The sequence below is a fragment of the Pleuronectes platessa genome, chromosome 1 (assembly GCF_947347685.1).
Source record: "Pleuronectes platessa chromosome 1, fPlePla1.1, whole genome shotgun sequence".
NCBI classification, from domain to species: Eukaryota; Metazoa; Chordata; class Actinopteri; order Pleuronectiformes; family Pleuronectidae; genus Pleuronectes; species Pleuronectes platessa.
Genome location: NC_070626.1, coordinates 22,448,129 through 22,589,728, shown reverse-complemented (window position 1 = coordinate 22,589,728; position 141,600 = coordinate 22,448,129). Strand labels below are relative to the sequence as shown.

The window sequence follows — 141,600 nt, the reverse complement described above, 5'->3', positions numbered from 1 at the left end:
AAGACGACTTCCCTGAGGAGCGTGTCTGTTGCCCACTCATGGTTCAATGCTCTGTAACCAAGCTCCGGTTTCAAGGATCAGGATGTTACTGTCACACTGTGTCTCCATCAACTTTTACTGTAGGTAGACGGAGTAACTTAACCATGAGGCTAAAAATAGAACATCAAGGCCGCGGGGAAGCTAACGGATATTTAGAGGGAAAATAGCCGATAGATCAACATGTGTATAGTGTTTGAGTTGACGGCCAAGTATAGGATTACGGATCGTGACCTCTCCCATGACGGTGAAGCACTGTTTTATTAAATTATCATAATAGACCACCAACAGTGAGCCCAAGGCCAAAGAGACAGAACCTCATCTCTTCCTCTGCTGTGATTTATAACCCACTCAGTGAGTCAAGGCCAGCGCCTGACAACCTTAATATTATTTGCTGTGTATAACCTGTAAAAGCTGTATATTGTCTGGCAAGTTGTTCTGGTCGTACCCGAGGCCCCTGAACCTGGGTGAAGGCCAGACGTCCACATCCGGGGAAGGACAGGTGGCGGGTGAGTGGACGGTTTGGCCGGAATAAGTCAGAGATCACATCGTGTTTGGCGAGCATCCACAGAAAATAGATAACGCGGCTAAATAAAGCGCCGTAATAAATACCCGACCATCCACGTGTCGCCCTACGAGAAAGACACATCAGATATTTCGGCGGTACGGTTTTATTTTCTGACAGCGTGATGCCGATGGATCACTGGCTCATAGACAAGTGGGGGGGGGGGGGGAGATATGAGCCGGCCAAGCGTTTGTGTTGTGTTACATGTGCTGTTTGTAGCCATAGCAACTGCACATGGCCGTGTCCCCTGATTGCCAGATAGAGTCGCTGTCCTTGACAATATGGAGCAACCCAAAGTGATTTAGGAGCGGAGCGTCCTGTTTCTTGGCCGTTACCGATGAGCCTCTGCGTGGTGTCTTCAAAACCGTGAGATCAGAAGATTAAATGCAGTGGTGTGGTCGAGAGTAAACGGTGACTGTGTGGTTTAATGGCACATTTGGTTTGAGCCTCGGCAGCTTCACGACTGTCAAATAAAGTCCTGTGAATTGTGTAAGAATTAGATTAGATGATGTAGCTTCACTTACAGAGGCTCTCAGCAGTTTAGGAGAGTCACAAGGGACATATTGGACGAGATCAAAGCACAGCAGAGGAGAAGTTACTCTGACTTTTCATCTCTCGAGGCTCCAGCAACACAAAGTCCCACACTTCCCATCATGCAATTTGACAGAATTTCTCATGTCAATTCCTTTTTGTCTGGTAAACTCTTACTCCAGGCATAAATATTTCTGGTTTATGCGACTTCATGCTTCAAATCTACCAAATATCAGAGGGATATATCGTCCTCCCACTACATTCAACAGTTATTGTTGCTATTTACTTTTCAGATTCAGTAATTAAATACAATACCTTTTGAGTTTATAAAATACAGCGCTATAAAAAAGTTAATCTTTATAGTATATGAAGCAACATTAATTTGTCCCGTCACATACATATGCATTAATGCAACACTAACCGTAATCCAATAATAAGTAGATGTACAGATTAAACACGGTCCCTGTGATAACCCGAGTACTTTTACGTATACCATAAATGCTTTTGTAGTATTTACAGTTTGATTCTGGGCTTTTACTTCAACCTGGAGAATTTTTTAGACATGGGAAATTTTCTCGACCTTGAGTCAAAGAGGACATTTGTGAAACGGCTGATAGGTACTCCTCATGATAAGTGGACTTTCACATAATTAATGTAGTGCCCCTTTGCAGCAATACACCATATATGTGCATTTGATTGTAGAAAAGGATTACACAAAAAACTACAAGACAAATTAAGATAAAACTTGGTGGGAAAGTGTGGTATTGGTCAGAGAAGAACCCATAAAGTTTGGGTGTTGACCCAGATCAAAAGATGGACCCAGATGTTTTTACTTTCTTTAACATTTCATGGATTCATGGACCTTGATGTAAAACAAATCAGGCCTGTGATATTTGAATTGCTTTACTCATGTCAATTATTTAAGCTGCAGAAAGTGTCTGGAGTCTCCATCCAGTAACTCATACATGTCTCTGTGGTGTCATCATTAATCAGACCTCCACCGTGGCCTGCATCATTCACCATATTCCCCCAAAGAGACAACATGATATGTGTGACCAACGACTTCCTCTGCTGCAGGTTTACGTTTCAAAAGTCGCTCAGATGTTGCTGTGTCTGGAAAAAATACACTACAACAAGCAAGTAGATCTCCTGATGCTAAAAATACACGTGACTGACTCTATTTCTGAGGCCTGACTGTGATATCTGATTACATGGCACATCGATCGTGGCTGAGGGTGATGTGCCTCGCTCAGGTATTCTCAGTCTCAATGAAGCTCCCAGGATGCTATGTTGGGAGGATTATTTGGTACACTTTAAATATAATTCTTACACACACACATATATAAATACACAGACGCGTACGCAAAGATCATTCCTTTCATAACCATCAGAAGTTTGATGGAGATGAAACCAGTCAGGGTGACACAACCTCTTGATACAAATTACATTTACACCTTCCACACTGGACAAGGCAGGCGATCAGAGGCAAGGTCAAGTGTAATTGATAGTAAAAAGAAGAAGCTCGGATGTATGATTTTCTGCTGAAGTCTGCCATTATATATGAAATACGATCCATACATAACTGTGTATGTGGTTCAGTTTTACTGTACGACTTAATCCTAAAAAGACAGATTTTGTCATACAGTACAATTATGTGTGATTCAAAAGAAAGTAGATGCCGCCACCTACAGGATGACCCACAAGCTGCATGTACGGTGCACATGATTTGAATTAAAGTGAAAATATTACAGACCAAATTTCATAAAAGTGTAAAGTGCTTGAAGTGAGTTTGAAAATAATTCTTATTCTGTTTGGTGTACATGTAAAACTTTTATTTGTGATTTACTAATGTGTTCTTTTCTTTATCACCTAAAATGTTTGTAATGACCTTTTGTTTCTCTAAATTCTTTATTCACTACACTGATATGTTAAAGATTTAGATTTTTGGGGCTATTATTTATTCCACCAATGATATTAGCAGGTGGAATTATTTTTCAAATTAAATCCTATTATTGTTCATACTGTTATTGATATAATAGTGATGCTTAAATGTATCATTGTTCTTATATTTGACCCATTCTGAATCTAGGGGCTCATTTCAAAAAGAGGCTGTGGATTCCAGGTACAAGGTTCAGGCAAAGAAGCTTAACGTGCTCGGAAGAGAAACTGTTGACTGAAGGAATATTACACAAATAGAAGCTTCATGCTCATGTATTCAAACACAGACAATACTAATAAATATGAGACAAATGTGCAGTGTTGGATTATTTGCAAATTCTTAGAAAACCAAATGATTGATGACAGAAACACACAAAATATTGACCCATTAAATTTGATGAGACCACTTCAATGTGTAGGGAAAACAGACTAGAAATATTTTTTAATTATTATTTAATTCGGCTGCCATGGCAAAAATTCTGAATGCATTACAAAAATATTCAAACCACCCATAAAATACATTGGTTTCATGTTTTTTTTCCACATCAACAACATCAAACAATCACATCTGAGGCGTCTGTATTCATGTGCGTGTTTTGTTGAATGGGAACAACATAAGTTCATCCCTTTCCAAGCCTCTGTATTAGTAAAATCCGAGCCCATCTAAATAAGGAGCAGCATTACACAAAGCTGCCATAAGTCACCCAAGAGAGACACCGGGGCCTCTGTCAGGCATTTACATACTGGACTGTGCATATATTGTTCTTACAAAAATGCAGCTTCAGGGCTGAGCTGTTAATAACAGCGTGCATCACCTCCTGTAGAGACATTAGACCAGGAGCCGGGACACTTCAGGCAGGACGCAGTTTCATCTCAAAATGGAGATCACGTAAACAAGACTTTGATTAGGAAAACCAAAACCTGCGCTCGTTATTGCTGCTGGTGTTTAATAAATCCTGTATGGGAAATAATGTGTGAACGCAGTTTTTGTTAAACCTGAAGACCAGTCTGAAAATAATAAATCTCCCGGCTGGGGGGCGGGGAGGGGGATCTGAAGTCTCCTGAGCTCTAAAGGATCTGAGCCTTTCACGCCACCCAACCCTCCTCCTCCTCATGGTTAGAGCAAATGCAGCTCTAATCCAATCCCACCTCCAGTTGGCATTGCTGGACTGGAAGGGCTCTGGGGCCAAGAGGACTGAGAATTCACCAGCGATAGGCTGGATAAACAGGGGATCACTGTGGATCAGCAAGGAGGCCGAGGACGTGAATCTGCAGAGGGCACGGTGGTGAGATACCAGCCTGCAAACAGCCCACTGTTCCCCTGAATGAATTTGCCTGTTGCATATAACTGCATGTTACAGGATCCTTCTGGTTGATGGATAGCACCTTGTTGCATCAGTAACTCTTGTCCTTGAACAGTTTACGGAGATAAAAACACATCTTTGAATCTTCAGTATCGCTCAGGATAACAATCACTAAACAGCAAATAGCAGTAATAGTAGTCAAGTAACTTGATATAAGCTAATCGCTAATGTGCTTTTCTTTTTCCATGAGCTCCTTCCATGCTTCCTACTCTGCATCTGAATGTGCTGGCAGTGGTGAGAATTGCTCCTTGAACTTATTCTGTACATATCAAACTTCCTCCACAGGACAAGCTACCATGAGGTAAAATACAAGTACACTCAAATTAATGCATTCACTGTCATCTAGAAGAGCTTCAGTTTCAGTCCCGTTAATTGGAGGAACGCACTTTCCTTCCCTGGAGAGGCTGGGGAGGCCTGAAGTTGTTTTCCATGCGTTTCCTCTGATCCTCTTCCTCTCCAGAGAACAGGAGCAATCGAAACTTGCCCATCTGCAAGTGAGAGAGTAAAAAAGAAAAAGATATGTTCACAAGAAAAATAATCATAGCCACACATCATACCTTCTTTGTGCTGCGGAATTTTTCTTTTAGCCCCTTGTTATTATGTGGAGGAAAGAAAAACAAATAATATCCTGTTACATACTTTTCCCTGTTGAGTCTCCATGCATGCATTTCTCAGTTGAATCCTTGAACCCATGCAGTTATCCATCCATCAGGAAAATCAGCTGCAGGGGCTCAAAGGCTTCAGGACCTGGAGTCATGAGTAGCAGAGCCCGGTTGCGTGGCTTACACCTCGCCTCCAGCTAAGCTACCGCCAGAGACCCTTCATGACTACACATCGCCATCAATGCAACTTCTGTTTTCTCTGACTTCAAAAAGACCAACAAAGTGCGAAGGTCTAATCCGAACACTGGCAGCAGTCGCCACGGGTCCAGCTCAAGGGGAGACCAGGAGGGAATCTGCTGCAGACGTCCAGTTGAGTCAGCTCAACTTGTCACAGCAACGTGGAGTTATTAGACCTAAACGTTCAGTTCAGTGCTTAGGGGGGTGCATTAAAAACATGTCAATCCCCCATGAATGATGACCTGCTTTTTGTTGTGGCCTCTAAATATAGTGTCACACGTTGGTCACACTCTAAGAAGTTCCTGAACCCCAACCTTCCACGGCTAAAACCGCCGTACTGATCCGGTGATGCTGAACTTTTGGTTGGTTAAAAGGAGGCAATGGATCCTCACAGCCCAGTGGAGCACAGCCATTAACATTATGCAGGCTAGGAAACAGGAGTTTCACAATTGACTGATCCACTGCTGCATCAGTGCCTTAAGCTCCACTTAAAAAACATGTTATTCCTTTCCCCAAATACCGAGGGCAACAAAGGGAAATCAGACAAAACATCACACCTGGGATTAGAGAAATCTGCAGATCTCTGGAAATGTATGAAACAAGCAATGTGCAGTCTGATAACAGCTTACTTGTTATTTCAGATACATCTTTTTGAACTAGATGAAAATCAGTGGAGCTCGTACGTCTGCCAAGGCCCAACAGCCAAGCTGCACCAAATTTCACACTCTCATAGGAAATATGCTAACACGACTATCACAATGTTAAATTAAGTGGTAAAACAAATCCTGGATCTGCAGCAAACTTTTAGGAGTTCCTCCCTGACCCAAAACACATCTTTCCACCAAGTTTCCCAGCATTCTGTCTGGGAGATTTTGCGTAATCCTGCTTATAAATAAGCAAACAACAGTCATGGTGTATTCATCATGACCAAGGGAAGTTCGGTTAACACACGTTTGATGGTGTAATTGTCACAAGATCTATTTTCATTGATTAAACTAGAAGATCTACAGCTTTAAAACAATCATTGACATTTCTCATTACTGGTTTGTGGCTGAGAAAGCTGGACTTTGGTCAATGTTGTGTTTGACTGACTGGGCCAAGTGGTTTCAAACAATGATCTCTACATGCAAGTAAATACAAAAATATATATATATAATTTGTTGTAGATTATTCCTCACAAAAATGTAAATATACCACTACCAAAAAAGTGTTTGTCTTCATTAGCCATCGTTAAAATGACTGATCTTCTTCATGATGCTGAAGATCACTTTAATGTTAACCCTGGCTACAGCACTGAAACAAAAATATTCCCAATGCTTCAAGATGTCTCAAAGTTTTAAACAATATGAAAAATGCCACATGTGCTATGACACGCTGCAACATGCACCTGTTTATCAGACACGATGATTGGCTCCTTCAGGACGATCCAGGTGACGCTCTCGTGTAGAGGGGGCGTGGTCAGTGAGCCCAGGTAGGTCCAGTACTGGAGGCTGCTGGGTAACAGGCACTTGGGGTTGAAACGTTTGAAATCGGTGACGCTGCCCTGTGATGGAAACACAGCAGACAACAGAGTTTACATCAGTACAACAAGGCTCAGAGAAGGTCGTAAAAACCACACCCACCCAAAAATAACACAGTACATGCAATAAAAAAAACAATAACAATCAATAGTACTCGCCTTAAACTTCACCATGTACAGAGCATCTGTTATCGTGTGGAGCCATCTGTGGTCGTCACCTGTCTTTCGTAACACACACAGTTTCTGAATTAGTCAGATATGAAGTCCAGAAGATTGGGTCTGGACATTGTCTAGAAGTTTGCCTTTTCCTTGAAAAAGGAAAACTGTAGGGGATTGTCCGTGTCAGACGAGTTCACAGTTAAATGTGCGGACATGAATAGAGCCTTCAGCAGGACATGAAAAATATAAATTACGCTGCAGATATCAAATCAAATCTTGCATCATCTTCGTCGGCATCTTCTGCGTGTATGACACCTCGTTTTCATCCAGAGATATTTGTATTATATTTGCTGTGTTCTTCCTCTTAATTTTACTTTTTCCCCAGGGAGGAAAAGTTCTAGAAAAAGTCAGGAAAAAAAACTGGCCTCGGACAATTGTGTTCTCACACAGAGCCACTCGCAGCTTTGTGACCAAAATAACTCAACATCTCTCTCAACCTCTACACACAAATATTATGTAAATAGTGGTGGGGGGGGGGGAGGGAACCGGAAATGAAATCCTGGGTAACAGTCTAAAAACATTAAATGATACACTTAATGCAGAATGCAAGACTAGTGCAAAACAAAATGGAGAGGAGAGGGGACAGAAAACTGGACTGCACTTAAGTAAGACATCTTACCTCTAGGAAGATGCCGAGGACAGCGAGGCCGTCTGGAGCTGCTGCCGCTTCCCCAAACGTCCTGTACTTCACAGCGTTCCAGTGAACTAAATGAAGCTAGAGGACGGAAACAAGAGGAAAGACAGGACAAAATAAGTTTTTTTTTGTTAAATAAATTAAATGTCATGCAGTACATTTTCGCCATCCCAGTGTGCTGATGATAACATCTGGAATTTCCCATATCCTGTTCTAAAATATCGCATATAATGCATATCATCTTTAAGTTGTGGTTTTTAAGTTTAGAAAGTTGGGATGAACAAGCTCAAATATCTTTTGTTATATTTCATATATATATATCGTTATTTTGACACTCGTATAAAAATTCCATGTACACCAAAATGTTGGGTAATCTTTTCAGCAATTAAGGTGTATTTTGAATGTATCCAAGGAAGAAAAATACACAAACAAGTATTCATTACTACAGACCTGAGATAAACTGTTATGGTCTATGTTTTGTTTATCAGACGATGACGATATTCTAGATCCCAAACACTGACCTCAGAAGCGTAGCTATTTCCTGCTACAGTGTGCTCAGAGCCGTGGCAGCCCTTTCCGCCCCAGTGGAAATGAAACTGTTTCAGTCTGTAGGGGTTGTCCAGAGGGCCCCCCTGGATCACTGCAGAGGAGGAGAGGAGGAGATGTCAAACCAAAAAGGCGAGAACATTTGGGCTCATGCATTCACCGCCCTGTGGGTGTTATGATACACAGGGCAGCTAGTGTGCAACACCCAAACTCCTTTTATTAACCTTTTCTGTCTGAGCTGATGCTTGAGCACCTGCTTCACCAACAAATCTGTTGAAGATCAGGTTTTGGTTCGAGATGCAAAAAGCGAACATTCTGCCGTGAAGCCGAGATAAAGATGCACTTAACTTTCTATTCCAGGAAAGCACAAATCCACAGTCAAATCCAGCCCCTTGTCATTAAGTGAGTACAGACTGTTTTCTGAGCCTGTGATCTGCACTGCTGCCTGGGTTTAGTCCATATATATAGTCTCTACTCCAGTCCACTCTGATCGTGATTCATTGTGATGCTGCTGACATCTTTCTGACAAACAGGCCACAGCACTCCAGGTCAGATTAAATAGGCAGAAATGGCACCAAGCAAAGCACTCATCTTATTCATGGCACAGTGAGGGACACAACTATGTGATCTTTTTGGGGAAATAATTACTAAAAAAATCTATGTATAAAATGTGCTAGTATATTTCAATAATGCTATACTATTGAATGTCAATAAGGTGATTAATAGAAAGCCACTTCTGTAAATTCATTTCAATTATGACTTATTTAAAACCCAGTTCTAAACTTCCCAAGTATTTTAATTGTCTCATATTATGTTTTTAGTGTAATTTGTCTGTAATCTGTTTAGATTTGTGCTCTAATGTTGTCTAATGCGGTGTGATCTTCAAATTGCTTAAATTCTTAATTTTGATCTACAGCACCTTGTAGCTTTCTATTGAAAGGTGCCATATAAATAAATTGTCTATTAATAGTTATTAATTCAAAGCCAAACTATTGATATAGCATAAAATTGAAATATAATTAATCGTTAAAAAAAATCTGTTGCATACTGTATGTTGGTCTGCTTTGTTTTACTCCGTCCTGCTCTTCTAAACAAAACGACAGTGACACAGAACACCGGCATCTGGGATTATAACCACGAGAATTCCCAGACCCAGCCGCACACTCTGAAAACTGACAACAGCAGGTTCAGGGGAATTGTGCACTCACTGTGAACTATGGAAGAAAAACACAGATTAAGTGCATTCCTACGGGTCTCCTCGTTAATTAATTGTTTTGTACCGATAACCACTTGCCTGCCCACGGAAACTGTCTGAGCCAAATTGCCCCGCATCTCTGAGCTGATCATTCATGGTAATGATGGGGTGGTAAACATGGATCCACCCAGTGATAAAAACAAAATAGGGTCATAATAACCATTGAGATCACCTAAGGTTATTATCCCTCTTGTCCTGCAGACAGATGCTCATACACTTAACTGCTGGATGCACTTTTCCCGCAGCATAATCACAGGTCTATCTGCAGCCTCTGATTATGGGCAGTTATGCACATAGTTTGCACTTTCTGGAAAAATGAAGGTGATTTCACTTTTCTTGTCATACGTTGGTTCTTGTTCACAGACTTACAGTGCAATGTGGCCAACAGCATATACCACAACCATGATCATCAATGAACAGTAAGCTGTGTTGATAATTGCATGGCAGTAAATATGTTAAATATATTCAAAAATCATAGGTCATGTAGCATCAATGGACACAGTCACTGCTAATACAGCTCCGAGGCTCAGGAACATCCTGCCTGAGGAAAGACGACGGACTCAGTCTGTAGTTAATCAAAGCTTTATTGTACCGCATGACCTGATTTGACCCGAATCTACTTTCTGTAACACATTTAGTGTTTTTATTTGTTAATTTGAATGTGTTTTTACTCGTGTGTTTTAGTTTCATGGCACAATTTAACTTTGTTTTGAGAAGCGCTAAACAAGTAAAGATATTATAGTTCCTCACCTGAACGGTCGTCCGAGTCGTCGAACTCCACCACCACAGAGTGTCCGTTATTGGAGATGTTGGTGGAGGTACACTGATCATAGTTGAGGACGATCGGGCCCAGACTGGGGTCATGTGAAGCCTGCTGGGGTATGATGTCGATGGGAGACTGCCGGTTGCCCTGGGCCACAGGGTAGTTGTTGTGCCATACAGAGGGACCTAGTCATATAAGCCAGTGAGCAATAAAAGACAACATTTTTTAGACTGTGATATACTAATTTGTCCTTGTGTCTCGTGAGAGCTCAAACAAAAAACAGATCTCACTGCAGGGAAGGTTCTCTCAAAAGGGTAAAGCTTTATATTGTTTAATATAATAAATAACATTCCTTCTGAGGCAACATTCAGGTGAATTTAAAAATGATTAGTTTTTAAAAAATGTATCAGTGAGAAGACCCTCTTGTTTCTTGATCACAATGAACAATGGAACAAAGCACTTTATTTATTATTTACCATTTCTGGGAGGTTCCTCCCTTTTCTCTCAAGCAGCATTGATTCTATATGGCACGCATTACACAGCGTGTTGACATAATCACGTTAACTGAGGCGTCTGACCTGCATCTGGCAGATTTTCACGCATTGCTCAGCTGATTGGCTGATTGAAAAATTGAAAAAATGAATGGAGTGAAAAAGCAGGTGCACTGAGGCGCCTGATAAAACAGCTCAGTGAGGAAACTGACACAAAGCCACGTTTTCTCTCTGAGGGACAAATCAGGGCAAAAGCCATGCCCAGGTTATAGCGGTCATCCCTTTAAGCTCGGGGCTAATCTCGCATTAACAGCCATTTTAACATCTAGGTTACTCCTCTGGATAAAACACGCAATGCAATAAACCCCCCTCCAGCAAAACCAAGGAGCAGCAAGAATCCATTGTGCAGCCTATACACAGAGGGGATGCATGCCGGGAGCTGCGGGATGCATGTGTGAGACCTTACCGTCCTCCTTTCCATATCCCCAGTGGTTCCCTGTCATTGTCCCGGCTTGTGGAGACAAGTGTGACCGAGCTGACCGTCGCTGCTTGACTCGTGCACTCCGCTGCGCACTCCGAGGACGGACACGAGCATCAGCCGGTGGAGCTGTTGATGAAGTTTATGTAGTGAGCAAAGGGGAGGGCAATTATCCCCGTTCTGACACGCCCCCTACACAGACACACACACACACACGCACGAGACATGCACGTCTCTCTACAATTGTTAGGACACTCATTGACAAAATGCATTTCCTGGCCCCTAACCTTAAAGGTCCAGTGTGTAAGATTTAGGTGAAATGGATATATTGGCAGAAATTGAATATAAAATAATCCTAGTGATGTTTTCAATATTGTGATTTTTTTTTAATTGCACAAATTGTTCTTTTCTCTTCCCTAGAATGGGCCTTTATATTTAAATACTTGATATGTACATCTGGAGTGGGTTCTCTCTACATGTTTTTTACAGTAGCCTAAACTGGACAAATGCATCAATCTTTTGAGTTTTTATGACAACTGAAGGCTACCACAGGTTCTCCTTTCACGTTTGGAAGGGGAGGGTGAGGTGAGGGGTGTTCAGCTGCAGCATGCAATTTCACCACTAGATGTCAACAAATTCTACACAATGAACTTTTAACCATGACAACTAAATGCCTACCGAGAAAAGCAACACTGCACCGTGGTGTACTCACGTGATTAGCTCCCAAAGCACAAAGATCCCTGGGGAGCGGAGAGTTAGGAGACAAGGATCACAAGCAGCAAGGATGGTGAGGACATATGAGGATAGAGATAAGATGGAGAAACAAGTCCCGTCTCCCTTTAGTCGTCATGGGGTATGACCCAACAACCAGGTGGATGAATGATGTCCCAGTTCTGCAAACGACTTCGGACCGGTGTTTTTAATGTCACCTATAAGAGGATCATCCCTGCGCACCTCCGGCCCAAAGAATGGACAAATCGCACATGAACACAACCAGGGGCGTCGTAAGGCCTGTTTTAGGGGGGCTGAAGCCTAAATACAGGTCTAGTATTTTAAAACAATAATATCAGTGCCTATAGAATGTTGTTGTTTATAATCAGTTCATATTTGTGTTGTCAAATATCACAACGACCCTGAAATTCTGTCTCTTCTGTTATCTTATACTGAATGAATGCAAGCAAAGATACAGAGAAAAATCACACTCTTTCTGATTGAACCAATCTATGAACTGTATGAAACATGGATATCCGCAGCCCCAAATGAGCCCAAAAAAATTGCGCGCAAACATTCAGCATCCTTAGGGGCTAAGCCCCCCCTTTCTTTCAATCCTAGAAACGCCCTTGAACACAACTCTGATCCCATCTCTTTATTGCCTTTTTTTTGTTAAATGGCCTTGTGTATATATGGAATTATCCCTACTTTTGTATATATTTCTATATTTACTCATATTTTTTGTCTTACTATATTTTCCACTTGAGCTGCTAATTTCTTTATTAACATCGCCCTGCAGAGATGGAGAGCCTCAGTTCTCCACCATTTTAGACCTACGCATGCACGAGTTCCAAACCCACTAAGAGAAGTAAACTGAACATCTAGTATCCATTCTAACATCATCAAGGCCGAATATTAATTCCAGCACTCTATCGCAGACATATAAATATACTGGTGGCATAGTGAACAGCTTTAAGTAGCACTCTATCTCCACTCAGATTTGCATGGCTGTACCCAAACAAAGGTCAACAAAAGCTCTTCAAGTTTATGTTTCCTTCAAAAAACACACAATATCTGTATAAAAAAAAAAACGCTATCTATATCTATATCTACATAGATATAGATATCAGTGTCTGTATATTTGTTTTTGCATGTGTGCAGGTATACAGCTGATAAATGTTTATTATGTAGGAATATGGCCGTGTAAACTTAATAAATGTTTATATTGATAATAAAAATCTTTATCCATGAACATTTTATAGAAGAGAATAAAATGTGATATATATATAGAGTCTGACATAAGCATACCTGGAAAACCACACAAACCAAACTGGTGGTGCTCGCACAGGCCTAAACTGTGGTTCCATGACTCTTGCATGTGTCCATCTGGAACCGTTCTCCGGCTCTGCAGGAGGATGTATCTGATACACTTTCTTGTGCTGCTGTGTCATTTGTGAATTTCCTCTACTGAAGACAAATTAAGGTACATCTTATCTTACCTTATCTTAAATACATCCACACAGCAAGACATTTAGTATTTTCTCGTTTTATTTGGTGTGCGATACTATCATTGTGAGGACATTATTATTTTTCATGATGTTTTGAAATCAAATTGTAAATCCCTCCATTAACCTTGACAGTCCTCACAGCAGGTGAAGAAGGTAAAGTCAGCTCAGATGCTGGGGGATGTTGGCGCCGCTGACTTCTTCGCCCCTTTCACAACCCCACAAGATGGCAGACTCTCTTCCACAATGAAGCATTCTTTGGTTTCTCTGTCTTCTCAGGCAGCCCCGTCTTCTTGGGTTTGGGACAAGGGAGGGACTCGTCCTTAGTGAGCTCAGTTCTGAAAACAGGAGGTTTATATCTTTGGAAGACCTCATCAGAAGTAACACTGGGAGGCTGGACTGATCCACTGCGCTGTCTAAGGGGTTTCTTGGCAGCTCGGCTAAGGATTGAACATGCTTAGTTCACACTGACGGACAATTTGGAGGGTTTCAGGGGTGTGTGGGGTGTTGGACAGGTCCTGTGCTCACTGAGGGCCAACCAGTCTCTTGTTTTAATTGTTTAGCAGAACATCTTGTTACTTTAGGGTTGGTGTATGATGTGAGTGTGCATGGAATGTTTCATCCTTTCTTTTCCACATAATTGAATCATTAAGATTTGTTTTGACAATGTGTCTTAAATAAAGTTATTTAAAACTCAAGTCAAAAGTCTTCAATTGATCGTGTAGCTTGATGTTTAACTTCCCCCGGTTGTAAGAAGCTCTGAGCCTCTTCAGCATTTCTTGGTGAATGTTCTTCTTCATCTTCTCTTGGGACTCGGTTTTCATCTTCTCCTGGTTGGTTGTTTGACTTTGGCAGACCTCGTGATGAGAGGCTTTGAGCTTCTCCAGCTCTTCTTGGAGAACATTCTTCTTCTCCTTCTTCGATTCCTCCTGTAGCTTGATGTTTAACTTCCCCAGGTTGTAAGAAGCTTTGAGCTTCTTCAGCTCTCCTTGGAGAATGTTCTTCTTCATCTTCTCCTCCTGAAGCTCGGTTTTCGCCTTCTCCTGATTGGTTGTATGACTATGGCAGACCTCATGATAAGAAGCTTTGAGCCTCTCCAGCTCTTCTTGGAGAATGTTCTTGTTCATCTTCTCATCCTGGAGATCACCGTTGAACTTCTCCTGGTTGGTTGTATGACTTTTGCAGACCTCGTGATGAGAAGTATTTAGCTTCTCCAGCTCTTCTTGGAGAATTTTATTTTTCTTCATCTCCTCCTGGAGCTCGGTGTTGGACTTCTCTTGATTGGTTGCATGACTTTGGCAGACCTCGTGATAAGAAGTTTTGAGCTTCTCCAGCTCTTCTTGGAGAAGGTTCGTTTTCTTCATCTCCTCCTGGAGCTCGGTGTTGGACTTCTCTTGATTGGTTGCATGACTTTGGCAGACCTCGTGATAAGAAGCTTTGAGCTTCTCCAGCTCTTCTTGGAGAATGTTGTTCTTCTTCCTCTCCTCCTGGAGCTCGCTGTTGAACTTCTCCTGGTTTGTTGTATGACTTTGGTAGACATCTTCTAAGGACGCTATGTGCTCCTCCAACTCTTGGCTCAGTTGGATCCTCCAATGGTACTCTGTACTAAGGTTCGCATTCTCCTTGGCCAGCAGGTTTTTGAGGTAGCTTATTTGTTGAGACATACAAATAGAGTTCTGCAGAATCGTTGCTGGGTCTTGACTAGCCCTCACTTTTTGGTGAAACAAACCTTCCATCACTGGTTTAATCTATCAGTTTGAAATAGAAAGTTACAATTATTCTGGACAGATTTCTGCGTCAGTAGAAGTTTTCTCTCGATCACAGTGTGGTGTCACTATCACATTAGTATTATTATCCTTTGTACGGATGGTTATATCCCCTTCCTATTATTCTTGCTATAAAGGACCCATCAATGGAACATTTAAGATCAAAGTATGAGCCTTCGATATATAGAGCATTGAACGTGTCTTTAATCTTTAACATTTAACGTTTTATGGGGCTTTTTATAACCTTTATTCATTTATTTTTATAGGACAGAGGCTTAGTAGTGTAAGGGTGAAAGAGAGAGTGGTGGAGGACATGCATCAATGGCCATGGGTTGGAATCTTTTCTCTTTGGGTCAACAGCTCTACCAGGTGGCTAAACGCCACCCCAAACAGTTATCTTCTTCCGGAACATTCCATTTATTCCTTGATTTCTTTATTTTTACACGTTAACTTTCAATATACATATTTCATCACAAAATGCAAAAATCTAGATTAATAATCGTGGATTCCACCAGTCCCCTAAATGTATTATTATTCTCATCAAGATCAATGAATTATTCTCTGTGAAATCATTGAAAATGTAAAATAAATCTTTTGTCTCACATTGTTTAAGACAATGAAAATAAAACTGTGAATCCACTGGTTGGAAAAGTCTTAAATACGCAAAAATATTACATACAAAGTCTTAATTATGTTTAGCTATCTCTGAATTATTTTAATGTTCATATATATATATATATTTGCCAATATGTTAGAATTGGATCTTTTACTTCCCACGTTATCCGTATCTGCAGGAGGATGTATCTGATACACTTTCTTGTGCTGCTGTGTCATTTGTGAATTTCCTCTACTGAAGACAAATTAAGGTACATCTTATCTTACCTTATCTTAAATACATCCACACAGCAAGACATTTAGTATTTTCTCGTTTTATTTGGTGTGCGATACTATCATTGTGAGGACATTATTATTTTTCTTGATGTTTTGAAATCAAATTGTAAATCCCTCCATTAACCTTGACAGTCCTCACAGCAGGTGAAGAAGGTAAAGTCAGCTCAGATGCTGGGGGATGTTGGCGCCGCTGACTTCTTCGCCCCTTTCACAACCCCACAAGATGGCGGACTCTCTTCCACGATGAAGCATTCTTTGGTTTCTCTGTCTTCTCAGGCAGCCCCTTCTTCTTGGGTTTGGGATAAGGGAGGGACTCGTCCTCAGTGAGCTCAGTTCTGAAAACAGGAGGTTTATATCTTTGGAAGACCTCATCAGAAGTAACACTGGGAGGCTGGACTGATCCACTGCGCTGTCTCAGGGGTGTTTGGTGGCAGCTTGGCTAAGGATTGAACATGCTTAGTTTACACTGACGGACAATTTGGAGGGTTTCAGGGCGGTGTGGGGTGTTGGACAGGTCCTGTGCTCACTGAGGGCCAACCAGTCTCTTGTTTTAATTGTTTAGCAGAATATCTTGTTACTTTAGGGTTGGTGTATGATGTAAGTGTGCATGGAATGTTTCATCCTTTCTTTTCCACATAATTGAATAATTAAGATTTATTTTGACAATGTGTCATAAATGAGGTTATGTAAAAATCAAAAGTCTTCAATTGCTCCTGTAGCTTGATGTTTAACATCTCCTGGTTGTTTGAATGACTTTGACAGGCCTCCTGATAGGAAGCTTTGAGCTTCTCCAGCTGTTCTTGGAGAATGTCCTTCTTCTTCTTCTCCTCCTGGAGCTCGGTTTTCAACTTCTCCTGGTTGGTTTTATGACTTTGGCATACCTTGTGATAAGAAGCTTTGAGCTTCTCCAGCTGTTCTTGGAGAATGTCCTTCTTCTTCTTCTCCTCCTGGAGCTCGGTTTTCAACTTCTCCTGGTTGGTTTTATGACTTTGGCATACCTTGTGATAAGAAGCTTTGAGCTTCTCCAGCTCTTCTTGGAGAATGTTCTTCTCCGTCTTCTCCTCCTGGAGCTCGGTTTTCCACTTCTCCTGGTTGGTCGTATGACTTTGGCAGACCTTGTGATTAGGAGAATTTAGTTTTTTCAGCTCTTCTTGGAGAACGCTCTTCTTCTTCTTTTCCTCCTGGAGTTTGGTGTTGAACTTCTCCCGGTTGGTTACATGACTTTGACAGGCCTCCTGATAGGAAGCTTTGAGCTTCTCCAGCTGTTCTTGGAGAATGTCCTTCTTCTTCTTCTCCTCCTGGAGCTCGGTTTTCAACTTCTCCTGGTTGGTTGTATGACTTTGGCAGACCTTGTGATAAGAAGCTTTGAGCTTCTCCAGCTCTTCTTGGAGAATGTTCTTCCTCGTCTTCTCCTCCTCGAGCTCGGTTTTCAACTTCTCCAGATCAATTGAATGACTTTGGCAGACTTTGTGAAAAGAAGATTCGAGCTTCCCCACCTCTTCTTGGAGAATATACTTCCTCTTCTTCAATTCCACCTGTAGCTTGATGTTTAACTTCTCCTGGTTGTTTGAATGACTTAGGCAGGCCTCCCGATAAGAAGCTTTGTGCTTCTCCAGCTCTTCTTGGAGAATGTTCTTCTTCCTCTTCTCCTCATGGAGCTCGGTGTTTAACTTCTCCTGGTTGTTTGCATGACCTAGACAGACCTTGTGATAAGATGCTATGTGTTTCTCCAGCTCTTCTTGGAGAATGTTCTTTTTCATCTTCACCTCCTGGAGATCGCTGTTGAACTTCTCCTGGTTGGTTGTATGACTTTGGCAGACCTTGTGATAAGAAGAATTTAGTTTCTTCAGCTCTTCTTGGAGTGCGTTCTTCTTCTTCTTCTCGTCCTGGAGCTCGGTTTTCAACTTATCCTGGTTGGTTGTATGACTTTGGCAGACCTTGTGATAAGAAATATTTAGTTTCTTCAGCTCTTCTTGGAGAACTTTCTTCTTTTTCTTCTCCTCCTGGAGCTCGGTGTTGAACTTCCCCTGGTCGGTTCTGCGACTTAGGCAGACCTTGTGATTAGAAGCTTTGAGCTTCTGCAGCTCTTCTTGGAGAACGTTCTTCTTCCTCTTTTCCTCCTGGAGCTCACTATTGAACTTCTCCTGGTTGATTGAATGAGTTTGGCAGACCTTGTGAAAAGAAGATTTGAGCTTCTCCACCTCTTCTTGGAGAACTTTCCTCTTCTTCTTCTCCTCCTGGAGCTCGGTGTTGAACTTCTCCTTGTCGGTTGTGCGACTTTGGCAGACCTTGTGATAAGAAGCGTTGAGCTTCTTCAGCTCTTCTGGGAGAACTTTCTTCTTCCTCTTCTCCTCCTGGAGCTCACTGTTGAACTTATCCTGGGTGATTGAATGAGTTTGGCAGACCTTGTGATAAGAAGAATTTAGTTTTTTCAGCTCTTCTTGGAGAACTGTCTTCTTCTTCTTCTCCTCCTGGAGCTCGGTGTTGAACTTCTCCTGGTTGGTTGCATGACTTTGGCAGACCTTGTGATGAGAAGCTTTGAGCTTCTCTAGCTCTTCTTGGAGATCGTACTTATTCTTCTTCTCCTCCTGGAAGCCAGTGTTGAATTTCTCCTGGATTGTTGCATGACTTTGGCAGTCCTCGTGATGAGAAGGTTTGTGCTTCTCCAGCTCTTCTTGGAGAACGTTCTTCATGCTCTTCTCCTCCTGGAGCTCACTGTTGAAATTCTTCTGGTTGGTTGTATGAATTTGACAGACCTTGTGATAAGAAGCTTTGAGCTTCTCCAGCTCTTCTTGGAGAACGATCTTCTTGCTCTTCTCCTCCTGGAGCTCACTGTTGAACTTCTCCTGGTTGATTGAATGAGTTTGGCAGACCTTGTGAAAAGAAGATTTGAGCTTCTCCACCTCTTCTTGGAGAACGTTCCTCTTCTTCATCCCCTCCTGGAGCTCAGTGTTGAACTTCTCTTGGTTGGTTGCATGACTTTGGCAGACCTCGTGATAAGAAGCTTTGAGCTTCTCCAGCTCTTCTTGGAGAATGTTCTTCTTCTTCCTCTCCTCCTGGAGCTCGCTGTTGAACTTCTCCTGGTTTGTTGTATGACTTTGGTAGACATCTTCTAAGGACGCTATGTGCTCCTCCAACTCTTGGCTCAGTTGGATCCTCCAGTGGTACTCTGTACTAAGGTTGGCATTCTCCTTGGCCAGCAGGTTTTTGAGGTAGCTTATTTGTTGAGACATACAAATAGAGTTCTGCAGAATCGTTGCTGGGTCTTGACTAGCCCCCAAGTTTTGGTGAAACAAACCTTCCATCACTGGTTTAATCTATTAGTTTGAATAGAAAGTTACAATTATTCTGGACAGATTTCTGAGTCAGTAGAAGTTTTTTCTCGATCACAGTGTGGTGTCACTATCACATTAGTATTATTATCCTTTGTATGGATGGTTATATCCCCTTCCTATTATTCTTGCTATAAGGACCCATCAATGGAACATTTAAGATCAAAGTATGAGCCTTCGATATATAGAACATTGAACGTGTCTTTAATCTTTAACATTAAATGTGTTTGTGATCTTAAACATACTTTTGCTTTTACATGTATTTTCTTTTATTACCTTTATTTATTTATTTTTATAGGACAGAGGATAAGTAGTGAAAGGGGGACAGAGAGAGGGGGGGGGGGGGGGCATGCATAAATGGCCGCGGGTTGGAATCTAATGGTCGTCTGCAGGTTGAAGGCTTTCCTCTTTGGGACAGCAGCTCTACCAGGTTGCTAAACGCCACCCCCAAACAGTTCGCTTCTTCCGGAACATTCCATTTATTCCTTGATTTCTTCATTTTTACACGTTTACTTTCAATAGTCAAATTTCATCACAAAATGCAAAAATCTAGATTAATAATCGTGGATTCCACCAGTCCCCTAAATGTATTATTATTCTCATCAAGATCTATGAATTATTCTCTATGAAATCATTGAAAATGTCAAATAAATCTTTTTCTCACATTGTTTAAGACAATGAAATATAACTGTGAATCCACAACTACTGATGGTTTGAAAAGTCTTAAATACGCAAATATATTACATACAAAGTCTTAATTATGTTTAGCTATCTCTGAATTATTTTAATGTTCATATATATATATATTTGCCAATATATTGGTATTGGATTTTTTACTTTCCACTATCAACTTTGGCATCTTCACTACAAGTCCACATAGGACGGGCTCTCAGGTTTGAGTTTTTGCGGACAAGACAGAGCAGGTAAAGGAGTCGGTTCGGGCCTTAACCTAAAGCTTTTATTAGTATTAAATTTGTGAAGAACAGCCATAATGTCCTCATAATTATCGTATCTGAGACTAAATTTGGCCTCAAAACTATAGGTAGACAGGCACACGTTCATCAAAATGATGAATCTAACCCGGGACAAACAAGATCCCTTGAAATTTCCACACGAGAGGAGGCAGAGCAAGATTTGAGGAATCCATAATTTCTCTGTTTTTCAAATAATCAGTTTTCTCTCTAAAATCTGTTTTCTCTCAAGTCAGAAATCATGTCTTGCCTCTTTTGGTCCACATGAGGTCCACTGGTCCTGACACGATTAGTGTTTATTCTGGAAAAGGTCTTGAGTAGGAAACAAAAACCAATACACAAACAAGCACACGTACACACACACACACTCACCATCTGCTGGGGGTTTTCAAAGATAATATTTACTCCAGTGTTACTATATAGGACACATTTTTGAAAAATAATTGGAAACATGATAGAGTCACACAACTAGTTTTCTCTTTTGAAATTATATAGAATGATGCTCGACCAGTGTTATATTTGTAAGCAACACACGTACACATGTGATAGTCCCATAAACAAAACAAATAAACACCTGAGACATTATTGGTTGTAATACTTTAAAAGTAGGACATTTAGATTTTTCTCTTTATTTCTTCCTGTTGTATTGTCCCATATTACATTTAAGCTATTTTATTTGTACTGACGATACTTTTCAATATTTTTTTTCAGTGTATACTATGTAAATATTATGTTACATTAAATACATTATGCAGAGACACTATTATTTATTGTTCATAATTTGTAAATTGTATATTTTGTATCTACACATTGGATTATCCACAATTATCATATAAATGTAGGCCTAGTTGGGTAAAAACAGCAGCATTCGCCTCACTTGTAGTTGATGTGAAGTTATGTGGAAATAATTAAGCAGATTGTTAATCTGTACTGAAGTGTTGTTTTTTATTAAAAACAAAACAAATCATGATATTTCAGTTTATCATCCTCTGTTTTATTTCGGTGAGAATTTGTGTAGAAAGTGCTAGTCTTGACTTCCGTGCCGGACCTTTTTGCGTCGAATCTGCTATCGGGGAAGTTCAAATGCGTCCATAGATCTCACTCGTAAAGAAACCATGGCAGCAACACAAGCCTCCAAAGAGCAGAAATACGACAGACAGCTGAGGTACGTTTGAAACCACACCGCAGCTCCCTTGAAGAACTGGTTTAATCCCCTGGTAAACTGGTGCAAATGGTTTTATTTCAGTGCTGAGAACACTGAGGCGGTGAAGCTAACAACAGTGTTAGCTAGCGTTAGCTTGTTCCGTGTGTGTCATTTAGATAGAAGACGTTTACGGCTAAAGGAGAGGGTTTCTCTGTTGCTCCCTTCGCTGTTCACTTGTCCATATTAAAGCCAGTGGTGGGCCTGATGTAATATTTACACGAGCACAGCGTGTGGGGGATAAACTGATGCTGCAACCGGACAGCTGATGCTATAGAGGCTGTCACAGCACCAGCTATGAGGCTGTGTGTGTGTGTTTACAGCGGCTGAGGGTGGGATTGTGTCACTAGATGGCAACACGTGTCCATGTTGTGATGTGTGCTGCTTCCAGGTTGTGGGGAGACCATGGTCAGGAGTCACTGGAGAACGCTCACGTCTGCCTCATCAACGCCACAGCAACTGGGACCGAGATCCTGAAGAACCTGGTGCTGCCAGGTATAAGCGATGTGCCTCCGTACTGGTGACAATGCTGCAGGAGCTACTGAAAGCATCTCCCTGTTGGATTCATTTATGTGTTTTTCAGGTATCGGCGCATTCACCATAGTCGATGGGCACACAGTGTCTGGAGAAGATGTTGGAAACAAGTGAGACAGCGATTGTTCCTGTGAAAGTTGAGAATAACATGTGTTGGTTTTGCTTGTGCGCTCATGAATCTTGTCATCTTCTCCTGCAGCTTTTTCCTGAGTAACAACAGCATTGGAAAGGTATTTTTTTAATGCTTTTAATCTGGTACTTTTTTGTTTTACACACAACTTCCTATTTCCTACACTTCTTCTTATAATAATTTTTCATATTCTTATTAGGAATAAACGTGTGATATTTGTATGGGTCCTGATCTAAGCTCTCATGTTGCAGAACCGAGCCCAGGCCGCCACTGAGCTGCTGCAAGAGCTGAACAGCGATGTCTCTGGGAACTTTGTCGAGGAGGTTGGTTTTGTTTAGCTCGTGTGTGTTGTCAACACAGGTTTACAAATATGTAGTAATGTTGTAACGATAACAATACGTCACACGAAAATGCCCGAAAACTGTTACTATTCTTCATACGCTAAAAGAGACCAGGCCATGTGCAGACTTATTACAAGTCTATAAGTCAAATGGGTACAGCCTGATCAATTTAAATATGTAAATGCAACAATCAGTTTATCGTTCCTCTATTTTCTGTTTCTCCTGCAGAGTCCAGACAAACTTCTTGACAACGATCCAGAGTTTTTCCACAGGTTTACCATAGTCATCGGTGTCCATTTGCCAGAAAGGTATGAGACATACACTTTGAAAACAAATATCTTAACTCTAAATGGATGAACTGTTGACCTTTTTTTTTTTTATTTAACCAATAAAATTTAAGCTATTTTTGTTTGAGGAAAATTTGTATTCACATTCTGCAAGTGCAAGAGCTTTAATCTGCGTTTTCATTTAAGGGGGTTGTTGGTTCCAATCCAGCCAAAGATTACAAAACATTTTGTGCAGAACGTGTTTTAACTTGATTTGTTATCGTTTATTTTCTGTCGAACTAAACTATCAAATTATCTCAATAACTCAACAGCACGTGTTTGAGGCTAGGCTCAGTTCTGTGGAGCGCCTCGGTACCTTTCCTCGTCTGTAGAACATACGGCCTCATCGGCTACATGAGACTAGCAGTGCAGGAGCATACAGGTTAGTTCTGATACTATAAAATATTGACTAAAGTTTATTTTGTTAACTTTTAATTGGTATTATATTTTTACATATATAAGGCTTTCAGTGAACCCACCAACAATGTTGCTCTGTGATATTTACATGGTATATGGATATTTCATTGTGGCTTGTTTCTTATTCATGTTTTTTTAACTGTTTTTAATGTAAAATAATAAATATTCTACATTATATTTGACTGTCTCTCTTCAGTGATTGAATCTCACCCAGACAATGCCTTGGAGGACCTGAGGTTAGATCAGCCTTTTAGTGAATTGAAGAAACACATTCAGTCCTATGACCTTGACAAAATGGACAAGAAGGTATCTATTTTGGTTTCAGCACATTAGCAAGTTTGAATCAGTTTAATCCTGTAAAGATTTACACAAAGTGATAATGTCTAAATCTTCATTTATTCTGTAGGATCACAGTCACACACCTTGGGTCATCATTGTTGCGAAATATCTGGAGAAATGGCTCAGTGAGGTACAGTACATTTGTCTGTTTATTATTTGTCTGATAAAGATAACGTCACTCAATGTTTATTCATGTGGTTTGTTAATGTTGCTGAACAATAAATGTCCTCTTCCTCTGTCCTTGTAGCACAACTGCCAGCCACCAAAAAATTACAAGGAGAAAGAGGCATTCAGACAAATCATTCGGGAAGGTACCGGTGGACCTCTAGATTGCAGTTCAGTCAGTGACTTGTCTGTGCAACTCAACACTGTCTGTGATTGATTATTATTGTGTGTCTCTTCAGGGCTCCTGAAGAATGAGAACGGTTTCCCAGAGGATGAAGAAAACTTCGAGGAAGCTATAAAAAATGTCAATACGGCTTTAAATCCAACCAAGGTGCCAGACCTCAAATACTCATTTTGGTTTTCAAGAGATATCTGTCCCATGCAAAATATCTAATCTTATAAACGCTCACACAGTCCGTTATCTTTAGATGCAAAGTTCATTGTTAGAATGTTCATGTTACTTCTCCTTTTTCTGCAGATTCATAGTGCTCTTGAAGACCTCTTCAACAGTGAGCAGTGTAACAACATCACCTCACAGGTTCGGACTTTTTCATAAAAACTAATTTATCAAAACTGCATCTGTCCCTGTCTTTCGGAGGTGCTTTGGGACACGCATGGCCACGTTCTTTTAGCTTTGTGAACACTAGGGATTCCTGGGTCTCATTACTCTGACCTGCTGCAGGTCAATATTCCTAAAGATTCTCTGTGTTTCCCATACACTTTCAGCATCGGTGGCCACATATTGATTTTTCATATCGATTTTTTCCTATTTTAAATGGGTAGAGTTTGATTTCATTGTGGAACTGTTCACAGCACATTGATTTGCTCAGCCCCCCCCCCCCCCCCCCCCCCCCCCGCCTGGCTCTCCCTGTGTTTCTCTCTGTTCCTCTCCCACTCACACAAATACACATCGACAGTGGACTCCTCTGCCGTAGCCTGACTGGCCAAAAACAACTGCAGATTTGGTTTCTGCAAACAGCAATCATGTATGCGTTTATTTGGAGATTTGTTCTGATGTTCCGTGTGAACTGAGAGATTTGAGTCTGACTTAGGGCTACAGTTATATCCCACTTTCATATAGGAAGTAATTTGGATTGTTGCTTACTGTGCTGCGTGTCTGTGCTGCAGACTCCGACCTTCTGGGTGATGCTGCGAGCGGTCAAGGAGTTTGTTCACAGCGAAGGCAACGGAAGCCTCCCTGTGAGAGGAACCATTCCAGACATGATCGCAGATTCTCAGAAGTTTATCAACCTTCAAAATGTGTAAGTGTGGAATATGGGACTGTTTGTTGTTTAGAATTTGTCGAGAGGAACTTCCATGAAATGTGTTCCTGTCAAACAGTAGTTGCTCTTTACTGTATGACGACATGATATTGATATTCACTTCAAATATTCCACAAACATTCCATTGGATCCAAAGATTCTCTGAGTAAGGGTTTCAGTGATCAACAGTCATGGTCACTGTTATCACTCAAAACCAATTTTTACCATAAATGAAGAATGAATGCAGTACTTATGGCAACATTTCACACAAATGGTCTTATTATTACAAAATGAGTCATGACATTTTATATCCCAAAGTCAACTTTACTGTGACATCATCATTTTTCCACGAAAACTCTTTTCCTACCATAACCTCACATCATAACTGAGGAGGACAAAGGGGTTTTGTGACCATGTTTCCTGAAGCTCAACTGGTTGTCTGAGGCAAAGAGATAATTTTAGGTTTCTGTTTAATTTCAGTTACAGGGAAAAGGCCCTGCAGGATGCAGCTGCTGTTTCGAAGCACGTAGAGCGTCTGTTGCAGTCCGTTGCAAAGGTACGTTATAAAAACTTTGTACTCACTAAATAAGAGTGTTAGGGTCAAACCTGTGCTCAAGAGTTTCCAGTGGCCCCAAAATAAATGTTTGCTAAATCAGATGAATTAGCTGAGACTTGGAAATTCTCGATGGAACAGGTCCCAGCATGCACTCTGACACAGAGATTCCCTTTCCTTTCCCCCAGCCACCAGAGAGCATCTGTGAAAAGGACATCAAGCTACTCTGTAAGTAAACTTTCCTATGAACAACAATCCTTACATCACATTTTATATTCACTTATATTTTGCTTTCCCCTCGAATTTGATTAAAGCCAAACACTGTCCATACCACAGTGTTTTTTGTTTTGTTTTAATGTTTATTTTATATTGAGATGTGGAATTTGAGTTTTCCTTTTGTTGCAGTTCTGTATAAGAACATTCTCAAATAAGAACCGTCACGGCTAGAAATTGATTTAAACATCTTTTACTTGAAATAACACATCCTTTAGTTACACTGCCTGATCTGATATATTCTTGGTAATTATTATATCATCCATGTAAACATAACCACCGAGGTTCAATTTAGATATATACATTACTCTACATGTATGTAAATATATAGGTATAATGTGTAAATTGGAACAGTCTCATGCTGTTCATTCATCAGTTACAAATTTTTGCCGTCATGAAGTAGTGCTGCCTTTTCCAAAGTCACAAGTTTTTTATTTCTCTATTGCTGTTCAGATTTGTGATGTTGTCTCTGCTGCTCCTGGACTGAACATAACTCTGACTAGTGTAGATGCAGGAATCACATAATCTAATCTGTGGCTCATTCAATTATTCCTAACTGTAGTCATCTGTGTGGACATCTAGGTAAGAATGCCTCCTTTCTGCGGGTGGTGCGCTGCAGATCTCTGGCTGAAGAATATAGTGTGGAGTCCGTGAACAAAGATGAAATCAGTGAGTTGGAGGTTCATTTTCTTTCTGTGTCGTCTGTTGTCGTTTGTTATGTTTGAGCTAACTCTAATAGTAGTTGGCAATATATATGTTCACCTAACAAGCAGAATGTCTTTTTGTGTCTCTCAGCCTCCAGCATGGACAGTCCAGACAGCGAGATGGTCTTCTACCTCATGCTTCGGGCTGTTGATCGATTCTATCAGCAGCACTCCCGCTACCCAGGTCCAGACACACTTCATACATCATTTTCTTTCAAGAATTGAACCAAACTCAAAACACTTCTATGGAACCAAGTAATATTCACGCAATCTAGTTTTCTGCGTTGTTGTTTTTGCAAGTTGCAGATTTAGTTTTGTTATTAACAGGACAGACTTGTTAGTCATTGACAGACTTTGCATTCAACGTTTTTATCACTTGTTGGGTCTTTGAATTAGATTTGATGAGCTGCCTGCTACAATACTGCACACTTCATAGTATGATTTTTAAGCATCATCAGAATCAGAATCAGAATCAGAAGTATTTTATTGCCAAGTAGGTTTACACCTACAAGGAATTTGCTCTGGTAATTGGTGCTTACAATTAACATAGAAACATAAAAACGCAATAAATACAACATACATAGGAAAGCAATGAAAAATAGAAAACCAGTATATATTTACTCACTGTTTACTTCTTATTTACTCACTTTTTTCCAATATCTATACAAAGTAACATTTATTTCGACATAAACATTTCTGAATAAAAATATATAAAAGATAAAAGATGTAAAAAGTGATATGCAAAATGCAAAACATGTTGATAATTCCTCCCTATGCTTCTGTATTTCGTCTCTTACCAGGAGTTTACAACTACCAAGTTGAGGATGACATCAGCAAACTGAAGCTGTGTGTAAACAGCCTTCTGCAGGAGTACAGCCTCAACGTCAATATCAAAGACGACTATATCCACGAGTTGTAAGTAATGATCACTGCTTAATTTAATATTTAGAGCGGTCGTTAAAAACTGTGCCAAATAATGATCCAATTCCTTTTTCTTTCATAATCTGCAGCTGTCGATATGGTGCAGCAGAGCCACACACAGTTGCAGCATTTTTGGGAGGTAATGCTTTATCACTCATTCTAATGCGCAGCATATCTATCCCAAACAGTGCTAATAAATCTGAAATGTCTCTTAACCTCTGTTAATATGTTTCCCTTCAGGATGTGCTGCTCAAGAGGCCATCAAGATCGTGAGCCACCAATTTGTGCCCTTTAGCAACACGTTCATTTACAACGCAATGTCACAGACCTCTGCCACCCTGAATTTGTAAAGAGTTTGCCCACAAATATATCGGAGAAAATAGGGTAGTATTGGAAAAAGCATTCCTTGAACCAGCTTGCTGTAACAAAATGGAAACTTGGGGTTTGATAGAAGAAAGAATTGCATTTTCCATCACTTTTGAATGGGGTTATGACACTAATGTGTGCACTTAAAGCTTAAGGTGATTCCCAGGGTTACCTGGACCTTTTAAGGCTAAATATTACGTTGATCATAAAACCTTGTCCTGTTGTTTGAAGTCTTTAAGGGGAGTACTGGTGTCAACAAACATTAAACAAAGCTGAAATCAAAATCTGTGTAGTATTTTCATTTGAGAAACTTGATTCAACTCAACGTGGCAGCACTTTGTGAACTTTAGTCGCCGCTCTCTCTTACTAATTTGTGTTTGGAACAAAGAGGTCAGATAATTTGGGTTACAACGAAAACTTTACACACTCATGGATATGATTCCCCTAAATGGGCTTGATTTCGTTGATCAAGATCCACCAACTATTCTTTGGGAAATCAGTGAAAATGTCGAAAAAACTTACAATGTTAAAGAAAGTGGAAAAAAAGAGACATTTGACCTTTTGCCCATCTGTTTATTTTAATAAACCAAAGGTGAGACATGTTTTTGAGGTTAAACGTCTGCTCTGCCTCCATTTGGGCTTTCCACTGTTTCCCCCACAGTCCAGATACAGTCTGGTAAAACCCACAGAGCAAATTGTTGACTTGTTCAGAAGTTGAAACAAGGATTACACAGTTATTAAGCAGAATAAATTTGAGCTGACAAACATGTGAGCTTCTTGATCGGCCTGTAATGTGACTCGCCCCCTGGCAGGACTCACCCGCAAACCAGGTTTAGAGGAATCTTTACTGGGAGCTGATGACAGTATTTTATCCAACACAAGAGGGCACCCTTCCATGTTTCGCCCTCCATAGGTGAACACACAGTGTGTTGTGCATACCTGCTCAGTGACCTATTCCTGGAAGCTGACCCTTGGACACAGACGTTTTTTCGTTGCAAGATGTGAACATAAACGTACTGCAGCGTTACTCATTGACCAAAATGTTTCTCAATAGCTGTGTCTCAGATGCATGTAGAAGACACTGGTGTTGGTGGTGGGTTTGATCTCACGTGCAGCACAGAGCCCTGTCGGAGAGTGATGCTGTGAGGGTCATTGTGATGTAACTGTCGGGCAGGGGAGAGATTTTTCATTTGCTGTCTCTTCCCAGACTTGGCAGAATGGAAATTTGCCCTCAGCAGATGTTTTTTTTCTTCCTTGTAAGACTCTACCCACACACCCTCAGCTCCCCCCCCCCCCCCCCCCCCGTCTGAGAGGGGTGGAGCGGCTTGCCAACGAGTTGTCTGGCCATTTCCTAAATGAAGATTTTGTCCTCTGAGTCTCAGAGATTATCATGTGTCCATCCATCCACCCACTAACTCTTCAGACTGTCGTAGAGCAGTGCCAGGGTTTATCAGTCCAAACCAGACAGTGTCTTCTCTTTTTATTTGAAAAGTTCCTCGTGGCAATGACTACAACCCCACCTTAACAACGAGGACCGAGACACAAATCTCTTACAGTATTGTCAAACTCTAATGCTCAGAGCACGTGCACACGACACAGGTTAGTTTGTTACATGCTCACCGATGGGGAAACAGTTACAAAGGGTTGTTACAAAGTCAAAGGTTGGGATCTTCTGATGACATGAAAACAACAATGCCTTAGTTAAAGCAATCAGGCCAGGATTCATTCAGTAGTACAGGATACAGCATGACCAAGGTTCACATTGTATGAGAATCAATCATGATCAATCAAAGGGGAAATAAACATGATTGTATTGTGGTGGATATGTTACATTTCACTTACAAGTTAAAGTGACAATCCACCAACTACAGTAAGAAAAAAGCCCAAATTCAGTTATTGTTGTTTCTGAGCCAAGACATATAATCGACGCTAGTGACTGCAGCCCTAAGACAAATCATGTGGTCCTCTGGCAAATGACACACTGTTGAGTTAAAGTTTGTTCCACAGGGTAAAGTGTAGTTGGTGAATGTGCTCAACTTAGTGAATTGATTTGAGTTGAGGTCCGACTTTAGGGAGACCACTCCTTTGCTGAACCCCTCATATTGATCCTTCACACACTCAAAATGATCTGATTTCTATGATCTTTTGGTCCTTTAGGGTTTTATAACATCAGAATCAGTAGATGTGTCTAAAATATGAATTGGTCATGCTTAAATACATTTTACTTACACTAAGCCTAACGTCTATAGTATGTAATACAGCACTTGTGCACTCAGAACTCCAAATTATTTGATACTGAACAGATTTATCAATTTCGAACCAAACCCTTATATATCTTGTGTCTCCGTCTTTTCTCCTCTAGTTTACTTTATGTTGTGCCAACATACGTCTTATTTATCTTTATGTGTCATGGAACATACACACACCCTCATGGTTGCTGCATGAATGCAGGTCATAACATGGACATGTCAGGGCTCATGCAGTGCACATGTACCACACAGAACATTGAGTACTTTGTCATGTTCCTCTTCAGGTCTCACAATCTCCTCAATCAGCAACACAGTCTGGGGCAAACTAGGGAAGTTTGGATGTATTGAAAGATTTAAATAACTGTGAAGTTTTATTGTGTAATAACTGTCACTGTTTTTTTACCACCTGGGGGCAGTGTTCTGAAAACAACACTGTCATATCATTCCCTTTCTAAGTTAAGTGGACTTAATTGTGCATCCATCTGTTACAGAGGAGCTGTATCATTCATTTGAAGTTGTCCTATGAATGTTAACTTACTTTTTAGCTCAGATATGTCTTTGACTCTGGCTCCTCGGCTGATTGGTTCTCCACTAAGCTCATCAGTGAATCAGTGAATCACTGAATTTCTCTTGCTGTTGTTTGTTGCTGAGCAGGTAGTAAACAGTGGGTTCTTAGAGTCTTTAATGCTGAAAACAGCTGCGTGCTGCGGCTAGACACATCTGTGCTCTCTGTTGCTTCCCTGCTTTATCAAGAGTGCAGTGTCCAGACCCATGCTTGGATCTGTGTTATCTTGGAGCCACAGGAGAGGCCTGACAATGGACAGAGATGTGTGTGTGTGTGTGTGTGTGTGTGTGTGTGTGTGTTTGCTCGGGAGAGCTTGGAGGAGGGGCCGGTCGTAACTGCTAAAATCAATCACTAAATCAGAAGCACAGCCTGCAGAAAGGCCACAGTGCCAACGATGACGCTTACTGGGAGCTTCAAGCAATAAAGGGTGAAGGGAGGAGGGGTGTGTGGGGGGGGGGGGGGGGGGGGTATTGGATGACTCAGCTTTGGGAAACGAAGGAAACTGCAAAGTAAAAAGCGGCAGATTGGTTTGTCACAGCGTCCCCACCCCCACCCCCAGAGGTCGAGGGCTGCATGTGCCCCCTGTCACAACCCTCTCACAGGATATACGGCTGCGTTTTGCTGAGCACATCAGCAGCGAGAGGTTAGGGCACGAGGAGGTCGTGGGTGATGTCTTTCTGATGGCTCATGGCCGTTCGCTTTGAGCCGTATTCCTGGCTGCCGTCCAACTAGTTCACCTCCACATGAGGCCCGGGCTGAATTAAAGTCGGCCTCTGCCAGAGAGGAGCGGAGTGGAGTTTTCAGCATGTTTGCCGGGGAGACTGCAGGAGGCCGGCATACTTTAAACCTCTCAGGGGTCTGCCGAGGGCCTCTCCATTCTTCCTACAAACAGATGGAGCTGTGACTGATGAAGGCACATGTACAATGCATGCAGACTCTTGTGGGGATAGAGGGAAAAACCACAGCAACAGTGGGATCAGTCCTCATCACTCTGAAACCATAATAAATGAAGGAGAGTGGAACTACTCATGTGTTAAAAAAACAATCTGTTGTATGTTTTTGGGAGTTAATGCAATAGAATTAGTGGATCATGTGTTATCAATAAAACCAAATGTGTTTCAATGGTAAACTCCAGGGTTTAACAGCTTGTTTATTGCAATCTGTGATTTTTACACTCTAGTATGTGAGGGTGGAGCTGCCTCGGCTTCCAGAGCCTTAATGGTTGTATGTGTTTCAGATGCATCATTAATGAGTTCATGTAACACACACGGAGGCACATGACAGTCGGCCTCCAATCCGCTGGCGGAGGAGGTGCTGTGCCAAAAGTGCAAGGTGTCGGACGACCAATCGGATGTATCAGCACACCTCATTACCTTGGGTATGAATAGTCTTCAGTGTAGTATACGCACGTGCAAACAAGGGGGGGGACTGAGGGGTGTGTCTGCAAATAAGTCCCCAAACCCACAAAGCAAAAAATAAGATTAGTTGAGATAGAAGTCCTCGAGGAGATGCAAATGGTTACGCAAGAGCTTCTTTTTTTTGTTAATAAACAGGATTGTGCAAAAAATATTGGACGGATTAACACCAAACTCAGGGAGGGTATGGATCAGGGAAGGAGCCATTACATTTTGGGGCAAATTCAGGAATCTTTTTTAGTCTTCACTTTCTTTTCCATTTGCGAGACAGGGCGTTTTTCATTGTTTTTGTTGACATCTCAGAGAGTCATGTGTGAATCTTGTTTAAAAGAGTCAGATTTAGGCCGCTGGTATTTCATGTTTAAGCCTTATAGTAACAAATGGGACCAGAAGGCTGTAACAATCACCAATAGTTTAATGTAATGTAATGTAGCCTTAGCTACAAGGCTTGTTTTAGTGAAATTCTCAATTTATTTTTCAGCTTATTATTATCTCAACATTCTCCTTTAAATTCCAATGATACAAAAATAACCACGCTATATTATTTTCATGTCGCACACATGCTACTCTGGCGTTGGGGTGTTAAATTGCTAATTGTCTTGCATGCATCCGCCAACTATTCATTTGGATCCTTCTTCCATTTGCAGCCAGGCCCTCGGAGAGTCTGGACGTCTGCATCTCCAGATGGGTCAGAGGCTCGGCACCCCCCACCTCCGGGACCTAGGTGTCACATTACACTCCTCAAAGCACCTCCGTGTACGCACAAAACACAGCATCAGGCCCATTTGTACATACTGTACACACACACACACACACAGACACACACAGACACAGAGACAGGTGAACTGTCCATTTGTACCTTTAAGAGGAAGGTGAATGAGAGTAGTCTTTGTGAAAGTATGTTTGCTCATTTCTGGCATATCACTTCCGTCAGTACATTCTGCAGGTGCCATTCTTATCTCAGTCGTCGCTCTCTGACATTCTCCTCATCGCTCAGATCAGTCGGAAACCAGGCGGCTGGAATTCCATTGTGGAGGGAAAGAACAGCCTTTTTTTTGCTCTGAGGCCGCCATGTCTGTGTACATGCCTGTGCTTTCTGTCAGATACACAACTGCCCCCAGTTGAGGTATGGACGGGTCACTTCCGTACCTCCACACATCGTATGAATCCTGAGTCGAGCGGGGATGGGTCGCAGCGCGAGAGGAGGAGGATTTGAACCTGCTGCGTAAAAGGAGTTTCTCCTGATCTGCTGTCTTTCTCATGACTCGGAGTGTAGAGCAAAAAAAACACACAAAAAAACAACACAACCCTCCACCATTAAAAACCCATTGGGAGAGGAGCTTGCATGTGTTCACCCCGTCTCCACTCGTTTCCTTTTTTTTTCTTCTTTTCAAGGCAAGCATTAATGAGGACCACCTGTTTGCCGAAGCCATGACATTAAAAACATGAAGGGGGGGGGGGGGACTATGTCAGCGATGTGAGCGCTTTTATGGAGGTTCCAGGTGGCGTTTGTGGGCCGTGCAGGATTGTCATGATGGATATTGTTTTAGTTACACAACTTCTTGTGTACATTGTGGTCTCTGCTCTTCGCGAGGCTAAACTCTCGGGCACACCGTGGAGATCCAGAGGGCCCAGAGTGCATGTGTGTGAGAGAAGAGAGAGAGAGGCAGAGATGTGCTCCACAGGGGAGTGTTTATGAAGAGGAGATGTCCAGGGTGAATTCCTCAGATAAGTGACATGACCTCTATCTGTTCTGGATGAAGCAGAGCACAGCACACCCTGAGCCCAACATGGTAGACCTCAGAAAAACACATGCACACTCGTGAGCTCGGAGCGCACGGCGAGAGAGGGAGTTATAGAGGGTTCTTTTCTTTTGGGCTCTGCAGGATCAGCCTCCAATAATTACCCTGATAATAAGCAACTTCAGTGCTCTGCGGCCTGTTTTGTTACATTACAGGATGTTATAGACATGTGGAAAATGTGTCATTTACACACACACACACACACACACACACACATACTGGGAGAGGGTAAATCAGCTGCATGGGGCCCTATACATGGTGTCAGACTCAGTCCAGATCACAGCATTCCTCAGATTCCTGCCTGTAATTATACTGGCAGGTCTGATTCAACTTTATATTTTTTTATCCACGAGCTGGGAAGATGGTGCTGATCACCCTCTGATCCGTCTCTGTTCACACACACACACACACACACACACACACACTCGCATCAACACTACGCAGGACAATCAGCTTTTCAGTGCAAAACCGAGGCTGCTCCATTTGCCGCCCCGTGGTCATTTAAAAAGCAGTTTTGAGTGGGTGTAAATATTTTCCTCTTCTGCGTGTAGCCTTGTTTTGTGTGTGTATGTGTGTGTGTGTGTTTGGACAACATGAGTTTCTGTGCCCTCATGTGTGGTGTGTGTTGCAGGCGTTTGGAGGTTGTGTTTGTGCTTTGTGTGTGTCAGCAGGGCAGGAGATGCACTTAAACGGCAGAAACCCATAAACGCAGCACTCTGCCCGGCCTGAGTGGAGGAGGAGACAGGCAGAGGGAGAGGAAAGGGTAACCTCAACAAGGGAATGTAACAAATATGTGGAGTCTAATCCTCTCATTAGACAGCAGGGGGTGCGTGGTGCAATCAGACTCGAGTGGAGCGCTGTGCCGCCGATGTGGGGAGACTGAGGCCTGGCAGAGCACCGGGGGAAGATGGCTGTGGCCGTAAGAACATTATCTGCTGCAGACACAAACACGCACACACACACACACACACACACACACACACACACACATCAAATCAGTTCAAAATCCTCTGTGAAAACATCGGATACACAGCTGCAGACACACAAAACAAGAGAATCTGATGCAACAGTTATCATGTTTTCACAGCGGCCTCTCCATCTCTGTTCATCTCTGTCTCATTCATCTCAACGTTGAAAATAACTTCCATCGGATCAGGGATCTGTAATTTTCCGTCAATTCTGTAAAACTCCACACAGCAAGGACTCGAACCAAGAACCTTCTTGCTGTGAGGTGCTAATTACTGCACCACTAAGCCGCCCTATTAAACTAACATGATGAAATATAGGAATTAAAGACCTTTAAGTGTTCCTGGTAAATGTGTCTGACTTCATGTCAACCATAATGAGTTGTGCCCTCCTAAAATCTCTGCAGGAGAGCAAGTGGAGTTTATCTCCCACAACGTGAAGCCCTTCCTGTGTGGGGATCATTTTCGTTGGGGTCAGGGCTTAGATTAAGTTATGGTTAGGCATTGCAGCAGCTGGTTTGGGTCAAGGCTCGGTTCAGCCTAGGTTCAGGTAACTGTGTCCCCTTCACTCCCCTGTGCGACAGACCTCCCCCACCCCGACCCTTCCTTCCGTCTTACAGGCACGCTTTGAAGAAAAACATCAGACTCCTCACCTCAAAGGAGTGTTTTACATTCCATGTTCGGCAGCAGGCCGCGTCCGCCGCTCGCAAACAATAGAACATTGTTTGTCGAGTTCCCTACAACAGGATCCTATTAACGGTTAAGACGGTTCATTAGCCGTGAGCTCATATTTGAATGGACTTTAACAGTGTGTGTGAATGTGGAGATCGAAGCTGCACGGCCGGTTCTTTGCACACACGCATGAGCAGAATATCATCCTCCTCCTCTGTGTTCACCAGGAGATGCAGCAAGGGTCAGGAGGAAGTCAGCAGCTTCTCCTTGTGGCTGTAGAAGTCAAATTAGGAAGGATAACTCACTGTTGTTTTTCTGGAATGAAATTTATTGGGAATCTTTCTGGGAGGTTACCTCTTAAGAGCTCCATGCACCCACCCACACACACACACACACACATACACACACACACACACACATACACACACATACACGCACACACACACACACAGTGCTGCCCCCCCCCCACACACACACACACACCCCCACCTCGCTGCCTCTCTGCTTTCCCTGGAGCCTAAGCAGGTTGACTTTCTTGCTAAGGTAGTGCCAAGGAGGTATTCACGAATACTTTGGATGGATGTCTGGCCCAGACCTGTTTTGCCGGCCACTTGTCCATCAGAAATACTCAGATCTCCGTGCTGAGTCACTCTGCTGGCTCTACCTGTTCCAGCCGTTCACCAGGCTGGTTTTGGGTGAAACCATAGAGGCCCAGTGAAATAGAGTAAAAAAACATTGATCACTGAATCCATCCTTTTCCCTTCTGTGTGTCAATCATCTGAAAAAAATATCCTTATTTGTCGCTGACAGTTGAGGTGCAAAACAAGTTTTCCATCTCAGATGTGTCTGTATTTAAGCACGTTGTTAAAAAGCTCACGTGACTCTTTTACATACAAGCAACACTTGTAACTAGGGAATATTCAAAGTTGGAAACTTTCCATGGGAATATACGGGAATTGACGGGAATTAACGGGAATAAACTATTTAAATTGTCATATACAGACATAAATATAAACATTTTGTTTTGTCATAGGCTGATTTGAGCCCTGAGGAAATTTTGGGAACTTGACTATACGCTTCTAGATCTTTGTGTCATTCTTAACATAGGTCTTTGCACAGTATATGCAAATGTGCACAGCCTTTCCTTCTACATTGGCTGCGGTGAAATGTCTCCACACATGAGATTGTGCACGTGGAATAGTTCTGTAGAATAAGATGAGAAAAAAGCTTGTAAAAATGCTGGGAATTATCTGCACAAGTGATGGAGAAATGCACAGTGCAGGGTTGAAATTCAATGTGCAGCTTTTGCTGCATTCCATACATCTTTAATATAGAGTTTTGAATGATGTTTTTATTGCTCAGCGTTTAATTTATGTATATTTTTTTTTTTCAAAATTCCCGATCTGAATATTCCCATGGAAAGTTTCCGGAAAGTTTCCGGAAATTTACCGGAAATGTTCCGTCCCTTTGCAACTCTACTTGTAACTCCCATATTGTTGAACAGGGTTCTACAAGAGATCATAGCAATATTAAATAATATATTTGAAATCCTTCCAAGCTAAGGATGGTGAACTACAACTGATGCCTAACAACTAATGCGAAATGTGCAACAACACTTTTGCCGACCTGTCCCAGCTATGCCTGCAAACTCCCTGATAAAGAAAAAGGTGAATGCTCAACTCATCTGACTGATCTTTGGAGTCTTCTACTTTCAGGAGGCAGCACGAATACGTGTGCTTGACTCTATGCCATCAAAATGTTAACAGCTTGTCAGTTCTCATCTGAAGCAGATTCAGTGAACACAGAGCTACGAGTCCTTTCTCACCACTTTATTTCTCCCCTCCTCTTTTCTTCACACTTCACAAATCCTCCTTGACATCACATTGGTTTATTAAAGAGCATAACTCTATCTTATTCATGAAAAGGTCGTGACTTTCTATCACTATGCTGTTTAATAATATTCAAGAATTGGGGCCAGTTTCCCAAGTTTTAAAACACGCATGCATCACACAGGTATCTGCAGTTTCCCATGTTACAATCATTCCTGAAATAAGACACTGTGACCACTTGCGTAAGACCCGAGGCAGCTAACCATTAACTCTGAGCTGATCACAAGGTGTAAAGTAGAATAAGGTTACTGCGAAAACCGAAAAAACGACTTCATCCTACTTTAAAACCGGATCGCGCGCGTTAGGAACACATATACCAGACCCGTGTCAATGTTTGCCTTGACCTAGATGATAGAGAACCAACAGTCAAATGATTACCTGCTGTACTAAGTAAACCAACCCGGACTGCAGCGATTCTCACTGGGCGCAGCATGCACATGTAACATGTCATGTTACAGAGCAGTAGAACTGGCTCAGTGAGGCCACATGTTTGCACATTACACCAACACTGAAGGCTGTTGAGCACTTATAATCCACAGGTCAGTGTGATGATGTATCTGTGAAGGAAAACACATTTTTTTGCAGCAGATACAGTGTTTACGACAAATACATCTTGTTGCTCTCAGGTAAAGGAAACTTTGTCAAAAGCTATTTCAGGTACTCTATTGAATATAATAATGAACGTCAGAGCCAGTAGAAATGTCCCAAATCATAAAAACGGAACATATCACATTTAAACAAGGGAAATATACTAATTCATTATGTTGGGGAGTTTTCATTGGACAACTGTGTTACGTCACTTTTATGCGTGGACCCGTTTTAGGGCGGTGAAGTAACAGTGAGAACATCTGAATCAGCGTCTTCCTCGAAGGCCTCGGGTTAGGGTTAGTCGCCTGCATGTCGTTCTGCAGGGTAGGTTGAAGTGTGTGTGTGTGTGTGTGCGTGTGTGTGTGTGTGTGTGTGTGTGCGTGTGTGTGAGTGCCGAGTACAAAGCATGGAGGAGCTGCCAGTGTCTGTGTGGTGGACATATGGCAATGCCGTGGGCCAGGGGCACTATGGGGGGGGGGGGGGGGGGGGGGTGAAGGCACAGGGCACAGTGTGCATTATATATGTGTGTGTGTGTGTCTGAGTGTGTATGTTGCGGTGAATCTGTGACAAAGTTAAAGGATTTAATGAGGCGTGGGGGCGGGGGGTCAGCAACAGAAGGAGGTCCCGACACTTGCCGGGTGATTCTCCGTAAGTGCATCCGAAGGAGGGAGGGGCCAGTTGGAACTCCTTGTTATTCTAATACAATAAGACCCCCCCCTCCCCCCCACCCTTCTTCCTCCACCCACCCTTTATGTAACCCACACTTCCTATCTCGGCTCTTTTGTCGACCACCTTCTCTTCACTCTCTCTCCAGTGGACACGTGCACACAATGCAACACATTTTATGAGCCAGCGAATGCACAATATGATACGTCCACTCTGTGATTAATATCCACAACCAAGGAAACGTGGGGCTGAAAAAGACTGTGGTTGTGTTTGTCGGGGGTGGGGTGTGTTTTCTATGTGTATCTGCTGTGTGTATCCAGGCTGGACAGATTCCCTTTTTCTTTTCTTTTTTATGAGCCCTGCTTGCCTCATTGTGAAAACATCAGCTGGAATTTAGTCGTGTGTACAAAACGAGCCTTGCGCAGAATGCCCATCCTTTGCAGACGCTGGAGCAAATTGATGGTGTATGGTCGAACGTGGGGAAATTGCATTGCCGTAAAACATGTTGTAATTCACACGGAGGCGAGCTGGATAGGGGCGCATGTGTTACTTTACAAAGGATCGCTGTGTCCTATAGAAAGAAAAATGTCCGCAATGTTCCCTGTCCGCGGTTATGCTGCAGAAATATGTAACCCCTCCAAAAAAATGCAGACATTGTTAATGGATGTGATCGGTTTTAAATGCACTCGAATGGAGTAGAATCCAATCTCTCTCTTCCCTTTCCCAGTCTCCCTCTGCGTTGACGTAACTGGTCGTGAAAAGCTGGTACGACGATCTGTCAGAGCACTTTATGGTCCTCCGCTGTTAAACAAATGCTGACAGGCCCAGACAAAAGAAACACAAAGAGTGCAGCGTGATGTGAAACAATATCAGTGTTCATCGCGACACGCATGTATTCAGTCTGAGAGATATTACCTCGTGTGTTTTTCTCAGACGTTTCGGAAATTCACCTTTCGATACAAAGCTGGTATTCCCCAGCCATTGTGCAACAGTGTGAAATCCGAGACTTTGGGGAGAAAAGGGATCACAGAGCAAACACGACCACGGCATCCTGAACAAAGAATAGCCGTTTCACCGTTTAACCCTCGTCGTGTGTTCACATGACTGTCGTCCATGTGCCTGAAGCAGCTGGGCAGTAGGTGACAGATGCTTCATGTTGCTATTTCCAGTCGGCGGCCGAAAGGCACCTTTTCACATCTGCCTGCCACCAAGCGACCATCGGTGTCCGATACACCAAACTCAACTGGAGGGACGAGGGGGGAGAGTGCACTGGGTCTGATTAGCACCTGAGGTCGCTCTGTAATACCTCTACTTTTCCACATTGTGAATATGTGTATTTATAACCCGCCTAATGCGCGTGTGAGATGTGAGAGGGGAGCCGAGGTGGGTGGGAGAGGAATGTGACATTTCAGGCTACCATACCTGTCAGTCACTACCCCCTGTCAGCTGACCTATAATAACGCTGTCCCCCACCGCATCATTACATTTCTGTTCACGGTCCGCTTCCTGTTGTGTTTCTTGCTCGTTGTCCTCAACATGCGACCTGGCTGACTATTTACCTGTCGAGTTCACATCTCGACCCAGAGTGAAAATGTTTTTGGATTCAGTGCCGAGCAGGAGCGACACGTTCCTGTGTCAGGCTCAGTTTGTCTGCGCGGACACAAAAGGAAAATCTTGGCAGCTCTTTATATTCAGCCTGTCATTCAAGTAGGTTAAACAAACAGTTGACAAGCCAGCTGCTATGCTAAGCTTTCAGTTCATTCAGGAGGTTTGCAGGTTTTGGAAATGATGGATGGAGAAACAAAGATCGTTCTTCCGTCAAGCACTTTATCAACTTTGAATCTCCACAGTGATAGTAGTGACATTCAGTGGTGTCTGCAAAGACACATCTGCCAGGGCCCATCCCAGTGTGACTGTGTATTTTTAATACAAATTTGAATTAACGATTTACTTCCATTTTCAGCAGCAAACAGAACCCTTAGTTTGACCGTATTCAAATATGTCCCTATTATGATATGTTTTTGTTGAACCACTGTCCATTTATTTGTAGTTTTTTTTATAATAATTTAAACATTATTACGCAAAAGCTCCTCCTCTTGATTAATTATCAGAAAACTTGTCAGAAGGATGAGATATGGATCAGGGAAGAACCCCCTCAAATTTAGCAGCGGGTCCAGATCAGGTGGCAGATCCAGGAACTGTTTTGTTGGAGGTATGCACTCTACGGAGTTCCATTCTAGTTTGCAAAAAACTGAGTAAACATTGTGCTTCCTGGTTGATCTCTTTCACTTTGCTGTACTAAACAGACCTCTTGTCTAATACGTCCTCATTTGTTTCTCACGCCCTTATTGACCAGCGACAGTGCAACATGAGATGACATGAGACATGACATGTTGCTCTCCACTCACACGCAAGCTGGTAATTTATAATCTGTGCCTCAGCCCTGAAGCTCTATATGCCCTCCCAGTTATTTTTATATATATGTGAATTATTACAGTGTAGAGTACACAACACACCGACTAGAATGAGACACAAACACAGGATTCTAGAGCCAAAGGCAGAGGACTTGCCCCCCCCCCCCATCCATCTCCCTGACCTGTCAGTATATTTTACTGAACTGCATGAACCTCCTGCTCCGCTACTGACCGAACACTGACTCTCGAGGTTAATCACCAATGCATGATTGCGTATGAGTTGAATTTGCAGAAGGCAGGACTGGTCTGTATTTGTGAAAGCATGTATGTGTTCCTATGTTGCATAACAGAATATCTTGCTCGAATAGCTTTCAGGTGGATGTTATCATAGTTGACAAGCCGGCTTGTGAGCAGCCTACTGCCTCTCGCAAGCCAACACACGCATGTTTGTCCTGCTGTAACTGGGAGGACACTCATTAACGTAATGTATTCTCTACCTAATCCCTCGCTTTACCCTTTACCTAAAGCCGAATCTTAACCTTGAACTTAAAACTAAGTCTTGAACTTCAAATGTTCCTGTGAAGAAGTGAGACTTTCCATAAACATCCTTTTTGCCTGGTTTAAAATTCATATCGGTCCTCACAAAGACGGACATTCGAGACGACAGAAACATACAGGGAGAGAGAGAAAGAGAGAAAGAGAGAGAGAGAGAGAGAGAGAGAGAGAACGTGTTGCTGCTCCGACAGGTCGGGAAAAACCCTCTAACATGAAGCCCTGCACAGCTCCTACCAGAGCTGACCTATCTGTTTCCATCTCTCCATCCGTCTCCATCTTCCCACCTTACTGCACGTCTCTCTCCAGCTACTCCCTCCACCTTTTACTCCATCCATTTTGTCCTTGTCCTTCCCATTACGTCTTCAAAGTGCCAGAGGTCATTTCATTTCATGTATAAATAATTCACCAGGGGCCGTGCAGCCAGTGCACAGTGGCTGTCTTAAACAAGCAGCAGCTTTGATTTAGCTCTGTCACCAGAGGCACAGTGAAGGTCACCTCTCCCCAATGGACACTCCTCTGCAGCCATGGTGTCTAGAGCTGAAACCATTTACAACATAACTAAATTATGAAGGCACAAAGGCAGTTTGGTATTTTATTTTTGCTAGAAAGAGAAGGTGCTCTGTGTATTCTCAATATATGAATAACTAGAAATAACACACTGCGTTTGTTTGCCTCTGCCAACGTGTGCAGTTTCAATCTACACACATTATTTTTCCAGATTCATAAGGCGTCACTAGAATCGAATCAGTTCATCTTTAAATCCAAGTGACAATTGGTGAGATTCCTGAAGGCAGATCTGAGATATCATGTGCAAGAGGCCAGAAACATGTTTTATGAGATACACCTTGATAATTGACGACGCAATTTGAATCAGTTAAGCCGTGTCTAAGTAAAGATTTGAGCCAAATTTGAGAGGATTCTCTCCAGGTAGTCTTAAGATTACACGTTCACAAGGCAAAACAATTTTTCGTTAGGTCACAGTGACCTTGCTGTTTGACTTCCTGTCAACGGACAACACGGAAATCGAATGCTTCCAACCGCTGGCTATAGCTGACGAAGAAGCATAGACATTTAGGTTACTCTAGCTCAACCAAAACAGTGATCTCCAAAAGTATGACACCAATGTCAATGTGCATGTTTTTAATCAGTCACTGTTTTTGGTCTAAATAGTTTATTCTTGACGGAATGATTTTGCGGTTTATGGGACACTGTGACCTGCTATTTGCCAACTTTCCTAATGGTGTAGGAGGCGAGTAGAAGATTCTGACAGAACTGCTAAAGTACACAGAGAAAGGAAAGAAATCTAAAGGGTTCAACACTCCAGCAAATTACAGTGTAAGGCACAACTTTATTGTTAGACCAACGGGTTTTGGCTTCATCGGGGTCATCAAACTTCATTAGGGTCGTCAAAATTTCCCGAATGGTCCCAATTAATCTTCAAGTAGCAAAACCATAAAACCCATTATATTGCTGAACTGTGTATGGACATCCTAACTGAACATCCAACCCTTCAGTTCCTCTTTTACATATCGACAGAAAGTTGGCGTCTGGGTCACAGCACGGTTATGAAATCCTCTCGCTCCGTTGAGAGTGTCTCCTGCTGACAACATTGTCAGCTGGTATTAATTTGTCATCACACCGGTAGTTTCCACTTTGGCCGCACGTGTTCCCACAACAAGGATGTAGTTCCCCGCAAGCAGGCAGAACTCAGCAAACACATGACACCGGGGGTGAGAGTATCGGGGCGGCCAGGAGGAACGAGTCGCACTCCCTTATGACATAATAGCACTCACAAACTCATATTGAAGGAGCAATGACCAATGGGAGAAGGCCAACACTCGGCCGGCGGACCAATGGCGTAACTCTGTCAGCCGATCGGTTAGTCAGTGACGGACTCTGCTGTTGAGGTCCAGCCAAGAAGGTTAAACATGTGAAGAAACAACAAGTGTGCCCTGTTCCCTTGAGTTTGCTCCTTACATCGTTCCGTTGTTCACTGAAATGAAATGACGAGTGCTATGTTCCGTGCAGGAGCTAATAAGATACGCTCAGTATCATTTCCAACATAATGGAGTGTATCTTTCACTATGGGATGGAATGAGCTTAACACTGCATGTTACCGTGGAACCTACAGGGCCTGGAGGCTGGATCAAGGTGGCAGCGCACAGAATGAGTTTCCATCTCTAATCTTAAACACACACTGAGATTATTCCCTTCTTGTAAGCAGCCATTCTTTCACCGACCAGGCTGAGATAACAAGTAGACGAGTCGCTGGTTCAGTGGGAAACTACGTACGTAGAATTATATGTCGTGGCTGTGAGGATGGGGGTTGAAGACTTCTTATAGATTGTTATAGATCGTACCCACACTCCTGCGCTCCCATACGATCCCATAACTGCAACATATAGACTGTAAATAAAGACGAGTCTCCACTTCCTCCCACTATCTGGAAAAATATCCGTAAATATATATACTTGACTACGTTAGCCCGATATAACCACAGGGTGAAAAGCCAAGAGCTAAAGAGAGTGATAAGACATTACTCTTCTTCTTCTGTTTGGTTTATTGGTGGGTGGCGACCAACGTCAAGGTGCATTACTGCCCCCCCCCCCCCCCCATCGTGTGGTGAGACATGATAGGCCTATGCACCTATGACAAAAACAGAAAACATTTTCTCTCCTCAAAGAAAATCACAGTGCTGGACTTGTTTGTACCCCCCCTCACACAGTATGTTTCAGAAGTTGTTGGGCAAACTTTTCTTTCTACAGCATAAGGGTTGTCTATTGTGTCCAGATTTTAAAGAATGATGGATGCAGCGGGGGTTGGCTCAACTTTCCTTTTGGTGCCAGCAAACACTGCGACATTGAATAGTTGCTGATCCAACAGCCTGGGCACTGGGAATCTCGGCAGGTGTCGAGCCAAAGTGAAAACTGAGATGAAATCCGCTCTGCTACCTGCTGCTGCTTTAAGTTCACGCCACACCAGGTATGCTACCACAGCAGCTTGTTTCCTTGTCTAGGTATTCATGTGGGGACCTGCATCAGTGTACAGAGTTCCATTTTAAAGACTCTGCTTCTTCATCGGGTGCCTCAACAACGAAATCATTAACAACGAAGACATGTCATAAGATTAGTTTCAGTTAGGGTTTCCCAAGTAGTGTGTGTGTGTGTGTGTGGCCGTTAACCCCTTAATCTTCTGATTGTTGTTGTCTTATTAGCCAGAAATTATTGGTAAAGAGAAATACATGTAGATAGTACAGTATAAATAATAATGCCTCTCTTTCACACACACATACATACACAGAGAAAATGCGCAACTGTAAAGTGCTCACTCAGCTCAGCAGCTGCATCAGCAGACTGAGACAGAATAGAAAGCAGTTTCTTTGTTTGTGCGTGTGTGTGTGTGTGTGTGTGTGTGTGTGTGTGTACGTTTGTGAGTGACTTGGGGAGGCGTGTGCGCATGTGTGAGGAGTTAAGGGAGATGGGATCTTTGAGCAGACAAAGGGGAATCAGTGCCACTCTCAGCGTCCATTAGACCAACCGTGCAGATCAATATTGATCCTCACTACCACCGGGCTCGCTCTAATAGGCTCCTGCCTGCCCCGATACAATGACAGCATTAGCGTACATGACCGGATGGATGGATTCGGGGGTGGGAGGGTACACCACAGACCGAACAAGAGAGAGAGAGAGAGTGATAAATAGAGGCTAAAAAAGATTTACTGGTCCAGAGGAGAAAAGAATGGAGGCAGTAATGCTGATAATGTTTGCAAGACAGACACCGAGAGCGAGAGGCTGAGAGAGATCTCAACAGACACAAAAGCAGAGCGCTCCTAGTTTGCTGATGCAGGCAGAGTTTGATCCCAGCAGGAGATGAATCCATACAACACTCTCCTCCTTTTACTTAATGCATCTTAGTCGGTTACTTAGTGCATCTTCTCCTGAGCGACCACTTTACAGCACGGGGAGGCAAAGACAGGAAGTCTTTGTCCAGCAATCATAATAAAAGCATTGGACATTAGTGAGTGTGTTTGACTCGCTCTGTCTGGGATGAGGGGAGAGTGAAAAAGGGAGGTTGTTTGTGCTTGGCCGATACTTGTGTGTATTTCCCTGTCTGTACATGCTCCGACACCCTCTTGCTTGAATAATAAATAGTGATCAGCTGTTGCTGTAATTTGGCCACCTGACTCCTATTATCGTCTCCGTCAGCTGAAAGGATGGAGCGGGGGAGTAATCTCCTCCATCAGAAAGCATTTCAGAGCTCTGAGCTGTCTCACACACTCACATCCTCCATGTGTGTTTATCTCAGCGGCGACTCAGAATGAGCCAAAGTTGTTTTCAGCATAAACGCCAGAAAATGATCCAGAGATTTTTCCTTTCAAGTGTGAACAACACAGCAGGAGATGGTCGGGATCAGACGTTGTTCGAAACATCAGGAAAATGCAGAAATCCTGTTTTTGTATAGAGCTCATCACCAAAAGCGCTCACATCTCATTGTCTTTCCAAGTTTACAGCTTCGTCGGCGCCTTCTACATGAATGACACCACTGTTTTTATCTTAACATATTTGCATTTCTTCTGGGTTTTTTTCTATTTTGCATCCGCAGCAGGTTAGAAACGTCCTGAACTCTCCCAAAGGGGCCTCGAAGGAAAAGTTCCCAAAAATGTCCGGAGCAACTGACCAATGCTGAACATTTGACAAACAGCCCCCTCTGCACAAAAATTCACGAAAATGTCCAGAGTGCAGAACACGTCTGAAACCAGCTTTCAAAGATTCCTTTTGAGAAGCTCACAGGGCTTTGGAGCCATTTAATATGACTGAGGTCTAAATAGGGAAAAGGAATGTAAATACACACTGAAGTTAAACATTGCGTCAGGCGAGTGTGTCAAGAGGAACAGTCGGTTCAGTGCAGGGTGAGAAGCCTCGTTCGTCTGTGTCACAAAACTTTAAAGGTGCTGAAAACACATCTATCAGCTTCTTTCTGTAAGTCACAGAGTCAAACATGAAAAGAGGAACTTCCTGCCAAAGTTGTATTCCTTTCACATGAGTGTGTTTTTTTTTAAACATTTTAATCTTTTACTGGTTTGAACTGGGGAAGTTTCACTGTACATCTCGTTCACCAGACCGAATTAAGATAACTGTTTCATCCAAATCTGATGACAAATGTTTTTGCTTATGTTGCCAGGCCTCTGTCTTTAGTCCTGATGATGCAGTTTCTTGAGTCTTAAACTCTTTATCATTACAGTATTTTTTAAATCCTGAAACTGTATTGTTACTACCTCCACCAAGGAGCTTAGGTTTTTACCCCAGTCAGTTTAAAAGATTACACACAAACTACAGAATGGTTTACCCCAATGGTTTTACCACAAAACTTGTTGGAAAGATCCGATATGGGTCAGGCATATCTGGATCAGGGGCAGAATTTTATTAAACTTTCTTGAACATTTCAATATTTTCAATAAGTTTGTTGCAATTTTTTTGAGGTCCAAACAAATCTAGTGAATTAAAATGTGGTCCTGAGTGCCGCTCTAGTTTTGTCATAACTGTGGTCATGTCACTCTCTCGTTCATACTTTTCCTACTTCTGCATATGGTGCACCATCAGGGGTGGAATTTAACTATTTACCGATAAGTGTATTTTGGTGTAAGCCCACCTATAAGACAGGCCGAGGCTCGGGAGGAGGGGGAGTAGAGCGGACTGAAAGCTGTGCCAACACTGCATGAATGGAGTGTGATAAAAAAAAAAAGCTCTGCAAATAGAAGTGCTCTATGAATAGTTCAATTCTACCTCTGATATTCTGTGAATCGGTAAATGTGACTTGTGCTCTCAAGCACTTTGAGTGGTTGATAAGACTAGAAAAGCTCTATACAGTCAATTTACTGTCCACTAGCTGGACATTTCAGAGCTGACTTTTCACTTTTTACTTTTCCGACAGTTTTTAGTTTCTGCTTAATTTACAGATTAAACAGAAATGATAAGTTCATACGATGCACTGTCAAACACAAGTGGTTCCCTTCTTTTTGCTTCGTGATCCTCTGCAAACAAGCAGCCTTCTTGTTCTTCCTCCTGTTCATGACTCTATGACTTTCTAGTGAACAGTTTCACTGCCAGTGTTCTCAGATGGATCCATTTAAATAACTGCTCCAGGCAGAAAGATTAGAAAGATTAGACTGTAATGGAGAATTTTTGAATTATTGTATTAAGTAGAGGATGTGAAAACGCCGCCGTGCAATCCACAGTAAATAGTGAGAGTGACTCCTGACACATAGCAACCGATAAATTAAAACCAAGTTTCAAAGAGGCTTTATCATTGAAGAAAAATCATGGAAGCAGTAATAATAAAACCCTTTCCCTACATTTATCTGGAAATAAATAACCATGTTGATGCATTCTATGTTAAGATTTCAGATGGTTTTATAAGTGTTAGAAATGTTATGAGGGATTATACAGAATCACTTGTTGATATTCTGCAGGACATTGGCTTAATGTGTTCATGCCGCTCTTGTCTCTTTCCCCATCCTCTTCTCATTCATGCCCAAACTTACTTATTGACAATAAATCCATTTACCCTTTCTGAGTATATGAGCTCGTTGAAAAGACACAGCATGGATCTCTAGACCTGTGTCTTGGAGAAGGTACTTGAAAACCCGATCTGATATGTTGGTGCCTCACACATTTCCTCGTAATATACCCTCTGGATTTCGTTCCTCGTAATATACCCTCTGGATTTCGTTCACGTTTTCGCTCTGCTTCTCACAGGCATCAGTTGCGGACAGCTAAAGCCTGCAGGCAAGTCATCACGCAGGGAGAAAAAGGAGCCGAAACACAGTCTGAGCTTTGTGCAGGGGCCTTGCATATAGAGCACATAGTGTCAGGGTAACCAGGCAGTGCAGCTGGCTTTTCACAACTATGCAACATTAAGGCAGTGTTTAAATCAAAACCCAAAAGACAAGGACCCTGTTCTCCCACACCGACACATAAAAGGGGAAAGGGAGTGAAGTAGAGTGAAAACAGGGGGGATGTGGAAAAGATGAGCCGTCGCGAGTGACTATATAAATGTTAATGTTGGCAAGAACAAACATGGCTAACTTTTCAAAACGTTCATTGCGGAAGTGCTCTATAGAACTGCTCCTGGCACTGCCATTCAGATCGGTCTGTGTGTGTCCCCTTCACCGACAACACCCCCTTATAGCTTTTATTCTGCGACGTTGGCAACGAGTCGGTCATGTCGCTGCCAAGCTGACTGTTTCAGAGATACAGTCCTGCAGATGAAGACAACAACCCTTAGATTAAAACTGTTCTCTATTTGCATAGGTCAGCTGTCGGTTACAGATAATGAAGGGCATGCAGTGTAATTTTGGCGTTTAGTGGGTAAATACTATACAAAGCTTGGTGTGTTGTCTAACTGTCTCCAAATGTTGGTCTGGTTCAGCAGATCTGGATCAGTAGATCTGGATGATAGGCTGTTTTTTTTCAACATTTTCACAGATTTCTGAGAATAATTGATGGATCTATATGAAAATATCAAAAAAAATTGGAGTGTGTGCAATAAAATGCGGATCTAGTCAATTTTTGAGGTCCAACATTCTCCTTAGGAAATGACATTTAAATTCTCTCGATCCGCCTTATCACGCAATTTCAAATAAAAGTGAAATAAAATACTGGATCCGCACTTAAATTCACTCAGTTCTCTCTTTACAGGAATCGCATCCTTCCACCAAGACCCTGAACAATTTCACAGTTTTCCCAGGAAACAAGTCATGAATCATTCATGTTTATGAAACTGATATGAATGAGTGTGTCCAATTTGGTGCAGTTTGAGAATGCCTTGGCAGAGATATGTTCTTTTCTGGTTTTTCAATCAAATGTTTTTTAATAACCAACAGCCGGTGGCAGCGACTCACAGTATTTGTGACTGAGCTGTGCAGAGATAAAGAGGAAAGACTTCATGTTCGTGTTCATCCTCCTGGCCCCCCTGAAAACCCCTCTCCACAACATTCCTTTCATAAAAGTGCAGCGCTGGAGTATTTTCCTTTAAGAAACCGGAGAGAGCTGGTATGTGGATGGGCCCATTATGGAGCTACTTCGGCTGGAGGTTTCTGTTATCTCGATCAGATCTCCTCTCATGATCTGACCCATGGTCCAGTAGGTATGTCAAGGTTGGATGACTGTACTCTTACAAAAAAAAAAAAAACTCCACCTCTCTCTCTTGCTCTCTCATACGCCCACACACCTCCCCACTGTCCATATATACGTAGATGCATAGTCACGTTCATTTATCACTTTGCTGCCTCCTGTTAATGTTCGCACGTTGGCACCTGCATGACAAAGACCCTCCGGTTTCTGACATGAGTGTCAGCAGCAGGCGTGGCAGCATTCTACAAGGAGGCATCAGGTAGGTGTCAAAACATGTTTGTCCCCGGCCGGCCACCATCCAGCTCGACTCATCCCCACCGTGCGTCTAATTTCAGTCTGCAAGATGTCTGTCGCCAGAAGAGGAAATATGTTTGACATCTTCTTTTTTTTTCCTCCTGCGCGGCATCGTAGCAGTTGCTTTCATCCCAGGCCGCTCCCCTCCCCTAGCCCCCTCCTCTTCTTTCTTTTTCTACGCCTAATGCAAGCATTCCTGCCCCTCCCCCTCCCCCCTTCCTATAGGTCCCCCTCTGCCGGTATGGATCTGTGAAATGTTGGCAGGGGGTGCTGCTATGGCACAGAGGCTCAGCAATAGGCACTGCGATGTGAGGGAGAGGAAGAGGCGAGGAGAGAGAGCAGATTGATTCCTCTGTGTACAGCAAGATCCTTTTCATTTGCCCCATCCTACACTAGCCGGCCGTGATGCACCAACCAAAATATTTGTAAGGTGGCCGGTGACCAACAGGACATTGCTCTTTGCAGATATCAATAATCAGCCAAACTCTGACCCGTGGGAGCTGATAGCAGCAGTGCTGCCTGTGGATGTCAACAAGAGGTTTGAAATTAACAGACATGTGATGTTCTGATGTTTCTCCTGCAACTGCAGAAGGGAAACTCCGACTTTTTATGGATTTTATGATTAGAAAATGAGTTGCTTACGAAAATGCAAAGCCTTGAGCAACGAGCAATAAATCTTGTAGTGAGTGACCCAATGCCTCCAACAATTGGGACATGCTTGATGCTGCGTGGACGCATGAAAAGAAAAAGAAAATAACAGCACTGTGGGCTATAACAATCTCTCTTTATTCTCTATTCTGAACAATCAGCTTGAAATTAACAGTTCTCACAGGTACCATTATTATAAAAGGCCAAAAACATTTGTTGTCAGGTCTCTCCTCGTAGTAATAGAAAGGATATATGAAATTCTAAATCAGATAATATACTAATAATAATAATGAATGCTGTTCCGATAAAACCACTTTGTAATATTCACTGGGCTCACACACAAACACAGATTTATTCATATCATTCATTAATATCGTCGTTACTGTCCAGTATCTTCACTCCTCTGTCAAAGTCTCCCTGTCTGTCTGCACTCATCGTTCAAATCCAAAACTCAAAGTCTGCATGCCATTTCAACCGCTATCTCCCCCTCTGTCTCTCTATCACTCTCTACCTCCCTCCCTCCCTCTCTTTTAACCTTAAAGTGGTTGCATTTCGTTTTTGGTCACTCAAAGGAAACATCCTTTTGCCTGAGTTACCACTATAGACATTGCGGTGGTTAACGGCGTTTCAGAAAAGCCTAGCTGTGTTCGTGATACCTTGATGACTCTTCCGCACCATCGGAGGATTAAAACTGAATTCACATTGACTTGGAATGGCGGCGTCCCCTCAGACCGCCTGGGTGACCTCGGTGCCGAGACCCTCCATCATGTCGGGCACTGCGTCGGGAACTCCCTGGACATCCCCGCTCAGGTTCATGTCCTTTTTCAGTTCAAAGTCACTCTTCTCCTTAATAGGCATCTCCTCAGGCTCGTCACTTCCGTTCACACACTCCTCCTTCAGCGTGACAGTAGTGGCAGTGGAATCTGTGCACTCTCCATTCACAGCTGGAGTTGCAGGGACAGTGGGGCTGTCTAGATCTCCGTTCTCCATCTTGGTTTCGACCTCGGGCTCAGGGGGAGGAAAGTCTTCCACAGAGGCTTCAGCGACCTTTTCAGACTCAACGGTGATATCGCTGGCAGACACAGACTCGGAGATTAAGATCTCAGGGATGGCTTCTGCTGCGTGTGGCTGAGCTGCGGGAATCTCCTCTGCTGCAGTCTCCAAGATCTCAGGTACTTCTACCTCCACAGTCGGTTCTGGCTCAGCGTCTTCTACTTGTTCCTCTGCTGCTGGTTCCACTGGGAGAGCCTCTTGCTCAGGCTCTGATTTTAGTACTTTCTCTGGTTCTGCAGGCTCTGGTGATTGTTCTACCTCTTGCTCTGATACTTTCTCTGGAGCTGGGGCTTGCTCTGGTTCTGGTTCCGGCTTGGGAGCTTTCACTGGCTCTGGCTCCTGCTGTAGTTCTGGTACTGGCTCTGGGGCTTGCTCCTCAGGGACAGGGGCAGCAGCAGGCACCACTGTCTCCTCCACAGTCACTTCAGGCTCAGTAACAGTCTCTGGGATGGCCTCTGGCTCTTGTTCCTTTGGTGCTTCCTCTGTGATGGCAGGAACAACCTCTATTTCTGGCACAGATTCCACAACTGCAGCAGGTACTTCTACAGGGAGGACTTCAGGTGCAGGTGCAGCTGCAGGCTCAGGTTCAACTTCACTTTGCACAGGTTCCTCTGCTGCTGCTGCGACGGCCTCTGGGAGCTCTACTGGGGCAGACTCTTGCACTGCCAGAACCATTTTTTCTGCTGCTGGAGCAGCTATTACAACAGGTTCTTCAACTACTGGAGCTGTTTCCAACGCTGCTGCAGCTGGTTCTTCTGCAACTGGAGCCGCTTCCACTGCTACTAATGCGGGTTCTTCTATGACTGGAGCTGTTTCCACTGCTGCTAAAGTGGGTTCTTCTGCAACCGGAGCAGCTTCCACTGCTACTAAAGCGGGTTCTTCTGCAACTGGAGCAGCTTCCACTGCTACTAAAGCGGGTTCTTCTGCAACTGGAGCAGCTTCCACTGCTACTAAAGCGGGTTCTTCTATGACTGGAGCTGCTTCCTCTACTGCAGCGGCAGGTTCTTTTGCAACTGGAGCTGCTTCCTCTGCTGCGGCGACTACTTCCTGTACTGGAGCAGCCTCCTCTTGTGCTGCAGCAGCTGGTTCTTCTGGAGGTGCAGTTTTGGGCTCTTCTGGAGCCGCTGCAGCTTCAGTTACTGCTGCCACAGCCGACGCCGCAGCTTCCTTCACCACATTGTTGGCCTCAGTTATCACCTCAGCTCCTGTGGCCAGGGCTCCATCCTTCACTTTAGCCGATTCCTCTGCACGAGCAGCTAGCGCCGCGATCTCATCCTTCGCTTCTTTCGGGTCGCTCACGTCATATCCCTTCTTCTTCCGGCTAATTTTGTTTCCCATGATGTGTCTCCTGTAGGAACAAGTAAAAGAAGATGTGATTTAATATGAGTAGTGCAACTTTGTTTAATGTTGGCCTGACATTAATCATCGATGTTTAAATATGTTTAAACATTCTCCAAGAAGAACGCAATATCTCTTTAAGACACAGTCAGACAAACACATTCATTCCTTTCATTCCTGGCCAGTGTGTCTCTGGAGTGTGGTAGAAAACCCATGCCACAAGGAATCTCCTCACAGAGAGACCCCTGGAACTTGTGCTAACCACTGAACCACTCTGTCCCCATGTTTGCTGGTGATTTCACATGTGTATGTCTACTCAAGCAGTCGTTGCAAAGAAACTCTCTTACTACAGATTATATATGTAACATCTAAACTACATTCCTTGAGTCATGGAAATACAAGTATTAGTTACATGTTTACAAAATGTCCAAAATGCAGCATGGGTCCATGCAGATCCTTCAAATGTAAATTCTTCAGAAAGGAGAACTGAGAGAAGTCTATTGTCGAGACGTGAACCATAAGTTCAATTAGGAGAGTGTTCTGTGCCAAACACCGTTTGGCAGGAAAAACAAATGTAAATGCATGGGAACCACTGTGAGAACAACTCCACAGTCTCTCAGGCCATTCAGAAGTGTCTGGGTCGGCTTGGTGCCAAATGAACCCACAGCTGAGTTGAACATGTATAGATTCCGAACTAAAGCTAAGTCAGCATTTTAACCCTAATCCGGGAACTGTGAGCGACTCTCACAAGACACATAGAGCGACCAGAAAGAGAAGTTTCATTACCATAAAAAATCTAAATGAGATAACTGGATCGTATGCACCGCAAATCAGTTTAAAACCACAGAAATATCACTGACACGATCAGTGAGTGGAGGAAACGCTGCAGACATGTAATTATTTGTGTTATTGCCACAAAATTTTGAGGAAGATTGCAACACATGTTAACTTCCCTTCAGAGGCGAAATAGAGAACTGGAAGTTTATCTTGCTGATTGTGTTTCACGCCACCAGGAACAAATCGACCTGTTAGCATTTTTCTGCACTGGTGATAGTTTCGGGTTTATATGAATTTGATTAGTCTAATCCACATTGCCTGGGGATATTCAACACAAAAGCAAAGGAATTGTACGCAACGTGTTTTATTTTTCTACCGGGAGGAGGGTAGTTACCCTGCAGGGCAGCATGTGGTTACAGGTATACGATCAATCCGGGAACTGTCCATAGTGCTGCAATGGAGCAATCAAGACCGGATGCACCACACACCAGGCATGCTGGGATATTCTGCTTCACCATGACACAGATTTACACTCCATGCATGTGCTATCCTTTGGCATGAAGAAGAAGAAGAAAAAAAGGAAAAAAAGCAAGATGTCGACTGTAGCAGCCAATTCTGCTTTTAGATCTACTTCCACATCGTTGTAATTGTTTTTTATTGCGGGTGACATCTTTTTTCTTTTTTTTATGCCAAACGCATGCACTTGATTTGCACATGTCCCCCACCACCAAATCAGACAAAGCTAAATGTACAGTTACAGGAGGAATAACCTTCAAATTTCATATCGAATTATTGTTCATCGGTTTCGTCAATTTGTCAGAGAATTCGAGTGGATGGTGGACGTGATGCGTAATGCTGATATTTCACGAGACACCAGCAGCAGCAGCAGCAGATACCGGGTAGCATGTGCCGACCGGTAACAAAGGATGGTGCCTCCTCTCCAGCGGCTTCTCACTGACCACAGGGTAAAAAGGGTTGAGGGGCTGAGTTGGCTGCAGACACCGATGCCAAGCTGCGGTCTATAGTGGACTATAGGCTACCACATATGGTAATTACACCAAGCCCATACAGTCATTCAGCGGCCACGAACACTTGAGATAAAAAAGCTGCCTCCATCCCCCACCCACCCACCCACCACCCACTGCTGCTGCTGCTGCTGCTGCGGCTCTGCCCTTTTTGTTTCAACGAGCCTTTTTCCAAAATGTCCAACAGACACAGGCACAGGGAGAAAAAAGACACGACATCCAGGACACAATGAGTAGAGACACAACTTCGGAACTTTGTCGTTGCACCTTTAAAAAAAAAAATGAAATCTGAGGTTGCTTTTAATCGCCGAGTATTTGAAATTAGAAATTAGAAAAAAAAACCTTGCATGCGCTGAAAACCCAAGAAAAAACGAACAAGGCTTCATTACATTGAAAACACTGAACCCTGTCTTTAGTAAGGGAGCCCTGGTAATTAGCATATTTACGTAATAGGATCAAAAAAGAGAAAAGACGGAGAGAACAATAGCTACAGATTAAAGGCATTTTTTTCTGACTCAATCACTTCACGTCTCTCTCTCTCTCTCTTTCCTCCTTCCTTCTTTCTTTCTCACACAAAACCCCAAATCCTGCACATGTTTCAGCTGGAAAACAACAGGCTGTGATAAATAAAATATATACAAAAAGACAAATCTGTGATGAAACCGACCTGTTTGTCTATGTAGTGTTCAGCAGGACTTGTTCTCCAGGCTCCCTCTCTCCCTCTCTCTCCCTCTCTCTTCAGGCAGGCTGGATGTGATAATGGAGGTAAACCTTGAGAGTGACAGCTGCAGATTCCGCCCCTGCTCTCTCTCTCTCTCGCTCGCTCTCTCTCGCTCTCTCTGCTCGAGGTGCAGTCTGGGAGGTTGTTGCAGCCGTGGAGCGCCCCTCGCAGTTTTCTCGACATCTGTCGCTATCTGAGTCCAGCCTATACCCCACCACTGCTCGGGCTGCAGCCCACCCCCTCCCGGGCTGTGACCCCTCCCCTGCTGCACACACCTACTCCTCTGCATACTTCTCTGCTGTTGACTATACACAACTGGGGATGTATATATACAAACTAAGCTCTGTAGACAATTGCAATGGTTCCTTGGTGGGTTTTTCTTCTGTGACAAGGGATCCTAGCAATCATTGGTTAGGGCAGGAGGATGTGGCTAAACATCACAGCAATATTTAAAAAAAAAAAAAAATGATATCATGTCCATCGATAATTATCAGAATAAATGTCACTGTCACTTTTAAGTTTAAAAATAGATTTTTATCCTGAGTGAAGGTTGTGGGTTTTCACCTCTTCTAATCAAAGAATTTACAAACACTCTCCAAAAAGGAAAACATTTTTTAAATGTGAAGTCGATCAATTGTGTGTTTTACCTCCTCGCTGCATTCAATTGATATGAATTCATATTGTACTCTTGTTTTATTGATATTGATGAAGAATGGATTTCAGTGTTTGGACTCTGCTCGACTGTATAGCTCATTTTAATGATATGATGTTACAAGTTTCCTTTATTATGTTAGTGTTTTTGTTATAAATACAAAACAGTAGTTGTATGGGACAAGCTTGTTTTGGGTGAGACTTGATGAGGCTTGATGAAATTCAACAGTTGACTCTTTCAAGGGACAAATCATCTCAAGGGACAAAAAGATCAGATGTAGTGTATCAGTTCAATTGTATCCACTTGTAGAGTCTGTGAAAAGAAAGGTGATAGTGGGTGTTTCCCTGTCAGATTCCCTTACAATCACATCCATTTTTCATCCAGTACCTCAACAGCTTGGAATATAAAAAACATCTAAAAATATAAAAAGCTAAAAACAAGTAAAACTGTCCCAAACATGTTTCCTTACAAACACAGTGAGGGCTGGAACTCCCAGTATCAGGCCATTTGCATTCACATGTAGAGTCTGTGAAATGAAAGGTGAGAGTGGGTGTTTCCCTGAAGGATGCACACAATCACATTTTCCTAACAGTTTCTCTCAGTGAAACTGGAGGAAAGAAAATCACAAAGAAATCACTGATAATCTGATTACATCACTCAAAACCAACCGGCCTGGTATTTAATAACAAACGATTGTGATAAGCAGCCAAACTGGTTATTTACTCCTGGTTTACGCATATTTGGAAATGTAGCTTAGATGCAAGGAAGAGCTCTTGGTGCATGTAAGAAATTAATTTTGTAAATAGATATTTATATATTTATAATTTTTTGTATAGGCCTAATTATATCTTTTGATTTAGTGAACCAATGGAACAAAGTCCCCCTTTGTTTTACTAACAAAAGATTATCTTATCTTATATTCAGAGTGTTACAGATTCAGTGCTAGACGTCAAATCATGGTCCAGTTAGTTTTGTAATTTAAAGAGTTGTTTCTTTACTTTTCTTCATTTTACTCTACTTTATTCTTCTTTCTTTTCCTTTGTATTCTTTTCTTTTTCCCAGATGGGGATCTGAAAAATAAACATTATCCCTCATGTCAATGAATTGAATACCTGAGTATTAATTGGGGAGACAGCGCCCTCTCCTGTTACTAATACTGATAGTACAACACAGTGTCTACAGCGACACTTTGTTGGGTATTAATTCGGTACTCAACCAAGATAATACTAATATTGCCTATAGTGCTTATTTTTTTTTGGAGATTTTTTAAAGACTTTTTGAAGAATCGAGCTGCATATTTTACCACAAAAAAATAACAACTTTCTGTTGTTTTGAGACCTATAGGTAATGATTTATTTGAATGCTCTGTTTACTTTTCTGTGTCCAATATATCTGTAAGAGAAGCGGGGGACCATAAAACAATCTTTGTTGTTTGTTTTCCTTGCTGACAGCACAGCTACATAGTGACAAATGAGCAGCACAGGCGGAGTTTCACATGATGTAAAATCTCTGGAATGCATTCCCAGGAGTCCGAACTCCATCCCAGCCAACCCTGCTCCACACAGACAGACGACTCACAAACATGAGGGGAGGCCTTGGAAAAACCCTCCAGAGTTCTCATCAAGCTGATGACCAAAGCTCATTTGTCTGCGGCTCTGACTCAAAGGCTGTGGAGATGGAGAGGTACAGAAACAGGTGCTGGGGCTACAACAACCTATGGGCCAATCGCTCTCCATCAAAGTGCAGGAATATGTCACACTGCTTTGGCTAGGGTTGTATTCCTATAGAGAGAAGAAGGGTAAACACTGGGCGGGTTAATATGTTTCATGGATATATAAATGAACTGATGATAATCCGGTTTCAAACCAAACAATGTGATTGATATTTGAGGTTCACTTTCATATTTAAATTGATTAACACAACTATCAAAAAGGGCCTGAAACCCAGTCTATCCTGAAATGAAAAAGTATCTGCACAGCAACCCAAATAAAGTACCACATTGAAACTCTGTCTCCTAATGAGTAAAAAATCTTCACTTAAGTGTGTGAAGGAAATGTAACATTTTGACCACAATATAATCATGTTATTTCTCCTTTGATTGATCATGATTGAATCTCATACAATGTAACATTGATCATGCTGTATCCTGTACTACTGAATGAATCTTGGCCTGGTTGCTTTAACTAAGGCATCGTTGTTTCATGTCAACCTTTGACTTTGTAAGAACCCCAACCAGAGTGGCAGGGGTGAGCCAAATGTGTAAAGACAAAGAACTGTTTCCCATCGGTGTGCATATTACAACTAACCTTTGTCGTATGAACCATTCCCTGAGCATTAAAGTGTGACAATACTGAATGAAGAGAATTGTGTCTCGCTCCAAGCTGGTAGAGTGGGATTGTACAAATTGCCACGACAATTACAATCTCATTGTTATCATATTTCAAACTTGTGTGGTATAAACAGATAGTTTCCAATGTTACAATTCAGTGATTGCATAGTATCAGAGTAAAGGAATAAGTCAATGGAATGAAACCATGATCAGTGGTTGTGTCAGAAATGCCCGCAGTGAGAAGGCTTTGATTACATCATGGTATCACTATAATATTTTCACAACTGCACTTCATTGTTGTTTTGGTCACAAAACAATATCCCTTTAAGAAAAATGATATATCTCAGATTTAAATGTCATCAGTTGATGCGTTAGAATGCCATATGCATAAGAGTTATTAAAAATATAACGACAGTGAAGTCAAATTGATGCTTACAGATTTTACTAATAGAAGTTTAGTTTTTCCCTTTCAGTTCTCAGCCAGAAACATCACCATCTACTGGACACTTTAATCATAAACTGGTATAAGAAACATGAGAGTCTCATCTGAATGAATTGGCTTAAATGGACCAACAAAAAAAAATACATATTACAAGTGTCTGACCATAATAAATAAATAACAGTTACAGGTGTGATCCTCTCTAAAAGACATAAAGTGCTTGTACTCTCGATGGAAGTATGTTGAACTTCTGACCATAATAAATAAATAAAAATCACAGGTTTGATCCCCTTTAAAAGTCAGACGGTGTTTATACTGGTCGTGTACGTTTGTTGAACTTCTGACCCCAATAAATGAACGAATAAATGAATGAATAAATATATCAATTTAATAAATAAATAAAGGTTTGATCTTCCCTGACAGTCAGAATGTGTGTTTATACTCGGTTTGTGAGTGTGTTGAACCTCTGACCAAAGGTAATGATTGTTATCATCTTTTTCTTCGTCCTCATCAGCTGTTAAAGGAAAAACTGCTATGATGTCATGTATTGGCATGTGGCGAGAGGGGCGGCTCGATTATTCGGTGAACAAATTGAACTCACTATTACACCAAAGTCCAATACTATATTCTTCACGTGTATATATTAGTACATAACTTTGTACAAGAAGCTGATCAACTCATGGAAAGTGATCAATAGCGGTCGCGAGCGCAGAGGGTCGCTGTGTGTCCAGCGCGGCGTGGCGGTGATCGAATGTAGCGCACCCCGCTGGCTACTTGAGGGAGGGCGGTGCTAGCGGTGCCCAGGCAGCAGCAGGGCCTCGCCTTTGTGGTTGTAGGAAGAGAAGATGGCTCCCGTTCTGGAGAAGCAGCTCCTGGGCGCAGGCGACAACAGCAACGAAGACGAAGAAGGACAAACCCTCTGGTAAGCCCCGCTCTTCTCGCAGCAGCCTCGTGCGGCCCGAGGCGTCTCGTGTCCGAGCCCAGCCGCCACGGTTCTGCTTTGTCACTGCCGGGTTGGTCAGACGCCGGCCCGGCTAGCTGCAGCGCTAGCATCTCGCTCAGGCTGGGGCGGTCAGTGTGTTAGCTCCTCTGCTAACGTCAGCTAGCCGGGCTACTGCTGGTTAGCTAAACAACACCGCGCCACTGTTAGCGGGGTTTACTGATACAAGAAGTGTGGTTGAAATGACTTGTCAAGTGTGAGAGGAGCCATTCGTGGTGTCAGGGACATTGACAGTGTCACTGCAGTAGCCGGTTAGCTCCTTTTTCTGCTGATAAAGCTAGCTAACATCAACATGAACGTAAATGGGAACAAGCTAGCACCAAATCTGACAAACCGAAGCATGCAGAGGAGGAACAGTGGCTCCACTCAATGTCTGTCTCTGAGGATCGAACTGTGATGAAGCTTCAACTTTTAATTCCAGGATTCAGATCGTCAGCTTGGTTTTACTGCTTAAACTATAACGTACCACAGATGACCTGTCATTTCCTGTTTGTGTGATACCGTGGACCCATCGCCGGGATAAGAAAAAGTATAATAATCCTTGTTTAGATCGCAAGTTATTGCCATGAAACGCCACCTGGCAAGTTAGTGTTGTGGTAGCAACCTGAACCTACAGTATGACCCGAGCTGTCAATGAGCCACTGGACTGTGAAGCTAGCCCCTGTAGCCGTTTTTTTTTCTCACTGTACGTCCTGTTATTTTCTTGCAGGACCTCGATACTGAGTGAAGTTTCCACCCAATCGACCTCAAAGTTGCCATCAGGAAAACACATCCTGGTGTTTGGTATGTATTTTCTGAAGCCACACGAATGAAAGCCTGTGCTTTTGCAGGGGTTTCAGTGCACTTGCATTAGTCAAGCTTAAATTAGGTGGAGGGCCGCAAACTGCAGAATAACACTGAATGTACTAAAGCTTGTGACTCCACATTTATTAAACTGCCTGCTCTGTTAGCTGGCTTTCTCCCAAGGGGATATGCACATGAGCAAAAGTAAAAGTACAGGCTTATGCTGGGTCATTTTGGTTTGGGTGCACCCTGTGAAACACTGCTTTTAACCCAGAAAGATGTATGTGAGGTGTTGTTGCCTTTTAAATGTTATGAGTAGATGATTATGTTGAAGTTTAGATGTGTTTTTTTTTAATAGAGAGTACGATTATTAATGGTACATTTACACAGTATGTTCTGCAGTAATCAAAACTATCACATTAGCATGCATGTGTCCATACTGCTACGACTGATATATAAAATATCTGGCAGGTGAGGATGGATCCGGAAAAACATCGCTTATGGCCAAACTTCAAGGAGCTGATCACAACAAGAAAGGGAGGGGGCTGGAGTATCTGTACTTAAGTGTCCACGATGAGGACAGAGACGGTGAGTCTACCTGCTCTGTTGTTGTTTCACAGCAGTAGCCTTTATTGAATAAGATTCCATAAAAAAACGATAATCGTGCTGCATGTATGTAACCTGGATTTGGCTTCTCTTTTACAGACCTTTCCCGTTGCAATGTGTGGATCCTGGATGGGGATATATACCACAAAGGCCTACTCAAGTTCGCTGTTTCAGCTCAGTCGCTACCTGACTGTCTAGCTGTATTTGTTGTGGACATGTCACGGCCCTGGACCATTATGGATTCTCTACAGAAGTGGGCCAGTGTGCTGCGTGACCACGTGGACAAGCTCAGGATCCCTCCTGAGAACATGAGAGAAATGGAGCAGAGAAGTAAGTGCTACATGACGTTCTCCACCCACATGTGTGTCTCAATTTGGAAGCTTTTGGAAATGAAACATTCAATGGGTGTAACCTTTTCCTCAAATCCTTGTTTCGGTTCAGACCGAGATTTTTCTTTTTCAGTCATATAACTGAAATATGTATGCACTGTGGACATGAATCTTCTCTGGGGTTCTGCAGTCTCAGGGTTATTATCCATCATTAGCCAACTGAACTAGCCTGCTGCTCACTACAGACATGATCTCTCCATCATGACTAAGATAATCAGGTGACTCATGCAGTTGACAGCCAATAAAAATGGGTGTTATGTTATACTTACAAAATATCCAGCTACCTCCTACTTAATAATGATTAAGTGTTTAATTTGCTACCCTGTTAATTGTAAAATGAGAAATGATTCTTGCTTCACAAGTTAATTACATAATAACAGCCAGACTCATTGCTGACCAGTTGCTGGGATAAAGAAGAGCTGGCTCGCTGCTCTGTGAAGGCGAAGCACTGTACAACATTACAGCCTGTCATGGATTGTTTCTTGCTCATCAGCAGAGAGGCCCATGATCCTCAGCTGTGTGTTCTGGCTGCAGGCAATAACTGCAAATCAATGCGTGTGATGCACTCAGATGTTGTTCTCCTGTTAATTTTAGAATTGGTTATCTCTCTTATGAACAGACCTTTTATGTTGGCTGAGATTGTTGCTTTAAAGACGAGCTAGGTCAGCCTGCAGGGTTGTACAGTGGGTCCTTTTCTGCTTCTAAAGTTTGCTTGCTGCTGCTGCTCTAGAAGTCTGAAAAGGATTTATCATTAAGAGTCTTGCCGTTTTCATTTTAAGTGTTTTGAATGTGACAGGTTAATACAGTGACAAGTGGTAACACGTAGCTGTGTGAGCTGGCAAGTATATGGAGGGAAAAAAAGTGGAGCTTGTAGCCAAGTGATGACTAAAGCACATTGTTAACTGAAAACACTTCTAATGATTTTGAATGGGTGCACTTTAAAGTTTCCTTTCCTGACATTACAGGAAGTACTGCCTGGAATCTATACAATCCACAGTGTCTTCTGAAGATGTTTTCTTGAGCATTCATTATTCAAGTTGTAAATTTGTAGTTGTACCTCAAATTTTGGTCCATTTGTGGGGCTTCATTTCAGACCTGTTTGCCAGATCTCTCGAGCGCCTGTCCACCTTCCTCTCTTTGACCAAACCTTTTGACCCTCCCCCACCACCCCCACTGACACAGTCAGATTTCCAGTTTAGCTAAGACACATCATCCAGATAAAGCATCTCCCAGCATATCAGTGTGATCCTGTGATGTCAGTAGCGCATTGGTGAGACCGAGTCAGACTATGTATTTGTGGATGTGTGTGTGTGAGGGAAACAGACAGACTGGATGTGTTGGCTAGAGACTTTTGTCCAGAGAGTCTTGCAGTCGTATTGCATCATTGTTCCCTCCCCTCCAACAGCAGCGTAAGGAAGGGACGTAAACTGAGTCTGAATCAGTGGGCTGGACGTTCTGACTCGTTGGCTGTAACTGAAGTAGGCTGGCTGCTGAGCGGCTCAAGTCAAATTACAGATTCAGCGTGCTGCTGCCAGCACCACAAGTTGAAATGAGAGACATTTCACTCAGTGTCCTCAGTGGTAGTGACGGGATGGGGATTGTTTTTAGCTGCAGTGTTTAGGAGAAGTGTGTAAGCAAACAACTCGGGTATTTTGTTTTCACTCTGTCTTTTTCTCCTAAATTAGAGGAAGCAAGTAATGTGACAGCTGTCAGTGTTTTAACCACAAGACAGCAGCAACCAGTGGACAGTTAAACACTGGTGTAAAACCTGGGGTTGTCTTGAAATGCTCACTGAGACCATATTTGTTTTATTGGTGTTACTCAAAGAAGTATTTGTTTGTAGCTAAAGATTTGTTTTAGCTTGTTCAGGCATCTTTGCAGAAATTAATGTTAATAGCAGAATCACTATTCTTTGTTTTTAAATATATAATTGTTCAGTTTGAGCACTTGAGAAAATTGCTGTATAATTTGCATAAGGCTGAGCCATCATATAAATTTTGACCTCACCTTTGTTTGTGGAGCAGATAAAAAGGTGTTGTGGGGCAAAGTCTGTCTGTCTTCAGCACTCTCACTTTGTATTTTAAAGTTTCTCACCACCCAAATATTATTTTGCGTCACTTGACATCACATGTAATCCGAGATTCATGTTTTCATGTCAAAAACCAATCATCCGAATAAACCTCTGCTCTCTCATCTACTTTGTCAAACACCCTTGTAATAGATACAGGGCCCAATGATCAATGGATGACAGTGAAAGTAGTGGATGAGTGATGTTTTTCACCATAAGTCACTTTCAATATATTACAACACATCTTAAGGAAATATTAGTAAAGTAAACATTGTCAGGTTTGGATGGATTCTTTTTTGTTATGGTCTGTCTGTGTTTTCATTCAGTAGAGCTCAGATGCCTGCCCCTTAAGTCTGCTGGAAGGGATTTGATGAGAAGTCTGACTGTACTTATAGCAGCCATTCACATCTCTATCTAATCAGGTTGTGTCTTCGTATATATTTCAGCGAGGGCAGAAAAAGTCCAGAGATGTCTCAAATCTAGCTTGTGAAAGGTGTTAAGTCAACACGTCAGATTCCTGTTGAAAATGTACATATTTGTGCATATGCACTGGATTTGTGTAATCCTGTATCCAAGGAGGGCAGCGTTTTGGATTGCTTGTAACACCAGTTCTCGGCCCATATCTTAAATCCCATGTCTGAAAGTAAAGGGCTTGGCTCTAAGCAGCAAGTCTGTCTGGCTTTGTGGGCTGTCCCCTATTGCATTCCCGAAGCTCCTGAGGAAGTAGGCCAGGGCTTCCTGCCTATAACCCCCTTGCATCTCCCCCGCAGCTTTGTCAAGCTTTGTCTGGTAGGCTGAAGTAGCACAGGAAAGCAAAGGATGCTACGTATTTACCTTATAGCTTTCACTTATGGTCTGTTATAGAAACTGTCGACATTTTTGATTAACAGTTAACAATTTCCAATGATACTAAAATATTACTATGATAGAAATGACTTGTTGCATGTGCAGCATATTACAAGTAGCTCCCTAGCTTTACCAAAGGTACTAGCAAAGATGACATGCACAACAAAACATTAACCAGTTGTGGAAAAGATACAGTGTGGACGAACTTCGTTGGTTAAAGGACCTTACTTATGATGTATTTATTTTTTCCCAGGCACCATAACAATTTTACATAATTTTATACTCGTCACTTAAACTCTTCAGTTATACTTCTATTAAAGGCATTTCAATATGCGTTTATTGTGCTGCTCTGTATTTTCACTAACAGTAAGGTATAGTAAATAATTTATACATATTTCTTTTTTACTCCCTTTTTCCCCTCTAGTGGTAAAAGCGTTCCAAGAGTACACAGAACCAGAGGATACCAACACATCCTCCCCACAGAGACGGGCTCCAACAGCAGGGGAAGACGAGGCTGTTGTGCTCCCGCTTGGGGAAAACACACTCACACACAATCTGGGCATTCCAGTGCTAATAGCTTGCACAAAGGTAAATCTTTCCTACAGCCTCGAAAGCCTGAAGTGTGACATTTCTACATTTTACTGAGAGACTAGGTAGTGGAAGCGGGTCAATAATCATACTTGTTGTTTACGTAACTCAAGAATTCCAGTTGTATCATGACACAATCAAACACAAATGTCTATAGGATAAAAATATGTTGGAATTTTATAGCATAATGTTTAAAGATTTAAAAAAAAATTCTGACTGTTTTCATCGCTTTAACTTGAACAGATTTTGACCATATTTCCTGTGACTTGTTGGCAGAGGCATACGACTGCAAGGCGGCAATTCTAGTTCCCTTCTTCAGCCACAGCCGTTCTCACTTGTCAGTACGTCTCAGTACTTAGCGCTGATGCAGTCTTGACTGGCTATCAGGACATATGGACTCATAGTGTCTGTCCACTCCACGCTGATACATTTGTGTTAACTTTTATTCATGCTTTTAGTTTTATGTTGTGCTTTGTGAGGCAGTATCCTCTAATAAAAAGCTGGCATTATACGTGCTCCTTCATCCTCCAGGCAAAGAGCAGTGCTGAAACACAGTGTTGCCATCAGCAGAGCTTCACATGTTCGCTGTGGCTAGAAAATTATGAAAGTGCCTTTTTTTCCTTTAGTGCCTCTGTCTAGCTCTTGTCACACTATTCAGCTTTGCAGAAGATTGTTGAAGGGCCTTATTTGATATTTATAACTGTTTGGGCTTTTGAAATATAATTCCAAAACTAACAAATGGGGAAAGCTGCAGTAGGAATCCAGGGACAGGAAATACTCTTATTTCAACGCTGTCACTGCCACATCACACCTCCATGAACACACCCCCTCTGTCAGCAGACAGACAAGTATAACGATTCACGAACAACAACTAAACAATTTTGGTGATTTTTAAAGACCTCTAATAATGCAGAAACCTTGGAATATAGGTGCTTTCATTACTGCTTCTTTCTCAGTCAATGTGGACTGACTTGACGGTTTCGCTGGTTGTGTTTTCACGATGTCAGTCTGTTTGTGTTTGTCATGCTGAAAAAATGTGGCCCTGGAGACACCTACTGTCATGGGAACTACAACAGAGGTGGTTGTGTGTACTTTGGCAGATGTTTGTCTGTCTGTGGATCCCTGAGAACTGAGTATTCATGTAATTGTGCAGTATAATCTCCTAGGAGCTCTAGGAATCAAATCTGTTTGTTCCTACTAGACACGGCACAAACACAATTATTGTCTGCGGGTTTTAAAGATGCAGAGCCCAGTGTTATCTTGTTCACATGTAAATGCTGACATTTTATTGTCTCTCATGAAAACATTTCTTTCCCCCTCTCTCTGTTCTCTCCAGTGTGACTCAATCAGCGTACTAGAGAAGGAGCATGACTACAGAGAGGAGCAATTTGATTTCATCCAGTCCAACGTCAGGCGATTTTGCTTACAGTGTATCCTTTTCATGCATATTTGTCTCGAAACATGGTCGTTAGATTTCCATTTTCTGTGTAAACCTAAACAGCCCGTTCGTCAGTTTGATTTGGCTCGTGTTATTCGGGTTATTATCAATCAGTCTACATTGCTGCCTTGACTGAACTAAACAGATGGCGCCGGCCTGATCTACACCTCAGTCAAAGAGGAGAAGAACCTGGATCTGCTTTACAAATATTTAGTACACAAGATTTATGACTTCCAGTTCACCACACCTGCCTTAGTGGTGGAGAAGGATGCAGTTTTCATGTAAGTGATGCTCTAGTTTAGTTTGTCATGACTTGTTTAGTTTTGATTCAGTATTACTAGCTGCCACAAGCAGCCTTACCATCAACTAATTATCTTAAACAGAATGTATAGTTTGCATTTCCTGTAATCTACCTTTGTCTTGTATTGTAGTCCGTCTGGATGGGATAATGAGAAGAAAATTGGGATTTTGCATGAAAACTTCACAACAGTCAGACCCGAAGATCCTTTTGAAGATTTTATCACAATGCCTCCAGTTCGGAAGGTATGACAGTGCAAATACTGAATACAAAATGTGCCAATTAGTTTTGAAGCCAATAAATAAACACATGCAGCATCAACTATTTCAGAGCTTCCTGCCATTCTCTCTTTCTGTTATGTTCCTCTTTGCAGCTGGTTCATGATAAAGAGATAAATGCAGAGGATGAGCAGGTTTTTCTGATGAAGCAACAGGTAAGAGTCTCTTTCCTCCATATTTAATGAATTCTTTCTCCAGCAAATGAGAATTTTTCTTAATCAAATAAAATTTAATTTCCTGGATGGACTTAAGATGTCTCAATTATGTATTTGGCTAAACTTGTGTGAACAACTAGTTAGCTGGTGATCCACTCATGGAATTTTTATGGTAACAAATGTTTATTGTTATCATGTTTTGGGGAACATTTGGAACTTCCACCTGATGAGTAATGTTGCCTTCGCTTCCTATTTTGTGGATAAATATACCAGGAAGGAAGTTAAAACACACATTTAAGCGAGTCTCCGGCTTCTCTTCTGTTTAAATGCACCAATTTTTATTTATCAAAATCAAAGATTTTTCTGTAGTTGTACGGACGTGAATAGATGCTTCAAGTCCTGTCCTTTTATACATGTGTAGATTTTTCACAATTAGATAAATGGTAATTACTGTTTGAATAAAATACAATTTCCAGAAAATTCAAAATTTGTTCAATTTGGCCTTGTGCTTTCCATTTGACTGTAAATAGAGACCTATTGTTGGAATACCATTCCTGTGACCTGAATGAAACTGTCCTGTTTTGTCTCTCCAGTCTATGTTAGCAAAGCAGCCAGCCACACCAACAAGAGGAGCAACAGTAAGTGTCTTAACATCCCTCAACCGGTGGATTATTTTTCTCCTTTTCCTCCGAACTGTATCATGTTTCCTTCCAGATACTCTCACTGAGCGATTTGTTTGTGGTCACAGTCTCACTCTGGGTTTCTGTGTTGCAGGAGTCTCCTGGACGGCAATCGTCGGCATCTCCCAGACCTGCAGGTCGAGCTGGCCAACCCACCTCGACCAGCAGCTCACCAATGGCTGCAGTCAAAAAGCCTGACCCCAACATGAAAGGTAGGATCTCTTAGTGGTCATATATTTTGACATCTAGTGACTGTGATGTTTACACTCCAGTGCTCTGTAGTTTGTCTCAGTGGGTGACATAATTACCTCGACTGATTTCAAAACACTCTTTCATCTTACACAGTTATTTAATTAAAACTTACAACCATGCAATAGAACTGCCTTGAACACGATTGTTGAAGTCTTGGATGTTTTGTAGCATTAACCCATTTTCTTTGAATTGCTGCTCTACTGCCCCCAAGTGGTAAAAGCTAAAATATTTCACACTTAACATTCCTGCACTCCATGAGTGGCCACACAGAAATATTGACTTTCTTTCCATCATTTAGTTTAGTAGGGGGTTTTACATTCCACCTTGAATGTTGGCTGTAACTACATTTATTAATTGTCGGTTTACCTTTACTATACCTAACATTAAATATTCTAAGCTTTGCTCTCACTCTCTCAAAACTTTGTCAATACATTTTTGCCTGATAAAGGAGGTTTTGTTGAATGTTTTCATATCCTTATCAAGCACCTTCTACTTAAGATAGAGGGAGTCATATGTTTGTAAGACTGGAAATCCCCCTGAGACAAACGTGTATCTGTATTGGTGAGCCTATGAGAGTCGGTGGTCACGTGGACCAAATATTTTTCCATAATTGACTGAATGTTAAGACAAAGACTAATGTTAAGTTATTAACACACAACACTGTATATAACCACATTTAGACAATCTGCAGCTTCCCCCCTTCGTCTTGACTTGGGTTTAGTAAATCCTGTCGTCTTTTTGGATCAGAGCACAGGCTCAGATTTCAGAATAAAATTAAGATGACCTCTGCATCAATCTGTCTTGAAGCATTTCATAATGCTTAAAAGAACCCCCTGTTTAAATCCATGCAGACTGGGAGGAAGGTTCAAAGCAATAAAAGTTCAATTGTTTTTCATTTCTTAAGTGTTGTGGTTGATGGTTGTTAAAAATATATATTTATAAGTTATAAATGTATCCAAGTTGTGTTTGTCATCTTGTTATTTTTAACAATTTTAAAAAGAAAAGCAGGTTTAATTAAAAAAGCAATTTTTTTTCTCATGCAGCGGGGGCTGCCAGTGAGGGAGTGCTGGCTAACTTCTTCAACAGCCTGTTGAGTAAAAAGACCGGGTCCCCAGGAAGCCCAGGAAGCCCAGGAAGCCCCGGAGCTGGAGCAGTTGGATCTGGAGTGCAAGGGTCTGCCAAGAAAACAGGTAAAACCTTTTGTTCTTTAATGCACCTCGCCTCCGAACGTCCTCTCTATTCTAAAAACTTGTTCCCTGCAGGTCTACAGTTTAGATTTTATCAAAACAGTTGTGTTATTGACATTCTGTGCTTTTACATCCATCTCAGAGAATTGACAACATGCAGTCTTAACACAACGGGAGTTAGAAACAAAGCCTTTTGTTGATAGTGGAGCATTTTCCCGTTTGGAGTTTTATCTCTGCAGCCTGAAAAAGAACATTAAAACAAGGAAGAAAGAAAAGTTTTTCTCTTTGACTGAACTTCTGTCGACCGAGGGAACATGTGACAGGCCTGTATGCACAAAACCTCAAAACCATGAGGGTCACCATGAAACTAATGTCAGTCACTCCACACCATGTCCCACAGCTTTTTTCTCAACTAATTCTTGTCAGTAACCTCGGCTGTTTTGCACGTTTTGCCCATTTTTGAAACTGTTATATTCAGTAAATATAACAAAGTCAAATACTGTTTATGATATAGCTGAATCTACCCAGTGAAATATCAAGGAAATCATCGCTTAACTCATCTCTGTGTCTGAGACCACTGACCTGACTTGTTGTTCCAGTGCTGAGCAGTGTTAACATCTCTGAGACCCAGCTGAAAGGATAATGCATGAGTACATGATTCCTTTGTCCAATGATTAGTTTTGCATGTTTGTTAACTGTGGCAGGGAGCCACCCAGCTCCAGCATGGGACCGCATCACCATCCAACCCCCCCCCCCCCCCCCATGCTTGCTGGCCATAGAAAACTGTTATTTATGAACACACAGAAGCTACAGGAGATTACCTTTGGGCTTTGTCTCCTGTTTTTCCCAAGGGCAGAAGCCGGGTTTGACTGATGTCCAGGCCGAGTTGGACAGGATGACTCGCAAACAAGACTCCATGGTTTCCGCCAACAACATCCCACCGCCGACAGAAAACGAAGCGTGAAGGCAACAAAAGCCACTGCATCGTCCACTGCGTTAATACTTTGGAAAAAAATACATTTTTTTAAATAACGACCAAATTCCCAATGTCTATATCAGTCTGCACACAAATGGGTGTCACCGAAATGAGTTTGAGATGCTATCAGATATGCTGGTGTTCTGGTGAGTTTGGAAGAGAGAGAGATGACAAAGATGGAGGTGTTAATGAGATGGAACGCGTTGAAGGCTTGGCTTTATTTCTGTCCTCTCTTCCAGTGTAAATGTTCTTTTTGTGAGGGATGTTGGGATGATGGAAATGTGTGCACACTCCCTATCAGCCAGCCTGGTGTGCTGGGCTGCAGGCACCAAGGGTCTTGGGGGTAGAACATGCTCTCCTCATGGTTTAAGTGGAAATATACTGGCCCTGTGGCCTCTGGTTCAGCTTATCTGATGGAAGGAATTCGGTTGCGATTGGAATGGTATTTAAACAACAAATATATTCAATGAAAAAAAGTAATTAAAATATTTGCAAACATATGTAGTATGTAAAAAGAAAAAATGTTGGGATATGATACTGATGTATTTATACAAAGTTCTGTCTTTATTTTATTTTGTGCACCATTTATCGGTTTAATGAAACATCATGATCTGCAACACGTAACGCGATAAATGCCACTTACGTCATGACACTAATGTGACAAGTCCAGATAGCTGACAGCATATCATAACATTTGACCTCGGCATCCTGAAGGATTCTGTAAATATAAAATTATTCCGTTTAATCTGGATTTTGTATAAAATGCAATTCTGTCCAAATTCTGAAAATGGCTTCTTTAACTATATGAGACTCGTAGAGGTTGCAACAGAATCTGTTCTTTAGCTACAGGTATGTATATTCGGGGAGGGGGGTGGGCAGCATCTTTCCTACTATAACTCCTAAGTGCCTCGCACAGTTAGCTGTTCGTGTCTTAGTAGAGATGCTCGTCTGCGGAAGAAGAGAGGCCCTGTAGCACAATCGGTTTTTGTCCATTTCTTGTCATCCAAATAATTTATTTCATTTTACATTTTTGTTAATGTACAACAAGCCTGTGGTCACTGTTATTTTTCAGAATGAAAAGTTTCTGTGGCCTAGTTGCTAGTGTTCAATAGAGCAATAGCTTGAATGCCTTCATAGAAAACTGTAAAGGCTGCTGATATTAAGAAGAGACCACAGGGTGGAACTTTTTGGGTCCCTCAGAAGAACACTCGCTGTAGTTGAAACCACTCGCTTTGCAGCCAAAACACACACAACACTTCTCTGTGGTTTGAACAAAATGAGATATTGTATAGTTCAGTGTTTGACGGCACTGTCCTCCCCTTTTGGCTTCACATGGTTTATTCACACTGTACTTCACATGTCAGTTACAACATTCCCCGTTTCTACATGAAGTAGTTGTAGAGACACATCCCTGTAGGAAACCAGTTCATTTCCCGACAGATCTTTTTCGTGCCGCCTCTTTGCCCTTTTTAAAACGACGACCTTTGCCTTCAATGTACAGCTAACAGTTTGTCCCACTGGGCGCCCTGCCTTCACAGGAATGCTCCTAATTCATGTGTGTGTCCTTAAGGGGGTTGCTTAATTGTGTTATGTAATTTCTTTTCTTTTTTAAAGTAAAACCATTAACTGTACCATATCAAATCATCTGTAATAATATTGATGGTTTCATGGAGCCATGTTATCACTCTTGAGTCTGTATGCAAGGCCCTGCTTAATCCACCGGATAGTGAACATCAGTAGCTTTCACAGATAAATGGGATGTGTGAAGAGAGCAGCTGTTTGTTATTCAAATAACTGCAAAAAGGAGAAAACGGGCATTGGAACATGGAACCAAAGATACATAGTCACTACTTTCTGCTTTTATAGATGATAATCATCCATATGATTAATCTGTGGCCGTTTTTTTTTTTTGTCCTACTGTTGCATGGAGCTCTTGCATTCCACATTTCAGACCTGCCTATGATCTCTGTTTTGACTAACACCCTAAAAATGCCTTATTTCCACCATATCTGCGATGTGAGAAGTCAAAAAGAAAAACCTGCCATAATTGTGTAAATTCACTGAAGTGGTACCGAAATGCAATTAGGCTCAACGTCATTTACTCTGTAAGGGAATTACCACAACATGCATGATGCTACTCAGCTATTATGATTTACTTTTGATCCAAATTAAGCTCTTATTCTTTTAATTCTCTTTATTTCTTGCGACTGGGTGGGACGTGCACCTGAGGGTCTGTTATCCGAGGTGGATAAAGCACAATTTTCAGAACAGCCAGGAGCAGAACCACCACATGTTTATTTTCGCACTTTTCCATGGACACTTTTCCATGGACACAGAATGCATATTTTTCTCTCTTGCCTTGCCTTTTTAGATCATTTAGCGAAGAACATAGAATTTAACCTACACCTTAAAACTGCATTGTTTACCTGCATTTGCTGCTTAAGTTATGGAAAGTGCCCCTTGTGGTTAACCATGGAATAATTTCTTTCTGCCGGTGATATTGTACGTTCAATGTCAACCCCGTGGAAATGATTGTCATTACACTTCTGGAATGTTTTTTTTCCGGGGACATCTTGAAGTAGATAAACCAAATAAATGTCCATTCATTTTCAGGGTCGTCCGTTTTTTTTTTATGCTCATGAAACATCCCTTTGTATCTTTTTACATCTTACACAGGCATGTTTTGCTTCAGTTTTTTTAAATATATATAATTTGGCCATTTACACTGTTAAAAATGAGTTTTGTAATGTCACCCTAAGCTCTGATTTGTCCTTACAAAACAGAAACACACTTTTTGAATTTGGAATTTAGCTGAGTGGAATGAAGCGCTCTCATGCTGCGCCCGTCTCAAAGTTGCACTAAACTCTTCATAAAGATTGGATGTTGCCTCTAAGATGGAACAATGACCAGATGATGTTAACTTTTGTACTCAGACGTCAGTTGACAGCAACTGCCTCCTCACGTCCTAACTGAATTGCCTTCGACCACTATCGACAGTCTGCATCGATGTGAGACTACAGAGCTTCTGCTTCCAGTACTTTTTGTATTCAGGATATCATAATATTGTAAACACGTGGCTGGCTGCATTCTTCTGTGTCCTGAACTAATTAAGAAGTTTGATTGTATCACTTAAACACAATTGTGTCGCCGCGTGGATTCTCGCTTCTTACACCGACAAAGATAAGGAAAATGTTTATCAGAACCCTGGCTTCAATAAAACCAAGAATCCAAACTGTGGTTGACTAACATTTTTGTGTCTATTGTTTTTTGTTTTTTTTTGCATGATATAAAACATTTACCACTTTCATAGCGTCACATCCCTAAATCCATCTCATACAATAACACCAAACAAAATTACTATTCATTAATGTTATTGCACTTAAGCTCATTTTCACATGTGATAAATATATCACAAGCTCCACCAAAGGTAAAGACGTTACATAGTGAATTTGATTTTTTTGCAGCATCTCCAGCCCTCAGCAATTAACCTGGGCAACAGTTTGTTCCCACTAAAAACCATATGAGGGCAGTAAAGCACAGGGAAGTGGAGTTGCATCATTCCAGCTAAGAAAATGTAGGTTTAATCCTTTTTTTTAATTTTACAAACTGTTAATCCCTGAACTTTTAAACCATCTAAAAACTTCTCTCTCCCACTATTTTTCTCCGCTCACCTCAACAAGTCGAAGCAGATTCTGCTGGAGGCTTCTTCCTGTAATAAGGGATTTTGTAAGGTCTCGATTTACAAATACAATTGAATTATCATATTGTAATAGTAGGCTAATGGCCGTAATAAGGCAGGAATCAATATGTATATTTTCATATTTATGGTTGATATGGAAGCCCATTACTGCCACTTAGTAAAATAATCCCCTAAGTCATTATAATGAGAAACTTTCTCGAAATAATGACGTACCAACTGAAAACAATGAGTTACTAACTCAAAAAAACAAGTTAGTATCTCAAAATAACATCTCAAGATAACATAACATTGTCACGCTAACTCAAAATAGTTATTAAATAACTCAAAATATGACTTAACAACATAACGAGCTTAGTATCTCAAGGCAATGAAGTATCTTAAAATAATGTCAACACTAACTGAAAATTATAACTTAATACATTAACTTAATGACTTAGTATCTTAAAATGACTTAACATCTCATAATTCTGACTTATCTTATGATGTGACATACCATCTGGTAATTTGGACGTATTATCTCATATTTTCTAGGACTATATAAAGAAAACTGCCCTCACCCAATAATAATCATAATCATAATAATGATAATAATATTAATTATAATAATAATCCCTAGAGGAATAAAGGGGTCGTTTCCTCGGGCCTGGTGGGACACTGTGGTGGGACTGGACACAGGTGAAGGTGGGAAGAGGCCGGGGAGAAGCTTCCAGAACCGCCGGTGTGTCGGCCCCTGCTGGATCCGGGTTCCGGGGCTGTGTTTGCCGACACTTGAAACTTGGCGCAGAGCCGACACAAGAATGTGCAGTTTCCAGAGGGGCGGAGACAAACCCGCCCGGCCGCCCGCCCCACAGCTCCGCATCCACCGCGGCCGCTGCGTGAGAGCAGGAGGAGGCAGCCTGAGCCCGTGGGTCCCCGCTGGTTCCCACCGACCTCATCAAGTTTACAATAGCGAACGAAACGCTCCCTCTCCGGCCTTCTCTCCCACAATGCCTCCATGTTTGTCCGGGTCCGGTCACGCAGCGGCTCGCGCACGGTAAGCATTTCTGTTGTTGTTTAACCAGAACCGTCCGCGGCGAAGTGACACCGGGACTCGAACAAGTGACCCGCCTTGCAGAGTTGTAAGAGCGGCTGTTCGGAGGGAGACACGCAGCGTAGGTGGCCCGGAGGCAGCACCGCAGGGAACACGGTCACCAGGCGGATTTTCCTGCGCTTGACGTCCGGGAGCAGGAGGAAGGGCACCCGCCGCGGCTGCTGGTTTTCTCCCCCGCGGGGAAGGAGGCTATGAAAAGTGGACTGTCCGGTTCGTCCTCTCCATCCACCGCCTCCTCCAGCCTGCATGGAACACAGTGTGCCCTCCGCCACACAGCCCGGTTCTCGGTGAATACATGCCGTAGCAGTCCCCGGTCCAGAGTCCAGCTTCCTCCGCGAAAACCATCAGCATCATGAGGACCACCGAGGAGACGGAGGGCTTCGACGCCGAGGCCTCCAACACGTCCATGATCTCCGGGGCCAGCAGCCCCTACCAGCCCACCACCGAGCCCGTCCACGCCAGGAACGTGTTCGGGGGGATTCGGTGCGACGTGCACTACCTCAAGTCCTACTTCGGGATCCTGAAGGTGGTTGAAGTGGTAAGTGAGAGCATGATCACACATTAGTGCATCTTAAAAGAGTTAAAAACATGCACCAACTTCCACCAAGCAGCTAGAAACAAGGATAAAACAACTACCATGAGAACTAGTATCACATCTAACTTAACACTTTTAACTGCTGGACCGTATTTTGATCTTATAGCACTTTCACTCTTGTCCCTGAAAGTCAAATATGAGATGGTTTATTCTAAGGAGTACCCGCAGAGGTCCTGGTTTACCCTGAACCACATCATAAATAGTGGGTCAGACCGGTTTCATGCTAAAAGTGTTTACCTCACGCCATGTGAAGTGGAATAAGCTCAGTTGGTAAGTTCCACAGTTCTGTGTTCAGCCATGCATTGCACAACATGCCGGTGTTTCCCAAGCAAACCTTTATTTTGAAGGATGCACATTGGCTCCCCTACATTTCATTGTTATCCCCAACAGTGTCTTCATACTGTACTCTTATTGGTTTTGTCTGCTTATTATGCAGAATTTGTGTCTATTGAGGGACATACAAGTGTGTATTTCATACGCTTAAAGATATCAGTCCTTGAAAAACTATCTCGCAATGTTCAAGAAAGCGATAAAAAAGAAAATTCCTGGATCCACCCACTGATCCGGATCTGCAGACTTCCTCCCTGCACGATGGAGCATTCTTCCACCGAGCTGCTTGGTCATCCGTCCAGAAGTATTTGTGTATTCGTGGCTATAAACAAACAAACGGACAGGGGTGAAAACATGACCTCCGTGGAGGAGATATAAATCACCTTCTCAATGCGTGACTGCGTTTAGGCTATTCCACTGATACCTGTGTATTTGTTCAGGTCGAAATGTTCTTGTCAATGGAAAATACACACATTCTAGCTGATATTTCAGATCAACACACTTAAACCAGATGTCTGAACTGGGAGAAGAGGCAGCAAATAAGCACAAGAACTCAGGCTCCCGAAGCTCTGACAATCCACCAGAGGAGGAAATATCTATCAAGCCACAGCCATTCCTCTTCTTCTGGTGCCAAGAACTCCAGACACAGGCCTGCACACTCAAACACATGAAGTACGTGCGTCCACAACAGGAAAAGCCATGGAGCTGAGGAAACTAGCAATTACCTCTAACAACATTTGTGGGTTGCACAAGCAAAAACTAAAAAGTCCAAAGCTGCTTGGAAGATAATGCTGCATAGTTCTGGTCTCTCTGCTTTGGTTTTTAACTTAAACTTAACTCGTTATCATCCAAGTTGTGGGTGGCGGAGTTTCCCAGTGGTGGGACGGAAGTGCACAGTCAGCCCGAGCTGTCGCAAACACCTGTGATGTTTACCTCCGCGTACGTGGGAGGTTGGAGAAAGAAGCCATCTGTCACAGGGCTCGGGAGAAGTTTGAAGAATGCAATAACCGAGAGCGTTCACATTCACACGTCTTCTGTTGGGAAAAATAATTTTACATCTTTAAAGTAGAAAGAATGAAAAGGTTTATTTGTGTGTGCAGGCTAGAGATGTTTATAAACCGATTCCGATATCTGGACATGGCAGATGAAGGTTTGAATATCTGAATAATAGGGATTCATCTCCCGTAAAACCACAGTGCTGGTACCAGATAGTAATGCTTCAATGGTTTCAGAACCCATTGAGGCAACACAGAGAGTAGAAAATGAAACCCGCCCCTGATGTATTAAAAGAACTGATGCCAAAATAATTTAAATGTTGCGACAACACTTTGAAACACAGGCCGATAGTGAAGCCATGCAAATATGGATTTACATGCCTGGTAGTTTTTTTTAAATACTTTTCACATACATGCAGTAAAATGTACTGACTATTGCTCAGCTCAGATAAGACAGGTGTATGAGCATTATCTTGGTGCAGATTAGGAATCTTATATTCACACTTTCTATTTACTTTAACGGTTTGTCCTGCTCAAATACAGACTTTCCAGTTTGAACCGGTCGTATCTCTTTCACCGACAGGGGCAGGACGAATGAAAGTCATTGAAGTTTACGTCCAGTATCTTAGAGGAAGCCTGCGAGGTGCTGCCAACCTTTAATAGCTTCAGTTTTTACAGCTCTGTCCTCCAGTCGCTGAGACTTTCGTTATGATCTTTTAGAACTGATATATGACGATGATGATGCAAAAAACCGTACCTGATGTGGAAAGATTTATGGTTAATCAGTAAACAGTCCTCTGCCAAGAAAGTAGGCCATCTCGGTTGTCTTGTGACTGAAAGGGCAATAGTCTTGTGTTGGGAATTAATCATCTCTCTACAGAAATCCGTTTTTTTATGGAGTTGGCATCTGTGCATAATGGACTGGTACTGTGCAGCACTTCATGATGCATTGTTCCTCATGCTTAGCTCAACAGGCACCTTATCAGTCCAAAGTTAAAGAGCTTTAACGCCTCGTCTACCCCCCTTTGTCCATACTTCCCTTTATTCTGCCAAGGAAATGTTTTCACCTCGACGCCCAGGTCTCGTTTGCACCAAGTAAATCGTTTTAAATGGGTCCTGACATTTGCTATGACCCCTATTTACTGAGAACTGCCTTGTTATCCTCTGGTTCTGTTTGCTAATAGACAAGTGTATAGTTGTTTCTCACCACAGCACTAACATGCTATTGCACGGGGCCTCTTTAAAGAGCCCACTCCGCTCATCAGTCATTGGATGAATGGATACACAGGTCACTGTTGACCCTGCACTGATCAGACACAACCCCGCCTGTGGGACGTAACCTGATCGAGGTGTTTCCACCCGGACAGCAGGTTTGTCTTTGTCCTTTTGTTGTGACTGTGTCCACACAAAGTCAAACTGATATTTGCCATGTGCTCCTCTACACTGACAGGAATTTGATACCTTAGGACCGATGGTTCACCATTTAAACTCTCAAAGTTTCCTAATAAGCCTTATAACGTCACTGTGAAGTAGAACGCTAATCAGTAGAGCACATACCTCCAAGTTCCAACAATTTCTTTAGCTGACTGCCTTTTCAGACATGCACTGAAGTATTGATATTCTACTGAAACTTTCTGGAGGGGCTGTGAGAAAACAAATGTCTGTGTCAGTTGCTCTGGAACTTTTTCTGCCAACCACCTTGTAAAATGTTCGGAAAAAGTCAGAGTGAGCGGAATTTCTATGTCTTGACTCCTGCGTGCTCGACCCAGACATCGCTCCTCGCCTGAATGTTCTGGACGTTTTTCCTGTTGTTGTGGTCGCGTCTGACCGAGACCATCTCCTGCTGCTTTCTTTAAATGTGACAGACAAACTCTGTTCTGGACCCACTTTTCCGGACATTTTCTCAAGTTCATGTGTGAAAACGGCTTCTAATTCCAAAACAAAGTCCTAGTTAAATGTTATGTTAGGGTGTTTTTTTCTGTCAATGTTCTTTAATGAAGTTACCAGGTGCACCCAAATGTCAGGGAGCACTTCCTGCTCTGAGAGAGACACCACATGCTCCCCTCTCTCTTCTGGTTGAAACATTACTTATTTGCGGCGTGTTGGGAGACATTAAGACAACAAGAGAGCTGTGCATACATGTGTGGAGACGTGCATGCCCCGGCTGTTTTTCGTGTTCTCCGGGGTGAAATATAACCTGGTTTCAGGCCACATTTTCCATCACATAGATGACTGTGGGCTCCTGCTGGAGCATTTTTTGGTAATTTCTTTTTTTGAGCATGAAGTCCCACACGACTAGAAGTGCAGCGTATAATGTTGCCTAGTTTCTGCACAGAGGCCTCTTTTCACCCGGGTGAGTTTTGTGTCGGCAACAGATGGCGTATAAGAAGGGGATCTGAGTCCAGGGGGTCTCTAAAGGCAACTTCTGATGTGCATAATCTCCAAGATAAGGATATGGGCTCATGTGGGGGAGGAAAGAGAAAGAGTTGAGGATAAGCAGGTTGCGAAAAGGGCTGACGTTTAACATAAAATCATTACTTACAAGAATATATATTGTGATGCTTTGTGAAACCCCGCCTCTTCCCATGTGGCTGCCTGACACCTGCTACAAAGGGACTTGGGGAAAGGCATTATGCTTTCTTCAAGAGACATGACATCATCCACCAGCACGAGCAGCCCACCACTCCTGTTTGGGTGTAACCACTCTGGCTGAGTCGGAGCCACAGACAGACTGCTGTCCAACAACAGTACAAGTGTCTAATGAGGCTGCAGCAGCTGCACAAAGCAAAGGTTTTCTCTTAATGATGCTCAGCTCGATGGATGTGTTCCATTTTTGTCTGTGCTTTAGTTATTTGGAAGCAAAGTCCACAGTTTGTCACAAGGAGACGAGTTCTCCACACGAGTCACCATGAAAGAACAGTTTACTTTTCAGAGCCGGCTCACTCTGCTCATTAAACTGGACAAACACCATCGGCTAGAGAGCCGCTCTGGGCTTAAGGGATCTGCCGGGATGGTCTTGTGCAAATGAGACGGTTTGGGGTTGTTCTCAAATGCATTTGTTTTCAGCTGTCTCCAGCAATGAGCTACAACTAGATGGGCGGGATTCAATTTGGATCCAGATCAGCTGACAATTCATACTGGGTTTCAGAAACCATTCCAGGGATGGGATTTTAGGTCTTTATCCTAGAAGAATTCTTGGAAAGAAGCTCTGCTGAACATTTGGGGAAATTCAACTACTAACCCACACACACGTACAACCATGTGACTATTTTCATTGGTTTATAATAATAATAGTAATTCCCTCCCTTCTGTCACTGCACACCATTCCCCCCCCCCCCCCCCTTTTTAATATTCTGACCACATTCCTGAACTCAAAACCTAAGAACTTCCAGTTGCTTTGTTGCCTGGTGACTCGCAGGATACAGATTTCAAAGAGGTTGGTGCCCCTGGTTTAACAAAGTGGATTTAGTAGTGGAAATGTTGCTTATTCAAACTTGAGAGTATCAATGTTGGCTGAAAAAACAACAAAATATAATCCTGACCTCTCTGTAGCCAGGGGTTTGTGATTTACCCAAACTAATATGTGAAAGGGGGACAAGCAACAAAAAACTCTCGTCCTTCTCCCTTTGATACTAAAGCTAGACGTGCCACAGAGACGCTCCAGTTTAATCAATGCACTTCTCCACTTTTGATTCTATGAACTGTTGGGGGGAAAAATCAATATTGTCAGAGAGCAGATCGTTTCCTTTCAACCCTTGTATCGAGTCTTTGAAACAAAGTGGATCAGTGAGACGTGAGGTGCTAATGAAGCAGCACTTCGGTTCACGCAGCTGATTGTTTTTACACTTCTATTATTAGCTTTACACTCTAAATTAGATGATAAGGCTATTAGATTTACTTTGCATGATAATACACTAACAGATATCTCTAGAAATGTACATAAATTGAAACCTATGTAAAAATGTTAATCTACTCATGCAAAATGGTGCCCTTGCAGTTTGCACGAACATCTTTAAATTCCATGCAATCACATCAGCGTTTAAAGGAGAGAGAAACACAGAAAAGACGAAAGGCTAAAAGTCGTTTTGCCATTTGGAAAAGCTGTTGGCATTTGCTTTTTTTCTTGCTCCTCAACTCAAACCCCCCATTATTTTCATATATCAACATTTGATCAATGTCAAACAGTTCCTGACCGAGCTGATCTGGTCCGAACTGGTTCTGCGATCTGCTGCTTCAGGTCAGTGATGTGTCACAGTCTCTAGGCGCTGATACGTCTCTCAGTTCTGAATAGCGCTGAGCCAATCAGTAATCTGTGTGTGGTTTCTTCGGGGTCTCGATGGCAGAGGAACACCTAAATAGCAGAATTCCTCTCATACTGTGGTTTGCTGATGGATGTTGGCTGGAGGCAGGCGTCGTCACAGACCGCCAGGAGTGGGACTCATGAGATGGGCTTATGGCCTCCGCTCTATTCATAGGACAATCAATTCATCATATGGAGAGCAGAACTTGGCCTCCGCGTCCCCTTCATCTTCTCCCCCTTAACCCTCTTCATTTCCCCTCTCTCCTCAGGTCCTATCACTCATCGGATTCATCTGCATAGAGACCATCATGATGTGCTCCCCCTGTGGAGGCGTCTACTTCTTTGAGTTTGTCAGCTGCAGTGCCTTCGTGGTGACAGGAGTGCTCCTCCTGATCTTCTGCCTCAACCTGCACACCAAGGTGCCCCATGTCAACTGGAGCCTCACGGTACGTAAAGGGCCAGACTCAGAGTGAGCTGAATAACTAACATGAAGGGGATTGCAGGTTTTTGACATCGAAGGTCACAAATCTAGCATGTGTTAGTGAGTCATCAGACTACTGTTGACCTATGTGAATGTACTTGTAGAATGTATTACTCATAAAGTCAGTAAGATAAGCTAATGCCCAACGGAAATCTGAGGAAGCTCTGTCAATAACAAGACAAGTGGAAAAGCAATTGTATTTTAGAACAAAGGACAAGATGGTTATATCCTTTGTACAATAAATATGTCTGAAAGGCATTTCCAGAAATGTCATTAGTGCTTTGTGTTTTGTGTTAATTAATTTAATGGTAATTATATGCTGTATCTAGATTTGATTTTGACGCCACCAACGGGAGCTTCTAGATGTGCTGGTTTTTCGGGTTGGCATTGAGCTCAAAGCTTTGCTGTGCTGAACCTTATAGACGTGTAGACTCTCTGTGTTATTCCTCTGTATTTAGAGTTTAAATTGATGGTACGTCTTTATATAATCAAAGAAAAGTTCCATGGAAAGTTGAAGGCTTAAGTGAGAAATGTGTTGACACACTGTTTGTGCTTGTCATTCTCAGCTTCATTTTTCTCCCTTAATTATCAACAAAATCATAAGTGTCTTATATTTTGGGGCTTTTCCTGAATGTGCTGGACGAGCTCGGCACAGTTCACTGTTGAAGAATAACATACAGAAGTATCAAGAGTAAAGCTCAACGCAAACTCATACAAGCTGGAAAAACTTTTAGTGTGAAGCTGAGAACATACAGCTTCAGCATTACCACCAGGATAAGTGCAATGTCAGCACCTGTAAGCAAATGAGCTGCTGGGTGTTCTCCAGCAGATACTGGTCGACTTCCAGTTTGCATTTACACACACGCTGGCGAGTTCTGAAGCTGCAGCCAGCTCCTTTACAGAGAGGAGTGAAATAACATCTTTAACTGTATTTCCAGGGGCCACACGGCTTACAGTGTACCTACCGTAAAGCAGTGGATGTTGAGCCATATGTCCAAATACCACCATAGCTATCAGATTGCTTGATGGTATCCTTGGTACAGTTTATTCCACCTCAAATATGAAGAGGGTTGTGCCTTTGGATTTTACTTCTGGCAGAGCGACACCAAATTAAAGCTTTTTTACAGTCTCAGAGACCCGAGCTAATTTAAGAGTGCTGATCAAGGAACTTTTACCAGATTCCTGTGACCAGTAACAGTCCGTATGATCAAAATTCTTCCAGTTCAGTCTGCTCTGTTCCTTTTCCTTTTCTCCTGAGACTCACTGGCCTTTCACATGTCACTGACTAATTAATAAGTTTCCACTCCGGTGATCAAAAGTCTTATGAATTTGTCATTTAACATATGGCACATAACATTTCTACATTACAACTAGGCCTATTTGTATATAAAAATGTTCAATATTAGGCTCTAGTTTCGTGTGGTTTAAATCATTGGAAGGGTTGGGTATTGTTTGGGATTTTTTCCAATATCGATACTTTTAAAAAGGTTCCGGTTGCTAAATGGTGCCAGAACTAATACTTTCTTTAAAGAGGCACAAAAACGACAAAGATAAGAACAGAAATTTTGTTTTCATTTTGCTAAGGCAAATTTGGAAGTTGAAATTTGTCTTTTCGAACATTTGCTACATGTCCCAATGTCAGAATCTTTTGATTGAAATACAGCCACACTTTCACCATTTAGCTTTCGGCATTTTGTTATCTTGTCATCTTGTCACCTCGAGGTAGCTGCTAGCTACTAGCTCGGTCTGTATCAGCAGTGTTTTGCTATGATACGGACAAAATTAGAAGTCGTTCATAGTTTGTGAAAAATGTGTTTATGACACAATAACCCCCTGCTGGTCATGTTTGGTCAGTAATATGTAGCTAGTCTCAGAGTAGGTGTTGCCTTCACAGGTTCCCAGTCTCTGCTCTGACTCTTCTGTGTAGAGCTGTACTGTTGAAGTAGCTAACAAGCCCATGATGCTTCGTGGCTCTTCACAGTGGAGCCTCTACCCCATGCTGTGTCTGTCTATCAAGTTCAAAGCTGCTCCTGTCAAACTGGGCCCCAGGGAATGTCGCCATGAGTAAGCACTTCTGCCTGTTAACCAACTGTTAACCCTTTTGCTGCCTTCCTTCCATTCCCCACCTCCAAACTGTGAGCTGACACTGACATTGCTCGATGGAGTGAGCTTGTTTTAACGTGCGCCCGAGTGTGTCAGAATGAGATTTTGATTGTACAATTATATGCTACATGATCCCATCTCCTCCGATTCGTCCTCCATGATGTCTTTGGCAGCGATGAAGGGGGAAACACTGGTCCTGACCTCACTCCCACTCCCACAACCAAATGAAAGCAGGTCTGGGACCTTGTTGCGAAGCTGCTCGGTGACTTTCAGTGATTTAGTTGAACTTCACGGCTTATTTTGCATGAATTAGCTTATTTAGCACAACAGAAAGTCAGATGAAGGAAGACCACGCCTAATTATCACAGCCAAATAACTGTTGGCCATGTTTTCAAGCAGATTTCTGCAGGCTGTGTCTCATCAGAGTTAATGCATGCATGAATGAGGTACTTCATTACATCTGTCACAGCTTCACACACCACTACTGTCAATCTGTTTGCCAGAAGTTTCATATGTAGCTCACATACAGATATATTCATATACTAGTGCTGTGGGTAGTCACAGTTTGTACTGTACAGTAATTTCCTTCAGTCGTTTTTCAGACACGAACTCCGAGATATGTCTGGACCCAGTTTTTTTGTAGTTAGCCGTTTGCATATGAAGAACGCAGCAGGAGATTGTCCGGGTCAGACACCAGTTTAGTGTCGTGTTTTAGAAACGTCATTGTCTCGCACTCACTAGCTGTGAATTTTCTGTACACGCTCACTCTTTATATTTCAGGTAAATGTGTGGAGCACCTGACTCAGACTTCACAAACATCCCCTCTGGAAAAAGTTCAGGAAAATGTCCAGACATCAGAACATGATCAGCTTAAGAAGGAGTTGTGTTTGTGTTATTCAGATGCTTTTTGTATCTGTTCAAATAGCATTTAATAATTAATCATAGTTAAATAATGTATTTGTGTTTGTTCACATCCCTACGACGGACACACACCAGGGTCAGAGCATCTTCTTCTTCACATGAAGTTGCAGTGTGTTGTCTTCATGTACAATGTGTGTATGTGAACCCATCCTCGTTTCTCTGTCTCACGCTGGGTTATTCTAATGACCGACATCTCTTATCATGAATCCGCATACGCACCCACTCACCCACACAGCTGTGGATAGTGGTTATTATTATTATTACCCACAGTCATTAATCTATCATCAGTTCAGACCAGAAACCACTTTACTCTTCTTCTATTTACTTAACCTACAAGTGGATTCCAATAAAAGCATGTTTGGTTTTAAACAGCTGAAACCTACCACCCACGCATCCAGAAGACGTGAAATGCATCTCCACCATCTTTATTTGTCTTTCAAAGAGAATCAGGCGTAGACGTGAAAGCTGGAGAGAGATTTTATTCTCGCATGAAGCTTCCTGGCCCCGTGTGACCTGCTACAACTGTCAAGGGCATTGGCTTCATAATTACTTTTCCACTGCATCCTCCAGGGTTTCCATAGATGCAGTCCTATGAGTATTTCTAGCTTCTACCTTGAGAGCGCAACTGAAATATTGAACCACACACACACAGTCACATGAAACGGCATGTGTTATTTATACTACTAACAGGCACTGCGGATCAAAAATCCCCCTTTTTTTTGTTGCACAAACTAGAAATGTAAACCTAAAATAAACTGCAGAATGTGTCAGATTTCAGTCCTTCCTCTTTCTGGAATCTGGAATGTTCACTTCATTACTCTAAATCACGTGCTGAACATTTTTAGGATATTATAATGAACTAAGGTTCACTCTGAGACTGAAGCAGACCTCTGTTGTGGCTGATGTTAATGTTAAATAACAGAAACATTTTATCGTTTCTCCTTTGGGTCATGCCCCACCCCTCCACAAACTATCATTGAAATGGGTTCAGTAGTATTTGTGTAATCCCCCTAATGAAACGTAACCTCCAGGGACGAGTTAATAATAAATCCCAGAAATAGTGGTTTTTGGTCCTGTGTGTTTTTTAAGTTACAGATTGTCAGTCTAGTTAAAAGGTAAAGAGTAAAGTAATGAGGCTGCAAACAGGAACATGACACTGGAGCCTTATTATACAGTTTAACCTGTTGAACCAGTTGAGCAAGATACTCGAGAGAGTGTTTGCTGGAAATGTCAGCAGTGTTTGTACTGTGTGCATAAGAAGAGTGAGTATGTTGAGGGTGTGTGAGTTTGCGATGGACGGGGTTATGAATTCAACTGATTCATTCAGGAATTAAAACACCGGTGCACATTGACCGTGATGGTTAGTTCGAGTCCATATTAATGTGTAACTGATTAAACTGCAGGATCAGTGACACATTATCACAGTGTTAACCTCCACTGATTCTGCTTCATGCAGTGTCTGCATGAGTGTGAGTGTGTGAGTGTGTGAGACATGGCTGTTGTATGAGCCCTGTGTGTCATATGAGAGACCGCGTGTGCCGTGATCACAATCACACATCTGATCACGAGGGCAGTGCCCCATTCAAGCTGAGCACTTCATTATTAACCCTTTCCTCTGAAGGCAGCAGAGTAATAACATCAGAGGGAAGTGTGTATTTCATTCTCTCTCTCTCTCTCTCTCTCTCTCGTGTGTGTGTGTGTGTAACATGATGTGCTAGCTGGCTGTCCGCCTCTTTGTCCTTCTGTGGTTTTAAACTCACTGTGAAGACTGGACATGGAATCAGCCTTGTTGCTAATATTGGTTTAATAAGTGTCAAAAGGCCTCAGATGTTTTTTGATTTGTTATACATTTCAGATTGGATGTTCACTGATGTGCTTTGAGTTTACAGGCTCATGTACTTTTCCTCCCTGTTGTGGCCAGAAGCTTTAAGTCTGTGGGTCGTCTCATTCTCATGAAGGCGATTTGTTGGGAACGGCTCCAGAGAATTTCTTCTAATTTGTCTCAAACGTTCACTTGGACTCAAACATGGACTGATTTGATTTGATTCAGTCAAAGGTCAGATTCATTGTGACCTCGCATTCTTCTGAACATAATTTATCAGGAATGTCCACTGGGAAATTTCCTTACATCAGGAACAACCTTCTGCTTGGACTCAAGAATTAAGTGATTAGAATTTGATGGTCAAAGGTCAAGCTCGCTCACTTGACATGTTTGTGGCCAAAACTCAAGAATTTATTCACTAGTTTGGAAACATTTTTAGACAAATAAACAGTTGGATAAAATGAGGAAGTGAAACATTTACATCCAAAAGGATAAAGGTCAACTTCACTGTCGCATCATATTGTTCTGCAAAAACTCTGAGGCTGTGACTGTGGTTATTATTGATGTAATGGATTTTAAGCATTGAAAACAAAAACATCAAGTTCTCCGTCAAGTGCTTTGAACCGATTCTTTTAAATAAACATTTGACCTATTTCACACTGTTTTTATATTTTTTGGTGTTATGCTTGTATGAAAAGTTCACCAAAGTGATCCTGTATGTTGTGTGTGTGTGTGTGTGTGTGTGTGTTCCTGTAGGACCTGGTTAACACGGCTGCCAGCACCTTCTTCTTCTTCTTGTCGTCCCTCGTGCTCGCCTGCATGAACCACAACAGTGGAGCGGAAATCGCAGCAGTGGTGAGTTTTCAAAACCAACCAACCTGTTGTTTTGTTTGGTTTGTGTTTTTCAGTGCCTGTAACATCTGTAAACATCTGCCTAGGTTAGCCGTTTAGCAGCATCCTGAAGGATCATCAAGGATTCATGTATGAATATATAATATAATAATATAGTAATATACTGAATTATCTGAAAACTATTGATTCCTGTCAGATTCAGTTGCTCGAATCGACTTATACAAATAGACCATCATTCTTATTTCTTAACACCAGACAATTTTTGTGTAGTTAAATTAAATTAAGCTGAGATATCTATATTTGTCCATTCATATACTTTAAAACATGTTCATAATGATTTCACAGTTTAGTAAATAAAGAAATATTAACATTTCTATAGAGCTTATCTAAACTTATCTAAAGGTACAACCTGGGAATACAACTTTTAAACTTTCTAAATGAGACATTATAGTAAAATCTGTCTGTAATTAATGATTTCAAAACAGGTAAAGAGCTCGTAAGTCAAATTTCATCAGGCAAGGAGTTCCAGAGCCTCGGGGTCCTGATGGCAAAAGCCCAGTCCCCCTTAGTCACCAGGCTTTAAAAACTATGAGCAAGTGTTGGAGAGTTAGTAGCTCTGTGATATAACTGTGGGCCAGACTCTGCTGATCTTTCAAAATCTATTAAAAGACTCTTAAAATCCAATATTGAATTGAACTGGCAGCTCATGACAGGAAGCAGGAACTGGAGAGCCATGCCCCTCATATGCTTGGTGTTGGTAAAATGTGAGCAGCTGACTTTTCTTGTTTATCTCCAGTGGCCCAAATCAGGTTGCACTGACAGGTTGCAATGATATATCTTGATACTTGTAGCAGTTGGTGTATTGTTCCACATGTAACAGTTTTTTTCTGTTTCATGTTTGCACCAGATCTTTGGCTTCATGGTGACGGGTGCGTATGGAATCAACACCTTCCTGGCCGTACGGAAAATGCGCCTTGGCAACAGCTGTCCGAGGGCGCCGCAGACCAGCGACTACATGAGAGCGCGCACGGCATCTCGTGGAGAAGTGGAGGCACGACCCGAGATCGCCTGAGATCCGGCACACGGTCAAAAGAAAAGACAAAGAGGAAGCCACACCACCGTGGGGACAGCCGAGACACTTCTCTGCCTTCAGAACTGTGAAGTCTGTGGCAGAACGGCCTTCCCTCGCTCGCCACGCGCTTTTTGACTTCTCATCAAACCACTTGAGCTGAGCTGTCTCGCTGCTCAGCTGCTGAACACATCTTCACTTCACAGCCACGCTCTGTGGAGTGTGTGTGTCAGGCTGCAGGTCCACAGAGAGAGAGTCTAAACTTTCATCCACTTATCTTTCTGTCTGAAGGATGATGTCCACGAAGAACCATTTAAGGTCGACTTCACTCCAACTGTGCATCAGTGACGATGGTGTTGATATATATTTTTATTTTTTAGATCGGTTTGTGTTTCACTGTGAATGAAGTGAAGTAGAGGAAGGTCAGCTTTTGTACAGTTTGCTTATATCACGCTGCTGTTCGTAAAGTCTTTGGTAATAATAGATGTGATTGTGGATCCAGGACGCCCCTGTACCAGAGACCCACAGCAGCCTGCAGGGAAACAGAGGCACCACGACTTCACTGGTCGCTGGTTTGTTTCCACCTGTGACGTTGAATATTTCAAGATCACACTTTGAAAAAGGCCTTTCAACATGACCTTTTAATGACCTTTTTATTTGAGCTACTATTAAGATCTCTGCCATCGATAAGCATAGAGTAACAGTACAGGGTCTTTCTTCACTGCAATAAAGACAGGAAGTGAAAGAAAAGGTCAAAATATCTGACTGAAACAGAAATCCTGTTCAGACCTGATTAACATCCGTCCTGAGGGATCTGATCACTCTCTCTCTCTCTCTCTCTCTCTCTCTCTCTCTCTCTCTCTCTCTCTCTCTCTCTCTCTCTCTCTCTCTCTCTCTCTCTCTCTCTCTCTCTCAGGACAGATGTCAATACCACGTCTGAACAGAGACAGATTTACTTATTCACAACACAATCTAAAACAACGGGTTTGATTCTATTACGAGACCAAAGTAAGAGTTCATAACACTCCATTCCATGAATTTGATCCCAGATTGTTGTAATTAATATATATATTAAATAAGAATGAAAAGAAATTGATAATTGAAGTCTATGTGAGCCAGGAGATGAAAGGTAACCATATTTTCCTATAAGACGTTTTAAGCAACTCAATTTGTCGAACACCAGCAGGGGGGCTGGTCCAGATCGATGTCCTCGGCCTGAACTGAACCTCAGGAATCGAACCCACTCCGTCATTCTTAGACAACATTTGAAATGAAATCACAGGGTGCCTCGACGTGAACGCTGTATCTCCCACTGCCTTCTAAATTATCACACGAGACGGGACCATCACAGAGGTTTATAATTCATTTATAATACAAAAAAAGCAAGGTGGAGACATTGGGATGGACATATGGTACATTTAACAGCATTTAACTCTGTATTTAACTCTTTGAATTAAATGTCAGTGTATCTACAGTATATTATCACACATTTCACTCGTTATGAAGTCTGTCATCCCACATTGCAGCTCGTTTTAGTCCTTCCTGTTCGACCAGTGTAGTCGACAAGGAAACAGGAAGTTTAAAAAAAAAAAAAATCTAATCTTTGCTTATTTTTTAGTTTAAAGGAAGAAATGCTTATTTAAGTTGTGTCATCTCTCATCGTAGTGATGTATTGAAGCAACACTACAGTTACAAATGGTTGTGTTTTCTTTGTTGTGTGTGACCCCTGTGTGTATATTTGGCTCGGGGTGAGTATGTGCAGGGTCTGTGTTGACTCTGTGGCTCCATCTCCTGGTCGACATCATTGTGTGCGTGTGTGTGTAAAAGGACCAGAAGTGTAATTGTGTGTGAAAAATAAAACTGTGTGCTTTTTAAATAGCCTCAGAGGTTTTCACACTACACAATATGTTTGAATAATCAGACTTTTCTCATGTTTTCAAATAATTTATATGATATCTTTTGATCTAGCGACTGAAAGAATTGTACGGAAAGACAATCACGTGTATTTATATCCGTCACTTAAAGGTTCAGTGTGTAAGATTTAGGTGCAAGGGATCTATTGGCAAAAATGGAATATTAAATAATCCTTGTGATGTTTTCACTTGTGTGATTTATTTAAATTGAACAAATGTTGTTTTTCTTACCCTAGAATGAGCCCTTCATATTTAAATACTTTATATTTACATCAGGAGTGGTTCCTCTCTATGGAGGCAGCCATGTTTTTTACAGGAGCCCAAACTGGACAAACTAAACATCTTTTGAGTTTTTATGACAACTGAAGGCGACCACAGGTTCTCCTTCATGTTTGGGAGGGGAGGGTGAGATGAGGGGTATTCAGCTGCAACATGCAATGACACCACTAGATGTCACCAAAGTCTACACAATGAACCTTTAACCTTGATTCATATATAATTTTTTTTTGAGTGACACTATAACAATTAATCACCTAAACTATTGAACAGCAGAAAAATCATTCAAGCGCATTTTACTATTTGTTTTTTAAAAGCTTAATGTACCAGCCATTGCTACAGTATGTCATGAAGAATATGTATTTATGGAGAAAGAAACGTTTTGTTTCCAGGTTGTGATATAAACAGTTTACACACATCAGGTGTAAATGAATGAATGTTTGAATGAAATTATAAGTGAGATGCTAATTTTCTTCCCTTTTAACTGTGTTAATAAATCCAATACAGTGTGTCGTGTACAGCACGGAGCCGTACTCAGCTGTGTCTTTGTAATTAAAAACACTTCACTTCAGTTTATAGTGATCTTTAAATAAAGTGATTTGGACCTTGTTGAAAAAAGCTCAGGTTTTTATTCAGACATTCTTTTCACAAAAGACAAAAGAGCATAACAGTGTAAAAAAAAACAACTTAATATTTCACCGACAGTTGTTCAGCAAGGAGCCGAAAATGACCCTGTGTTGATACTGTGTCTTCACCGTGAGATTATATCTAAATTGTGTACACACACATTTTGTTGTGATAAGGTGAAGGATTTTTTTGTTTTACAGGACAGTGATAACACCGTGAATAACATCACACACTGTTTAGCATCAGTTGTGGTCTGGTTCTTTTGCATATGGTGTGGATTTGGGTTTATTTTTTTCATTTTAGACTAAAATCATTCATGTAAAATTCTGTATATTTCTTCCAGGACACCATTAAAGCAGAATTTTTATATAAATGGAACCACTTTTACTTTCCCAACAAACTAAACTCTCCCATATAAGCACACTGGTGAATAATCACTATCGTAGATCAACTTTCCCACATCAGTTTAAATCCCACATGGAAAGGAGAGGTCACTGACGGCAATTTTAAATCAAACTTCTTTCATTTCTGTGTTTTACATAGACAGTCGCTGCGGCATTTATAGTGCATCTGATTTCTCAGTTGTGGCAGTGGAGGAACTGAAGAATCAGACAAACAAGCAGAAAGTGGAAAAAAAACGATTCACATATTTGACATTTAGCATTAAAGAAAAATAATACTGCATTAAGGGGCTCCAATGCACTATTAACACACATACACACACATACAGCAGACAAGCTGAAAAGGCTCTCCAACTTTGTGTTCACTGAATAGATCTGCAATGCAGCGACCCGCAGAGGGAACAGGAACTCTGTTCATTCAAAAGTCAAATTTGAAAGGAATAGAAAATTTACTCTGAAATTCTGAACAAATCAGTCCTGTAGATCTGAGACGATTGGACAGAGGTTGAAACCAGCCAACCTGCCACCAACTAGACTGTCTATATTCTGTACAATTTCCTATAGTGATCTGTAAATGCTGAGTACACCCTTCTTACAGACAATTTATTAGGTACACCCAGCTAGAACTCATGCACGCTGATACAACCGACCTGCAACAAATCCAAAGTGCCTCCGTGCCAGCGACAGCCGGTGGATGCATGGGTGGAACCATTATGTTTTCAGGTTGACCACATGCATGCACCTGTTTGACTGAAACTGCACTGGTTAGCATTTAACCACAGGGCCATGATTCTATTTGTAAGTGTGTCAAACTGTTTTCGAGTTAGTTGAACTATTAGATCTTTTGGATGTTGTAATTAATGTTGTTTTGGATTATGCTGTGTCCGTTATTTAGCCGACCCCTTGTAGATATAAATGCCGACAGAATGACAGAAACACTTTCCCTAGCTTTAGTGAGGTGTACCTAATAAACTGCCAAGTGAGTGTAGGCCTCCTTTCTTATTTAAGATGCCATTCATAAACAATAATTCACTAAGGACATTAATTTAGTGTTAAACATGTGTGTAATCAAGGTCACACTACAGACTCGAAAGTCAATATCAGTCACAATTTCCGATCTAGACTGAATTTTCTCACACGTGGATGCAACCACAGCTTCTAACAATTCAGTATAATGACACCAAACAAGTTCACAGCTTATTGATAACTAAAGAATCAGGTCGATAAAGACATTTCATATTTTAGCAAACTCTACGGAGACACAGATATATTACTTTGGGGAAAATAACTGATGTTTTTCAAATTACTTGTAATTATCAGTGAATTATGAACTAAACAGAACAATGTACTTGATGCTCAGCAGAAGAAACCCATTCAAACTGCACAGGATCCTGTTCCTCCCCTTTAAACACGTATGACCCATGAGGACTGAACACAAAATCCCAGATGAGAGGAACCAGGACACAGTCAGTGTGTAGATGGGACTTCTACTGCACCCCCACTAATAACATAACCTTGAGGCTCCATGAGACAGATGTCAGCACAGCAGCGGACATTTCTACTGCACAGGTTGACTTGTTGTAAGAGTGTCCGCTGCTGAAGATCCCTCCAGGTCTCAGTCGGAGTCAGAGTCTGAAAACTCATCTGGAAAAGAAAAGTGACAAAACACGTGTGTCAGTTCTCCACGTGTGCTTCCTGTTCGGCCGGGCGCTCACATGAGAGAGACATTAGAAAGTGTGATGACTTCAATGAGAGAAGTTGACAAAGTGAAGATAAAACTCGGACATGAGGAAACTAACTGAGTTACAGTGTTGAAGAAAACACTTACATGGTTTTTTTCCCTGAAGTGGTGCAGTTAACTTTGCTGTGTAAAGGGTTGGTTCATAATCACTGCCCCCTAGTGGTATCAAAGAGTGTTGATTATGAAATCACTGCAAACTGCTTTTATTACAATAAACAAATATGTTTAAATAATTGGCGATGATTCATTTCACTCCTTGTGTATATTCTTTATATTTATAAGAGGTCCACACCTTCATTTTATTATATAAACCAATACCAATAAAATAAAACATGTTTTCTGTTCTATTCTTAGCAAAACAAACGGGGCTAAGTATGTATATCCATATTTCTTTATAATATAAATAAAGGATATCTAAAGTAAATATTTTATGTTGATGTGAACATGGGTGTGCATTATGTAGCACAGAATATTCAAACAGAATATAACTATTTATATATCTCTATATATTTTTAGATATATATTAATACATGTATGCGTATATACTGAATCAGACATAGAAAACTATTTCTGCTACTAATTAGAACATTTAATTTTAGATATAAGAATAAGATATGTATAAAACCACAAATGTGTCTATGTTCAGTATAGATGTTCTCATATAGATTCCTATTTGTGCCGTTACCTTGCTGCCTCGACGGCTCCTCGGTGGTCTCCCCCCCCTGCTTTAAGAAAGTAGCCAGCTCATTGAAGATGAGGTAAAAATCTAAAGCGAACACGATGGTGGCGATGAACCCAAACACCTGAGAAGAGAGGGAGATATGAAACGAAGAGTCAGAGGAGGGGAAGTTGTTAGACATCGGTTTACTAACTGGAGTAATAATGAAGAGATGTTGACTTTACCCCTGCAGCCTTCGAGGACCCGTCCACATATTTGGACACCGCCATTATTGAGACGATGAAGAAGATGACAGAGGCGGTCACACATCTCATGAAATCCTGTGAGAGTAAAGAACTCAAACTTAAACTTCTTATTTTCTTATTTCAGTACTTGAGGGTTTTCATTGGTTTCTCCAATTAAAAAGCTTTGTATTTCATATTTAAAATGTTTGATCTCTCACCATCAGAGGCCAGAGGAAGCCCTTAAACCTCTCGTTGAATTTGGTGGAGTAGGCAAACAACAAGAAGAGAGCGGCAAGGAACTCCAGCAGTGGCACGGTGACGAAGGCCGCCGCCTCGGAGGCAGCGAAACACACGAACGAGATGAAGGAGAGAGCCTGAAAACCAAATATCAAACAGAGAGAGAGAGAGCGAGAGAGAGAGCGAGAGAGAGAGAGAGAGAGAGAGAGAGAGAGAGAGAGAGAGAGAGAGAGAGAGAGAGAGAGAGACAGGAAGAAAATAAAGAATCTCAGTTATTTTTTGGGTTAAATTTGTGTGTTTATTTATTTCTCAGTAAGATGCTCGAGGGCACATTTGCATTCTTTATCTGAACAATGAATAAAATGGAATCTTTTTCCCTTCAAGATGTTACACTGCACCGAAGCTGTGAGCCGGTGTGCATTACAGCTCCGGGGCCACTTCCTGTAAGCAGATACATCTGCTAAAAGACAATGTTTATTAACAGGAGGCTTTTACACCGAACCCACAAACACACACACTGATGTTTAAACCCGTGCTGGATGTGCAGTTAAGCAGTAAAGCCAAGCTTGTGTTTGAAGCTCGGCATTGGAGGAGGTGGACGCACCATGTTGGTGCCAAATGAAAGCAAGTCCAGACACTGTAATCTTTAACAGGCCCGGCCATCTTGTCTTTGTCTCAGTCACTGATCCCACAGCAGCCTGAGGCCAGGAACTCCCCCTGACTCGACCAGAACTGCTGCTGCTGCTGCTGCACTTTAAAGAAAAAGAGTCAAGATGGCGAAGTGGGATTTTTCTCTGAGGGTTCTGGGGAAAATCCTGGTGAATGTTTGCTTCTGAAGAATAATCTGTGGGATGTCGGGACAGTGGCTGTGCAGCAGTGAAACACGACACATCAGTGGGGGGGGCGGGCAGCAGAGGACATCATCCTTCATGTTCATACTCCACAGTTCCATGGTATCACACATTTGAACTGTGCCAGGGCTGTGAGAACAATTATTATTTTAACGGCTGATTCCTTCTGTTTCTTTTATGACCAACATGGTAAATCAAATAATTTAGCTGGAAACAAATGTCTGGTTGTGAACAGCCTAAAATCCAAATATGTTTAATTTCCTCCACCAAGGAGATTGTGTTTTCTCCCTTGTCCGTTTGTTTGTTTGTTTGTTTGTTTGTTTGTTTGTAGACAGTGTAGGGCACAGACGGATTTCCACAAGACTTGGTAGAAGGATGTGTTTGAGTCAGAAAACAACCTATTGCATATGAATGCAGTTCCAGATCAGTTGAAAGATCCAGGAATTATTTTCCCTTCTTTAAGCTTTGCCAGATAGGGCGTAGTTCATTGAGGTTTCATGAGGGGACTGTTGGGCCTTTAAATTCAATCGATCTGGATTATTTTCTGGATGCACATCAAATTGCACACACACACACATATAAGTCCCTTAAACACGCATGAATTTTTTTCACAGAAAACAAAAATGTTGAAAAACGCCTTTTCTGTCAATTCTAAAGAAAGTGAAAAAGAATATTCCAGGTTCTGCCCCCTAATGTGGATTTAGACCGAAATTGAAAGGCCACTTCGCTGATCTACACCACATCCTCCCACCAAGCTTCATGCTAATCTGGATAATCGTTTTAACGTCATCTTGCCGAAATAAACAGCCTGACCTCCTCGGCTCACAGAACGACATAAAGCCACGAAAACCCAGGGACCAGAACCCGTTTGGCTTTTTTCACGATACCTGATTCATACGATGAATTGCTGGACTTGTAACAGACGAGTCTGTCAGATAAGTGCACATTTAATCAACAAATCAGTTCAACAACTTTGTGTTATCACTTAAAAACTCTGATATTAAGACGTCTGATCCTTCTGTAACAGGATCAGGAGGAAAGCAGCTTTTTACCGCCTGTTAAAAGTTAAATGAGCAGTTTGAAGAGTTATAAACTCAAAATCCTCACAGCTCCCCGAGGAAACAAATTACAACCTGAGTAAAGAACTCTAATCATCCTTTCAGTTTATACCACATGAGGAGGAAGAGGAAGAGGAGATGACACACTTTCCACACATCAACCACAACACGTGCCCTTCATCAACAGCTCGCCTGTGTTTTGGAAACATTTCAAAACGCAAAAAAAATGTGCACCTTCCTTCTTGAGCTCGTTGCTGATGGAGAGCGAGACTTCTAAAGAGAAGTACACATCGGTCTGACCCTCTGTAGAATAGTGCACGCTCAGCAGGATGCGTGTCTGACTAACACTCTGCAGAACGGTGAAGCCCCGAGCTGTTTTCTCTCTGACTTCAGGGACTGAACTAACTCGGCCTTGAGGAGGTGCAACAGAAACACAACTAAACTGTGAGACGTACCAGTACTCTTAATGATATTATACTGTACACAGTGTGAGATGGAGTTTATCAAACATGTAAATCATATACCATTGATGTTGGAAATCAGGAACCAGGACAGCATTTAGGTAAATTAAGATTTTTTATCCCTAAAAAAGCTTCCTCATTTATTTTTTCAAACTATATTTACACTGTCACAGTAACAGACCGTGGGGCCTGTGAGCCGGTTTGGATTCTCAAGATTCAATTAAATATTCTTCTCTCTTTCAATATTTTTCCATCTTTCATTCCTAACGTTTAATCAACCCATATCTTTAAACACTCATTCTACAAATTCAAACTTTTACTAGATGTATTAAGATTTGTTTTTATATATTCAAACTTTTCATTCCTGTCAAACATTTATTCAAGTATATCGAGTTTCTGGAAAGAAGCAGTGCAGTCCCCTCAGAGATGGAAATATCAAAACCAGGAAGAGGAAGATAAACCAAACAATCTGCAAAGCCAGATGCCACCAGAGGAAAAACAGAAAATGTTTGGGATTTTAAAGCAGAGGCGATAAGACACAAACAAATCTCATCTCGATGATCAGGACCTAACTAAAAGTTGTGTTCATTTCAAACATTGTGATTGTTTGTGTGGAAAAAAACATCTTGAACCAGTTTCTACAGTTTTAACAGGATAGGAGCTCCACCAAACTCACTTCACTTTTATTCTGTACAATAATCAACAATCATACACAAGTAAAAAGCACCCACTACAGCTGAAAGGCTCATTTCCTCACGTATTGCGCTTATAGTCCTATAGATAGATATATAAACCCTGCACCATATATCACAGATCTCCTGAAGCTTCGAGTCTCTTCCTCCTGAACCAGGTGTGCGACCTCATCTCAACACAAAGAGGGAAACGGTTGATCCTTCGACTGTGAACAGAAGCCAACAGGGTTACAGAAGAAGAATTTAAGCCCAGGGGTGATGATCACAATCACTGTTAAGAGGCAGTAAAGAGGTTGTATAGTGTGTGTGTGTGTGTGTGTGTGTGTGTGTGTGTGTGTGTGTGTGTGTGTGTGTGTGTGTGTGTGTAGGGGGCTGCAGAGTTGTGCATTCACACACAGTGGGCACTGTACTCTCGGCCTCATGTTATGGCAACAGGCTGAAGGATGTGACTGTGGGGGAGATAACTGCTCTTATGGGCCGAACGTCACATGACCCAGATGTGAGGGTTCATGCTTCTGCCAGCAGAGCCTTTTCCTGTCAGTGACACATGATGCACCACACAGTCCCTCAGTTCCTGCTTTGCTGGAATCCACTTGGACTGCTGATAAAACAAGTTTAGATCGAATGTGCACAAAGTGACACAACACTATGAGACAGGGAGGTTGTTCAGCTCGATCACTGACAATGACTAAGCTGCTTATGGAGAAGTCTTCACGCGCTGTCCATAATCCAGATGTTTCCACACACGTTTATCCTAAGTTTCCTGTAAGATCTCCCTGCTCCTCCCTCTACTAATGGAAACCTTGTGACGGAAACCTGACTGACCTATTACAAAAGTGACACAGTCGCTCTAGCTTTTTTCTAGATGTAGACTTGGCTGCACAAAACTTTAAAAGTGCCCAAAACGCAGCGCGCAAAGGCTCCAGTGCGCAAAGGGCGAAACTCTGGCACAGCTACAGCTCCAGCTCCTCGTGTGTGGCAGAGGAGATCCCCCCCCCCTGGTCAGTTTCTTACCACTTCAGCGAGGAGCAGCATTCCTTTCTTGGAGGAGCAGAACTCCTTGCTCGGCAGAACCGAGAGCAGGGCGTTCTGGGGCGGCGGCGGCCGAGAGCCGGGAGCCTCGATGTCCCCCATAGTTCCTCAAGGCGATGCAACTCTCCCCAAAGTTCACACTCCTCAAACTGCGCGTATGTAACGGGCTCAGTGTAACAGCAGCAGGAGGAGGAGAAAAGAGAGAGAGAGAGAGAGAGAGAGAGAGAGAGAGAGAGAGAGAGAGAGAGAGAGAGAGAGAGAGAGAGAGAGAGGGGCTGTGCGGAGGCAGCTCGGGGTCGGAAACGGAAACAATGACAGCGCGGAAGCGAGCTCCCAAAAAGAGCAACATCTGCTTTCTCCAGATGTGAAATAAGATGCCGCCCCCCCCCCCCCCCACACACACACACAAAGTGGACATGTCAAAGAGGAAATTAATGTAAAAGATGGTTCAAATGAGTCACAGGTTCATATTTGTTTATTAATATGTGAAGTCACTTAATGCTCAATACTTACAGCAAGAATCTGAAATATGCTGCAAACTTTAAAGTAAACCTTAAAGACGTATTATTGTAGAACAGCATCACAGTACATTCCAATACTCATAAGTAGCAGTAGCTGGAGGTGTTACACATTTTACATATATTTAAAGTACCAACACATGATCCACTGCATTGATTTGATGTGATTCCCTCATTGATTGTCTGGACTCTGACTCTGACCCCCTGGCTGGTTGAATGTGATGTTCCTGAAGAGAATGTATCCGTCTGCACTGAGCAGAGCAGCCAGCACGAGGGAGAATATCTGCAAACAGAGCAGATTTTAAAAGTTAATGGAACAATACAACACATCTGGAGTTCAGTGCACGTTTATCTCTCACGTTAGAGACTCAACTGTAAGTGAGCAAGTAAATCTTTGGACGTTAGTGAGGATAATGAGTCATCCAGGTCATGGAATCCTCCTGAGTTTTGTACACACGTGCACAAAACTCAAACAAGTCCAGTTCACTCTGTATATAACTGCTTAAGAATTAGAGTTGAGGCAAGAAAACTTTATGGTTTTGTTAAATATGCAGAAAATAGGCTCATGTTTGAGTCACAGCCTCTGTAGTGGTGCAATGATTTAATTTAAATAACAAAGTATTCAGGGAAACTGAAATCCTCACGAATTAAACAACCAAGAATGAGATCATATGTATTAAATAAATGTTAAAGAACGTATATCTCACCCCTCCAACCAGCGTGCCTGTGACGGTGTGTGTGGTCATAGCCAACAGGCTCAAGACCAGAAAGTAGACGACTGCAAAGACCGAATTGCAAACGTCCTGAAGAGAAATAAGAGAACAACTTGGGACAATGCAACATGTAGAGCGGCTTGTTCCCCTATCACCAGGCCCATGAATACTTCATGACAATAGTGTGCCGCAGAGCAGGACTCACAACTAAAGGCCAAAAGAAGAAGGTCAGCCTCTTGTTGAGTTTGAACAGGTACAACGACAGCAGCAGGGACGTGATGAGGAGCTCCAGCACCGTGGCTGTGATGTACTTTGGTCTGGATGCGACCGTGAAACACACAAAAGCCGCAAACAGAGTCACCTGCAGCAGGAGAAGAGACACAACACGCAACAGAGCAGCTCAATGATAGAAGATATGAATTCAACTGTGATATCCTGAGTAGAGAGTCACTGGTTGTTGTTTTTCACCCAATATGTTGCAGCTCTGGCAGAGAAAGAGGAACTGGTCAAACATCTACCTGAGTTCCCTCTTCACATTTTCAAACTAAAGCTGCCGATCCCGTTTCTGCTTTAGCCTCTAAAACGCTCTCACAACACACATGAGTCATTACAAACTAGCTCCAGTAGAATTGTTAGTAACTGAATTACACAGCAAACCTGTGACTCCTCTGAGTTATTTCCTCATGCACCTCGTCTGTTCAAGTTTCCTAACGTGTCCAGGGCACCACGCTACAGTTCAGCGGTTTCAAAGCCATGATGATGAAGATGAGGATGAAGAATATCTCACCATCTCTGCTGCTTTCAGGATTCCCCTCTTGGATTTGAGAAAAGCCGCGTCCACGTCCATGGAGGTGACCGGACCCTGATCCGCTGACATGTTGATGCAATAAACGACAAGTCGCTCAGTTTCCTGAAACAAGTCATTTCCTTTGAAGGAAATGACTGTTGGTAAAAAATACACCAGCTGCTGCTAAGTAAGAGACGACTACGTAAATAAATGTGTCTTCTGATTTTCACATAAGATACAGAGAATTTAATTAATATATCATATTCACTAAATGATCAGATGTCTTACTGTTAACTCATTTATTGTGAAATCATGTGTCATGTGTTCTTTTTTAACCCATGAGCAGAACTACAGTAAATGTGTTAATATCCCTCCACCCCCTGTTTGTTGTGCTTTCTTACATCAGCCCCAAACAAATGTATGATACAATTGAATAATATTTATATATTCTGTAAATACATATCATATAATAAAAACACAAAGCATCGAAAATCAATCCATGAAACCCACTTATAGTAAAGTATAGTTTATTACTTGAGGCACGATGAAAATAAATACATTTTCCTGTTTGAAATGAAATGAGTCGTGATCCATTTGCTCAATTCACTTGTTGGATCTTTAAATTCACAGCAGTAAAAGTTATTTCCACAATCAAATCAATGTTGTTGCACAGAGATGATTCTCCTGGTGCTTCTCAACATGAATATTTTGCAGAAAAGGCAATTAAAAAAAATAGAAAAAGGTTTTGCTTCCTTTTCCTCATGTCTGGCTCCTCAGTTTTCTTCTCAGTGTGGCCAGTCACACTTCCACGGCTCAGACTTCGGCCCTTTGAGACACTTCCCTAACCTCTCGCAGCCTGCAGGGGCCCAATTCTGCAACAGAGAGCAGCCGTCACAGTAAAACACCAGAGTATGAATTCATCAAAAATGTTAAATGTGTAATAATTTAGCTTTTTGTCACTCGGGGGGACAAGCACAAGATCCTCTTTGAGTCCTGTCCTCAAGGTGTTATTAGTTGGTTTCTAATCCTGTGTCCTTTATATCCAGTTCATTTACAAGTATTAAAAATCCTTTATTTATACAGACCCATCATGCCAGTTATTTCAGGTTCATCACAAGGAAACTATATGGAAAGATTTATCTTAATAGCAGAATAATTTACTCGTACATTTATTTATTTAAAATATACATCTGGTCTCGTTACTTTTAGAACTTTTCGCAGCGCTTAACAAAATCTCACTTTACAAGTTAACCCAGCACAGCCTCCTCACAGACTAAGCTTCCCACTGCACTGTTTACAAACACAAACTTTAGTCTTAAAAAAGTTTTCAAAATACAAAATATTTAAATTCCTCAAACTTCAAAAGTCTTTAAAATGAGAAACATGAAGGAAGAGTCGTGGACTTCAGACTCTCACATGGTGCAACATATGTTACTGATGTTTCCATATGAGCTGATTATAATGTTAATAGACGTTTTGACTGAGGATCAACTTCCTCTTGACACAGGACGTTGCATCACAGGAAAACACACACCAACCCTAAATAATATTGTGTTTATTTTGTTCACCACCCGGGGGCAGTGCTATGACACAAATAAATCCAGAGCAGCTTTGTTCAGCTTGTCATTGAGGAGACAAAGACAGGGTTACATTCAGCTGCTTGAAATAACCCAGAGGAAAATGTTCAGATTGGAGGACAATTAATTAACGACCTCATCAAATAAGATTCACATTATACAATAGTGATAAACAAATGTCAAAAAAATAAAAGCTCACACTGTTGAGGTGGCGGATGAACATGGATGATACGGATTTAAACCTATAGCAACTTTTATCAACAGCTCCATTAACTTCTCTAACGCACATTATTCACACAAACCAGAATTAGATGCTACCGAAACAGGAGTTTGCCTTTATAAAGATTTTGTATTAGTAAAGTGCAACATTAAAGTAATTTTACTTATTTAAGTAAACGTAAATCTCACCATCACTGAAAGGTCACACATGTTGAGCTGAGGGATCCCGGGCACCAGACTCTTCTTGTGCTGCTCCACCACTGGAGAGATCCTGCTCAGCACGTCCATGTACTCCGGATTAAAAACTCTGCAAGCAAACACACACACACACAAACACACACACCACAGACATGGTCAGTAACTAACACTTAGGAGTTTGATCATTGAATGCATTTAAAAATATATATATAAAAAAAGTTGACATCTGTTCTTATTACATTCATAATAAACCTATTGATACATATTATCTTGTTATATTTTGTGTTATGGATATACTTAACTCATTTTTAAGCTTTTCGTAACTTTGTTTGAAAGGTGCTAGATAAATAAAGTTATCACTATAATCTTCAGATGTCTTGATTTGCCTTATTATCAAGTCCAAAACCCAATGATTTCGGTTTTTACAGCAAATCTTCACAATTTAGAAGCTATGACCAGAGGATACTTTGCACCGTTGCTTTAAAATGGACAATTTTTCTTTTTCTTTTTTATAAATAGTTTATTATTTCTCTGCCAACAGCCACTCGTTCAATTGACTTTGAACACGTTTGATCCTAATTTTCAGCATAAAGAATGACTTCCTGCCAGAATCTAAAAAAAATATATCACAATTAAAATCTTAGGCTTAAATAGCGTTGATTAGTCTGATAACACTGAATGTTTAACCCGTTTGTCTCGGGCCGTTTTACTCCAAGTTGAAATTCAGTGCGAGTATGTGTCCGGTAATAAAACCATAACAAAAGACTTAAGTGTTCAAGTCATTATATTATAGCGGGGACATGCTGCAGCCTCTCAACAACAAAAACAAAACAGGCCGTCCACTCGTGCGCCCTCTGGGACGTCACGCTCAGCGGGGGTGAACTATGTAACCTCTATCCCTTCCCCTGTCTCTCAATTACTGCTGTTGGACACCGGTGAGCGCGAGCACCTCTGTGCATTATTATATTCAGTGTGTAAAACACAGGGGCCCCGAAGGCTTTCAAAGGAACGCTGCTCTCAATAGGACCTGTAGGGTTAATGGGCTGTGTGTCCACGTCTGTGTGTGCGTGTGCATGTCGGGGGGGGAGTGGGAGTGGGAGTGGGAGTCGGGTGGCGTGACACACAGATAGACAAATATCAGCAGTGCAATTACACCCTCGATACACTCGCCGGCAGCACCTGTGCCAACCCTCCATCCTCCCTCCGCTGCAAGCCCGGCCCTCTGATTGGCCCCTGGGGAACATGTGCATGTGTGTGAGGTGAAGTGTCAATTAGAGTAATAACCCCCGGCTCTGTCCAGCTCACACCCCCCCCCCCCTCTCGGATCTCCCACAGGGCAGCAAGGCTTCCTCCATCAGCCGGCACCTGCTCCTTCCCTCCGTACTCTCAGTCTTTACTTTCCCCCAGCAATTACTCGACTGCTACTGAACCCGCTGCAATTAGCCCCGTGTATATTCGCGTTGCCACATTCGTCATGAGCCAACTATCTTTGCGTTGTGACCCCCAAACTGAAAACAAAATAAAAAGCAGATTATCGCTCCCCACGGTTCCAAAACGCAGACGTCCAGATTAAATTGCTTCGGCTATCTCAAATCTCAAATTCAGCTTCCGCCCGATCTCGATCAGCGAGAGGGATATTTCATTCCCCCTGATATCTGCGCCCGCCACTGATTGCTGCGATTCATTTTGCCGATAAGTGATGAAGCAACTTAATAGAAGTAAATGTAAGGGAGATTTATCAGAGCGCTGGGAGAACTCCATTTTCCCCGTGCGGGTCTGCAAGCAAAGCAGGAAGAAACTTGCACGAGACACAAAGTTGCCTATTGTTTCGTGGTCGCGCCGAAAAACCTTACAATGCAGACCTCTAAATCAAAAAACTAATAATATCATTTGTTTATGCCTCCTCTGCAAACAAATAATGAAAAGCCCAGAGTCAGCACACCTCATTATCATGATTATAACCCTTAGCTTTCTGGTGTAGAGGCAAAATCTGGAATAATAAGCAGGCTGTATGCAAATTGAGTCTTTTGATTTATAATGTATGGCACCCAAGGGGGATGGGGGCATTGCTCAGGTGTGTCACCACTCTGATTACTGATTCATAACACTATTGCTGGAACACACACACACACGCAAACACACACAGACACACACACACACACACACAGTAGCAGAAGGTGGGGGAATTGAGGAGACAATCAAATACATCTGTCCTGCCTACCCCTCCCCTCCACCATCTTCTCCACCCTGGTGGAAATTGAGCACTTCAGTGAGGACTATTGATTGGGGACACAAGAGCGCGGTGGCAGGCAGCATATGAGGCCAGGCCGTGCGGGTGGGGGGGCTGCCTGCGGTGTAGCGGCTGGGACTCTACTCTGGTTGATCGGGGGGGCTCTGGGGACGGGGGTGTGTGAGCTAAGGTAGGTGGTGAGAAGGGCAGGGTGTGTTAACCCCGAGGCCTGAGGTCACAGAGGTAGAGGGGGGAGGGGAAGTGGAGGGCAGGAAAAAGGCTACGGACTTCAAACTCACCTCTGGTGGTGCAGACCCCGGACAGGAGGACCACCAGCACAGACCTGACCGTCCTCCAACCCCCCCCACTGTACCAATCACATACGTCTCTACCAATGGCAGCTAGGCCTCTGCTCACAGCCATTAATTAAAAGACAGTAGAGAAACAAGTGAAACTAAAAACGACTGGATGATTGTTACATAATTTTAATATACATTTGTGTGTGTGTGTGTGTGTGCACTCTTTGCTGTATCACAGCCTGCGACAGTAGTGAAGGTATGTGTGCAGACAGGCCCTACATCATCTTAAGTGGCTCTTTAGGTGTCGACAGAGATTAATGATGGCCAGGCAGCCAGTCCAGCTGGGGGACCGAGGAGCACACGGACAAAACTCCCACATACACACGTGTACGCTACACACACACACACACACAGACACACACAGACACACACAGACACACACACAGAGGCTTAACTAGGATGGAGTACAACGGTCCCAGTGGATGCAGAGGGACAGAGGCTGAGCGGTGAGGAGGGAGCTGAGATGCATATCAGGAAGTGGGGAGGGAGAAGTAACAAGGGGGGGGGGGGGGGGGGAAGTAAGACAAACGTTTGGGGAGAACGGTTCAGATCAGAGAGGAGAGAAGAAGAACGGAGGGTGAGCAGTGAAGAGGTCATGAAGTGGAGTGACCTTGTAGAAGTACCCACTGACCCCTCAGCGTGGGAGGCCACAGAAATGAGCATGCCTCTCTCTATGTGTGTGTGTGTGTGTGTGTCTGTGTGTGTATGTGTGTATGTGTTTGTGTGTGTGTGTGTGTGTGTGTGTGTGCACATCCAGCGCTACACCTGGCTGCATATTGATTGTTTTTTTTTATTCCCAGTGAATAGCAAGGCTAAGAGGTGGGCAAATGAAAAACAACATTAATGTTTTATCATCCAATCTCACCACGCCGCGACCGAGAGCGGTGTGAGCGCGAGGTGAAGGAGAGATGAGGTCAGAGCCGAGCTGGAGGGGCGGAGCTTCAGAAGGCAGGAGAAGAAAGGTCAGTCCGGGAGCTACCACGGCAGCGGGGGGGGCCAAAAGGAATATTCTCTCATCAAAGCCGTTTGGAGATGATCTTGATGTATTAGTCATGCTCTCTGCTTGCGTCACTTTTTCTTTAAAAGATCAAATCAATATTCTATTGTGACAGCGTGAAGTAAAAGGTGATGTCATCTCTCTTTGCACCATTATTAATCGTGCGTATATTGTTTGTTTGAAAACTCCATCTGAGTTTTTTATCCCTGTTCGTCCTCAAACATCTGATATTACCCATCATGCACAGGAAGCATTCGGTTGTTAGTTGCAGAAAGAGCCGAGCTACAAACAAGAGAATTCAAATGCACAGCAGCTGTTAGCATGCTTCTTGATAGGTCATCCATGTTGCATTCTGCACTAGGAGCCGGGGCTGTTGCTGGTTATTTTAGGAGCCTGACAGATCAGAAGCCTGACAGAGCAGCTAAAGATACATCTTGACCGAAAAGAGCCAATCAACAAGCGGCTCCAGTCCTCTGGTTCTGCCCATTCAGACTAAAAATAAGAGTTTCCAAACTAAAAGGGAACTCGCAGCATTTCCGTACTTCTCCATTTAGCTGATCTAAAACTCCTGAGTAGGTTTAGACACCAAGCGTATCCATTGCAGAGTTGCTGTGTTTTCAAAGGAGGAGCGGAGCTGTGTGGATGTATCTGTATCCTGTCTCCTCCACCATCACTTTCTGCTCTGAGCTTCTTAACTCTCCTGCGAGCCGCGGCACAGACACACAAAACTCCATTAAACAGCACTCGCTCTCAATTTAGACATGAACAATTTATCTTCAGTTATAACCCGTGGTGGTGCACCAGAGGCTCGGGGGGGGGGGCTAGATAGTAATCTTTAAGGAGCTGTTTGCAATCACAAAGAGGAGGGTGTAATCAGGCGCGCTCTGGCTGAGCGGATCAATCCGCCGCCTTCTTCTTCTTCACGCCACTGAATCAGCATTGATCTCATACACAATCTGTGCGACCAACAGGCAAACAACCTTCTCGTTCTCACACCTCGCCTCCTCGTTTCCTCACATCTCTTCTCTCGCTCCTGGTTGACTTCCCTCGCTCGTTCTCCTCGGTGTCTCTGGAAATCAAATCAATTTTCTTTTTCAGGAAATTCACCTGATTGGGAACTTTTCCCCTGGATCCCGTCCCAGGTGGAAGAGGATTGGATACGGCGTGTGCTCCTTCTGGTCGTGAGTGGTCACATCTGGGACGTTCTGACCCGGACAGAAGTCAATGCCCTAAGAGAGAAGACAGCCACACGTTAATGTTAACTTATTTTCATATTTGAGGCCAATTCCACTTTGGATAATGATCAAGTCAATGCACAGCAAACAGCTTTAAGCAGACATGAGACACAGGTGAGGGGCCTTCCAGGACGAGGACTCTGCCTCCGTTGCACAATAATACACAATCTGATCATCTTTATAAAGCTCTTATTTAGAATGTGCATTCATTTTACTTTGCCTCTTTGGAGGCAACATTTACATGAGGGGGAAATAATAACAAGGCTATGTTTCTAAATCATCTGAGGCCATTTTACAGGCCTTCAGCACGTCAGTCCTGAAACCACAGGGAACTGATTAGCACCCAATCTGAGCTCTGTTGCTGGAATACGACTTATGAGGATCTTATGAGAGGAACGAGCAGAACTCTCATATTTACTTTTACTTCACCTCACAGGCGTATATCCCTTAATTAACCAGGAAAAAAAGATAAAAATCTCCATCAAGAAAAAACCTGGCCAAGAAGGCAACAAAGCATAGCGTTACAGGTAAACAGGTAAAACCTTCGAAAAATGAAAACATAAACTTAGAACGGTTGCTAGTTAGTAGGATTACTCAAAAGTTACTGAATGGATTTCTGTAAACTTTGTGGAGGTGGTCGAGCATGACCCGAGGAAGAACCCATTAAATTCTGGAGTGAACAGAGTTTTATCTTTCTCTGGTTTGAACTAGGTGAGATTAACCTTGACGGAGGCATTCGCTCTACAAGTGACCCTCTGGTTAATTAAAAAAAAAATGTGGGTCTTTTTTGACTTCCTGTTTTGCCATGACATGTGTCAAATATAGTCTTTTTTAGTGGCCTTTTTTGATTATTTTCGTTCAAACACACACAACGAAAACGCCCCCTGTGTGTTTTATCCATGTGCCACTTGTCCGTTGAGGGTCTGCTGACACTGGACAGGTCGGCAGAGTATCACAAGACTGACACTGAGACAGACATTCACTCATGTCTCAGGTTTTAAAAGAAATGTGCTAAACTCAGCCGAAGAGATCTCGATGTTTCGATTTATGACTCTAAGCTGAATGTTAAATATTTGTTCTGTCGTCTATATGCACGCTGTCTGCCGGTGTGTTGTGTTATTTATGCAGCCACTGTCGACACAACACAGAGAGGTTCAAGCCCTTTCACAAAATAGGAGGACTTTTCCTGCCTCCCCACTCCAAATCTCTCCACTCCTGCTCCCGGACTCCATTCTCATGAGCCCTGCAGTGATCTTAGTCTGATTGAGTCCCCCTCACTCCTCCAGAACCCCTGGAGATCAGCCCCCTCCATCAACACACACACACACACACACACACGCACGCTCAGACACATACACAAACAATTTTTGATGAGCACGACAAATATTGAGAAAGCATTCATCTGTAAGGCAGTGCTGCAGCCCCCCTCTGAGATCACTCAACGGAGCACCTCAAAATACATATAGAGGGATGGGTGGGGGGGGGATAGATACCCCCCCCGCCCCGCTGAGCCTCCTCTGATCCAGACGTGTCCTGTCTTTTGAAGCCAACAGCTTAGAAATGCAGAGAAGAAGGAAAAAAAGAACCCACCACACAATCTCAGAGGAGCAGCGAGAGAGGCCTGCTGTGAGAACTGTATCTCCCCGACTCCGTCTCTTGTAGCCAAGACATAAGAGCGAGAACTCCATATCTGCTCTGACATTAATGCTATAGATACAACGAGGCTGCTTTCAGACTGGAGCAGAGACGTCACCGTTACAAGATAAGGTCCGGGAGCATCCAGGGGTAGCAGCGCGGATTCTAAAGACAATATTGACTATTAGGGGGGGGAGACAGTCTGATCTGCAGGAAGAGCGATTAATTCATGGAGACTCTGGATGAAGTTTTAAACAAATTTAAAAATATTCTCTATTTAACAAGAATATTCGACAATAAAATCCAAGTGAACCACGTGCCACTGGAGAGAAATTACTACATCAACTCATTTAACTTACATGGACAATCTTTAGTGACTTGTTCTTCAGTTTTCCATTTTCTATTACTTTATATATCTTCTATTATTACCCATTACCATTATGCAAAAACTACTGAACAGATTTCCAAGACACTTAGTAGAAGGACAGTGTCGGTTATGAAAGAACACATTACATCTGGATGTAGATCCTGTTTAGGGGGCAGGGAGGTTTTCACTTTATGGTTCCTGTTAAAAAACATAATTTGGGAACTGATATCTTTGAGTGTTATGCACTTTGGTGCAGCCTGATTGAATTTGAGGGGACTTTTGGGGCTTGGCAGTGGTCAGCACTCTAATGAGTGTTTCTCTACTGTTGTACATTTATTTAACTGCTGTAGTAACTACTTGCTCTTTAGGCTTAGATCTCCCCTGATATGGTAAGTTCTTTAAATATGCAGCATTTCTTGTAATAATAATAGTCTAAGTGTGAATAAATACATTGAATATATAAATCTTATCAGTCACAGAGGTCTCTTAATGGAGATCGAGTACTTTATTGATTCGTTACGTACATTTTGCTGCAACCTTTTAATACCTTTAAGTATAATTACGATTTAAAATGCAGGAGGTTAACTTGAGGACTTCCACTTTTACATTGGTGCTTTTTCATAAGTTAAGGATCAAACTACTTCTTCCGTTGAAGGAACTTAATGTTGAATGGTCGTATAAAATCTCAAATGTACATCCCACATCGTGCTCTCGAGCAGTTAGCTCGTCTCCCTCCTACCATAAAGTCAGTGGATGAGTTAATGTCACGAGTTTCTCTGTCGCCCAGGAGTGCAGTACAATACCTCCGGCCCCGTCTATTCTATTAAACATCAGGGAAACACGTCCCGTTTCAGGTTTCATCACCGTGTGAAGTCGTCAACAAAGATTAAAAGCCGTCATCGAGCTCTCAGTGTAACACGCGTTTCTCAGCAGTCCAGATACAAAAGGAGCCACAGCCTGGGCAAACTATATTTGGCAATATTAACGTCACTGCGCTGCCTGAGGAGTTTGATAAGAGCCATTTACGCCTGTGAAATTTCTCATTTTCCTCATGGCTGAGCTTTGTGAGCGAGGCCAGGACAGAGCAGTACGTCTCCCACCTGTTAACCTGTTATTTCATTCCTCACATTTTCCCTTGTTTATTTTTTCGGCTTCGATCAAATCATGTTTTAAAGTTGTAATTATAAACCGAGGAGCAAGAGGGAAAATGATTCTGATTTTGAATATCTGTTTTAAAGACGAGTTAAATTTGAATCTTTAAGAGAGTTGTAAATGATCTGTATCATTAAACACTTTTTTCGTCTTGATGACTGCTTCACGGTACAGTTTGCCATTCACTCACACACATTCACACAGCGCATCTTTGTGCAGCACTTCCTCCATCACATCAATCACACACACACTGGATCGTTTGGATCGTTAGTCAACTTCAGCATGCAGAATGAGGGAGACTGGGATTAAACCGCCGACCTTCTGGTTAGTGGACGACCCGCTCTATCTCACGAGCCACAGCCGCGAGGGTCAAGCTATTTTGTGAGTGGATGTGAGAGTAGACGCGATTGTTCGCGTCTAGAAAAGAAGCTCAACCATGGACCTTGGAACAAGCATTTCTTCTTGAGCGGTTTTACAAAACATTTGACTCAGTGTCTGACAGTGAGGGAATAAGTAGTTTGTGTGTTTCATGTTTATGGAAAGAGCCCTAGGTTTAACAAGAGCAACTGTTAAAAGACTCAACAATAGTGGCGCACACTGAAGCACACTATAGATGGAATGCTGCACCATAAAGCAAACACACACTCAGACATGCAGATCCTGCACAGCGACAAACGGAACACACATGTACACGTTATCTGTTTCCCTCCCTTTCTCCCTCTCTCTCTCTCTCTCATGTACACACACCGAATCGATGGGCAACTCACAGGCAATCAGATGCCATTATTTGTGAAGTTCCACTTCAGTTCACATGAGTTGATAAAGGAGGCTGCTATTGATTCAGCGGCCCTGAAGGAGAGAGCAATTTAAGCGACCGATGGGGCATAAAACAAACTGGGTCGCAGGAAAAAGCGGAGCCATGGAGGGAGGACGGGAGAACATGCTTCTGTTGGTTTTTATGAACAGGGGAGAGAAAGATGGACAATACTCAAAACTCAAGTGTCAGATTTCACATTCATCCCAATGCATTTAATCAGCGCTGAGTTGATATGATTGATGAGATACTCGGGGCGTCTACCTCTCTTCATTTGAAGCTCCATGGGGCCAAAAGAAAAAAAATCCTACAGCGAGGGAACGATGGTATGTAAATGGGGAGGAAGACAATCTCCACTGGAGTTAGAACAAACAAGTCAACTGGCTTGATGAATGATGCAAGTTCGCTGATGTGGGGGCTCTTCATTAATATTCATTACGCTCTGATGTACACAGCAGTCAACTGATGAGCCATTTTCAAGATAACACCAACACTGAGAGTGTTTGTGTGTTTGAGGAAGATTAGAGGGGACAATGGGAGGGGGGGGGGGGGGGGGGGGGATGCGGGAAGCGTAAATGGAGAACTGAGGAAATGAAGGCGGGACAGAGTTGCTGTGTTAAAAAAACGGCCCTTACTTTTTTAAATTCCGTCAATGAGTTGGTCCAGGTCCAGTAGTGAGCTTTGTGCTGCCCCAGCCTCACAGCCATCAGCTCGTCGCCACGGTAGTAGAAGATGGGCCTGTTGATGAAGAGAGGAGGGAGAAGAGATGCTGAGAGACGTTTCTTCCAAAGGGAACACGGGAGCAAATGTTTCACTCAGAACCACAAAGAGGAAAAGTGATTCTGTATTCTCACATTGACTCATTCGGACATCTTACTAGAGGGGCGGAACATTTTGGGGGAAACTGTTTGGAATTCAGTGCAGGTCTGAAAACTGCTTTGGTTAAGGACTGTGCCTCGTTTATCTCTACATACAATCATAACATAAAGTGTTTTTTAAATGAAGGGGGGGGATATTGTTCCCAAAACTGGCCACAAATCCCAAATTGTGTAACGGTCAGTGTATGTACGCGCCTGTCCTGGAGTGTGTGGGAGCGGCTGAGCAGGACCGGTGTCAGGTCCAGTCCATCCAGGGTTCTGTCATCAGGAGGGCTGATGCCGGCCAGAGCCAGACTGGTGGTGAACAGGTCCATCACATTGGCCAACTGGAAGTTCACCTGCACAAAGAAAATACTAAATACAACCACTGTCTGCACTATGAGACGCACAAAGAGAACAAGTCACGCAATCCGTGAGTTAGAATTGGAGAAAGTGAATAAAACTAAAATTGGTCGGGACGTACAGTTTCTATTTAACATCAAAAATGTGTTAATCTCGCTGATTTTGCCTTTTGTCGCACAAATCCAGAATGATCTGTTTTACGCTGGAGGACAACGACAAGCTTCCTCTCTCTCGCACAATTTTCTTTCTCAACAAATAAAGGCAATAAGCATGGTCACGATAGGATGTTTGCATGTGTGGTTGTGTGCACCCATGTAGGCAAGAGATGCATTTCACCAGTCTCCTCTCTAATCTCTGCTTGCAGGTTTATTATACAACCTCCAGAAATGCCTCTGTCTGAATGGGGGATTTTTTTCGGTGGGGGGGGGGAGGAAAGGAAAGAGAGGAGAGGAAGTAAGGAGAGGACAGGGCCGGGGCGAGCAGGCGGCTGGAGCAAGCTGGTGTTTTATCTCCTTCTCCCAGTCCCGGTGGAAAGCTTTATTTTATTTATAAACTTTGAACTATTTTCAGATAAAATGCCATTTTTTCGCTGTCATCCTTGATCTTCCGTTCCATTCTCTCCTGAGCGAGCCTTAGAGGGCGACGGCACGCTCACAATCAGATAGCGCTATCAGGCCTCTGCAGCTGCACCGCCGTGTGCCGCTGTGCTCCTATCGGCAGCCAGCACACATGCAGACACGGGCGCACACACACACACACACACTCACACAAGCTCCAAAGCACTGAAATGAATTCCCTTTTCTTCTGTATCCACAGAACTAGCCACAGAAAAGGCTCCGCAACGCATTCCATGATCTATCTGCACATCCAGACACTCTCCCTCACACACACACAAACACACACACTGAACACACACTGAACACACACCAACAGATTTAGTCCCTCACTTCATTTTCTTTTTTAGAGTCCGCCTCAGACAGACACACACAAACCATTATAGAAGACAGGACAAAAGGACACAAGAAGCAAAACTGACATTTACTTGTTTCTCAATACCAAAAACCAAACCTTTCAAAACTCTATCTCTAATGTTGCCATCTTTCATTTCCTTCCTTTATTAGCTCAGCACCATGTTTGCAGTCCACACTGAACTTCATTGTTTCTCCACCCTTTGTTCTTCTCCTTTTTTGTCTGACTCATCACTCTCTATTAAAGTCAGGGTCCTTCTCCCTCTCTTTCTCTCATTTCTTCCTGTGCAGTGAGTGGTGATGCTGGTTATCTGAGGAGGCAGTGCCTCTATCCCTGCCTCTGCCACTCCGCCTGTGTGTCTGTTGCCTGATAAAACACCACAAAAGGGATTGTGACACTCGACAACAGTGCGGGGCCGACACCCCACCCACCTCCGCGTCTTTGTTCCTGTGTACAGCCACCACCCGCTCATCATCCCGGCTCCTCGCACCCCTCGGGCACTGGAAGAATGCTGAATGTGCACCTGTGCTCAGACCACCCCCGCTCCTTCATTCCAGTACACGTATCTCCATCCTCCTGAACGCGAGTGGATGACGAACCAGTTTCCTACACACTCACACGAGTCAGGTAAATGACTATCGCTGGGATGCATCCACAGAAAAAGGGCTCGTCTCCGTTTAAGTGTTTTTTCCATAACTGATCCAGCACCCCCCCCCCCCCAAAAAAAATAACTCTCCACCTCGTCTTAATACTATAAAGATAGTCTGTGCTCAGATGCTACAATAAACCTGCTTAACAAAGGCTTGCATGGCTGTTTGTTGTCCCCATTATTTTCCTCCGAGAGCTTATGGACTTTTCAATGCACAGATCAACAGAGATTTCACAATAAGGGGGGGGGGGGCAACCCTGCGTCTGGTCTGTCGTCCCTCCCATGGAGCACAAGAGCGGTGGATCCAGAGCTGCTGAGTACAGTAGCTCCAACAAAGCCGCTCTGTCATCACAACCCCAGAGAGCTTCAGGGAGGATCCGTGTCGACCCTCGTCTTCACAGCCAAGCCTCAACTGCAAATCATAACTCAGCTTTTTTTCTACATCTATGTCTCTTCAAGAAAGTTATACAAGCAATCCCACAACACAGTCCAAAGTATGCCTACATGTAGGGCGCTCAGCACATGCATACATCGACACACTGGCTGGTTAGAATGTGGCACAGGTGCAGCAAAGCCCCGCAAACACGACAATGTCCCCGGCAGCGCGACAGTGCCGGCATCTTTAGCACTCATCCTCCTTTTTCCCCTTTTCTACACCAGTCGCCTCTTTTTACCTCTTCCTTGCCTCCTTCCCTGCACCAAGCCCCCCCGCCACCCCCCCTCCACTCCTCCCGTTCCTTTATCCTGAGCGCCTGGCATATTCAGATACTGAAGTCCTCATTACAGCTCAATCCAACCTAAGCAAACACACAAACAGATTAGCCGCTTAAGACGCTCCCAATCCCCCTCTCCCGCGCTATTCTGCTGCGCTATCAGGCCCCAGCACACCCCTGTGAGATGAGCCAGGGGCAAGGCTTACTGCAGACTGCAGCCTCCGCTCGCTCCTCCACCAAATCCCTCTGCGTCACAGCCCCGTGTCACAGCTGCCCCTAATACAATTAAAAGTCATTTGCAGAACGCACGGGCTTAGGGGATCACGGTGTGGGTGGGGGGGTTAAATTGGGGAGGGGGAGGGAATAAGGAGAGAGTGAGAGAGTGAGTTGGGGCATTAATTCCAGCCCAAAAATATTTGGGGAATCGGTACAAAGAAAAAAGTGCCCACACTGTTTGAGGCCAAAATCACAAAGTCTATCGTCACCGTTTCTGGAGTTCAGTACCCTGATAGAAACTGAACACATGAACTAGATACTGCGGCAGTTAAAGGGTCAGAATGTGCACATGAAAGGAGGTAAATGATACACAAGTGAAATAAAAAAGCAACAATCATTCAAAAGAGGGGATTAGTGAAATAATTATTCCATTATTCTCGGCCTAATTCTCGGTGCTGTGCATCGCCCGCAGCCCTACAGAGAATATTACAGCTCCTGGAACCTGTTGATAGGCAGAACATGACGGAGCAGCAACTGGGAATAAAAAGGACTGGCTCTGGTCGTACAAGTCCAGCCTCAAGAGGAGATGTTGGGGGGTTTGCTGATTGATCTTCTTGCAAAAAGCTTGAAGTATTCTTACTGTGCCTTCTTCAATGGTTCCAGGCCACCAGGCAATGGCGGGCTCCCTCATGCCCCCTTCAAAAGTGGTCTGCTTCCCACAGAGGAACGGCCCGTTGCTGCCACCTGAGGATTCAGCAGCGGCATCATCAGTGTACAAGGACACACACCCACATTCAGGGCAGATTTAAACAGAGTGAGACCAAAATGAAACTTGGATTTACAGATGTCACGTGACCCTTTCCTTTGACCACTGAAGTCTTCAGGGTTGAACTCTGAAGAAATTCCCCAAAAGCCAGACTTGAGATATCATGTTCAAAAGGCCCAAAACATGTTTTGTGAGGCCACTGAACCCTTGACCTTTGACCTCCGGAATCAAATCAGTTAATCTTTATGTAAATCAACACGTGTGCCAGATCTAAAATAATTCTCTTCAGGTGTTCATGATAAAATAAATAATGCATTTACAAGTGAAAAGTTTGTACCCAATTTTTTTAAAGAAATCCCTTCAAGGTGTTTTTGAGAAATGAGGCACAATACTTACACAAGTCCACCGGCTGTCATCAGCACAGAGCCAGTAAAAACTTGTGTGTGTGTGTTCACCTACCTTGATGTGGGGCAGATATAAGTGCGGCTCCGTTGTCTGAAGTGAAGAAGACAAACGTGTTATTGTCGATGCCCAGCGTCCGCAGCTGTGACAAGATCTGACCCACGCTGTAGTCCAGCTCCATCACCGCATCTCCATACCTACAGCACACAGCCAATCACAGAGGAGGGCCTTCAACATGGGAAACACATTTATGACCTCATGCATCTGCTGTCAACTGTGTGTGTGTCAATAAAAGAGTCAGTGAGGTAGAATATAAGGTACCGGCCACGCTGGCTCTTCCCTAGGAAAGGTCTGGAGGCGTAGACGGGGGCGTGAGTGGAGTCAGGTGTCCAGTAGAGGAAGAAGGGCTGTCCAGCCTCAGCCTGACGGAGTATGAAGTCAAGGCTTTCCTGTAGAGGAAGGAGGTGTGAGAGGCTGTTACAACACCGTCAATACAGATGACAAACCACTTGTCACAGAACTGCTGTGAAGCTGTATAAAAGTAAATAACCTTTTTCTCACTTGAATACAAATTCTAACCATCTTTTGAGTGGGTGGTAAACTCAGCCGGCTGTTTCTTAAGGACACAGAGTTCAAACTTATGATAATTTCAGTGGCTGCACTTTGTGGTGCTGTTAAATTATACCGGTATGCTGATATGATTTGTTCGAGGTCATTAATAGTGGACCAAATATAGGAAACACATCTTCGTATGATGCAAAACCTGGGTGTAGATAGTTGTAGATTAGTTAGAGGCTGCTGATTGTACATTTATCTGAAATTAATTAATTTCATAAAATAATAGAAAATACGTCTATATGGGAATTATTCACTAAGAAGGCTCCAGTTGACACACACCTTACAGTTGCTGTATTCTAACCGGGACAGAACTCATTTTAACAATCAGACATACGTATAATCTGACAACTTCTGCCTTTGCTACATTTTCCAAAATCAGCCATATTAATAACTGCATGACTGAAAGAAGTCAGTTGTTTAGTCTCATTAGAGATACTACAACGAGCTTCACAGAGCCCCACTCGACAGATCCATCCAGCGTCTTGTGATGACACATCACACCTCTCGAACACACTGTGCGTCTCTGCTGCTTCTGATCCATTTCAGAAGACAATGGGAGGGAATGACGTAGGCAGCAGAGACAATCAGCTTGAGTGTGAGCAAAAGTGAAAAATCCACTTCTGCTTGTGAAAAGAACAATTACAAATTTGAATTTGTTATAATAATGTTGACACATAAGACAATGTTTGACTCTTTTTGACAATTTAGTAACATTGTATTGTGTAATATTCTACTCCATATATTACTTTACAAAGGAAATTGAGAAAGGAAATTGGGTGTAGCTGAAATACTCAGCTCCACTGAAGCACAGGACAAAAGTGAAGCCGACCGTCTCAATCGCCGCCTGCTGGCTGGCTGCCGTACAGGGCAAAGTACATTTCAAATAACATTTTCTCAAAGGTGGTTTCAGTCATTTCTTATCACACTAATGTCCAAGTGTTCATTTCTTCCAGTAAGTTTGAATATTTTGATTGGTTGAGTGTGGCTCTCGACGGGACCTGGCCAATCACAATCCTTGTTTGAGATAGACGCAGCCATGTAAAGAACGGATGAGCCTTAACTTACCTGTAAATAGATCTGTGTGAGGTTGGACTCCCCAGTTTTGATGTTAATCTCAAACTCCTCATAGAATCTGAAAAACAAGTGGATTGATACGATTCATTAAATAAACCTACATCTGAATTCCTGCTAAGGTGGAGCCGTGCCCTTGCTCCTCTCCTCATTTTTTCCGTTTTCAATTATCTGATTGCCTCTAAATTGACCAAAACCAATGTAGACAATCTCATTAACGCAATGGAAGCTCATTTCTCTGAGGCAGATTGTGTTTGTAGATGTTGGTGGAAGACATATTTGGGACGTCTCAGTAGAGCTGAGCAGAGGGAACTGTTATGAGGTGCTGCTGAAGCGTGGCACGACGAACACAGAAGCAGTGACAGGCATCTCTCTTTTGCAACGCTTCACTTCCTCCAGGTGTCCTCGCACACAGCCGACGCAACCTGCCGTCTCTTGAGGGCGTGTGTGTGTGTGTGTCTGGTTGTATACGTGTCTACGTTTGTGTGTACGTCTGTCCAGGGCCCAGGTATGCAGCGCTGATTAAACCCATGGCTAAGCGAAAAACACGCCCGGCTGCCAGTTCCAATGACCCTGAATACGCATATGGCTGTTTTGGGGGAAAACAAATGGGCGGAAAATGGAATACACAAGCACAGCTGGTGCAGAGGAGGAAGAGGAGGGGAGACAGTCAACTCATCCAGAGGAACACAACAGCCAAACTATTCCACTGAGTCACCGGGAGAGAAGGTTTTTATACATTTTCTTCTGTGGCTGCTGTCGTGTATCTGGCTGCATGCGTGTGTGTGTGTGTGTGTGTGTGTGTGGTACTACCTGCCGAGCATCTCAGAGTTGTTGTAGACTGGGACGTTGGGTCTGAAGCTGCTGTTGTACGGCCCAAAGTGGCAGTTTGGTGCTCCGAACCATTCATCGAAACCATTTTCCAGAGGAAGGTGCTGTGGTCTGTGGCCCAGATGCCTGTGGTGACAAATGAAGAGCGCTCACTCACCGTGACGTCAGTGGGACTAAAGGATCACACTACATGTTTTTACATTATTCAATTTAGACCAGCACAACAAATCAAAAACAGTTGTGGGATGGAATGATTTTTAAAAGCACAAAGTACTTATGGGGATTTTTTGGGGGGCTGCAGCTACAACCTTTAGGCCTTTGCTGGTTTCAATTCATCTTAGTGTTTTATCTAAGTCCAATTGCAGAGGCATGCATTCTGTTGGATACTGGGAGGTAACCTCTCACTGTGAGAATCAGGTCAAATGTAAGTTTGCTGGTGATACCAGACAGATGTTTCCTCTGTTTGTTTGTTTATTATATGATCTTTCTAATGAGCTCTGGGTCTCTGCACAAAGATCTCCATACCAACAGAGAAGAAATGCAAATATCTGATGTACAGTAGAAAAGTCTTGTATACAGTGGAAAATGTTCATTAAATTCTGCATCAGTGTTTCAAATAGCAAATATGCATCACCCTTAAACTGAACAAAATAAAAAATAAGTAAATATTCTATGTTTACATGCATGTGTTGTAAAGTACATTTGTTTGAGTACTGTAGTTTGGAGAACTGTTTTATTTTTTCCTTCAGCACTTTTATTTTGTGCGACTTGATATATTGTAATACACTACATTTCAAATGGAAACCCTGTACTTAAATATTTCCAATTATTCAAGGTGATACTCACAAGAAATATGAACAGTTGATGAAATATGATGCATTGTAACATATTAGTGGGTGGCACGGTGGGGCAGTGGATTGCACTGGCGTCTCACAGCTAAAATTAATCACAGCTCGAACCCAGTCATGAAAGACTGCAGAAGTGTGTATGCTCCAAATGAGGATGATGCATTACACATGAGAGTTCTCGAGGCTTTTAAATCAAAACGCATTTATGTTTCCGTGAGGCTCGGCTGCACTCAGAGATTTGAATCCCAGGTCGTCCGGGGTTTTCGTTTATTGCTGCTATAAACTAACTTATCGGAATACTTCCTCCACCGCTGATTGAAACCTCCAGAAACCTCTAAAATCCCGGATTAAAGATGAGGAGCTCACCACTTTCCAACTATCTTGCTGACATAGCCCTTTTTCTTCAGCAAACGCGGTAACAAAATCTCATCCTTAGAGATTCCTCCCACTATCTCCTGCGGTGTGTATGCTAGAAAAAATAAGGCAAACAAAATGAGTGTACAAACTTTCCATCACTTTACTGCTCATTGTAGGTAATGAGAAACTGGAAAGGAATTATTTTCAGCTGGATAATCAGAACAGACAGGATGAGACGGTACCGTTTCTGGCGTGACCATTAGTGGTGTAGAAACCGTTTCTGACAGGCAGCCGACCGGTGAGAAGAGAAGCTCTGGCTGTGGTTAAAATGAAAAAAAGGTAATTGGGAAAAACACTGATTAGAATTTCTGTGCTTTGATCAGAGTCATCTTCAACTGTCAAACAAAAACAAAAAAAGAGTTGAGAGTGCTCTCGCCCTGATTCGGACACAAACGCTCTATTTGGATAGCATTACACTAATTCAACAAATTGAGCATTTATCTATGCTTTGTTGTGGAAGTTAACAGAAATAAAGGATCACTCTGGTATCCATCTAAGTTTTTATATTTACATTCTTCCAGATTTTTGATTTTTTTGTTTTCTATATCTACCAAAACCAATACCGTTAATCATTCAACTGCCGTTAAAGGGCTTTGAGTCAATTCAAGTAATGCTCAAAATAATAAGGGAAAACTTAAAATCAAACATCAGATCTTGATGAATTAATTATTCAAGTTGAAAATCTTTTCTGATGTACATTCTATAATTTGTTGAAAACAAAATGATGTAACAACGGTCAATAGAAACCAAAATCCATGTAGGGCTGGAATTATAACCAGGCCGGGCATTGACCTGGACCAGGGGGAACCTAGGATTTCATCCTAGTAACTAACAGCAGTCAAGCTACTGTTGGCCATGACATGGAGGTCTGTGCGACCCTCCAAGGACATGCCTCCCCAGACCATCACTGACCATCACTGACCATCCGCCAAACTGGTCGTGCTGGATGATCTTACAGGCAGCATAATGTTCACCACAGCTTTTCATAACCTGATGAATATGTTGAAAAAAATACGCCCTGTTGTGTTGTACCACACTTGTTGCTGACTCACATGGGGAACAGAGGGGGTTGGCCGTGTAGAAGTTTGGAAGCAGCATGCCCTGAGCTGCCATGGCATCCAGGTGGGGGGTCTCCTTAGAGGGCTGGCCCAGCACCCCCAGGTCCCCCCAGCCCATCTGAAGACAAGTCACACACACACAAACACAAACACGCACCCATGCACACACACAGAAAAACAAAAACACTCTTAGAAAATGCAAGCAGGAAATACTACAGTACTACCTAAGACATGAAGAGGAAACAAAACAACATCACAAACGAAGAAAAGGTACAAACAGAGATTTACTCACATCATCCATGAGCATGATGATGATGTTTGGAGGTGAAACATTTGCCGTCTCTCCTGTAAACGAGCAACATATCACAGCAGTGATCAGAGATAGAACAGACATTACTCAGTCCTGCTGCTGCAGTCACGTGATCCACCAGGAGGCGGAAGTGCTTCCTTTTCACACTAATGTTTACACACGACACGGAACAGTGTTTGTTTTCAGACGTCTGCGTGAATTAATTTATTTTCTTATTATTATTAATTAAATGTAGCTTTATTGGTTTTTCTTGTGTTGATAAATGAGCGTAGCTGCGTCACACGTTGTGCTGAGAAATAAACGTAAAAAATATTCCTTGGTTTTGGTGCATTCAGGGACTTTCTGGAAATTTTAGAGTGCAACATAAAAGTAGAGACAAAAGTAAAACTCTAGATCACCCAGAAAAAACTATTAGATGATCAGGTTATGAGTTCACATGGTTATTAAATGTATTATTGACAACTCCAATTAACCCTAAACAATATATTAAAATCTGAAATCTATTTTTTTCTCAAATTTTCTACTGTCTGTGAACGCAGCGTGTCACGTGACAGGCTGTGACAGCTCAGAGAAGGAACTCCAACATGGCGGTGTGCATATCAGTGATAGCTAAAGAGGTAACTGTCGTTTTTCATGTTAAATGTCTAATGTTTTATCCGCATACTGTTTTTTTACCTTACAGATGTTTGAACCCTTCTACTATATTCTCTGAATCAACTGTCAGTTTCCCGTGAGAGACTGAAAATGGCCCGCGTCGTCAAAAATGCACCAACAACAGAGCTAATAGCGCTAGCATTGTTAGCTGCTACTACAGTTTCGTGGGTTTATGGTGGTGTTCGGGTGTTTTTAAAAGACGTGGTGCTTTTAATGGGTTCACTGTGGATTTATTGTGTTTCTGTTCCTCGTCCCGTGTCCTTTCTCCAGAACTACCCGCTGTACATCCGCAGTGTGCCTACTCAGAATGAGCTGAAGTTCCACTACACAGTGCACACCTCCCTGGATGTGGTGGAGGAGAAGATCTCAGCTGTGGGCAAGTCCCTGGGAGACCAGAGGGAGCTGTACCTGGGTCTGCTCTACCCCACTGAAGACTACAAAGTGTATCCTCTGTTTAATCAATGTAGTTAGTTACTTCTAGTGCTTAAAGTTTAATAAGATCATCTTTCTTTTTTGTTTGGTTGGACTGAGTCACGACTTGGCTCAAGTGGAGATCACACATGACTCATTAAAGTTAAATAAATGTATGTAAAGGTTCAGAGTGTAAGGTTTAGGTGAAAGGGATCTATTGGCATTGGTATTTCACTATGTGTGATCATCTAAATTGTATCTATAGTTGTGTTATTTACCCTAGAATGGGCCGTTTATATTTAAATACATTGTATTAACATCAGGTTCTCTTTCATGTTTGGGAGGGTGAGGTGAGGGGTATTCAGCTGCAACATGCAACTTCACCACTAGATGTCACTAAATTATACACACGGAACCTTTAAGAAACCTAAATTAAATATGCAGCAAGTTATCAGTAGTGTGAATGTGCAAGAGTAAGGGAACATGTACATGTAAAGTCATCTAAAATCAAACAAAACCATGTAAACCAGAGAGGAGAGACTGACTGCCCAGGCACCTATACACCTATAAATATAGATTGGCAGTCCACCCCATTGGGCAACTGTTCAGATGAGGGCTCACCTGATCTAAATGAGTTATCTACTTATCTGAGGGGCATTAATGATCATATACATCTCTCATCTCAGAAGGAAATCCATGTACAGTTGTATGCAGTTTGGTAAGTTAAACATAGATTTTTAGTTTTATGTTTATTTTGTTTAACAAGCTTTAAAAAATAGGTAATTGTGGGAACTGGAAAATTTGTATCCTTGACTTGTAAAATAGATATGGATATGTAACTAACTCCAAGGTGAAATTTGTTATCGTTGTGGACTCATCAAATACATCATTGCGGGACAATGAAATAAGAAGTGTAAGTTGATTCCATCGAGCACCAAAACACCTTTAAACACAGTCAAGTGAGTTGTAATGTATGTGTCACATTACTTATACAGTAGACCTGTATAAAACACTTTATGCACTAGGTGATATTTACCAACAGATGTTAATTCTAATTGATACATTATCTCAAATAGATTTCAACATAGATGAAGAGCTTTTGTTCTTTTATCAGTAACTCTGCCCTTTTACACAAATCTTACAAACAACATTTAATACAAAAGACTAGAAAGCCTGGATTTATTGAGCGTGTATATATACAGAACTTCTGACCACAATACATTACATGTTAATCTCTTAGTGTAGTAATTCGACATAACGGTCAGTTTAAAACAGCTTTATGAACATTTATCTTAATAGAAAACTGGTTGTTTTGAGTAATTCAGTTATCTTTTTTTTCAGATGTTCAGAAAATTGCACAACTCTTTTACTGATGTAATGTGCAACCCGTTTCACAATCCTGGGGACACCATTCAGTCAAAGTGAGTTTTGTCTTGCGAAACCTTTTACTGTTTGTTTGAATACTTCTAATTCGTTTTTGAACTCTTCTTCAGGGTCTTCGATGGAATTGTTTCAGGAATGATGGTGACAGCTGGCTGACGGCCCTTCCCACCCATCCTGCTCAGCCACCTCTGTACATAATACCCCTCCTCTTTTGTTTACCTGTTGCCTCCAAATTTGAAATGCATAACTATATTAAATTTTGTTGTTGTTGCACATCACCACGTGTGTTTCATTTTACCACAAGTGGAGCAACACTTCATTGTTTTATTTATTCACTTACATAGCAAAAGAAACAGTTATACATGGGGAGGCTTTATACTTTACATTGCAGGCAGCGACACAAAACATTCAGTTTTATAAAAAACATTAAGAGATGCAACTGCATAACGATTTGAGGATTGTCCATGCATTCACAGCAACTTAAGCTTATATGCAACATTGCTGATCCCAGGTTTCCATTCTCCACTTCTGTAGTAGCTGAAGACTGATGCAGGGGTTGAAAAGTCATTCTTGCTGTCCGTTCTGTGCCTGTCACATAATGCTTAACTCAGTAATGCCTGGAAATATTTGTCAAAATGATCATTTCTATGCACCCACTCGCGATGTCGGGTGTGGGTGGTGTTAGCGCTGCTGGGGGTAGTGTTGTCCACTCGACCCTTCCCCTAACTCCTCAGATGGTGGAGTGATAAGTAGAAGACATGGGTAACGTTTAGGCATCTGTTCATGGTAGTCCATGTGTCCCCACTGTCTCTTCCCCACTGAAGGGCCTCCGTAATAGGGGTGGGGCGTTTGATGTGGTGGCCTGGTTGACTGGTACCGGAACCTGCCTCGTGAGCTGTTGTGATATCTGGGGGGACGGAAGCCTCTTCCCCTTCCTCTGGTGTGACCTCCTCTGTGTCCTCCCCTGTCTGTGGTGCTGATGCCTGGCATATTGGTCCTTTTAGGCATTACCTGTGTGCCAAAGGAAACGGGTTACAGTTTAGGGTGAAATATGTTTCAAAAGACTTCCTATTCAAGAGCAATTGAGCTGAAAAAAAAACAGGTTGCAAAAACATGCAAAGAAACATAACTGGCTGCACTATCACTGGCCTACAGTTTGCCTAAAACTGAACTATAGAAACTGTTATCTAGTGTTAAATGATTCTAATTTCGTTTAGGTTTTATTATAGTTTAGTTATGCAAGTTTGTTAAGTTCTGCACTCATTTATATTTGTGTATTTGAATGAAGTATACTTAAATCATGTAGTGGGATGCACCTCACCTTAAGGACCCTTCCTCTGAACAAGGTCTCATGCAAACCAATGGCAGTCTGCACAGAGTCTTGCTCAGTGAACTCAATGTAGGCAAAGCTGAGCAAGAGGGAAGAGAAACGACAGACACAACAAATAAACTTGGATGTCAACACTTAAAGACGTGTTCTACAGTTTCAAAAAGTATTTTTTTTAAACTGCAAAAGTTGAACCTACCCCTTGGGGTGGCCGGAGAAGCGGTCACACAGGATGGTCACTCGGTTCACAGGCCCACAGCCGTTGAAATGGATCTCCAACTCATCCGCAGTAGCTCCATAGTCTACCTGGGATTTGTTCAACAGTGCGTCAGATCCCAGTTGTAACAAACCATGCACAGTATGACAAAGGATGTTCATGTCTTACATTTCCTACATAGACTGATCTGTTGTCAGCGTCTATCCTCTCCTCAGGAGTCATGTTGTAGAATGGTCCTGGGGAAGAAACAAACCAGTTAATGCACCGCTTGCAATATATGAAACTAGCATAAGACCACTGCAGGTGAAAAAAACAGTGATTACTTGAACCAGCATATCCATTTATTGTGTCATCACTGACAACACAAATCAGAATATCCTCCCTGATTGTATTTCCGTTCTGAGGAGGAACCAAAAAGAGAGGATGCGAAGGGTGAAATGGATAGTGAGACGCACGCAGGCAGAAAATAGCCACAGGCAGCAAGGAGGACCCTTCTGCTTCTCTGGGGCTCACTGCTCCGTCTCATTGGGCAGTGATGAGGCACATGTGAGCGCTGTTCTGACCACAGTGAAGTGCCCCAGGTGTTGGCCAGATGGTGAGCGACGTGGTTACCTCACCTGCCCGGAGGCTGTGGTGCTACACACCTGGCTAAACATACGAGGCCGAGGCTTCCTGAGTTCAGAACCAGTGTTAAGCTGTGCGCCAGACAAACCGTGAGATGGTTAAGACTCTGCGGAGCTGTCTCACCAGGCCGAGGGCTGCTGGTCAGTAGCTGCATCTCCGGGGCGTCACACCTCTCCTCCTCCTTCATTCTCTCCGTCTCCTCCTCCATCTCCATCTCCTGAACCCTGGCCTTGATGGCCGCCAGCTCCTGAGACAGAGGAAAGTAAACAAGGACTTAAAGCCACTGGGGTACACTGAAGCTGCAGATGGGTGACAAACCAATAGAACATGAGTGCAGAAACCAAAAGCACAATTCATGCTTATGAATCGAAGCTACGTGTAAGTGAACCCTACACGTTGACATGTACCCTACGCCATACCCTGACGTGAACCTCCCCAAAAAAGTAGACCGAAGTATCTGTGATTGGTCGGCTTGGTCCGACAGACTTCCCTTCTTTTGAATTGAGTCGAAGGAACGAAACCCGGACGTCTTTCTTTTCATCGTGGCTGCTCTTTCATCAAGAGTTCATTTGATGAATGAATGGAATACATTTCATCAGATAACTTGAATTGGAAGGTTACAGTTCTGTCATGTTGTGAGTATACTATATCAGGCAGAGTATTGAAGTGTTTATATTTGGTTGGGCCCTGCGAGTATTGTTTGGAACCGCGCTGCAAGTATTTGGCTCTGTGTTTACTATTTACAACACATGTTTAGCATGTTTTGTCTATTAGCACACTTACTTAAATGTTAGTGTGATGAGCTCACAGGGCCCCGTACATTTGCCTTTTTTGACTGCATTGAGACAGATCATCATCACATCCTTATCAGAGTGAAATACTTGTAAATGCACAAGAGTTATTTTGCATGCTAAATATTTGTGCATCCGTCATGATGTCCGGCCATAGGCTATGAGGGTCCTAGCCATCACCATAACCCGGCCACTGCCCACATGGAGGTGGTCTGGGATTTCCGGGTAAGAGATGGGAGACAAGGTTTTTGACCATCAGTTATTTCAGAGCCTTCACTGCACAAGACGCAATTTATGAATCACACCGAGACTTCACCCTGGAACTGCGGACATCCAGAGCACCTGACCGGCTGCATGACGACCATCCCTCCCGGCGTGCGGTGCGGTGCGGGATGTGTCTCACCGATGTCTGCTCGCATTTTGATGTAACGCCACCACAGTGTGTGCGGACATGTCGGTCCCCTCCTCTCCCCTCCCCTCCTCTCCTCTCCTCTCCTCTCCTCGGACTCGCGTGACAAAACAAACACACGCAGACGATCCCCTGCGCATCCTCCGCCGCCCCGCAGATACTCACGGGGTCCTCGGTGTAATGCTCCTCGATGGACTCGCCCTCCTCCAGGTAGCCGTACTCCAGATGATGTTCCGCCATGCTCACTGCTCAAACATGGCATCTGCGAGGAAGCACCGCAGCTCGCCCGCCGACCACCGGAAATATGTCCTGCGGGGAAGAGAGGGCTGTGGGACGGCACCTGATCACGCACAGATAATAGACATCACCTGTGTGTGCGTGGCATGACGCGCCGCTTTGATTGACAGGCGGAGAGCACGTGAGACACGCCGGAGGAGGGTGTCGCTCTCCCAGTGCCGCATCAGAGGGACCAGTGTTCCCGGGTGCCCCCCGCCCCAACAGCTCTGTGGCCAGTACCCAGGGGCGTCGTTAGGCCTGTTTTAGGGGGGCTGAAGCCCCCCTAAAATGTGCTTCAGCCCCCCAAAATAATTATTGTGATTTTTTTTTTTTTAATTAAACTATTGTTTTACACATGGACAAGTTATTTATAACTCTAACATGCTACATGTCATTTTAAATTGACTTCAGGGCCATGAACATGTCTTCTGATCTGATATTGACCTCAACCATGAATAAATTGAAATAAATGTGTATATATACAGTAAATATATAAATGATAATGACTTGTGTGTGTGTGTGTGTGCGTGCGTGTGTGTGTATGCGTGTGTGTGTACGTGTATGTGTGTGTGTGTGTGTGTGTGTGTGTGTGTGCATGTGTGTGTGTGCGTGAGTGTGTGTGCGTGTCAGATGGGCGTGGTCAGTGTGATGGGTGGGCCCTCAGATGAGATGATAGTATTATTATTGTATTGTTGTCATAATTAATATATAGATTTGACCAAATGTAAAAAAGTTAAGAAACATTGTTTGTCTATGCTCTGCTGTGTTCATATGAATAGTAGCAAACTAAATGAATCACACTGATTTGTTTCACTCCAACACTGTGTTAATTGATCAATGAATCCTGTGTGTATATTCAGAAAGACAGAGGTAGATGTTACTATACTAGTTATTTTTATTCAAAAAGTTTAACATATTTACAACACATCATTAGATCATTTCAAATATGTACAAAGGGGGACAGGGGAGGGGTTTGTTTTGAGGAGTAGAAAAAGGGTGAGGGCGGGGGCTTCTCCACCTCTTCTCTCTCCTCCAGCTCATCTCGGCCTCCTCCTTTCTGTAGCTCAGTCCCATAGTTGGAGTTTTCTCCTTCTGCCGTTTCGTCTCCTTTCGGCCCTGAAGCAAGCACCTTCTCGTTCTCCTTCTCCATGTTGACCTCCACCTCACTGCTCACTTGTGCAGACTTGCTTCAAGAATTTTAGCCTTGGCCTGACAGTCAGTGAGCTCGGCCAAGCAGTCAACATAGGCCCTGAGGCGAGCATGCCCTTTCTCTACCTCCTTCGTTATGACAACATCTTTGTCTTTCAGCTGGTTTTCCAGCTGCTCCACCTTCTCCGTCAGGGCCTGGATCTCATTCTCCTTCTCCATCTCCATCTCCCTCTCGGTCTCAGTCTCAGTCTCAGTCTCAATCTCCTTCTCCTTCTCCTTCTCCGTCTCCTTCTCCTTCTCCTTCTCCTTCTCCTCCTCCTTCTCCTTCTCCACCGCCATCTTTATGATATCATCTCTGTCTTTAAGATGGTTTTCCAGCCGCCACACCTCCTCCTTAAGAATCAAAATGTTCCTGTTGGCTCGGAGGATTTCGACATTGTAGATCGTCACAAGTTTCTCCTTCTCCTTGTCCTTCTCCTTGTCCTTGTACTTCTCCTTCTCTTTCTCCTTCTCTTTCTCCTTCTCCTTCTCCTTCTCCATCTCCTTCTCATTCTCCTTCTCTTTCTCCTTCTCCTTCTCCTTCTCTTTCTCTTTCTCCTTCTCCTTCTCCTTCTCTTTCTCCTTCTCTTTCTCCTTCTCCTTCTCTTTCTCCTTCTCCTTCTCCTTCTCCTTCTCCACCTCCACCTCACTGCTACATCCTGTATCAGGCTGGGGTCGCTCCTGGTGCAGCCTTGCTTCCATCAGCTTAACCTTGGCCTGACAGTCAGTTAGCTCAGCAAGGCAGTCCAGATAGGCCCTGAGGCGAGCGCGCCGTTTCTTCACCTCCTTCGCTATGACAACATCTTTCTCTTTCAGCTGGTTTTCCAGCTGCTCCACCTTCTCCGTCAGGGCCTGGATCTCATTCTCCTTCTCGGTCTCGGTCTCAATCTCCTTCCTCTTCTCCTTCTCCTTCTCCTTCTCTTTCTCCTTCTCTTTCTCCTTCTCCTTCTCCTTCTCCACTGCCATCTTTATGAACTCATCTCTGTCTTGAAGCTGGTCTTGCAGCTGCCACACCTCATCCTTAAGAGCATTGATCTTCCTGTAGGCTGTGAGGAGTTCGTCATTGAGGATCTTCAGAATATCTGGTTTCTCCATGGTTCACCACAGAGAGTAGATGTATCTTTTGAAGAAGCTGTTGGATGAGTTGATGAACTGTTTTCCGAAGAAGTTTCTGCTCTTGTCTGGAACTTGAAGTCAAAAGGCTTTATGTCTGCAGGTGACAGGATGAAATAGTGTGTAAGATTTAGGTGAATTTGATCAATCAAACATTCAATATAAAACAATTGACACAGATAGAGAGACACCCGCAGAGAGAAGGAGAGAGAGGGAGAGAGACAGACTGGCTGGTTTAAGCGAGAGATTGAGAGAGAGAGAGCGAGAGAGATTGAGAGAGAGAGAGCGAGAGAGAGAGAGAGAGAGAGAGAGAGAGTGAGAGAGAGAGAGACTCCCCTCCTGCTACGTGTGTATCTGGTTGCCATGGAAACTCAACTGAATGCAACTGCTCTCTCCTCACTGGGAAGAGAGAAATCTAAACTCTGAGTGCACCACTCAAACAACTATAATTCAGAAACTATAAGTCCTATCTGTGAAATAAAGACATCGGGAGAATTCCAAGACTTTGCCGGACACACAGATATATTTGAAATTTGTGAGAGTAAAAAAATGGGACCTAGTGAGCAAGTTATGCAAGTTCCAAGTTTGAATTTGATTGGCAGTGATGGAAGCTGTTGTTTTTTTACTTTATCTTAAATACTAAAGTTAAACACCAAGGTTAATCTTCCCAATGTTACAAAACACATCGTTTGGTAGAATAAGATGTGAAATGGGAACATTTCCTGGTGCTACAGGTGTTTTGTCCACAATGCCTCGCTCTGCCTGGCCTCGGCGAGCTAACGCTACTCAGCATCACGTTAACACATATTACTCATTAAGATAAGCAGCAGAAAACACAAAAGAAGCCAGCAACAATATTTTCACATTTGTCATAAAAGCAACAGAAAACCGCACATTATCAACATGTAACAGCAGAAGCTTCATATTATACAGTGGTTTAATTTCAAACTTGAATAATGACCCTGAATTGTATTGGTTAGCATGCTGGGTAAACACAGAGAGAGGGTGAGACATGACTTACCTCAGTCAAGGTCAGAGTGCAATAGCAGCTGTCTTAAAATGTAACAGTATTTAAAGCAATCAACAGCCAATCAGAGGTCTCCTATCAAAATACCAACTTTGATGCTGTTCATCAAAGCATCAAAGGAGGTATTGAGAGAGTGTCCCTGTCAATCAAAATAATCTTCTATTTCAAATCTTAGCATCTGGTTGCTATGGTGATATAACCACCTACTGATGAGGAAGTTTTGCGATCATTTATTTCTGTAAATAAAAACAGGACGTTTCATTTTGGTGGACTTTTAATTGCGTCATTCTTGCAGCATCTGATCTTTAATTTTTTTAATGGCTCCTGTCTTATCACCTTCTTGTCTTAGTATTTATATATATATATATATATATATATATATATATATATACATATTATATATTATATATATATATATATACAACAGGGGTGGACTGGGACAAAAATTCAGCCCTGGCATTGTCTGTCCAGACCAGCCCACTACATTATCAGCGGACACCACATAGAAGTCCACAAATCTCGCGGCGTCTTCTCTCATGCATACTACTGTTACCACCTAGCTCAAAGATGGCAACAAGAAGGGAGGCCACACACAAACCTCTCAAGCCAAAAGTAAATGTATTTAACTCCAAATCAAGATAGCTCTAACTACGTAGTGGGATGTGTAAAATATGTTACGCGTCAGCGGTGTTAACAGTGTTTGGATGTGTGAAAATAAGGTGTGATGTATGTTGTAAGGTGCAGAAGCAAAGAAAAACAAAGGCTGAGGGCCCCATGCCCCTGGAAGCAGCCTTTAGATCTGCAGTAATGGAGAATAATTGGTCATTTAGTGTACATGATCACACCATTAAGGATCAACACATAAGCACAATAAAACTTCTGAAAAGAATTAGCTTGATTCTGCATCTCTATTTACAGCTCAGAAAGTTGACTGTTGCCATAGCAACAGTAAACGACGTTAGCAGCTCTTAGCTAGCTTAGCTAAATCATCTGAACAACAATAACCCATAATATCACAATTCGGCATATTAAAACAAAATAAAAAACGTTTTCTACTTTGTTTTGGACATGTCTCAAAAATGTAGCCTAGCCAGCCCCAGGCCAACGTTACTTAACATGTGTGCCTCCACTCGCTCATCATTGTCGAGTCCTCCTCGCTCGTCTCCCGGCGCACCTGCTGCTGCTGGGCTGGTGAACCCGGCTCCAAACAGGTCCGTCAGTTTGCCACATTGAGCAGCCTCCACCCACAGACACTTCAGCTTTTTTCCCCGATGCTTCTCAGCGCCACCCGGGCGTTTTTTACTCTTATTATCCATTTTAAGTTTCTGTCTCAGCAGCAGCCCGTCCCGCGACTCCCCCCGCCGATGCCATGAGGTCCCGCCCCACCCTGGTTTGTGTTGTGATTGACAGCACTGTCCGGGCTCTATGAGCCTGTCAGCCCATGATTGATTGACAATGACAAACAATAGACCAATAATATGTGTCGATGCGGGCAACACACTGCTAGCCCTCTGTAGCCAATTGGCCGGCCCAATTGGAGGGAATTTAGAGAGGAAGATGAGAAAAAAAAAAAAAATAAAGATCGGACCAGACCGGCCCACATTGGTTCAACGGCCCACCGGGACGATGCCCGGTATGCCAGATGGCCAGTCCACCCCTGATATACAATATATATTTACATATATGTTTATATACATTAACATATGCATGTAATAAATGAAACAAAATACATTGTTCATTTCGTCGTGTAACTCTTAGCCGCAGTATTTCATCACAAGCGAACATTATACAACCCAGGATATTTCCAAACAAAATTCAGACTTAAATACTTTAAATTTATTTTACCAAGAGGTTCATGTCACACTGTATGGAGAATATTTAAGATAAGACGATTTTCTACAACCACAAATTCCATTGCACAAGTGTTTTGCAGCAGAAAATACCTTCATAGGTGTCTATGGATGAGAGTAATACAACTCAGAGCTCAAACAAAACCTAAAGAATCACGGAGACGGATGACCAATTACAATACATATGATTAACTGGATATGAAATGACTTCTACAAGAGGATATGACATTTTGATCATTTTGCGCAGCCCTAGTTTTCATTGAAATGCTTGTTCTCTCACATGAAAATACTTTGTTCTTTAAAATGCACAACAATGTTTGTCAGTAGGACTTCCTGATATCTTCCTCAACGATGAATGGACACACATTCTGTTCATCCACCGACTGCCCTACCTTACACATGGCATGACAGTATGATTTTGAAGGTCGGATTTCAAAAACATCTCAGAGTTAATTTTACTGTTTTAGATTCTTAGTACTGGAGATTCTTAACATCTTTCTGTCTAAAGTTGATTTTAGGTCTATTTAAGAAGACGTGTACTGTTTGTAGTGATCTATTAATGCAAAATGCAACAAATTGGTAGCTAACATGGTCTATCAATGAGGCGTAACTGGTTTGACCGCTATAGAGGCTGTTGGAATATATGAACTTCATTTGTTTGGTTAATCTTTATAGTTATTTCTAGTTTCTTGGTAGTTGTTTGTTATGTCTTAAAAGATATAAAACAAGCACGACGATTTCCATGACTCAGACGACAAGAAATAGCAAATAACGATTCAAAGGGAGCAAACAACATGGAACCTCGAATAAACACAGGAGAAATGATACATGTAAAATGATTTAGAACAGTCTATTATATTAATGATTAGATAATAAGATATAACAAATACGATTCTTAGTTTCAAAATGTACTCAAAGGAGAGACGTTTAAATGTGCAAGAGTATTGACATTGACAAATGTGACAACTGAAACAATAACATTTGTATTGGAAGCTATCAAATCTGCACCATCAGCAAATGTAGTCATCCTTATAAATCCTAAACATCTCATTTAATTCAATTCAAAAATATATCAGGCAGCACTATTTTGACATGTGACCATCAAATACTACAAATTGCAGCACTGACTGAGCTTTCTCATAGGTTTGACCCAATAGTTAAGTCTCTGGGCTTCAGAAGAGAGTTTCCCTTTAAGTGCCACAATAAGAATCCTTTTCCAACAGGTTGGACATCTCCATCCACGACAGGTCCCACTGCACCTCCGTCACATCCAACTTGGTGGCAGGAAGCACCCCTGCTGGAACTTCCTGTTTGGAAACTGGCCAGCAGCTCCAAGTGCAGAACTTCTGGTACCTTCAGGAAAATACAACAGGCAGTGAATCATTTACTTCACCACCTGTTGGGCTTGTCGTTCATGCAGTAGAAAGTAGGAAGTCAAGACGGATGAAAATTTTATAAATACTAACCTGTAGTGACAAACGAGCCAAACAGTCAAAGGAATGACGATCAGAAGTAGAACCCCACATGAAGCAATGATCCATTTCCAGGAACCTGATCAAGACGACATAATACTTGTTTAAATAAATAAAACTGTTATAATAACAACAACAATTGGATTTCCAATCAACTTGGCAGACAGATGTAGTAAGTGTCAGGAAAGGGCCCACTGTATTTTGGTATTAAGCTGATCCAGTCATTTTTTAACTCTTTCTTTAACATTGTGCTTTTAAAACGTTTTCCTAGGGAATAATTCTTGGACCTTAATGAAAAAAATCTGCCGTATGTAGAGGACTGATATCTATGAGTGTGTGAAATTTGGTGCAGCTTGATTGTATTTAAGGGGACTGCTGGGCCTTGGTGAATATGCGCTCTACTGAGTCCCATTGTAGTTTCTTTCATCTCATTAGATCCTGAGGGATCTTCCTGATGAAATTAGACCTTGATGAAAAGACAGAGCAGGAGGAGAACCAGACAACCAAAAGGCTTCACTCAATAATGGAAAATGTGTTGATTAATATTGAGTATTTCCTCCAAAACAAGTAGATGTATATGAATAAGAAAAATACCAGTGGAGGCTGGAGTCTCCTCTGATGTGAAGTTTCCTAAAAGAAACCACAGTTGATATGTGACACTGATCCACTTCTATAGAACACACAGCAGAGTGATGATGTTCAGCTGACCTCTGTCCGGTCTCACTGATAACCAGCTCTCTGGACTCTGCAGCTGTCTGACGCACACCTGTAGAAGCCTTCATCTTCCCGTGTCACATTCTTAAGAGTCATCTTTACGACTCGGTCTGAACCGGACGAACTGTTAGAGTCAATCAATGCTCCGTTTTTAAAGAAGCTGGTTTGTTTGTGTTTGCCGCTCTGATGCTGAAAACACAAGGTGACATCGTCATCCGTAAACACAGGGGAGGCTTGGGTCTTCAGAATTATGTCGCCATCTGTGGAAGAAAAATAGAAGGCAAGATTGAACTCCTACTTCTTTTAGCCCCTGAGGATGCTGAATTTTTGCGGGCGCAAACATTCAGCATCCTTAGGGGCTAAGCCCCCCCTTTCTTTCAACCCTAGAAACGCCCCTGCCTAGCCTGGATGCCAGACGAATTTAGCCCCGCCCACAACAGATTTGGTCGGGCAGTTCGGTCTGGAGTCGCTCCATTGGGAAAAAATTATGGCCCGACCGGGCCAATCAGATTGTCAGGGCGGGCTTTATACGATGATTGACAGATGATCAACGGTAACGTAATCAACCACATCATCAAAGTGCCCCTGGGTTGAATTCGTTTTCAACAAACATGCCTGCCGCTGGCGAGCTGAGATGTGTAGATGCTGCCATTGAGTCTGTTTTAGAAGATATCGACAGCGCATTCATTTTGAAAGAGGAACACAGAACGTGGAGGCGACGCCAGAGCACCGCGCTAATCCCTATCGCCCGTTGATCCAGTAGATCGCTGCACGGCTTTGTGCCAGTCACACCGGAGGCTGAAGCACCGCGCTGCGCCAAGGCTGCCTCGCGGTGCTTCAGCCTCCGGTGTGACCGGCACAAAGTTTTAACATGGGAGTGGATGGGAGCCAGCTGTTATTTAAGGCTTGGCGCTGCGCTGAAGCGTCCGGTGTGACTCACAATGCGTTGCTTAGCATACGTCACATACTACGTTGCTCTGATTGGTTGTAGGTCTATCCAATTGAGCGAAGAGGAATTTTACTTCCTGGTCAGTTGAAACACGCCCCATCATTTTTTCCCAATGGAGCGACTCCAGACCGAACTGCCCGACCAAAAATGTTGTGGGCGGGGCTAAGTTCGTCTGGCATCCAGGCTAGCCCCTGCCAGTACCCCACCCTGATTGAGTCGGTAATAGTATAAATATAAATGACCCAACCTGATCCAAGACGCTGCTGCAAAAAACTTAACTAAAGTGAAACCTAAAGAGGAAAGTTGTAGCTTTTGGTTGTGTTCTAAAAGTGGTCTATTGGGTTTGGACTTTGTTGAGTTTTTCTGAAGGCTTATTTGTAGACAGGGAGGCATATGCAAACCACTAAAGCACTGAAGAGACAAAGATTATATACAGTGGATATAAAAAGTCTACACACCCCTGTTCAATTTCAAGGTTTTTGTGATGTAAACAAATGAGACAAGGATAAATCCTGTCCAAACTTTTTCCACCTTTAATGTGACCTATAAGGTGAACAATTCAGTTGAAAAACAATCTGAAATCTTTTAGGAGGAAAAATAAAAAATATAAAACTTACCATAACCTGGTTGCATAAGTGTAACCCTTACCCTAATACTTTGTTGAGGCACCTTTTGATTTTATTGCAACACTCAGTCTTTTGGGGTAGGAGTCTAATAGCATGGCACATCTTGACTTGGCAATATTTTCCCACTCTTCTTTGCAAAAGGGCTCCAAATCTGTCAAATTACGAGCACATCTCCTGTGCACAGCCCTCTTCCGATCACTCCACAGATGTTCAATTGGAATCAGGTCTGGGGTCTGGCTGGGTCATTCCAAAACATGAATCTTCTTCTAGTGAAGCCATGCTTTTGTTGATTTGGATGTGTGCTTTGGGTCATTGTCATGCTGATAGGTGAAATTCCTCTTCATCTTCAGCTTTCTAACGGAAGCCTGAAGGTTTTGTGCCAAAACTGACTGGTTTTTCTTAACTGTTCATAATTCCCTCCACCTTGACTAAGGCCCCTGTTCCAGCTGAAGTAAAACAGCCCCAAAGCATGATGCTGCCACCACCATGCTTCACTGTGGGTATGGTGTTCTTTGGGTGATGTGCAGTGTTGTCTTTGCACCAAACATACCTTTTGGAATTATGGCCGAAAAGTTCAACCTCGGTTTCATAAGACCATAGCACATTTTCCCACATGCTTTTGGAGACTTCATGTATGTTTTTGCAAAATTTAGCCGGACTTGGATGTTTTTCTTGGTAAGAAAAGCTTCTGTCTTGCCATCCTGCCCCATAGCCCAAACAAATGAAGAATACGGAAGATTGTTGTCACATGTAGTAGACAGCCAGTCCTTGCCAGAAATTCCTGCAGCTCCTTTAATGTTGCTGTCGGCCTCTTGGAAGCCTCCCTGACCGGTTTTCATCTTGTCTTTTCATCAATTTTGGAGGGATGTCCAGTTCTTGGTGATGTCAATGTTGTGCCATATTTTCTCCACTTGATGATGGCTGTCTTCACTGTGTTTCGTGGTATATCTAATACCATGGAAATTATTTTGTACCCTTCTCCTGACCGATACCTTTCAATAATGAGATCCCTTTAATGCTTAGGAAGCTCTCTGCGAACCAAGGCTCTTCCTGTAAGTTGCAACTAAGAGAATGTCAGGAAAATCCTACTAGAACAGCTGAACTTTATTTAGGATTAATCACAGTCACTGTAAATGATGGTAGGTGTGTACAGACTACTATTTAACATGAGTTTGAATGTGATTGGTTAACTTTGAATACAGCCACATCCCCAGTTATAAGAGGGTGTGCACACCTATGCAACCACATTATTTTAGTTTTTTATTTGTATTTTTCCCTCTAAAAGATTTCAGTTTGTTTTTTCAACTGAATTGTTCACGTAAAAGGTCACATTAAAGGTGGAAAAAGTTCAGACAGGATTTATCTTTGTCTCATTTGTTTACATCACAAAAACCTTGCATTTTAACAGGGGTGTGTAGACTTTTTATATCCACTGTATATTTACCAAAACGCTTTACAATTAACATGCAGGCACAGGAATAAATAAATATAGAAATACAGGAATAAATAAATGTAGGAATGCATACATTGATTGATGTATAAATTTGGTAATAATTTAATAATAGAAACTAGAAATAGCTGAATAGCCTTTTTACCTCACCAAACTAGCAATTTTTTTGCATTTAGTTATTTACCTTTTTCTTTATGTATTTCTTGTCTATATGCTTCCTTGATATTATTTGTGCGTTGATGACGTTTCTAACACAACACAGATGCGAAACTGGAGTAATACAAATAAATCTCGGGATGACAAAGAGGAGCCCGACACGTAGAAGACGCAGACAAAGACGTCGACTTGAAAAGACGACGAGATCCGAGAGCTTTAGGTAATCAAAGTGTAAAGAGTACTAAACTAACAATGTATACTAAAATGTCCGGGGCTTATTTAACTCACTGCAGATAATGTTATAACAGCTCGGAGGTATTAAAGGATAATTTCGCTCGTTGGTAATGCAGAATTTTCTTTTGTAAGTTTGTCATGTTATGTGACATTATAGCTAACATCAGTTAAAAACGTTAAATGAAACAGGCGATCATAGTGCCAGTGAGTTCGCGAGCTACTTCAAATATTTCAAATGCTAGCCAGGTGGCAACACGCTTGATGTGAACCAATGTCAGCTGACATTAGCAATATAGGCTAACATTTTCAGAACTAGGTAATATTTCAAAGTCTGTATAATTAATCGCTCTGTTGGGGACATCTCCAGTTCCTTTGGTTTACAATGTCTCTTATCAGCAAGATGTTAATTAGCAGGCTAATTAGTCTTTGCAGACCAATGCTATCTTGCAGCCTAGGATTTTATACAACTGTATTCATTTTTCATTTGCATTAATGCTGTGTATGCGTTAATTTAGATAGGGTAAGGGGTGAGCATAAAACCACTTAAAACCATTTAAAAAGAAAAATGCTTTCTGTGGCGCAGATTTTGACTTCAGGCATTAAATTATTTCAAATTAGAAACCACTGTCATCACTTTGTCTCTGTGTGAAGATGATTCACCCAGCAAGTTTTCCCCTTTTAGTTCCCCTCATATCTAAATAATAAAATAATCGTTTTATTTCATTCTGTCTCACAGTTCTTTTAAGTCGCTATTTAAGCTAAGATGTTTATACTCAAGAAGTATTCACCAAAACCTGCAACAGTTAATGGCTGCACCATTCCATCAAATGTGAATACTCTAGATTAATCTTAATATCAAATTTAAAATGTGTATTGGTTCAGAAAGAGATTTGTGTAACTGGTACATTTTGTATCAATATATATTTTTAGCATCTCTCAATGTGTTAATACTATGAAAATAAATTGATGTCATGGTGTGAACTTGTTTGTGATCTCTAACGTATGATTAGTTGTTTTTTGACAATTGATTAAATGTTTCACGAGAACATATGGGACTTTTAATGTTTTTGTTGTTCTGTAGAAATGAGTGAATTCAATTATATGACTTTCAAAGTTCACTTTCGTGTTGTTGAACAGATCATTTTCCTTTCCTGAGTGTTTCGTCTGCGACTCTTTCTGAATTTAAAGAAGAAAAGCAACCAGGGTAATGAATACTTAATTTCATGTTTTAATTACACTGTTACATTGTTCAACACAGACAATAACCTGAATTAGAATGTTTTACAGCTTCACACATCCAACAGAGCGAACAGTTAAAGAGTGGTATTAGCAACAGGGAGGAAAGCATGCAAGAAATAAATACAAATCAGAATTTAATTCTTCTGGCACAGTTTACTTCATCTAAAAACGGCAACATGACTTTCTGAAGAGGAAAATAAAACAAAAGAAGGAGAAAGATCTTCAAAGCGCCAACCTTTCCCACAGAAACTGATTTTTCTGTAATAATGTATTGCACAATACAGTATAGAATGCTTCCCTACACATAGAAAACCATAAACCTTTTTTTCTGTTCATGTAAAGGTAAAAACAAGACCATCCTGAGCCATGGCTTTTGGGAAAACTAGTGCTGAATCCACTGTTATCTTTCTACTGTAGCTGTTCATCAGTGCCTGTTTCACAGGAAGGACGTGTCACCATCACATCAGACGAGCCTTGAAACTTCATTGGTAGAGTTGATGGTTGGGGTAGGGAAGGAACCAACGCCAACCTGCTAATATTCGTCTTCTCTAAACATGCGTTTTGCCCAAATCATGTACATAGTTGAACAGACAGAAAAGTGGCTGATGTGAAGTGTTTGGAGACCCTCGGATGGTACGAACGAAAGCAGAGCCCTTATGAGTTTGCCATCTAAAAATATCTTCACAGAGAAACGTACGTGACACCTCGGCACCAGTCTCATTTGTTCCATGACTGAACGAAGCTGAGCGGAACATCGAACGGATCTTCCTCCGATCGGAGTCAGCGGAGGACAGATTTCTCTCTCCTCCCGCTCACATCGGCGGTACGTGACGTTCTCGAAAGCTGGGACACGAGACAAAAAACCTGAACCAAACAGAAACCTAAAGAAGAAAGTTGTAGCTTTTGGTTGTATTTTGGTCATTTAAAAGTGGTCTGTTGGGTTTGGCTTTGTCGGGTTTCTCTGAGCGCTTACTTGCAGACAAGGAGGCACACGCAAAGCTCTTAATTGAGCTGAAGGGAACTGCCATTGAAGTGTTATTTAATGTGTCGTTTGATGTGGATATCATGCGTGAAACATGGGGTTCGACTGAACAAAGCTGTTGCTACATATTGCAAATCGATCTGCCAGGATAGTCTGTCTGGGATGTTTCATTAAAGCTCTGAAGGTTTCAAGTAGTTTGTACAGAGACACGAAGAAAAAGGATTTTTCTTTTCTTTTTTCTTTTTTTTTTTACAAAAACACACACCACAAATTCAAACACACGCACACACACACGCACACGCACCCACCATGCATTCATTTTTTATCTCTGCAAGGCTTTGTAACTGTAAGAACACGCAATCAGGAGGCTTTTTCCAAAGGAGAGGCCTCTATTGTCTTTACAGAAGCACTATTCAATACGTAGACAACAAGCGCTTTGATTGCTTGAATAGGAATTCTACACATTTCAAAACTAGGCGCTTCCCTCGAGCATGTTCTTCTCTCTTGTGCTCCGAGTGTGTGTATTTCAGACACTTTGGTTAACGGCTGTA

The 141,600-nt window shown here is 42.4% G+C and overlaps 10 protein-coding genes across 13 annotated transcripts; 4 read left to right on the top strand and 6 right to left on the bottom strand.

The window, feature by feature from the left end:
• Positions 1–4,802: 4,802 nt before the first annotated feature.
• On the bottom strand, positions 4,803–11,224 carry ca7 (carbonic anhydrase VII). Of its 2 annotated transcripts, none has more exons than XM_053422404.1 (7): positions 11,167–11,224; positions 10,197–10,394; positions 8,167–8,285; positions 7,631–7,726; positions 6,952–7,014; positions 6,661–6,816; positions 4,803–4,922 (listed from the first exon to the last, which is right to left on the bottom strand). In XM_053422404.1, exons 1-7 carry the CDS (start codon positions 11,201–11,203, stop codon positions 4,803–4,805), a joined length of 789 nt encoding a protein of 262 aa, XP_053278379.1. In that variant the 5' UTR covers positions 11,204–11,224. The 2 variants fall into 2 exon arrangements, with proteins under 2 accessions (XP_053278379.1, XP_053278371.1); XM_053422396.1 differs by having other exon boundaries at positions 6,952–7,035; positions 11,167–11,203.
• A 10,195-nt stretch (positions 11,225–21,419) lies between these two features.
• nae1 (nedd8 activating enzyme E1 subunit 1) lies at positions 21,420–28,170 on the top strand. Its single transcript, XM_053414555.1, has 20 exons — positions 21,420–21,519; positions 21,947–22,050; positions 22,139–22,199; positions 22,289–22,319; positions 22,471–22,542; positions 22,789–22,868; positions 23,159–23,268; positions 23,500–23,609; positions 23,710–23,772; positions 23,890–23,953; positions 24,047–24,138; positions 24,286–24,345; positions 24,936–25,069; positions 25,550–25,625; positions 25,811–25,850; positions 26,478–26,564; positions 26,691–26,783; positions 27,400–27,514; positions 27,610–27,659; positions 27,761–28,170. The coding sequence occupies exons 1-20, from the start codon at positions 21,470–21,472 to the stop codon at positions 27,868–27,870; spliced, it is 1,602 nt and encodes a 533-aa protein (XP_053270530.1). The 5' UTR covers positions 21,420–21,469; the 3' UTR covers positions 27,871–28,170.
• Positions 28,171–50,855: 22,685 nt separating this feature from the next.
• Positions 50,856–55,853, bottom strand: si:dkey-56m19.5 (fibrous sheath CABYR-binding protein). Its single transcript, XM_053428433.1, has 2 exons — positions 55,601–55,853; positions 50,856–53,141 (listed from the first exon to the last, which is right to left on the bottom strand). The coding sequence occupies exon 2, from the start codon at positions 53,129–53,131 to the stop codon at positions 51,467–51,469; it is 1,665 nt and encodes a 554-aa protein (XP_053284408.1). The 5' UTR covers positions 53,132–53,141; positions 55,601–55,853; the 3' UTR covers positions 50,856–51,466.
• A 3,984-nt stretch (positions 55,854–59,837) lies between these two features.
• Positions 59,838–73,230, top strand: dync1li2 (dynein, cytoplasmic 1, light intermediate chain 2). 2 transcript variants are annotated; one of them, XM_053428636.1, is made up of 13 exons: positions 59,838–59,996; positions 60,784–60,857; positions 61,329–61,445; positions 61,563–61,793; positions 65,191–65,354; positions 66,691–66,784; positions 66,938–67,073; positions 67,224–67,335; positions 67,464–67,523; positions 68,117–68,161; positions 68,298–68,415; positions 69,499–69,645; positions 70,499–73,230. In XM_053428636.1, exons 1-13 carry the CDS (start codon positions 59,920–59,922, stop codon positions 70,513–70,515), a joined length of 1,392 nt encoding a protein of 463 aa, XP_053284611.1. In that variant the 5' UTR covers positions 59,838–59,919; the 3' UTR covers positions 70,516–73,230. The 2 variants fall into 2 exon arrangements, with proteins under 2 accessions (XP_053284611.1, XP_053284530.1); XM_053428555.1 differs by having other exon boundaries at positions 70,494–73,230.
• A 1,952-nt stretch (positions 73,231–75,182) lies between these two features.
• On the top strand, positions 75,183–91,592 carry cmtm4 (CKLF-like MARVEL transmembrane domain containing 4). The gene is made up of 4 exons (XM_053426469.1): positions 75,183–75,946; positions 81,898–82,074; positions 87,712–87,810; positions 88,715–91,592. The coding sequence occupies exons 1-4, from the start codon at positions 75,761–75,763 to the stop codon at positions 88,877–88,879; spliced, it is 627 nt and encodes a 208-aa protein (XP_053282444.1). The 5' UTR covers positions 75,183–75,760; the 3' UTR covers positions 88,880–91,592.
• On the bottom strand, positions 90,758–99,340 carry cmtm3 (CKLF-like MARVEL transmembrane domain containing 3). 2 transcript variants are annotated; one of them, XM_053426587.1, is made up of 6 exons: positions 99,051–99,340; positions 94,956–95,111; positions 94,738–94,833; positions 94,520–94,637; positions 93,922–93,990; positions 90,758–93,737 (listed from the first exon to the last, which is right to left on the bottom strand). In XM_053426587.1, exons 1-6 carry the CDS (start codon positions 99,168–99,170, stop codon positions 93,709–93,711), a joined length of 588 nt encoding a protein of 195 aa, XP_053282562.1. In that variant the 5' UTR covers positions 99,171–99,340; the 3' UTR covers positions 90,758–93,708. The 2 variants fall into 2 exon arrangements, with proteins under 2 accessions (XP_053282562.1, XP_053282649.1); XM_053426674.1 differs by lacking the exon at positions 93,922–93,990 and having other exon boundaries at positions 99,051–99,338.
• Positions 99,341–99,525: 185 nt separating this feature from the next.
• Positions 99,526–101,244, bottom strand: LOC128444033 (chemokine-like factor). Its single transcript, XM_053426358.1, has 4 exons — positions 101,087–101,244; positions 100,505–100,660; positions 100,294–100,389; positions 99,526–99,869 (listed from the first exon to the last, which is right to left on the bottom strand). Exons 1-4 carry the CDS (start codon positions 101,174–101,176, stop codon positions 99,759–99,761), a joined length of 453 nt encoding a protein of 150 aa, XP_053282333.1. The 5' UTR covers positions 101,177–101,244; the 3' UTR covers positions 99,526–99,758.
• Positions 101,245–101,596: 352 nt separating this feature from the next.
• On the bottom strand, positions 101,597–122,143 carry galns (galactosamine (N-acetyl)-6-sulfatase). Its single transcript, XM_053426243.1, has 14 exons — positions 121,940–122,143; positions 121,642–121,765; positions 120,772–120,846; positions 120,539–120,641; positions 119,307–119,450; positions 118,488–118,554; positions 117,126–117,253; positions 116,862–117,001; positions 116,277–116,380; positions 112,943–113,085; positions 112,505–112,607; positions 107,774–107,895; positions 103,072–103,189; positions 101,597–101,958 (listed from the first exon to the last, which is right to left on the bottom strand). The coding sequence occupies exons 1-14, from the start codon at positions 122,039–122,041 to the stop codon at positions 101,872–101,874; spliced, it is 1,560 nt and encodes a 519-aa protein (XP_053282218.1). The 5' UTR covers positions 122,042–122,143; the 3' UTR covers positions 101,597–101,871.
• A 347-nt stretch (positions 122,144–122,490) lies between these two features.
• trappc2l (trafficking protein particle complex subunit 2L) lies at positions 122,491–124,683 on the top strand. The gene is made up of 5 exons (XM_053419579.1): positions 122,491–122,574; positions 122,882–123,054; positions 123,848–123,935; positions 124,364–124,443; positions 124,516–124,683. Exons 1-5 carry the CDS (start codon positions 122,542–122,544, stop codon positions 124,559–124,561), a joined length of 420 nt encoding a protein of 139 aa, XP_053275554.1. The 5' UTR covers positions 122,491–122,541; the 3' UTR covers positions 124,562–124,683.
• Positions 124,202–128,168, bottom strand: pabpn1l (PABPN1 like, cytoplasmic). The gene is made up of 6 exons (XM_053419569.1): positions 127,939–128,168; positions 126,697–126,820; positions 126,118–126,185; positions 125,932–126,038; positions 125,727–125,814; positions 124,202–125,416 (listed from the first exon to the last, which is right to left on the bottom strand). The coding sequence occupies exons 1-6, from the start codon at positions 128,011–128,013 to the stop codon at positions 125,087–125,089; spliced, it is 792 nt and encodes a 263-aa protein (XP_053275544.1). The 5' UTR covers positions 128,014–128,168; the 3' UTR covers positions 124,202–125,086.
• Positions 128,169–141,600: the final 13,432 nt, after the last annotated feature.

Bases quoted from the DNA above. Each gene is read 5' to 3' on its own strand.
- ca7 (XM_053422396.1), bottom strand. From the start codon at position 11,203: ATGACAGGGAACCACTGGGGATATGGAAAGGAGGACG. The intron at 10,395-11,166 runs GTAAGGTCTCAC...TTATATGACTAG, and splicing joins GGGATATGGAAAGGAGGACG to GTCCCTCTGTATGGCACAAC. The intron at 8,286-10,196 runs GTGAGGAACTAT...CCTCCTCTGCAG, and splicing joins CGACTCGGACGACCGTTCAG to TGATCCAGGGGGGCCCTCTG.
- nae1 (XM_053414555.1), top strand. From the start codon at position 21,470: ATGGCAGCAACACAAGCCTCCAAAGAGCAGAAATACGACAGACAGCTG. The intron at 22,200-22,288 runs GTGAGACAGCGA...CTTCTCCTGCAG, and splicing joins GGAGAAGATGTTGGAAACAA to CTTTTTCCTGAGTAACAACA. The intron at 23,610-23,709 runs GTATCTATTTTG...TTTATTCTGTAG, and splicing joins TTGACAAAATGGACAAGAAG to GATCACAGTCACACACCTTG.
- si:dkey-56m19.5 (XM_053428433.1), bottom strand. From the start codon at position 53,131: ATGGGAAACAAAATTAGCCGGAAGAAGAAGGGATATGACGTGAGCGAC.
- dync1li2 (XM_053428555.1), top strand. From the start codon at position 59,920: ATGGCTCCCGTTCTGGAGAAGCAGCTCCTGGGCGCAGGCGACAACAGC. The intron at 60,858-61,328 runs GTATGTATTTTC...AATATCTGGCAG, and splicing joins AAAACACATCCTGGTGTTTG to GTGAGGATGGATCCGGAAAA. The intron at 61,446-61,562 runs GTGAGTCTACCT...TCTCTTTTACAG, and splicing joins CCACGATGAGGACAGAGACG to ACCTTTCCCGTTGCAATGTG.
- cmtm4 (XM_053426469.1), top strand. From the start codon at position 75,761: ATGAGGACCACCGAGGAGACGGAGGGCTTCGACGCCGAGGCCTCCAAC. The intron at 82,075-87,711 runs GTACGTAAAGGG...GTGTTCCTGTAG, and splicing joins ATGTCAACTGGAGCCTCACG to GACCTGGTTAACACGGCTGC. The intron at 87,811-88,714 runs GTGAGTTTTCAA...TGTTTGCACCAG, and splicing joins GAGCGGAAATCGCAGCAGTG to ATCTTTGGCTTCATGGTGAC.
- cmtm3 (XM_053426587.1), bottom strand. From the start codon at position 99,170: ATGGGGGACATCGAGGCTCCCGGCTCTCGGCCGCCGCCGCCCCAGAAC. The intron at 94,834-94,955 runs GTGAGAGATCAA...TTACTCTCACAG, and splicing joins GCTTCCTCTGGCCTCTGATG to GATTTCATGAGATGTGTGAC. The intron at 93,991-94,519 runs GTAACGGCACAA...TGATACCACTAG, and splicing joins GGAGCCGTCGAGGCAGCAAG to GGGGCAGTGATTATGAACCA.
- LOC128444033 (XM_053426358.1), bottom strand. From the start codon at position 101,176: ATGTCAGCGGATCAGGGTCCGGTCACCTCCATGGACGTGGACGCGGCT. The intron at 100,390-100,504 runs GTGAGTCCTGCT...ATTTCTCTTCAG, and splicing joins TCTTCTTTTGGCCTTTAGTT to GACGTTTGCAATTCGGTCTT. The intron at 99,870-100,293 runs GTGAGATATACG...CTCTGTTTGCAG, and splicing joins CAGGCACGCTGGTTGGAGGG to ATATTCTCCCTCGTGCTGGC.
- galns (XM_053426243.1), bottom strand. From the start codon at position 122,041: ATGTCTGTTCTATCTCTGATCACTGCTGTGATATGTTGCTCGTTTACA. The intron at 120,847-121,641 runs GTGAGTCAGCAA...TTTTAACCACAG, and splicing joins CAACCCCCTCTGTTCCCCAT to CCAGAGCTTCTCTTCTCACC. The intron at 101,959-103,071 runs GTGAGATTTACG...TCTCTGTTGCAG, and splicing joins TGTGTGACCTTTCAGTGATG to AATTGGGCCCCTGCAGGCTG.
- trappc2l (XM_053419579.1), top strand. From the start codon at position 122,542: ATGGCGGTGTGCATATCAGTGATAGCTAAAGAG. The intron at 123,055-123,847 runs GTATCCTCTGTT...CTTGTAAAATAG, and splicing joins CCCACTGAAGACTACAAAGT to ATATGGATATGTAACTAACT. The intron at 123,936-124,363 runs GTAAGTTGATTC...CTTTTTTTTCAG, and splicing joins GGGACAATGAAATAAGAAGT to ATGTTCAGAAAATTGCACAA.
- pabpn1l (XM_053419569.1), bottom strand. From the start codon at position 128,013: ATGGCGGAACATCATCTGGAGTACGGCTACCTGGAGGAGGGCGAGTCC. The intron at 125,815-125,931 runs GTAGGTTCAACT...CCTCTTGCTCAG, and splicing joins TTCTCCGGCCACCCCAAGGG to CTTTGCCTACATTGAGTTCA. The intron at 125,417-125,726 runs GTGAGGTGCATC...TTTGGCACACAG, and splicing joins TCAGAGGAAGGGTCCTTAAG to GTAATGCCTAAAAGGACCAA.